Source organism: Herpailurus yagouaroundi, unplaced genomic scaffold, assembly GCF_014898765.1.
Source record: "Herpailurus yagouaroundi ecotype Mexico unplaced genomic scaffold, PumYag 393, whole genome shotgun sequence".
Lineage (NCBI taxonomy): Eukaryota > Metazoa > Chordata > Mammalia > Carnivora > Felidae > Herpailurus > Herpailurus yagouaroundi.
The window spans coordinates 107,010-240,513 of record NW_024412610.1 but is presented as its reverse complement, the minus strand read 5'-3'; the positions used below and the strand labels follow the sequence as shown (position 1 = coordinate 240,513).

The 133,504-nt window shown below is 51.6% G+C and overlaps 12 protein-coding genes across 24 annotated transcripts in view; 6 read left to right on the top strand and 6 right to left on the bottom strand.

The window, feature by feature from the left end:
• Positions 1-30: 30 nt before the first annotated feature.
• On the bottom strand, positions 31-12,100 carry SLC44A4 (solute carrier family 44 member 4). The gene is made up of 21 exons (XM_040463377.1): positions 12,003-12,100; positions 10,026-10,074; positions 9,395-9,468; positions 9,199-9,277; positions 8,299-8,398; positions 8,093-8,218; positions 7,874-7,934; positions 6,534-6,621; positions 6,370-6,453; positions 5,884-6,119; positions 5,678-5,777; positions 4,939-5,031; positions 4,569-4,671; positions 2,344-2,597; positions 2,163-2,257; positions 1,976-2,079; positions 1,791-1,864; positions 1,499-1,569; positions 1,297-1,391; positions 1,138-1,222; positions 31-278 (listed from the first exon to the last, which is right to left on the bottom strand). Exons 1-21 carry the CDS (start codon positions 12,034-12,036, stop codon positions 157-159), a joined length of 2,127 nt encoding a protein of 708 aa, XP_040319311.1. The 5' UTR covers positions 12,037-12,100; the 3' UTR covers positions 31-156.
• A 394-nt stretch (positions 12,101-12,494) lies between these two features.
• EHMT2 (euchromatic histone lysine methyltransferase 2) lies at positions 12,495-25,864 on the bottom strand. 7 transcript variants are annotated; one of them, XM_040463370.1, is made up of 28 exons: positions 25,796-25,864; positions 25,083-25,149; positions 24,766-24,984; positions 24,415-24,668; positions 23,493-23,577; positions 23,357-23,397; positions 23,083-23,238; positions 20,857-20,994; positions 20,626-20,740; positions 20,354-20,455; positions 19,981-20,129; positions 19,735-19,878; positions 19,420-19,655; positions 19,158-19,340; positions 18,958-19,040; positions 18,524-18,630; positions 18,300-18,422; positions 18,113-18,214; positions 17,242-17,346; positions 16,972-17,126; positions 16,721-16,888; positions 16,132-16,276; positions 15,707-15,784; positions 15,339-15,454; positions 15,154-15,240; positions 13,660-13,738; positions 13,343-13,518; positions 12,495-12,998 (listed from the first exon to the last, which is right to left on the bottom strand). In XM_040463370.1, the coding sequence occupies exons 1-28, from the start codon at positions 25,835-25,837 to the stop codon at positions 12,818-12,820; spliced, it is 3,636 nt and encodes a 1,211-aa protein (XP_040319304.1). In that variant the 5' UTR covers positions 25,838-25,864; the 3' UTR covers positions 12,495-12,817. The 7 variants fall into 7 exon arrangements, 6 of the variants coding, with proteins under 6 accessions (XP_040319304.1, XP_040319306.1, XP_040319301.1 ...); XM_040463372.1 differs by lacking the exon at positions 20,354-20,455; XM_040463367.1 differs by lacking the exon at positions 25,796-25,864 and having other exon boundaries at positions 25,083-25,377.
• A 1,876-nt stretch (positions 25,865-27,740) lies between these two features.
• On the bottom strand, positions 27,741-30,198 carry ZBTB12 (zinc finger and BTB domain containing 12). The gene is made up of 2 exons (XM_040463378.1): positions 29,981-30,198; positions 27,741-29,463 (listed from the first exon to the last, which is right to left on the bottom strand). The coding sequence occupies exon 2, from the start codon at positions 29,441-29,443 to the stop codon at positions 28,064-28,066; it is 1,380 nt and encodes a 459-aa protein (XP_040319312.1). The 5' UTR covers positions 29,444-29,463; positions 29,981-30,198; the 3' UTR covers positions 27,741-28,063.
• Positions 30,199-30,231: 33 nt separating this feature from the next.
• C2 (complement C2) lies at positions 30,232-73,691 on the top strand. Of its 2 annotated transcripts, none has more exons than XM_040463375.1 (18): positions 30,232-30,706; positions 62,340-62,546; positions 63,158-63,343; positions 65,070-65,243; positions 65,330-65,428; positions 65,625-65,758; positions 66,854-66,992; positions 67,600-67,740; positions 68,397-68,486; positions 71,320-71,460; positions 71,586-71,680; positions 71,777-71,888; positions 72,006-72,171; positions 72,281-72,357; positions 72,499-72,590; positions 72,795-72,921; positions 73,082-73,131; positions 73,285-73,691. In XM_040463375.1, the coding sequence occupies exons 1-18, from the start codon at positions 30,301-30,303 to the stop codon at positions 73,459-73,461; spliced, it is 2,613 nt and encodes an 870-aa protein (XP_040319309.1). In that variant the 5' UTR covers positions 30,232-30,300; the 3' UTR covers positions 73,462-73,691. The 2 variants fall into 2 exon arrangements, with proteins under 2 accessions (XP_040319309.1, XP_040319308.1); XM_040463374.1 differs by lacking the exon at positions 30,232-30,706 and adding an exon at positions 62,046-62,207.
• Positions 73,692-74,055: 364 nt separating this feature from the next.
• On the top strand, positions 74,056-80,437 carry CFB (complement factor B). Its single transcript, XM_040463376.1, has 18 exons — positions 74,056-74,251; positions 74,362-74,595; positions 75,001-75,186; positions 75,332-75,505; positions 75,749-75,850; positions 75,951-76,087; positions 76,386-76,524; positions 76,851-76,982; positions 77,533-77,634; positions 77,723-77,860; positions 78,337-78,434; positions 78,559-78,676; positions 78,920-79,073; positions 79,179-79,255; positions 79,453-79,565; positions 79,668-79,800; positions 79,881-79,930; positions 80,228-80,437. The coding sequence occupies exons 1-18, from the start codon at positions 74,188-74,190 to the stop codon at positions 80,381-80,383; spliced, it is 2,307 nt and encodes a 768-aa protein (XP_040319310.1). The 5' UTR covers positions 74,056-74,187; the 3' UTR covers positions 80,384-80,437.
• A 2-nt stretch (positions 80,438-80,439) lies between these two features.
• NELFE (negative elongation factor complex member E) lies at positions 80,440-86,450 on the bottom strand. The gene is made up of 11 exons (XM_040463384.1): positions 86,301-86,450; positions 85,777-85,859; positions 84,302-84,371; positions 84,053-84,198; positions 83,489-83,563; positions 83,329-83,366; positions 82,804-83,141; positions 82,540-82,684; positions 82,331-82,385; positions 81,983-82,085; positions 80,440-80,751 (listed from the first exon to the last, which is right to left on the bottom strand). Exons 2-11 carry the CDS (start codon positions 85,849-85,851, stop codon positions 80,654-80,656), a joined length of 1,143 nt encoding a protein of 380 aa, XP_040319318.1. The 5' UTR covers positions 85,852-85,859; positions 86,301-86,450; the 3' UTR covers positions 80,440-80,653.
• Positions 86,451-86,533: 83 nt separating this feature from the next.
• On the top strand, positions 86,534-97,837 carry SKIC2 (SKI2 subunit of superkiller complex). Its single transcript, XM_040463373.1, is given in 29 exon segments — positions 86,534-86,621; positions 86,701-86,804; positions 87,419-87,528; positions 87,624-87,741; positions 87,829-87,943; positions 88,061-88,135; positions 88,419-88,472; positions 88,572-88,633; positions 88,635-88,763; positions 88,942-89,070; positions 89,295-89,440; positions 90,019-90,165; positions 90,297-90,381; positions 90,571-90,677; positions 91,241-91,387; positions 91,465-91,561; positions 91,745-91,957; positions 92,040-92,150; positions 93,899-94,129; positions 94,843-94,980; positions 95,147-95,284; positions 95,429-95,533; positions 95,877-96,024; positions 96,120-96,246; positions 96,397-96,607; positions 96,763-96,873; positions 96,948-97,166; positions 97,359-97,499; positions 97,588-97,837. Coding segments are annotated over 29 exon segments (3,741 nt in total). The 5' UTR covers positions 86,534-86,599; the 3' UTR covers positions 97,789-97,837.
• A 49-nt stretch (positions 97,838-97,886) lies between these two features.
• Positions 97,887-100,211, bottom strand: DXO (decapping exoribonuclease). Of its 3 annotated transcripts, none has more exons than XM_040463383.1 (7): positions 99,959-100,211; positions 99,371-99,739; positions 98,965-99,200; positions 98,657-98,876; positions 98,403-98,538; positions 98,167-98,261; positions 97,887-98,084 (listed from the first exon to the last, which is right to left on the bottom strand). In XM_040463383.1, exons 2-7 carry the CDS (start codon positions 99,724-99,726, stop codon positions 97,949-97,951), a joined length of 1,179 nt encoding a protein of 392 aa, XP_040319317.1. In that variant the 5' UTR covers positions 99,727-99,739; positions 99,959-100,211; the 3' UTR covers positions 97,887-97,948. The 3 variants fall into 3 exon arrangements, with proteins under 3 accessions (XP_040319317.1, XP_040319315.1, XP_040319316.1); XM_040463381.1 differs by having other exon boundaries at positions 99,888-100,210; XM_040463382.1 differs by having other exon boundaries at positions 99,987-100,210.
• Positions 100,212-100,250: 39 nt separating this feature from the next.
• WHR1 (winged helix repair factor 1) lies at positions 100,251-106,262 on the top strand. 2 transcript variants are annotated; one of them, XM_040463386.1, is made up of 7 exons: positions 100,251-100,498; positions 100,630-100,766; positions 103,937-104,032; positions 104,378-104,517; positions 105,331-105,428; positions 105,536-105,683; positions 105,829-106,262. In XM_040463386.1, exons 1-7 carry the CDS (start codon positions 100,399-100,401, stop codon positions 105,872-105,874), a joined length of 765 nt encoding a protein of 254 aa, XP_040319320.1. In that variant the 5' UTR covers positions 100,251-100,398; the 3' UTR covers positions 105,875-106,262. The 2 variants fall into 2 exon arrangements, with proteins under 2 accessions (XP_040319320.1, XP_040319319.1); XM_040463385.1 differs by lacking the exon at positions 103,937-104,032 and having other exon boundaries at positions 100,283-100,498.
• A 565-nt stretch (positions 106,263-106,827) lies between these two features.
• Positions 106,828-121,767, top strand: LOC121022332 (complement C4-A-like). 2 transcript variants are annotated; one of them, XM_040463364.1, is made up of 41 exons: positions 106,828-106,963; positions 107,103-107,301; positions 107,785-107,986; positions 108,192-108,262; positions 108,343-108,431; positions 108,643-108,725; positions 108,890-108,986; positions 109,147-109,252; positions 109,353-109,485; positions 109,956-110,071; positions 110,177-110,353; positions 110,506-110,688; positions 110,822-111,007; positions 111,123-111,281; positions 111,558-111,684; positions 111,862-111,936; positions 112,215-112,412; positions 112,504-112,615; positions 112,707-112,777; positions 113,053-113,197; positions 113,313-113,517; positions 113,765-113,816; positions 113,933-114,022; positions 114,159-114,368; positions 114,548-114,623; positions 114,786-114,942; positions 115,044-115,160; positions 115,267-115,438; positions 115,637-115,869; positions 115,943-116,110; positions 116,482-116,541; positions 117,538-117,631; positions 117,711-117,897; positions 118,020-118,110; positions 118,247-118,321; positions 120,190-120,292; positions 120,453-120,542; positions 120,626-120,724; positions 120,825-120,908; positions 121,190-121,322; positions 121,486-121,767. In XM_040463364.1, exons 1-41 carry the CDS (start codon positions 106,899-106,901, stop codon positions 121,625-121,627), a joined length of 5,232 nt encoding a protein of 1,743 aa, XP_040319298.1. In that variant the 5' UTR covers positions 106,828-106,898; the 3' UTR covers positions 121,628-121,767. The 2 variants fall into 2 exon arrangements, with proteins under 2 accessions (XP_040319298.1, XP_040319299.1); XM_040463365.1 differs by lacking the exon at positions 120,626-120,724.
• A 2,564-nt stretch (positions 121,768-124,331) lies between these two features.
• CYP21A2 (cytochrome P450 family 21 subfamily A member 2) lies at positions 124,332-127,705 on the top strand. Of its 2 annotated transcripts, none has more exons than XM_040463362.1 (10): positions 124,332-124,839; positions 124,924-125,013; positions 125,117-125,271; positions 125,361-125,456; positions 125,570-125,671; positions 125,770-125,856; positions 126,019-126,219; positions 126,435-126,613; positions 126,691-126,794; positions 126,885-127,705. In XM_040463362.1, exons 1-10 carry the CDS (start codon positions 124,641-124,643, stop codon positions 127,148-127,150), a joined length of 1,479 nt encoding a protein of 492 aa, XP_040319296.1. In that variant the 5' UTR covers positions 124,332-124,640; the 3' UTR covers positions 127,151-127,705. The 2 variants fall into 2 exon arrangements, with proteins under 2 accessions (XP_040319296.1, XP_040319297.1); XM_040463363.1 differs by having other exon boundaries at positions 124,724-124,839; positions 125,094-125,271.
• Positions 127,180-133,504, bottom strand: part of TNXB (tenascin XB) — a 35,924-nt gene continuing 29,599 nt past the window's right edge. The window contains 14 exon segments of the mRNA XM_040463361.1: positions 127,180-127,473; positions 127,847-128,010; positions 128,090-128,251; positions 128,343-128,439; positions 128,540-128,691; positions 128,788-128,920; positions 129,053-129,183; positions 129,281-129,424; positions 129,528-129,647; positions 129,788-129,931; positions 130,050-130,172; positions 130,460-130,795; positions 131,095-131,418; positions 132,218-132,505. Coding sequence (XP_040319295.1) covers positions 127,369-127,473; positions 127,847-128,010; positions 128,090-128,251; positions 128,343-128,439; positions 128,540-128,691; positions 128,788-128,920; positions 129,053-129,183; positions 129,281-129,424; positions 129,528-129,647; positions 129,788-129,931; positions 130,050-130,172; positions 130,460-130,795; positions 131,095-131,418; positions 132,218-132,505 — 2,423 coding nt within the window. The 3' untranslated portion in view covers positions 127,180-127,368.

Below are 133,504 nucleotides of genomic sequence, written 5' to 3'. Positions count from 1 at the left end.
AATGTCATGGAGGGAATGAAAGTCTCAGACTTTTTGAGAAAACAAAATATCAACCTTTAATAAATTTTTTTAAACTACAAAATCGAGAGCTGGAAGGAGGGGTGAGGCTGGGAGGCTGTACAGGAGGGGTGCAGCCCTGAATCAGGGCCGCATCTTTCATTTCTTCCTCTTCTTGTCCCCCGGGAGCACTTCGTTCTTCTTGCCTAGAATCTTCAGAAGGGCTGTGGGCATGTAGTACGGCCTGTCCAGGGAGCCGTCGTTCCTCTCCAGGTCTTCCACTGAGCCACAACACAGACCGTTAGAGCGGACCCTCGGGGGCCACCCCACTCCCCCGGGAAAATCAGGGAAGACGAGACAAGCTGCCTGGTTTTAGGCTGCAACGCCACGGGCTGTTCTTTTAGGGTCAGGTTTTGTAACCTACTGGGTAGGTTATATAATTTGTTTCTCATCGGTAAAGTGTGATCAATAATATTTCATAGCGTGGTAACGCTAACAACAACAACAAAATGCATGTCAATCGCGAATTGCAGATTGGAGTAGGTACTAAATCTTGAATGTAGAGTTGACCCTTGAGCGACACATGGGCTAAGGGGCGCTGACCTCAGTGCAGTCAACCATCCACCTATGACTTTTGATTCCCCAAATTTAATAGCCTACTGTTGATCCAAAGTTGGACTGATAATATAAACAGACAAGACATATGTTGTATGTTATATATACTGTATATTGTATTCTTGCAATAAAATAACCTAGGGAAAAAATGTTAAAATCCTAAGAAAGAGAAAATACATTTACAGTATTGTACGGTATTTATCAAAAAGAATCCACACTTAAGTTGATCTGTGGAGTCCAAACCTGTGTTGCTCAATGGTCAACTGTATGTAGGAGGGTAAGAAAATCCCCACTCACTACAGCCATCTGCTGGGAAGTCTTTTGTGACTAACTTCTAGTTAGGGAAGGGTACCAGAGTCCTCTCCCTTGAAATGTTCTTTCTTGGGGGACCCTGCCAATTAGCAAACTAGCAAAGTTGTTGTTAACTAGCAAAATTGCTGTTTCTAAAAGCACCAGGTCTCCAAAAAACCCTAAACAATCTGGCACCTTGAAATTTGGGGGAACTGGTAGAGGGTGTCTACTTACAGAAACAGAGAAAGAGTGTGTCCACACACATGCCAAAAACACTGAAGAAGCCGTTGGCGATGATGTAGGCTCCCAGGATGGAGACCTGGAAGATACAGGACGTGTTAGACTTCTTTGGGGGGTTGCTGGACTGCAAGGCAGAGCCAGGGAATCACTCACCATGATGGGCAGCCAGTAATAGTTGAGGGAGGGGCTCTCAAAATTTGTGCCCAGCCCCTGGATGCGACCGGTGAAAAAAAAGAAGGACAGGACCCCTGTGGGAGAGGTCTGGAGGTCAGTGTCATCCCTCCTCTGAGGTCACCTGTTTGGCTGCCCTGTGTCCCTGCCCTTTGTGCCTGTAACTCCCAGCCCTGGCTCTTACCAACACCTCCAACCACCAGCAGCTTCCCAAAGAACAGCAGCAAGTCTGTAACTTTGTCCAGAACGACCACCCTGTATGGGAAGTTGGGGTGGGTCGGGCATGAGGGGACTGGCAGAGCTAGAAACAGGAGTGGCTATATAAGTTGCTGTGTCAGATGTAAAACGAAAATTGGTCACATTTGAAGATGGATGGAGGCAGCAGAACATTAAACCAAGCTCGAGGCCCTCTGAGCACAGCATGCCCAGGAACCCGGCCTTGGGTGGGAGATCATGGGGGTGGGGGACAGCCTGACCTGACAATGTTCCGCATGAGCAGCATGAAGGCATTTTTGGCTGAGACACAGAAATTCTTCCCGTAGATGGCAATCTGAGTGAGGTCAAAAGATCAGAGTTACCTGTGCACAGCTTACCTGGGCCAGGGCAGGGGCCTGGGCCAAGGGACCCCACAGCAAGGGGCTGCTTGTGTAGGAGGGCTTACCATGATGTAGGCATTGCGGTTTAGGAACTTGATAAACTTCTCCAGGCACCAGAGGCAGCACTTAAAGCAGCACATGATGCAGCGGGCCACAGGGTTCTGGGCTCCTGGGAGTAAAGGGGCAGGGGGGGACGACTTATGTTTGGTCACTGGCCCCTGACAGCCGCTCCCCAAGGGGCTAGCTGCTCACCTCTCAGTTTGTTGTCAATGTACTCCAAAACGACCCGGGCTATCTGCACAAGGGTCAGGATGAGGGCTCCAAAGGCTAGCGACCCTGTGTGATATCTGCAGAGGGGTTAGGTAGTCAGAGGCAGCTCCAGGACCCCTGGACTCCCATGCTCACAATTCCCAGCTCCCTGCCCCAGGCTTACCGGAGTGTGCGGATGAAGGCAGAGATCAGGGGGAAGGTGGGGATGTCCCGACGCTTGTCCAAGGCCCAGTAGAAGGAGGCAAAGGCCCCAGCCAGGACACACTGGCCCAGGGCCAGTACCCAGTTGAGGGTCCAGAATAGCCCAAGGACCCCATAGATTTGCAAGTTGAAGAGAGAACGCTGGACCAGACCCGTGGATGAGTAGCTCTGGAAGATGCACATCAGTCCTGGGCATGAGGAGTTCACGGGTTGGGCCTGGGGGTGACAGAGTAGGGTTATTCCCAGCCAACTCCTGCCACTCCCAGAGTAGCAGCCTCCCTGAATTGGGGAAGCCATTTCCTTCCAGAAGATTCTTCTCCAGGTTCAAGTTGGGTTCAGATTGCCTATCATGTGAGAGTAATTAGTTGTCCCTCAGTCTCCATATGGACACAAGAGCATCCAGGCCTCGTGGGCTGAGCCTTAATGGCGTGAAGGCAGTGTGACCAGCACCTTGGCACCCAATCAGCAATCCCCTCTAAAATAACCTCTGCAACTTCCACTGAAATGCTTTCTAGCAAAAATGAACAGACTGGGTATTAGCTGGTATTAAGGAATCATTGTTAACCTTGTTGGGTGTGATAATGGTATAGTCGTTATGCTTTTTAAAAATCCTTATCTGTTGCGGCACCTGGTGGGCTCAGTCAGTAGAGCATGTGACTTTTGATCTTAGGGTCAAGCCTCACATTGGGGGATAGAGATTACTTAAAAAAAAAAAAAAAAACAAGAAAACCCCGGGGTGCCTGGGTGGCTCAGTCCGTTGAGCGTCCAACTTCTGCTCAGGTCATGATCTTGCGGTCCGTGAGTTCAAGCAGCGCATCAGGCTCTGTGCTGACAGCTCGGAGCCTGGAGCCTGCTTCAAATTCTGTGTCTCCCTCTCCCTCTCTGCCCCTCCCCCACTCATGCTCTGTCTGTCTCTCTCTCTGTGTCAAAAATAAAAACATTAAAAAAAAAAAAAGTCCTTATCTGTGGAGATCCATCCTGATGTGTCTACAAGTGAATTGGCGCTCATGTCCAGAATTTGCCTTTAAAAACTCCAGAAAAAAAGAATTGCAGAGGTGGGGAGGAATGGATGAAACAGGACAGTGGGAAGTTGAGGGTTTGTGTGTGTTTGAAAATTTCCATAATAAAAAGTAAGAAACTGAAATTTAGAAACCACCCTGTCCAGCAAATGTGACAAAAATCTTGATAATTGCTGAAATTGCTCAGCGTGTGTTTGAAATTTTATAAGAAAATAAACTACTTTGCCCTTCGTGTGGCTTTGTGTCAGTCTCTGCTGCTAGATCCTGAGCAAGTTGAAAGCGAGAACCAGGTCATTTGCAGCTTTGCATACCTAGTGCCTGGCACATGGTGGGTCCTCCCTAATGTAAACCAGCCTCCCTCCCCTTTTATAGAGTGAGCTGATGCCTGCGCGTCCCAGCTCAGATGAGGTGGCCACATGAAAGCTCTGAGGACAGCACATTGCGGGCAGTTCAGTGCCACTTTCTGAGAGCCTGCAGGGAGTGTGGGGAAGGCCGAGTCCCACCCGCCTCTTGCCTAGGGTGCCGCCATGTTCCCAGGGAGAAAGACTTCAAACCACTAAGCAAAACTGGAGGACCTTGGGTGGCTCTGTCGGTTAAGTGTCACACTCTTGATCTCAGGGTCATGAGTTCAAGTGTTGCACTGGGCCCCGTGCTGGGCTTGAACCCTATCTAAAACAAAAACTAAACAAAACGCATCTACAACTGTCAGCTCTTATCAGGTGCCAGACGTTGTTCAAAGCACTTTATGTGCCCAATGTTGTTTAATCTTCTCAGCTCCCCTGAGGACAGATATTAGGATTATCTCCATTTTACAGATGAATGGACTGAGACTGGAGACTGAGTAGCTAATGTCCTCCTGGCAGAGGCAAGTCCAGGGGAGGAGTGGGAAGTGCTGGTAGCCAGCTTTCCCAGGGCCAGTATGCCTTCTCTTCCAGCCTCAGTTTCCTTCTCTGAATAAGGAGGTAGCTCGGCAGGAGGAGTACTGGATCTGGAGTCCAGTGCTGGCTCCCTTTCTGGCTCTGCTGGGGGCCTGTTGTGTGTCCTTGAGTGAACTCCTTTTTCTCTCTGGTCCTCAGTCTCTGCTGCACAATGAGCGATTTGGTGCAGTTGGCCCCTAAGGTCACTTCACCCCCATGGATACCTCCATGTCCACCCTAAGTCCCCTCACCATGGGGTTGCATGATGTATTCATTTGCACTTTCTCGCATCTGGGCAAGCTGGCGTTGGGTGCCCAGAGGACATATTGGGGTTGCCCCGATGTGGCCAGGTACCCAGAGGGGAGTCAAGGAAAGCATAGTCACATGGCGGTCTCTACAGGTCTCCTCCTCAGAGACCCATTCCCAGGTACTTGTGCAGGTCGTTCACTGCACAAAGGATTGGAATTCAGCCTGGGCTCACTCCTTCAACTCGGTCCAGGGGCAGGCCTGTGTCTGCCCAGGGGAAGGGGCACCTTCTTCCAATTGCACTAAGGCATTTTATAGGTGAGTATTGCCCCTCCCCTCCCCCCAGGAGGACCTGGCCATGTGAACAAAGGATACAGGGCGGTCATGGCCCAGTAGACAATGCAGATGAGCAGGAGGACAAAGGTGACCAGCGGGTAGAACATGGTAGACATCATGTGCCCCACAGCCCTGTAGGAAGGTAAGAATAGTCTACCAGCATGGCCCCGGTCTCCAGCCCCCACCCAGCTTCTCATGGGGCTGACCCTGGCAAGGTCCCCACCTCTGTCCTTGCCAGGGTCTGCTCTGTCCCCCCAGGCTGGGCACATAGGAGGTGCTCATTGAACAAACTGAATTGAATAAATCAGGCGCTAGGGACCCTTGGAGGAAATTAGAATCACAGAGAAGCCATCTGGGCAGCTTCTGGGAGAGTAAGGGAACAGGGTCCTCAAAGTATGGTCTCTTGATGGTCCTAGTTGGGAAAAAGCTGCTACTTCTCCTCCGTGTGTCTGGGCTCCTGCTGTAACGCCCATCAACCACAACCACCACCACCGCAGCTAACACTCACTCCTCCTAATGGAGGGTCTGCTTCACGTTCTGGGAACCTGACAAGACACTAACTCAATCCTCATGATAACCCTACAAAGTAAGAACTATTATTACCCCCATTTTATAGATGGGCAAACCGAGTCTCAGAAAAACGGAGTCAAACGGCAGTGTTAACCACTGCATAATTCTGCCCTTCCCCTCCAGGGCTCCCTGCCACCTTCCCAGCATTGCCGTTCCATGCCTGCACCCCCCGTCCTCTACCCCATCTCCCTCCCAGACAGGCCCTGACTTGCTGGCCTCCTTCAGGAGGGCGATGGCGATGCGAATTCGCTGCCGCAGGAAGATGAGCATTAGCAGCAGGATGCCTTCAAGCACAGCCAGCACGATCACTGAGGGCGGAGAGGGAGCAGAGGGGCCTCCGTCAGGCCCAGGGCTCAGCATGGCCCGGGGCAGCCCTCAGGTGGCTGGAAGTCCAGGGGTGGGCAGGGCACTCACAGGCCACCAGCCAGGTCTCCTGGACATTGCGGTAGGCGCTGAGGTTGGTGGTGATGCCCTGCTGAGTGATGGAGGCGCCCTTGTCCCGCAGCACTCGGTACTCCATCCAGCAGTGGTAGATGCCATATGCCAGCACGCCCAGCACCCCGAGGATCAGCACCAGCACCAGGGGCCCGGCCACCAGGCGCAGAAGCAGGATAAACAGCAGGCTCAGGACCAGAGCCACACCTAGGGCACTGGAGGCAGGGTGAGGTAGTTGAGGGTCAGACCTCAAATCTTCTCCCCTTCAGAGGCCCCCAAATGCCTCACATGCCCAATGTCCCCAGAGGTTAGTCCCCCTATCTCTTATAAATCTTGGTGGGTTTGGGGACAGAGGCCCTGGCTCCTTCGCCCCTGTCCAAAGTTTCTGTGTCAGACATTAGGGTGGGGGACAGAGGATCGGGGAGGGCAGAAGGGAAGGAGTGAGCAGCGGAATCGGTGACTCACACAAGAATCCAATACCAGGATTGGGCAAAATCTTCAAAGATCTTAACACTGATGTCACGGGCATTGAGGCTGTCAAGAAGACCACTGTTGGGGAGAGACAGAGTCAGAGGGGTTGTGTGCGGGAAGGGTGCAGAACAGAGATGTGGGGGCAGGAGGATGCCCACCTGATTCCCTGGGAGATGGAGGTGTTAATGGAAATCCCTGGGAGTTCAGGTGGAGTACTGTTCAACAGTGGAAGGCAACGCCCCAGAGCTGGAGGGAGAGAGCCAGGACTCCTGGGTGGGAGGGCCCAGAGCTTTGCCTTTGAAAGCCTCTGGCCTCCACCCAGCCCCCTAGTGGGCTTAGGGAAGGGAGGAGAGGTGGGCTTTGCTGCTCCCCACTCTCACCCTCCCTCCAGCTGCTCTTGACTCCCCAGCCAAAAGAGAGCTCATGCCCCGGGGAGGGGGGGCCCAGTCCAGGCTTCCTTCTCTGTCTCTGAATACCCCCTTCCCCCACCTCCTTGCCGCTGCTGGGTTCAGACCCTAATTTCCTCTGGCCTAACTCTTACACTCCACCCCAACCTTGCCACCCTTCCACCCACCCTCTACGCGGGTGCTAGGGAGACCATGCCTCATCATTACAGGGCTCTAGGTCATTCTGCTGCTCAGACACTTCTAGGAGCTCTGCCCAGGAGTGCCCATGCTCCCTGGCCAGGCTTCAAGGCCCCTGCCGGCTGAGCTCATCCCAGTTTCCCCTCACTTCTGTGCTTCTGCTCTCCCTGCTCCTCTCTCTGGATGTTCTCCCTCCAGAGATCCCATCCATCTCACCTCTTCCAGGAAACCTTCTCACCCCTTCCCCATCTCCTGATGCCTGTATCATGTGCCTACAGAGGCGTGTATCTCCATCCTCACAAGGACTTTGCCCGGCAGGCTGGCTGTGACATTTACATTCTTAAGATGAGGAAACAAAGCTCAGAGAGGATACGTAATTGGCCCAAGACCATACAGCTGGAAAGTGCTGGAATCCAGATCTGATTTGGAGCATTCATTTGAGATACTTTTTATAGCATCTATATTGAGAATCGGATATCTTTTCTCATGCTATAATTAAAGTTTTTTCTCTTAAAAAATAACATGTACTATTGGAAAAAAGAACATATAGGAAGAATGAAAAAGTTGACTGTGATCCCACCACCCGGCCACGTTTGCTTGTACGTTCGAATGGACATCCGGTCTATTTCTGATTCTCGGGCAGTGTCTTTGTGAACACCTCTGATCTCTGTACCTAAAACGTAGCTCAAGCCGGGAGCAGTTTCATCTGCCCTGTGTCTATCTGGGTGCCTGGTGCACAACAGACACAGGGTCTGTCTGTAGGGTCCTGCTGCACAGGAAGATCAAGACCTGGTGCCGATTCCAATTCTGTCACGTAAGCTGTATGACTTGGCTCTCTCTGGGTCTGCCCTCCTCACCTGAGCAATAAAATCATAGGACTAGAGGATGCCTGAGGAAGGAGCACAGCTTCTCACCTGGAGCGGAAGGGAGGAGGAAACTGGGGCAGAGCTCTTGTTGCAGGCTTTGGATCACTGGCTGGGGGTGGGGGGAGGACATACAGACACACACAGAGCAGCATGAAGGAGTGAGCTTCCTCATCACCACCACCACCGTAATCACCTACCCAACTCCTCCTCACCCCCACCCATGTGCTCCCCCTTGACCACAGCAATGACATTGGAGGCAGCTCTCACCATGTCCCAGGGCACCCCTGGCAGACAAAAGTTCCTGTTTGCAGTGTAGAAGACCTCCCCAACCTTCTGTGAGAACTGGTTTACTTCCACGGTCCATGCGACCTCTGGGCAGGAGGACACGCACACCTGGGGGCAGAGAGCATGCTGAGGGGCTGGTACCCAGACCCTGGGGGAGATCTGGGCAGAGGCAGGTCCCAGGCTCTGACCTGGGGTGTGGGACACTGCAGGCCGTTCTCAGCCACCGTGATGATGTTGGTGGCCAGGACGCAGCTGAAGATGTTGAAGTAGAGAAGATACGGTTTATCTCTGCAGGAAGGAAGGAAGTGTGGGCATCAGGGCCTGGTCAGGTGTGCGGAGAGGGGAGGACTGCCAGGACTCTGTCTCAAGAGTACAGTGGGCCCGGCCGGGGGGGGTGGGGGTGGGGCGGGTCCATACCATGAGACACACCACGGAGCTCCTGCCCTTAGGAAGCTCAGGCTAGGGAGATACAGGGGCCACCCAGAAGATTTCCCAGAGTTAATTGAACATCGAAATTGCTAACAAATGATTAAGAGGTTTATGACCTTGAGCAAGTCATTTAACTGCCCACTGCCTCAATTCCATCAGGTGTAAGATAATAGTACCTACTTCATAGGGATTAAATGAGTTTGTGTGTGCAAAGTACGCTGCCTGGAACATAGCACACACTGTAACTGCTAAGGGTTTATTATTTACTGAAAGTTTCCTGCATGAGGAACTGATGGCATCGCTTGGGGGATCACCCTTGTGTTTCAGATGAGGAAATCAAAGCTCAGAGAAGTTGAGTAACTTGCCCAAGGCCATACAACCAGAACTTATTAGCCTGGTTGGGGATTCAAATACCAAACTCTGAACTTGAAAATCCATGCTCTTAACCATGACTCCGCCTCCTACTTTGGGGGCCGGAAATCAGAAGCCAGGTGCCCAGGATTGGAGGCTGCTCAACATGGCCTAGTGTGGTGAGATTCAGGAAGGGTGGTGGGGGGTGGGCAGCAGAGGAAGGCTCTGGAGCTTGAGTGTTGGGGTTCTCTGCCCACCACCCACCTCACCTCCTCCTGTGTGTCCCCTTTTCCTTCCTTCATACTCACTTGTTGGCCCCCACCCCGCAGTAGGCCCCAGTAGAGTTCCTGGGGTAGAGGACCTGCCGGGGGTCTCCGTACACCCAAGCTGGAAGCAGATGCAGAGATGAATCACTGGAGGGAGGGACTTTCGGGGGCGGGGAGGAGCCATGCGGATGGGTCCCTCCCCAGCCATGGCCCCAGCACAGCGCAGCTGGAAACTCACCCACGATCCCCACCACGATGTAACCCAGAATGAAGAGAAGGAAGAGGATACAGCAGACGATATCTGTACAGCTCCTGGGAGAGAAGTGGGGGAAGTTTTTGGAGAGGGGATGTGGGGAGTATGGTCTGGAGGAGTCATGGGCTGGAGAGTGGGGGGATGTTGGAGGGTGGGTACTTTTTATTTCTTTAAGAAAACCTCTCACAAGGCACCAGGAAATAAATAAGAAGCACTTGTTTCCATTTGTCGGGGCAGGGGCCACAAAAGAACAAAATACCATTTTTCTCGGTGAGTAAACTTTCTTCTGAAGTATGACACAGAAAAGTACACAACTTGTAAGTGCTCAGCTGGATGAATTTTCCCAAAAAGCAAAGGCCTGTGTAGCCAGCTCCCAGGTCAAGAAACCAGGTGAAGACTATCACTAGCACCCCAGAAGCCCCCGTGTGCCCCCTCCAGACACAAGAATCCCCCCAAGGGCCCCATTCTCTTGGGGCAGGAGTTTTATTTCCTTCTTTCTTTCTTCTTCTTCTTTTTTTTTTTTTTTTAAGCTTTTTACCCATTTTTCCAGCAAAAAAAAAGCAAACCCAACCTCCCCCCCCTCCCCCCACCAGTTGGGGCAGTGCCCAGAACTCACCTGTTCTTGATGGGACCTCGAAAGGAGGGGTCATACTTGGCTGGTTTCCCTGAGGGGCACAGGGAGGAGTGCAGAGTGAGACCCTGAGTGAATGTCTCTTCCCATCTCCTGTCCCTCCCACATCCTCCCTTACAGCATTATCCTACCCTGGCCCAGGATCCTTCCTGGGCCTCAGGAGTTTGCGGGGAGACGGACAGGGGCAGGGCTGACTGGAGAGGAAACTGGAGAGCAGGAGAGGTAGGATCAAGGCCTGGTCAGCAGCCTGACTGCTTACCATGAACTCTACCAAGGTGGCCTTGGAGGGAGGGGAAAAAGGGGCCTTAACAGGTTCTTTCCAGCTCATACCTCAAGGCTGGCAGCCAGGGAAATAGCCTTTGCTTTCTGTCCCCATCCTGGCCCTTTTCTCTTGTGTCTCCCTATGGCTGGAATGTGGGACTCTGAGTTAAGCCATCTCAGTGGCTCTCACGCCCCAATCCTTATCCCTTTGCCCTCCTTGTACCCAGTCCAGGGTGGGCACAGGTCTAGAGCACCTCAGGGAAGTCACAGCCCCTCCCCACAGCTGCCCCAGGCCCTACCTCCACCCTCTGGCCCAAGGCCATAGGGAAAGAAACTGGAGCCAAAGGCATTAACTCCTGCAGGGCCGGGGCATGGACGGCCCCTGTAAACCCTGATCCCAAGGAACCCCAGGCTCCTGCCAGTCTCTGGACGAGCGGTCAGGGTGACACCTGAGCCTGGCAGTTGAGATTGTGGCCGTTTGAGATTGTGGCCATGTCCTGTTCCTGGTCCTCCCTGAGTACACACAGGGAGGAGCTGGGGCCAGGCAGCTTAGGGTCCTGTGTGGGCACAGAGGAGGGAAGGGTTGGGCAAGAGTGTGGGAAGGGGTGGGATCTGTTTTCCCCAGGTGCTCTGGACTCTGTCCCTCCATGGCTCTCGGATATGAGATCAATGATTGACCCAAAGCTGCTCCAGGAAGTTGACTGGGGAGTCCTTACTGCTCCTTCCCCTAGCGTGCTCAGGAGGTCAAGCTATGCCTCTGGGAGGCCCCTCCCTTAGGGTTCCCTCCCCTCCAGACCAGGAGCTCAGACCCCCAAACCCCAAGGGACCCCTGCAGGCAGGCTCCGAGCCCTTACTGCTCACAGGGGTCCCAGAGGCTGTGTCCCACTTTCCTCTCAGACTGCCCCTCACCCCTAATCTTAGGGGTCTCTGGGACAGGCTCCTAGCCCCTGTTCCTCATGGAGATTCTGCAGATAGGCTCTCTACTTCCTCTCCCCTTGGACCCTACCGTTCTCAGGAACCTCTCAACCCCCCTGCCTGGATCTCTCATGGTACCCTGAGAAGGCTCCCCCTCCTAACAGAGACCTCAGGGGCAGGCCGCGGCCCCTTCTCCGCAGAGGTCCACAGCCCTAACTCTTCATAGGGACCCCCAAACACACCCCAGTCCTGCTGTCACTGCTCACAGAGACCCTGGCAGGCAGACCTCTAGCACCTTTTCCCCTCAGAGACCCCAGAGTCCAGGCTGGAACTCCTCCTCCTCCTCACAGGGACCCCATTCCTCCCGATGGCCAGACCCCGGCCTCACCACAAGCTCTGCAGCACATAGACCCTCCCAGTCCCTGAGCCCCATCCTTCTGCTCAGGCCCCTGACCCTGCCTCCTTCCCTTCAGGCTTTGCTTCCCAGGGCCCTGCCCTGTGGGACCCAGATGCCACATCTAACTTCTCATGGTGAACCCAGCTTCACTCCCCAAAGTCTCCTCAGCAAAGGCCCCCGGCCCCTAAACCCAATCCTCTTCGCAGGACTCTGGTTCTGCTTCCTCCCATCAGCTCTTTTCTGGGCCCTCCCTTCAGGGACCCAGAACTCCACTCAGCTCCTCTCCTTGGGGCCAGCCCCAGCCATCATTCCCCTAGAGCAGGCCCATGCTGGCCTCCCCTCCCTCTGAGGGTCCCGGGCCTCTACCCTAGCCTTGCCCTCAGACTCACCATAAGCCTCATCCCCGTCCTGTTTTCCCCCCATGGCTCAGTCTCCAGAGTGATTGGAGCCAGGGAGACCTAGCCGCTCACCTGCCGCCCGCCCCGCCCTCCCACACGTCACAGCCCCACCCCCGCCTGTGGTCCTGACACATTCTAGTTCCTCCTTCCAACTCCGTGCCTGGGCAGTGCCCTGCTGGAGGGCTGGAAGGCCAAGCCTGCGACAGGGGCTCGGGGCTGCCTGCCGCGGGCTCCACGGACCATGGCTTGAAGGAGCTGGCACGCTTTAAGAAAAAGCTTCATGTTTTTGCAAATTATTTCGTGGTACACTCACACCCATGACTGGACTCTGTCCACAGTGGTCTCTCACAAGCCTCCCCTCCCCTTGGGTGGCTGTCCACACCAGTCCATCCTGCTCAGTCCCTTGGGCCCACATTCCCTCTGGCTATGTGTGCTTCCTCCCTGACCAACACCCTCTGGCCCCTCAAACAATCACCAAGACAGTTTATTACCAAACCCAGTATTTATTGAGAACAAAGGAAACCAGCTGGCATAGAGGCCCAATTTCAATTCATCAAACTTCAGCTGAGGATGGGGAACAGGGAGCGGCCAGCCCTGAAGTCACCCTCCCAGGGAAGAACCAGCTCTGGGAGAGAGGGGCTGTCAGACCTCCAGGGCCCGGCTGGGGGTCTCTGGCCGAGGAATGTGTGAAGGGGTAAGGGACAGAAGAAGGCAGCACCCCCAGGTGTGGGCTGTGAGCAGCAAGTGGCAGAGGGGGCTGCTGAGCTGGTGGCCATCCAGGGGTGGGGGACGTGTGTGGTCCACGTTCAGGGATTGACTGGGGGCAGGGAGCCGAGCTCAGGCAACAGCTCGGGGTGGGGGTCCAGGCGGGCCAGGCGGCTCTGTTCCAGGGCAATGGCCTCGGCTGAGTGCTTGCACTTCTCAGAGCCACACTGACAGGTGAAGTATTTGCTTTTGATGTCCCAGAAGCGGTCACCATAGTCAAACCTGTCAGAGGAGCAGAAGGAGGCTATGGGATCCAAAGCCAGCTGCCCAGGCCTACCCCAAAGCACCCACCCCCATCTTCTCTGGACGGACTCCAAGCCCTTTGCTGTTTCACGGACCTGCAGCACTGGCACTGCCTGTGACTCATTAGACATGCAGAAGAATCTTGGGCCCCATCCCAAATCTACTGAATCAGAATCTGGGAGGCTCAGGACTCCATCTACACGGACATCAGAGAGGCTCTGCTCTGCTCCATGCCTGGAAACCAGGCACTCTCCAGTCTTCAGCTTCTGGTCCTAAGCTTACCGCATCTCCCACACCCCTGGCACACACCAGAGACACCTCACCCCAGCTCCTCCCCAGTCCGGATGTCTCGGGAACTGAAGAAGGCAATGCGTGGAAACCGGAGGTCCTGGTGCAGCATGAAGACACGGACGGGGATGATGTTGGGGTCACACAGGTGGTTGATGAAGCGGCTGATGTTGCCATAGTAACGGGCATCAATGCAGTACACCTCTCCGTCCTGAGGGGAAGGTGTCACTCTTCACATCTACTACTACCCCGCTTGCCTGGCCAACTTCCCCACCCATGGACCATCCAGTCCCTCCTCCCCAGCTTTCCATCAGCTGGCTGGGAGCAAGGTACAGAGGGGTCTCCTGCTTACCTTGTTGTCTAGGTCGAAGAGATAAGAATCATCCTCTCTTACATCAGCCTCAGCATCGGAGATCAGCTCCCCAACGTACCTGTTGGGCAGGAAGTGGTGGTTCTGAAGGTGAACAGGGGTTATCGGGAGCTCGCTCCAGGCCCTGTCTCTCCTCAGAACCCCATGGAACCCTCTTTCACAATTTGTCAGCTGCCCCGTCTGTCTATGAATCCCACAGACCTAGATGGCTGAGGTAGGCAGCCAAGGCAGAGTGGACATGGAGGACAGCAGACATCTTGGGAGTGGGGGAGGAGGTGGGTGGCTCCCCTCTGGAATGAGAATGAAAAGGAGGAACAGAGAACACAACAGAGGGAACACCACTGGGCATACTCTTGCCAGCTGGGGTCTCCACCGGACAGCTGGAACAATGGGCAGGACCAGCAAATGTGGGGGAAGTTGGGGCCGGTGGGCTGGGGACGAGCTGGAGATGCAGTGGTGGGGAAGGTAAAGGGAAGGGCCTGAGCTGCACCAGAGGAAGAATCAGCGAGTAGGGAGACACCAAGCCCCTGTGGTTACAGGGATCAGTATCTATAGGCAGGTGGTTTGGGCGGGGAAATCCACGCAGGTTTAGTCACTAGGAGGTTTCTGGACTAGGAATCACACAGCAGGTGGTGGTAGGGATGCCAGGCAGTAGGACAGGAGAGGTTGGGGCTGCAGGAAGGGACAGAGCCACAGGGGCTGTGAGGAACTCTAGGAAGGAGCTGGACACAAGGACACCCACATTTAGAAAGTGGAGGAAGAGAAGTTGGTGAAAAGGGAGGATGGATGGGTCAGAGGTAGGACAGCGTCATGGGAGCCACAGCAAGGGAGAGTAGCAGACGCTGGGAGAAGGAGGATCAAGATACGGGGTGACGGGCGGGTTGTCGAGAGGTGGTATCAGCAGAAGGGCAAGGGCAAAGGCAGATTCCGGCAGGGATGAGCAGTGAGTGGATGGTGGGGAAACTGAGGCTCAGGAGGAAGGGGCCATTTGAACAAAGTTGAGAGATGACCCAATAAGGAGAAAATGGATGGTCCTGTAAAGAGGCAAGTGGGGCCAAAGGAGGCCTAGATTAAGTCTGCAGGCCATGGAGTAGGAGCCAGGGGGCAGGAGGGTTACAGATGCTGCGAAAAGAAAGAATTGCTGGAGAGAAGTGAGGCCCTGGTGACTTGGACAGAAAGGTAACTTTATCACCTCCATTTTGCAGATGAGCAAAGTGAGGCTCCAGGAGGTTAAGAACTTGGCCCAGGATACCCAGTGACAGAGGCTCAATCCATGTCTGTCTGTCTCCCAGCTTGGAAAGGCAGGGGAGGGAAGATGTGGTAGTGGTGACAGAAGGTTCTGAGGTCTGAGCAGGCTGGGAGCAGGTACAATCTGGCCAGGGACGGGCAGTGGGAAGGGGTGGGACCCATCAGGGAGGAAAGCAGATGGAGGCTTGGGAGTCAGCTACGGCTGTGCACCCTTCCACCCCTACTCACTCGCAGATGAAGGTTCCCTGGGGGATGGTCTGCAGGGCTCGGACCCCCCAGCCCATCTTGGCTGTTCGGTAGAGCTGCAGTCGCACTCTGGGGGCAGGAAAGGGGGTGACATTAGGTGGAGGAACCCAGAAACCCCCACCGGAGGGGACATGGGGGTGAGGGTGGGCTGCAGAGGTGGGCCTCACTTGATACCACTCTGCACCACCCGGTTCTTGCAGTTTCTCCAGCAGGAACACGCCTGGTTACACTCGAAAATCAGTGGGGGCTCGATCTTGTTAAATTCCTGGAGCAGCCGTCCATCCTGGGGTCGAAGGAGGGAAGGACAAGTGGTTTCTGTGTGGCGCCCACCTCGGCTGCTAAGGACCCCCAGGACTCCACAGAAAAACCCACCATGGATCCCAATGCCACAAACAGGGAGAACGGGCTAAGGGAGGCCACATGCTGGGTGCAGAGAACAGGAACCACGCCACCATGCCCTTGATTTGCATGTAGTTGGGTACAGGCTCACCTCTATCCTGGCACGCCCCTGGAAGCCCAGGGTGAGGGCACATACCTTGTCATACCAGCAGCGAATGCTGAGCTGGCCACATAGGCAGTTGGAACTGGAACAGTCGTCCACACACGTGCAGTGCTGGGGCAGGAGGCAGGGGATCAGCTCGGCCCTCAGAAGTGGCCTTGTCCCCTCAGCAACCGGCGCTCTCTGCCCCCCAGCTGCTGTCCTTTCTCTGAGGTGGTTATATTAGTATGGCGGGTGGTGATGCTCCCGGGGCGAGGGACAATCAAGGTATTGCTGATTGGGGTGTCCCCAGGGCTACCAGGAGCCCATATGATACCTTCACGTGTCCCAGAAAAAGGACCCCTTTCCCAGATGCATGCAAGCCCACGCCAGAGGTCCCTTTCAGCCCCACTCCACTGGCCAGGTGCCTTGTCGGCCCACAGCCTGTGTGTCCCTCCAGGACGTCCCGGGCCCCCGCTCACTTGCAGGTGGGTGATGTTGCGGTCGATGTTCATGGTGGACGTCTCACAGTTCTCTGAGATGTACTTGTAATCCTCCGGGCAGGGCTCCCCGTCCACGCCGTTGACGCAGGGAATAGGCACATTCTCATAGCCCCGAGCCACATCCCTGATGGAAGGGAGATGGGGCTGGGGGTGCTACAGGATGGGGTCAGGGGGTCCGCTAGGTACAAGGAGAGGCCTAGGAGGTTCCTGGGGCTGTGGGAGGGAAGGGCATGATTCTGGGGGTTCATTGGGGCATGGGAGGTAAGGTCGTCAAATAAACTGCAGGACACCCAATGAAAATTGGATTTTGGATAAGTAAGACGTAATTTTTTACTATGGATACATTCCAAATACTGTGTATGACGCTCTTAACGCTAAAAAAGTACATGCTGCTCGACTGAAATTCCAATTTAACTCTATTTCTGTTTACTGTATCTGGTATCCTAGCTGGGGGTTGGTTCTGGTGATTCAGTGGAGCCTGGGGAGGGTCTGAGGGATGTTCTGGAGGTTCAGCAGGGCTGGGGGAGAAGGCAGAAGGCTGTCCTGGGTGCGGAGGGCCCGGGCTCACCGGCAGATGATCTTCTCAGTGCGGATGGCCCGATTCCCCACTCCAAGACGAAGCTTGCGGTTGAGCTGCAGCGCAAACCACACGTCGGAGCGCTCAGGAGTCAGGTCCCATGCTGTGTCCCCCTCCTTGTTCCGCAGCTCAGGGTTCGCCCCGCGTGACAGGAACAGCCTGGGAGGGGACAGGAAGCCTGTGGGGTCTGGGGCTGCGTGAAGGCGCTGGGGCGTCAGGGCGTGGGGTGGGCTGGGGCTCACAGCACACAGTCGTGGTAGCTCTCCCGCGCTGCGATGTGCAGGGGTGTGTCACCGTGGTAGTTGACAGCGTGGAGGTCACAGCGTGCATTGAGGAGGACCTCAGCGATGGCAGCACTGCCAGTGAAGGAGGCCCAGTGCAGGCAGATGTTTTCCTCCTGTGGACGTGGGAGGGTAAGGGTGGGTCCAAGCAGTGAGCCCTTGAACCCAGCCTCGTCCTTGCTCAGGGGGCCAGGACAGTCCCCACCTCCACTACCCCCAACCAACTCTCACGTTGTCTGTGAGGGTGACATCGGCGCCCCGTGTCAGCAGCATGCGGATCACCTCAATGTGCTTGTGCTCTGCAGCCCAGATAATGGGCGTCCATCCCCCACTGTCCTGTGGGTGGGGAGAGAGGGAGGAGGGTGAGGGGTCCCCCTTCCCCTGCCCTGGGCGCGCCCAGCAGCTGGCCCTGCTTCCCAAAGGAGCATGTGGTCAAGAGCACAGGCTCTGGGGCTAGACTCTGAGTGTGAGTCTCAGCTCCATCACTCACATGCTTTGAGACTCCAGGTAAGTCTCTGGGGTCTCAGGTTCCCGATCTGTAAAATGGGACTAATAGTGTCTATTGCTCAGAGTTGTGGAATAATTTTTCTCATTCTAAAAGACACATACTTTCTAGGTCTTTCCACTCAAAAGTCCTAGAACACAGTGGCCCAACAGCAATAACTGCTGCTAAGGACACAGACTGCAGTCTCTAAAAAAATCTCTTTGTACTAAAAGATGCACTTAAAAGCGGTTGGGTCCTAACAAAAACCACAGAAGCCTAGTTCAAGGGGCTCCTCCTGGACAAAGAATGGAACAATTCAAAGATCAATAGGCTAAAACACACCCAACATATGACAAAGTGAGAGGTGATAAAGAGTATCATCGCACACTTCCAGAGATTAAGGCAGCAACTCATTATTCTGAAAACTGACAGAAAAAGCAAAAAGGAGAAAGGTAAAGAAAAAAACACAAATGAGGAGGGAGAAAAGAGGGACACGCTAGAGCAAGGCAAGATCACGGAAAGGGTTGGAGGTCAGCTGAGGTCGAAAGGGGGCCCAAAGCCCGAAGCTGAGCCAAGGACCCAGACGAAGTGGGCTGGGCAGGCAGCCAGGCCGCTGACCTGGGCGTTGACGTCCACCTGTCCTGTGCTGAGCAGCAGGCTGACCATCTCCAAGTTCCCAATTTTGGCTGCATGGTGGAGGCAGGTGGAGCCATCCTCCTCCTGAGGAAGACGTGGGCAGATGAGTCCCCCGCTGGCACCTCAAACCCATCTCAAACCTAGGCCCCGGCTGGCCCGGTCACCACACCTTGCTGTAGACACAGCCGCCACGCTGCACCATGTAGCGTGCTACCTCCAGGTGGTTGTTCACCACAGCCTCCATTAGCGGGGTGCGCTGCTGCTTGTCCACTGCATTGATGTTGGCTCCTGCCTGCAAGGAAGGGGCATGGGGGCTGGCACCTCAGAAGGGCTGGGGAAAGGAGGGCGTCTGGGGGCCTGGTCAATGAGGCAGAGGGCTGGGCCCATGCTGACCTGCAGCAGCACGTGGCAGATCTCCACAGAGCCCTTCTGGGCGGCCGCGTGCAGGGGCGTGCGCTTGCTCTGCTGATCGCTCTGGAAGTTGGGGTCCAGGTTGTCCACTGTGGGGAGAGCCCGCCACACCGGAAGAGGGAGGGACAAGTGGTGAGCGAGCTAGGGGGCAGGTGGGACCTCCTCCAGGAAGGCTTCTTAGGGCCCTAACCCATGTCAGGGGCCCCTCCTGAGCAATGCCATTAACTCCTCTGGACATCCACTGGGAAGGCACAACTGATGGGTTAGCTGTGTGTCTGTCTCCCCTACCACACTAAGTATTTCAGGGCAAGGACAATGGCCTCCGTTGCTGCGCTCCTGGCCCTGAGCCCAGGGTCTGGTGCCTAACCAGTGTTCACTCAAGGTCTGCAGAACAAACGAGAACGTGGATTACTCACACAGCATCAGGATCACCTTCTGCAGCTCTCCTTGCTTCACCGACAGGTACAACTGCCGGGGGTGGAAGCGGAGTTTCTTCCTCCTGTCATGGCGAGGGAGAGGTGTAGGCTCCTCAGAAGGAGCATCAACCTCAAAACCTGCAGATCCACCTTTCAGCCCCAGCCCTGGCCGCCCAGCCCGAGAGCAACCCCTCATTCACCTCTCCGATTCCTGGATGACCAGGGCCTTCTCCAGGGCCTCTCGGCCTGGCCCAGGTGGCAGCCCCACGGCTGAGAGGCAGCCCCCATTGGGAAGAGTCAGGGAGGGCCCTGAGCTGTCGATGGTGTCAGCCAGAGGGTCACAGGGTGGCCGCCGGGGCTCCCCATGCCCTCGCATCCGGGCACTGTGGGAGAAGGTGCTGATGTCTACAAGCAACGGGGCCAGGGCAGGGAACAGACAGTCGGGAAGGGGGAGGCCAGTACCTGGGCTGGGAAGTGTCTGCTCTCCCGGGGGCATCCTGAGCCAGGGGTGGGGGGGCAGGGGCTGCGGTGCCAGCTGGTGGGGTCACCCCATCCCCCCGGGGGATGGTCACCTCCTGGGCCTCAGATGCATCCTCCCCACAGTGAGGACAGAAGACCATGCCGTTCAGCTGGGACACACAGGCCTTGTGGAAGCGGTGGGCCACACGGAAGTCGGGGTGGCACTCCAGGAAGGTGCCCTGGGAAAGGATGTGGTCAGGATCTAGAAGACCCCTCCCCTGTGGGGCACGCTGCCTGTCTGCCCCACCGGTCACTCACCGCCGTACAGAAGTAGCCACAGCCTGGGCAGCAGTGGTGTTTGACCATGCGGGCACGGTGGGTCTCACAGAGCACCATTAGTGCCACGCGGCTTGACGGCCTCATGGTCTCCCGCTTGAGGATTGCGGCATTGCAGCCTGACAGCTGTGGCAGCGTGAACGGGTAGGAAGAGGGTGAGGCTAGGGCCCGGGGCTGGATCCCCCCCCCGACCCACCGGCACCTCTCTTCCCAGCTCACAGGGCCCACCTCTCCATCCACACTCTCTGTGGCCATGCACTTGTGCCCAGCTCTCTCGCTGATGCGGTCAATCTTGGGGGCCTCCATGCGGCAGCTGCAGAGGGGCAGCTCCTCAAACCCCCGCTCTGTCTCCAGTGAAGACGTGTCATTGGATACCCCTTGGACGGAGGGAAAAGGGAGCTGAGGGAGGCCATACCCATCACCCACAGGGACCACTGGTAGGGCCTCGCACCCCCGCCCTGCCTTTCCCTCCAAGCTCTAGAACTCCCAAAGCCTGGCCATGGACAGACACCTCAGCTCCGGAGGGGTCCCCCTCCTCCCCGTTCCCTCCAGCCCAGAGGGTGCCCCCTAGTGGCTCGCCATCCCAGCAATTGGCAATTACCAGCGTGGTTGGGGGAGAGGGTCCCCTCGCTGGGCAGCTCCAGGGACCCCAGAGGGACCTCCATGTACTCACTGGGGCCTGAGGAGCCCACACCATTCACTCCTGACACAGAGACAGAGAGAGTGAGAGTGCGAGCTCACAGGTGCCTGGACGCGTGGGTACATGCGGGTGTACGTGCATGAGCACATGCATGAGCGTGTGTTCGTGCACGCTCTCTGGGGGCTGGCAGGGGGGCTGGAGGAGGGGACCCAAGAGCAGAGGAGCCTCCTCACCTCGTGGCTCCTTGGCCCGTGGAGGTTCACGCTTCCGCCGTTTGCGGGATGGCTTCACCCATGGGCTGTCCTTCCGCCACTTCTTCTTGGCTTTGCGCCGGCCACTGGAACCACTCTGGGATGGAGGAAGAATTAGAGAGCCTAGCCCCCAGCCCACTACCCCTGCTCTGGGGACTCAGACCTCCAGCCCCTCAGCCCCCACTTCTCAGGATGCCAGTCTCCAGCTCTTACCCTGTCAGACTGATTGCCAGACTCCTCATCTTCCTCTTCTTCTTCCTCTTCTTCTTCTTCCTCCTCTTCCTCTTCTTCCTCCTCCTCCTCTTCCTCCTCTTCCTCACTTAGTTGTTCAGCCAGAGCTTCAACCTCAGACTGGGAGAGAAGCAAGGCAGGGCTGGGGAAACAGCAACCCTCAGTCCACAGCCCTCTCTTGGGAAACAAGCAGGGCAGGACACATCCAACCCCCAAGACTCAATGAAGCAGGATAAATAAAGAACTATTACTACTGGGGTGCCCGGGTGGGTCAGTCAGTTAAGCGTCCAACTTTGGCTTAGGTCGTGATCTCACAGTTCTTGAGTTTGAGCCCTGCGTCGGGCCCTGTGCTGACGGTTCAGAGCCTGGAGCCTGCTTCGGATTCTGTGTCTCCCTCTCTCTCTGCCCCTCCCCGGCTCGTACTCTGTCTCTCTCTCAAAAATAAACATTAAAAAAAAATTTTTTTTTAAAGATTTTAAAAAAATCTTTAAATCTATTACTACTGTCCCAGGATGGCTCCCTGGAGGAGGTGAACGGACAGGAGAGGAAACAAAGGGTGTGGGATGTTAGCTGTGAAAAGGAAGGCACCTCACTCACAATGATGAGTGTGAATCTTGATGACATATTAAGCAAAAAAAAAAAAAAAAAAAGTTCCAGAAAACAAGCACAAGTTTTATGCTTTTTATGAAGTTCATATGTAGATAGGACTACCAGTGGTTGCTAAAAATACCAGATGAAAAGCTAGTGAAGAACTTTGTAATAAGGAGAAGGTTGACGTCACAGAAATCTACTATCAATCTTAAATACCACTAACAAAAAGACAAGACGTCCCATGCCCGCTTATGCGATGCAAGAGGAAGCATGCATGCCAGCTATCAAATCTTCTCACCATTAAAAACAAAAACAAAAAAACACCCAAAGCTGATTATGCTTCTAGATCTAGTTTATAAAAACTATTGAGGGGGCACCTGAATGACTTAGTCGGTTAAGCATCCTACTTTGTCTCAAGATCTCACAGTTCGTGAGTTCAAGCCCTGCATTGGGCTATCTGCTGTCAGTGCAGAGCCTGCTCTGGAACCTCTGTCTCCCTCTCTCTAAAATAAATAAACATTAAAAAAAAAGAAAAAAGGACATGTCAGTCGCCACCCAGTCAACTAATTTTAAACGTGAGAAATTCTGTAGGACAATCACCCTGGCTTCTTCAACAAATAAATGGCAAAAAAAAAAAACCCTTCTTTTTCAAAGACAGGTAAACCTACCTTTAAATCAAGAGAGGCCTAAGGCAAATGTCAATCAAACCAATGTATGGAGCTCATTTGAATCTGGACAAACAAAAACCCACCTATGAAACAACTGAGAACACATGAACACTCATAGCAAGGTGATGGCTACATTTCTAGGTTGTGAAAACAGTTAAGCAGTGATATTAAAAAACAGGAAGAGGGCGCCTGGGTGGCTCAGTCAGTTAAGTATCTGACTTCAGCTCAGGCCAGGGTCTTGCAGTTCATGAGTTTGAGCTCTGCGACGGGCTCTGTGCTGACAGCTCAAAGCCTGGACCCTGCTTCTCTCTCTGCCCCTTCCCGGCTCACACTCTGTTTCTTTCTCTCTCTCAAAAATAAATAAAAACACTAAAAAATAAAAATAAAAAACAGGAAGAAGCCTGATGTTTAGAGATACATACGAAGACATTTCCAGATAAAACGACGTGATGGCTACTTTAAAGCAGTCAGGGAGGTGGGTGTGCTGGGGGAGGAAGAGAGGAGTCAAGAGTGGCTGTGTACTGAAAATTGCTGGAGCCAGGTGAGGCTTCATGAGGGCTCACCCTTTGCTCTTTTGTATGTTATTTGAAGTTTTCCGTGAAAAAATGTTAAAAAAAAAAAAAAAAGCACAACAGGTAAGACAGCATTATACTGCACAGGCAAACTTGTAGGAGATAAAACCAAACCAAGAGCAAAAGAATAAACGAGCAAGCAAACAACAAAATGGAATGCTAAACCCCAAGTCCAGGATGGTGGTTGCCACCATGGAGAGGAGCAAGGGGAGGGACTGGGGTGGAGCATGCACTGGAAGTTACGGGCCGTATGGGGCCCTGAATTAGGGGGTGTTCACAAGGTAAAAAGGAAAGAGACAAGGCAGGGAATGAAAGACTGGCGATTGAGCCTTGAACAAGGTACGTGCTGACAGGGAGGTAGGCTAGCTCCTTCTCACCTTGCTGTCAGAGTCCACACGCTCATCCACAGAGTAGGAGTCGTAGTAGAGGCTGAAGTCGTCCCCCACCACTGTCTCCCACTCCTCTAGGGACCCTGGGTCCCCTTTCTCCATGGTCACTTCTCCTGAACCCCGGGCAGAACCCAACTCCTCCGACTAGGAAAAGATCAGAAAAATGGAAGCTGCTGGTACTTCCCCCCCAGCCCATTTCCCTTGAGGGCAGGATGAGGCCCCCTAGGTGGAGAGGCCTTGTTTTCTGCCTCTCCAGGCTCACCAGGCCACCACTGGAGTTCAGCTTCCTCCTTTTGGCCACATCTAGAAGGAGAGAGAGAAAGGAGTAAGGCCTGTCCTTAACCCTCAGGACCCTGAGGTCTCATCCAGCAGCAGGCTGGGTGGGAGGTGGGACTGACCTGAGGTCATCTTCCCCAAGGAGTGCACGTCATCACTCATGCGGAAATGCTGCACTTCAGGGGGCCGCTTCTCAGGGACTGGGGGCTGGGGGCCGAGAGGGAGCACACTTAGGGTCGGGAGTATCTCTGGTTGGGCCCGGGGGCCTGGATTAGCCTGCAGCCCTGGGTGAGGTGGAGGGTAGGTGAGCCACACCCTCAAAAATGCCATTTGAAGCTCCAGTGAACCAGAATGTGGCAATCACAAGAAGTGCTATATCCCCAGAAGTAGTATGTTAAGCACATCCCACACCTAACACTTATCTCTTCAAGATCGCAGAAGCAGGCCCTTTTTTACCCATTTTACAGATGAGAAAACAAAGGTTCATGCTTTGCCCAAAGCTACCTAAACCATACCCAAAACAAAATCATACCAAGAGCCCTAAAAATATTGTCATAAAGCTTCTGAAATTCTGGGGCTTTGGTCCTTTCCCTCACCTCCTACCCCTTAGGGATTCATAGTAAAACCCTTAGAACCTTTAAAAAAGGGAGCAGGGACAGTGTCAAAGGGAGGAAAAAGTTCCCTTGGGGCTTGCTTTGAGGTAGAAAGAAAGAGTGGTCTGAAGTTTCTTTAGTCATTATCATAAGAATGATTATAAAAGTAGCTACACAATTAACTCTCTAACCTTTGTCTTATCTACTTCCCTCTCCCCAAGAATGTAAACTCCAGGAAGACAGAAATTTGTCTGTTTGTTCAGATTAACCCCCAGCCCAGAATTTGACACACTGTAGCCCCTAGGTAAATTTGTGAAACTGGGAATAGATTAGAAAAGGTCTGAATAAAGTGTAAAAAAAAAAAAAAAAAAAAAGTGTAAAGAAAGTCCACAAGGGGTTTACTGTGGATTACTCCTGTCTCCCCACTCCAACCCTCTCCCTCAATCCTCACCTGCCCATTTCCTGGTTTGGACATAGTTTTTCTGGCTCGGTGGACCTTGGGCTGCCCCTCTGGGCTGGGTGTGGCCGGAGGGGGTTCAGGCCCTGCTGCTGCTGCCCCCTGGGCGCCCGGCATACTCAGCAGCCTCATAGCTAAACTCTGGACCGATGGGGGTGATTTTCCAGCCCCTGTCATTGACATCTTGGCCCGGCTGGGACAGGCACCCCCCTTGCTGGGGGAAGAGGGGAATGACTTTGTGGCATGGCCTGGAAAACAGACAGGCAAGCAAAGGCAAGATAAGAGGAAAAGTAGTCAGAGGATACCCCACTTCACCCCCCACCCCAAGACTCCCCAGCCTCTCACCCAGCAGGATGCGGCCCCCATGGAGGTCCCCATCTCCCTCGAGATTCTCAGGTTCATCCCCAATGAGTGGTGTGGCTCCTACAGGGGTGTCAGCCCCCTCATCACCCACGGTGACCGTGACAGAGGCTGGGGATGAGGGACCAGCAGGCTCCAGGGAGTCGGGACTGGCCTTGGGTAGGGTCTCCTCACTACGAGGGGTGTCCCCCAAAGAGCCATGAACTGTAAGGGAAAAGAAAAAGTTTGGGGCTAAGCTCTCAGGGAATCCTGTGTTGGGGGAGGTGAAGGTCCAACTGGGCCCGTTTTTCTGCTGTACTCACCTCTTTCAGTGGCTCCTCTAGGCTCCTTCTCCAGCACCAGCGCCCCCATCTCAGCAGGGGCCTCCCCCTGGCAGGGGACACAAGGTAGAGGAGGGCTAGTCAGCCCTGTAGGAAGTTGGGGAGCCCAGGACGCCTGGGCTCTGGGAAGAGAGAGTAGGCTCCGGGGCCTACCTCTTCCTCTATGGGGCCCCCCCCTTCCGCGGCCTCGGCTGCCCGGGGGGGCCGCACGACCCCTCCCCCGGGCCCGCATCAACCCCCTCCCTCTCGGTAGACCCCGCATCTCTGGGGCCGAGAAGAGAGGAGGGGGAGGGGGCGGGGCCTCCGCGCCCCGGCCCCGCCCCCTCCTCCCGGCTGCACGCGCCGCTCCCCCTTTGTCCCCCAGGCCGCGGGGACCCCGGGCACCAACCCCTCCAGCGCCCGCTGCCCCCCAGCCCGGTGGACGGCCCCTCGTGCCCCTCGCGCGTGCTCCTGGGGCCCCGGCGCCCGCCGCCCACTCGGGGGCAGCCGGCGGCTGCACGCGCGCCTCCGTGCCCACTCCCCCCACCTCCCACCCCCTAGTCCCCTCATCCGCCCCCGGTGCTGGCCCTCCGGATTGCTGTAGGTCCCGTCCGGGCCCCCCGGCCCCGTTGCACCCCCGGAGCATTGCACGGGCGCGCGCTTCCCCCGGGCGCGCGCGCGGGCATGCACCCGCCTCTCCCCCTCCCCTTCCGCACCTCGGCGGCCGCCGCCGCTGCAGCTCCCGCCGCCGCCGCCATCGCCGCTTGCGCGGGGGGCTGAGCCGGCGCGCGGCCGCCCCGGGTCACGTGGGCGGGGGAGGGAGGACTAGGAGGAGCCTTAAAGGAGCCACTACGCGCCTTCTGGCCATTTTCCCCCGAGAGCAGCCTCGGAAATGGCAGTGGCTGTCCTAAGCTGGGACTGCAGGGGAGAATTCCTGCCATTCCTGGTGTCAGCTCAGCGGGGAGCCGAAGGTGAGGCACGCCTGGGTCCAGGTGTGGCTTCTCCATCCCCCGCCTGGTTTTAGGTAACGAAAGGAATGTCTGACCCTCCCAGCTTTCGGCTGCGGCTGTCTTTCCAATCTGGTCCGCGAATGCTTCTCCCGCCTCTGGGTGCTTTCTAGTTTGTGGGTCACCAGATAGAAGGGTCGGGCTCAGTTTTGGCCTTGCTTCCCTAACGAGCAAGGAGGGGGCAGTGGGGACGCGCGGACACCTTTACTTTCAACTGCTTCATGTCTCCTGGAGCAGCGTCCACTTTTGAAAACCTGGGGCTAAACGTCTGTTCTGTTTATGCCATACATGTTACTCCACCATGTGCACTAGCGATCTGGGTAAGACCCTAGAGGCCCGAGAGTCATTACTGCCTGGTGATACTACTGAGTAACTTTTTTCTTTTTTTGCCAAACACCTTGTATACATAGGCACTGCGTGGGTCACAGCCCAACTAACAGTATGAATGATGTTACACCAATATATAACCTTGGTAGCATTATTTAGGGTACCATCCCTTTACGTATTACATTCTGGTCAAAGTCTGGAAAAAAAACCTGTGTGATTTCACACGCAGTATTTGATAGAAGCAGGTGGTTGGGGTATTGGGCACCTGAGGCCAATTCAAGGCCTTCTGGGAACTGTAGTTCTCTTTGCTTAAGAACTATTCCAGAGCTTTGTGGGAATTGTAGTCTTCCCCATACCCTACTCTGAACTGTTTTTTGTTTTGTTTGTTTTATTTAGCTTTCCCGAGGACATGAACCCTTCCTCAGATCATAAATGCCCAAACATTGGCTCCTGCTTAAAGTTTCGGTGGACACAATGATCACACATATAGCTCTTCCATAGTGCAGATACGAAACTCTTCCAATAGAGGGGGAGATGGTGTGTTATCACCACTGCTAATTATGAAACATAAGTGGGAGCTATCTGCCAGGTGCTGAGGTTGTAGAATTTGGAGGGTCCCCAGCCAGAGAAGCCCACTTGCACAATCCCCTTCTCTTCTCGTCTCCTTCACGCATGAGGCCTACGGGAGTTGTGCGGAGTGTAGAGCAAATGGCATCAGAGAGAAGCTGTCTAGGGTGGGATAGTCATACACATGCAGTTGCCAGACAGAGTATAAAGAAAAAAATAAAGTGGTTTTTTTTTATTATTTTTTATTTTGTGGAAAACAAAAGCAGAAAAACTAAAACCCCAAACTCCAGAAAAAATCCTAAAAAATACGTTTTGTTTTCTTAAAAAATACTGTATAAGTCTCTACTCCTCTCCCTCCCTCCCCAAACAGACCTCCACGTATCCTTTCATCTAAGTGCCCTACCCCCCACCCCCACCACTGTTCATCCTTCTTGCTATTGTCCCCCACTTCATATCTACCCAGGACCCTTATCCCCATGTTCTCTTACCTGGCACCTGACATGGTTCTCCCTAGTTTTGGTGAGTCTTTACCCATAATCCCATTCCCCCAGCATGCAAGAACTGTCTCCCTACTTCCTTTTCTGGAATTCAATAATCCTTTCCCCCTACCACTCCCTCTCCCAAGGATCTATTCTATGCAGGAGCACATAAACTGCCTCCTGCCAAATTCCCTCCCAATTCCCACCCCCCCACCCCCCATCTCAAGATATATCAGAACCTCTCCCTGGGCAGCCTTAACCAGGAATAAAGCATTTTTGTCTTTTTTTTTTTTTTTCCTCATTCCATAAGACCCTTTCCCTCCCTCCACATATCCATGCACGTCTAAGAGAAGAAAATCTTTCTCTGGGAGCCCATATTCTCTTGGTCTTCTCAAAGAACCCTCTCCCTCTCCATTCTTTTTTTTCTGAAAAGGCAGGGGTTCTCTCTCCAAGAAATCTTCAGCCCCTCCCTCAGGATATATCCGCTCAGGTTCCCCACGTACCTGCCTGTTCCCGACCCTCCCACCCCCCTACCTATTCTCCTGGGCCAGGGAGCTCCCTTCAGCCCAGGGACCCCCGCCTCCTGGCCCCCGAGCCTGCCCCACTAGCGGATGAGGACGTTGATCTCTGCCACACTGGCCTCCAACACGTTCTCTGCCGTTGTCTTGCCATGCTGCTCCTTGAGGTGCCGCCTAATGGCAGGCTTGTGAGCGAAGCGCACGTCGCAGTAGGAGCAGCGATAGGGCCTCGCTCCAGAGTGTAGGTTGAGGTGGTCGTGCAGCGTGGACTTCTGTGTGAAGCACTTGCCGCAGATGCCACACGAGTGCGACTTGACGCCGCGGTGCACGTTCATGTGGCGGTTGAGGTTGCTGCTGTGGTTGAACTGCTTGCCGCAGCGTGGGCACATGAAGATGAAGTGCTGCGCCCGCATGTGGAAGACCAGCTTCTCCACGCCCTGGAACACTTCCGGGCACTTGGTGCACTTGATGTTCTTTAGGGGGTTTCCACTGGAAAAGCCCCCGGGCAGGGGTCCCCGGCTGCTCCCTGCCCCCAGGCTGCCCCCCGCCCCCCGGGCAGCCATGGCCACCGCTGCTGCCTCCACCAGGCCCGAGGTGGCCCCCACGCTGGCTCTGCCTCCAGGGATCAACAGCAAACCCTCCCCTTCTGCGTCCTCGGACAGGCTATAGCAGGCTTTCACTACACCCTGTGGTGGGGCCACAGTGCTGGGGGGCACGCTGCTCTGGGCCAGCTCCCCAAGGTGGCTGCCCACCGAGCCTCCGATGCTCAGGCCTCCTCCCAAACCTCCGGGAGGTTTGAGCCGGTGTGCCACCTCCAGGGCCGACTCCACTTTGACGATGCAGATGTCAGACACGTCCTCGTCCTCGTCCTCATCTTCTTCCTCGGCCTTCAGCTCCAGATCCTCATCCAGAGGGAACTCCAGTTTCACAGGCCGTAGGAGTGGAGGGGGCAAAGGGGGTGGGGGTGGGGGCTTGGGGGCTGGCTTTGGGGTCCTAGCAGGAGGGAGCAGGGATTTGGTGGCACTGACACTGCTCACAAGGCTGGCATCGCTGACCCCATCCTCTTTGAGGCCTATTTTGGGCTCAATGAACTGGCTGAGGGCGTTCCTGCATTTCTCCACCACGTGCTCCATCTGCAGGTAAGAGGCAGCCGTCAGGTAGTTGACGATGTCCCTGACGGCGAATTCCAGAGCGCCCGTGTAGCAGGACAGGAGCAGGTCGGCCACGATGCGTGCACTGTGCATCAGTGAGACCTGCAGCTCAGAACTGGGGTTCAGTAGGAACTGGTCCCGCAGGAAAGGCGAGCAGGCGGCCAGGATGACCTTGTGGCCACGAAACTTGAGGCTGTCGGCCACAATTGTCACGTCGCAAAACCGCTCCTCTGCGCGGAGCTGGTTCATGTTCCGCAGGGTAGCGGCCTCGTGGCCCGGCAGCTGGAAGCGCAGGACTTCCACCCCAGAGGCCATTGTGGCGGGGGTGGGCAACCCTGGTTGGGAAGGAAACCGGTCAGAGACAAAGGTCTCTGGTTCGCCTAAGCCAAGGCTCCAGGCCCCTCGCTCCCATTCTTGCCCAGCATCCCAGCTTCAGATCTCCCAGTCTTCAGGCCCCTTCCTCAGTTTCCCCAGTCCCTGGGGAAGCGCTCTCCCTCCGAGAGAACGGAGGCGTGGTTCCCGGGGGCGGGGCAGCGGCGTCCACACCCCCCCCCCCCCCACGCCGGACCGCCCGCGAGGATGGGGAGAGCCCGCGCGCCCAAGGGTAAGGCTGGAGAAACCTGGAGCAGAGGCCTGGGGCTCTGGGCTCCGGGGTGGCCCAGGCTGCAGCCTTTTCTCACCCCGCCCCCTTTCCCCGCTGCTTCATTCCTCCGCCCCCCCTTTGCACGTTTGCACGCGCCTTTCACGTCCTCCCCCCGCCGCCTGCACGCTTCGTGCACGCCCCCCCCCACGTTCAGAGCTCCGTGGCACGCCCCCCCAAGCCCCACGACCCTGAGTGCACGCGCCTCTCACCTGGCCCGGTTCCGCGCGCTGTTTTTTCCCCCCCTATCTCCCCCACCCCCCCAGGGTCGGCAGCGCCCCCAAACACGGGCAGAGCCTGGGCAGCGCGCAGGCGCGGGGGTGCACGAGGCGCGCGCGCGGGGCCAGCTCCGCGTGGGCGTAAGGAGGGAGGGGCGGGGGCGGCTCGTGCAGTGTGTTCCAGGCCCCGCGCGCCTCGGCGTCGGCGAGAACTCGGGGAGGAGGAAGAGGGGAGGGAATTAAAGGAGCAGGATTCGCCCCTTCCAGACCCCCCTTTCTTCACCAGCCTCCCCCCCACGCGGTTAAAGGGCCGGATGGCCTGGCCTCCCCTTTGGCCGGTATTATTTGTCCGCCAGAGCGGAAATACGTTCCACACCCCCCTTTCTCGCTCCCCCTCCTCTGTGCCTCCGGGCCCCGCGGCACGTCTGCGCGTGCGTGCCAAGAGCCGCGCGGAGGCCCGCTTGCTCGGGCCCGCCCCCCGTTCCCGGCTGCCTGGGGCGCCGTCCGCTCTGCGCCCCGTAGAGCGCGCCCCCGCCCGCGCTCCCCGCCAGCCCAGCTCCAGCAGACAGTGCTGCCACCTGCTCCCTGTGGTAGCGCCGCTCTGGCCCAGCAGTGCCGAGCAGGACAGGGTTGCAACCGCAGCCCTTCCCGGGAACCCAGACCGCGCCGCAGCTATCGGAGCTGTTGGTCGCTGTTGCCCACGCGTGCATCCTCTGTTTGGTGTGTTCATAGTTTCTCCAGCCACACTTCAAGACTTTTTCAACTCTTCTGAAGTTAGTGACCACTCTAGCCCTCCTGGTCCAAAAGATTATTTAACTTCCTACTGAAACAATGCAGTGTTCTCAACTTTCCTTCGTCTCACAGTCGTGTAACATCACACCCACCCTACCTTCCCCTCCATTCTCAGAATTGATCCCACTTCTTGCCAAGGCAAACGTCCTCCACTTTTATGTATTGTCGATGACCTCGCCCATTTCACCCCTACTGTGTAATTAGCTCAAGTATTAATTTTTCTAATTATGCGATTATTTATGTCAGTGTGATTTTACCGTCTTTAATCTTTCCAACTGCAGCCGTCCTTCCAATCCCTTCCCTGCTCCTCCAAGGGACTGGCAAGGTTAGAGCTCCACCGCCTTAAACAAAACCTCCCATCAACTCTGCACCTCTCTCTTCTCTTTCTGTGTCACTCGCAAACTAACCTGCAGTCTCCACAGATTTACCAACAGCATTTATTAGCACCTCAAGGACTGCCCCCCTTTCTTGCACACTCACTTCCCTACCCGTTGAAGTCCAGGTGAAAAAGCCTCTGCTTCCCACTGATTGGATTGGTTTATCACATACTCCAGGAGACTAGAGCATTTTTCTTAGCATCAATTCTGATGAAACTGCCTGTTATATAATGGGTTCGACCTCTGGCTTCCTTCATAGATCGTAAACTTCTTGATTGCAGGAATTATGTCATGGGTTATATTTTGCAAATAAAAGGTATGCAATAAATGCCTGACTGCTGAAGTCATTCCTCTTCAGTTCAGCCAGCATCCACCCATAAAAAGTTTGTTCCTGACTTAAACTGAATTCCTGAACTCAGAGGGACACCCTTGAGTGGGAGAGTGGGGGCGGTGTTTAGGTGGTGCTTGACTCTGCCTTTCCGTTTTAAATTCTCTGCCTTTTATGCCTGCACTCAGTTCTCTTTATTCTAAAATGCCCTGTTTGTAGAACTCTCCTTTGTAGTCAGGCCATATGAATCTGAGAAAGAACTTTGGCTTTTGTGTCAGACACACCTAGGCTCAAAGCTATATTCCACTCCTTTTTTTTTTTTTTTTTTAAGTTTATTTATTGAGAGAGAGAGAGAGAGAGGGAGGGAGGGAGAATCCCAAGCAGGCTCCACGCTGTCAGTGCAGAGCCTGATGCAGGGCTCAATCCCATGACCCTGGGATCATGACCTGAGCTAAGATCAAGAGTCACATGCTCAACCAACTGAGCCATTCAGGCGCCCCGAGGTATGTGTATTTTTTGTGTACATCTGGGGAAAGTGGTCTAGGACTAGCTAGCTCATGGCTTACAGCACCATTCTTGGTTACTGATGGAGGCAAACAGTGGTCTAGATAATCCCAAACAGGAAGAGTTACACATTTCTCTGAGACATTCCAAGTAGCTTTGGCAGTGGATGTACTTTTGCATTCTGCGTAGCCTAGACTGGAAAAATTTATATTCCTTGAGCTACCAGTAGGAAAGGAGGAGGGAAGTTAGTCTGGACTTTTAATCCATAGGCTTGTACAACTTTTCCTGTATAACAATAAAACCTCCAACTTCTTTTTCTTTCTTTGACCCACACTCAGCTCTTGCCCTCGCTGTAGGAACCCTGAGTCCTGCTCGGCTGCTACCTACCTCTCCTGTTGTCTGAGCTACTTCCAGGCCTGTGGTACCTGCCTCAGGCCTGCCGGTGTCCATGCAAATGACCCAATCCATACCCCAATTAAAAAACAAAAATGGTCCAGTGTATTTTATGTTTTCTTAGAATTACTTGCATGGTTCAGAATTCAAAAAGTGTATTTATTGAACAAGAAAGGGAATCAATACGAAATGGGGATTCCTTGCTTGATTATCAAGATAATACATTTGATATTCCTTTGGGAGAGCATTTTTACCTTGGTGGGGAATAAGGGCTCAGAGCACATGATCAAAAATCTTTCTATCACCTTGGGAATTTTGGCCAGCGAAACGGTTCAAGTAATAGCTCAACAAAAAGTAGAAACCCACCTTGACGAGATTAGAGGACCAGACATTTGGCTGCAACAGATTCCTACCGAAGTCCCAGGAACAAAATGGGATTGGTATTCTGGACTGTTTTTCTGGATTCCTTAAGGAATTCGATCAATACCCTGGGCATTAACCCAAGCGGGATTATCTATCTTGGCTATCCTTTTAATGATTTATCTACTCATAAATGTGGCATGAGATGCTGCTCAAGGCAGCAAAAGCAGAAACTAATTAATGGTTGTCCAAAGCTTTGAAGTGAGGCCAGGCACCAGAGTACTTACAGTTAGGAGCAAAACACTTTCTTTTTTTTATTAAATTTTTAAATGTTTATTTATTTTTGAGAGACAGAGAGAGACAGCGTGAGCAGGGGAGGGGCAGAGAGAGAGGAAGACACAATCTGAAGCAGGTTCTAGGCTGTGAGCTGTCAGCACAGAGCCTGATGCGGGGCTCAAAATCACGGATCTCGAGATCATGACCTGAGCCGAAGTCGGATGCTTAACCAACTAAGCCATTCAGATGCCCCAGGAGCAAAACACTTTCATTCCCTATGATCCTGACCTCCACCCCTCCTCAGCAGGAAGTAGCTAGAGCAGTCATTGTCCCTATCCCTCAAAGCTCCCTCAATTTAGACATAGCTGCCTCTGACCAGTCACGGAGCTCTTGGTTACTATTAAAGAAACCTGTAAACTTGCCTTAGGAAGTAACATCATGTTGCCTCCTGAGAAGTCTGTGGGGTGCTGTTCTGCCTGAGATGTCAAACATAACGTGCCACGTGTACAAGAAAAGAAATAATAACAGTTTGCAGCTTAGGAATAGTCATGGGATGTACAACTTCTGCCTTTGTACTCTAGAGATGATATCACTGAGCACAATCTGCTGAGAAGGTCTTGCAGTTCCAGGCCCCTAAAGAGGAACAGCCAAGCCCCTGCAGCAGAGCGACCACCTCACTGCACTCACACCAAAACCTGACAAGGAGATGCCGAGAGGGAGAAGATGGTCAAGAAAGGAAATATTACAGTCGATCAATTGGCATGATCCAAGACCCTAAGACCCTTACCCTGAACTTTTACCCTTTAAGAACCCCTACTTGTAAGCCAACGGGGAATTTAGGACGTTAAGCACTAGCTCCCCATTCTCCTGGGTGGCACCACACCAATAAATAGCCGATTTTTCTTCCTTCCAAAAACAAAGCCAAAAACCAAACCAAACCAACCCAAGCCAACCCCCCCAACAAAACAACCAACCAACTAAACAAATAAAACACCCCAAAGACCACAAATTCAAAAAGTGTAAAAGGGTACAGACTGCCCCACTCCCCACGAGGCCTCTGGGCATCTTGAGCATCTCCCCCTTTCTGTTACGTCCCCTCCTTCCCTTTCTCACATGCAGCACTCAGCTGCTCTGACTTTAGCGGCACCCTTCAGTTAGGTTCTGGGGGGGGGGGATGCTTTATGTACCTGGAAGATTCCCTTCCCCCACCACGATGCCCTTCCTACCTGCCCACTCTCCTGAGTCCCCTACCCCTCTCCTGATCAATCCCCTTCTCTCAGCAGTCTGGAGTGCTCTCCTTCACACCCCAAACATCCCTTTCTTCATTCATCCTTATTCCCCTTTCCTTAATGTCAGAGCCTGTTGAAAGCCCTCCCTTCCCTCCTATATCCCACTCTTAATCTTGCCTTCTGTTTCTTGCCCTCCTGGGCTTTATACTTGCCCCTTTACTTTAAACCCAGACAAATCTTTGCTGTCTTAAGAGAAAAAAATCTTTCTTCAGCTTGATCCCTCTCAGGCTGCCACCACACTCCACCCTCCCCTTCCCAGCGCAGCCAGCATTGTGATTGTTTACTCTCCTTGACTCGCTTCATGCTCATTCTCTCTCCTAAGAACCTGTATTGTGAAGACATTATACACATTGAAGAGCGTATAAAATGAGCACATATAAAGACAAATGAAACAAAATATTTGGGTATCTGACCGTAGCTTAAGAAATAAATTCCCAGGGGGCACCTGGGTGGGTCAGTTGGTTAAGCGTTTGACTCCTGATTTTGGCTCAGGTCATGATCTCCAGGTTCATGGGTTCCAGCCTGGAGTCTGGCTCTGCGCTGGTGAGGCAGAGCCTGCTTGGGATTCTCTCTCTCTCTCTCTCTCTCTCTCTCTCTCTCTGTCTCTTTCTCTCCCCCCCTTCCCTGCTCTTGTTCTTTCTCTCTCAAAACAAACAAACAAACAAACAAACAGAAAGAAATTCCCAGGACCTTAGATGTCTCTTGGGTTCCACACTGACTGCATCCCTCTCCCTTCCTGCAGGGTGACCACTACTCTGAATTTCTCAAATATATATCCATTTCTTGTCTTGAAATTTCCTTTGTGCACGTTGTAGGTGTTCCTAAATAGCATGCTGTTTAGCTTTGTGTGTTAGATCTTCACATAGATGGAATCGTAGTTTATGTGTTTTTTAACTCGTTCTGACTTTGTTGAGTTGTAATCTTCTTTCTTTTTTTTTATTAAAAAAAATTTTTTTTTCAACGTTTTTATTTATTTTTGGGACAGAGAGAGACAGAGCATGAACAGGGGAGGGGCAGAGAGAGAGGGAGACACAGAATCGGAAACAGACTCCAGGCTCCGAGCCATCAGCCCAGAGCCTGACGCAGGGCTCGAACTCACGGACCGCAAGATCGTGACCTGGCTGAAGTCGGACGCTTAACCGACTGCGCCACCCAGGCGCCCTGAGTTGTAATCTTCTTTCTATTGGGTGCTTACACCTAGTTAATCCTTTGTCCTGTTGATGAGCATTTGTGTTATTTAAATTGGTGGTTATTACTACAATGCTGCTGTGAGCCCTCTTTTATTTAGTCTTTTCTGGGTATGACATGTAAGCTTCTCCAGGGCAGCAGGCTTCAAACTAGGAACGTGTATCCCTGTACTGCAAGAGGACTGTCCAGGGGGTAGGTGGACCTGGATAGATGTAAGGGAACCCTTCTCAGATCAGACTCTCCCAAAAGGGATAGGGGTGCTGATGGACCTGAAGAGGCCCCTGTGAAGGAGAAACACGTGTCCCCATCCCCTTGCCCAACTCTCCCTTACCACAGAAACTAGGCCCCAGGGGGAATCAGGAGGGTGAAAACACCAGGGCACCAAAAGGGACAATTCCAAAATCTATGTTGGTTCTGAGAAAGTGAGTGACCTAGTGACATCATTCTACAAGTCAGCTACTTTCTCTGTATTTCAACAAAGTTACGTTATTATTTTATCCTTTTTATTATTGAGGTGAAATCTACATAACATACAATTAACCATTTTGAGGTGAAAAATTCAGTGGCATTTAGTACATTCACAGTGTTGTGCAACCCCAACTTCTATCCACGTTTGTCTCATTCCAAAACATTTTTATCACCCCAAAAGAAACCTTGTACCCATTAAACAGCTGCTTCCCTCCTTCCTCCAGCTTCCAGAAACCACCAATATGTGTTCTGTTTCTGTGGAATGATCTATTCTGGATATTTTGTATAAGTGGAATCCTACAGTATGTGGCCCTATGTCTGGCTTCTCTCACATGCATAATACCTTTTTTTTTTTTTTTTTGGTATAATTTGGTTTTTTAAAAGTTTATTTATTTATTTTGAGAGAGAGAGAGAGAGAGAGCGCGCGCGCATGTGAGCTGGGAATGGGAAGAGAGAAAGTGAGAGAGAAAATCCCAAGGAGATTCCACACTGTCAGTGCAGAGCCTGATGTGGGGCTTGAACTCATGAGCCATGAGATCATGACCTGAGCTAAAATCAAGAGTCAGACGCTTAACCAACTGAGGCACCCAGGCGCCCCTGGCATAATGCCTTTTGAGTTCATCCATGTTGTAGCATGTATCAGTACTTCATTCCTTTTTTTTTTTTATGTTTATTTATTTTTGAGACAAAGAGAGACACAGCATGAGCAGGGGAGGGGCAGAGAGAGAGGGAGACACAGAACCAGAAGCAGGCTTCAGGCTCCGAGCTGTCAGCACAGAGCCCGATGCGGGGCTTGAACTCACAAACTGTGAGATCATGACCTGAGCTGAAGTTGGACGCTTAACCAACTGAGCCACTCAGGCGCCCCAGTACTTCATTCCTTTTTACGGCTGACTGATACTCCAGTATATGTATAGACCACAATTTGTTCATTCCTCTGTTGATGGACGTTTGGGCTGTTTCCACCTTTTGGTGATCGTGGATAGTGCCATTGTGCACATGTATTTGTTGAGTGCCTGTTTTTAATTTTTTGGGGTATGTACCTAGGAGTTGAATTTCTGGGTAATATGGTAATTCTATGTATAGCTTTTGAGGAACCATCAACCAGTTTTCCACAGCTGTTGAATCATTTTATATTCCCACCAGCACATTGTATGACGGTTCCATTCTCTCCACATCCTAGGTGTCACTTCCTAGTGGGTGAAGTGGTATCTCATTGTGGTTTTGATTTGCATTTCCCTAATGACTAACGATATTGAGTATCTTTTCATGTGGTTGTTGGTGCCACTTGTATATCTTCTCTGGGAAATATCTGTTCAAGTCCTTTTACCATTTTCAAATTGAGTTGTTTGCCTTTTTGTTGTGGAGTTGTAAGGGTTCTTTATATATTCTGCATACTAGATCCTTACAGGATATATGATTTACAAATATTTTCTCCCATTCTGTAGGTTGTCTTTTTTACTTTCTTGATAAAATGTCTTCAGATTGGGGCACCTGGCTGGCTCATTCGGTAGAGTGTGCGACTCTTCAGGCTGTATGTTGGGTGTAGAGCTTACTAAAAAAAAAGCCTTTAGATGCACACATATGTATATTTTTTTAACGTTTATTTATTTTTGAGACAGAGAGAGACAGAGCATGAACAGGGGAGGGGCAGAGAGAGGGAGACACAGAATCTGAAACAGGCTGCAGGTTCTGAGCGGTCAGCACAGAGCCCAATGCGGGGCTCGAACTCACGGACGGTGAGATCATGACCTGAGCCGAAGTTGGACGCTTAACCGACCAAGCCACCCAGGCGCCCTGAAGATGCACACATATTTTTAATTTGGATGAAGCCCAATTTATCTGTTTTTTCTTTTGTTGCTTGTGCTTCTGGTGTCCATATCTAAGAAACCATCACGAAGGGGCACCTGGCTGGCTCAGTTGGAAGAGCGTGCCACTCTTTTTTTAATTTATTTTTGAGAGGGAGAGAGACACGTGAACGGGGGAAGGGCAGAGGGAGAGGAGGACACAGAATCCAAAGCAGGCTCCAGTCTCTGAGCTATCAGTATAGAGCCTGATGCTGGGCTCAAACTCACAAACCACGAGATCATGACCTGAGTCGAAGTCAAATGCTTAACCAACTGAGCCACCCAGGTGCCCCAGGAGCAGGCCACTCTTGATCTCAGGGTTGTGAGTTTGAGGCCCACATTGGGTATAGAGACTGATGAGGGAAACAAAGACAAGAGAAATATAAGATAAATTAAATCTCCTTACAGTGTAGCCCACTGATAGACACCTGGAACACGCAGAGTGTAACCTTGCTCAAGGAGCTCATGGCTGCCTTACTTCCTTGATGTTTTTGTTTCATTAAACACTAAAAGTAACCTTATCTTCACAGTAGCTAGCCCCTTAAGGTCCTGAAAGCCTTTCTTTCAAATTCCTTAGAGACTTACTCTATCCGTCACCCCCACTAACTGAAAAGTGTATGTCAGTCACTCCTCACAACTCCAGTGCAACTCTTTCTATCCCTGGGTCCTGTCCTCGTGCTTTAATAAAATCATCTTTTTGCACCAAAGACGTCTCAAGAATTCTTTCTTGGCCGTTTGCTCAAGAACCCCATCAGAGATTACTAAAAAAAATAGATAAACTTAAAAAAAATCACCAAATCAAAGGTCATGAAAATTTAGGTTTTCTTCTATCAGTTTTACGGCTTAAGCTTTTATATATTTATGTTGTTGATCCACTTTGAATTAATTTTTGTATCCAATGTGAGGTAGGGGTTTAACTTCATTCTTTTGCATGGGAATATCCAGTTTTTCCAGCACCATTTGTTGAAGAGACCAGCTGATTTTTTATTATAAGTCACCATGTTTTGGTACATAACTTCGTGTGATTTCAAAGAACTTCAAAGAAATTAGTGAGATTGCTATGACAAAACTCTTTCCATTTCCATCTGCATATGAAATAAAATGTTCAGTTCTCACGTCTACAAAAATTATTAAACTAGGAATATAATTCATGCTGAATCCTGCCTAATTCTAGCAAATAAGTAATGTTGACCCATAAATACATGAATTAATTAAAAAGAAGGTGCCCCAACCATCTTAGACTTTCACTTCTTTTTAAAAAATACTACATATTATTAACTTATTTTTTTAACATTTATGTATGTACGTATGTGAGCTCTACACCCAACATGGGGCTTAAACTCAACACACTGAGATCCAGAGTTGCACACTGTACTGATTGAGCCAGCCAGGCACTCCTAGGATTGCACTTTTTTTTTTTTTAATTACACAAATTGTTTTAATGTTTATTTATTTATTTTGAGGGGGAGGGGAAAGGCAGAGGGAGACAGATAGAGAGAATCCCAAGCAGCTCTGAGCTATCAGTGCAGGGTCCCATGTGGGGCTCCATCCCATGAATTGTGAGATTTTGACTTGAGCCAACTCAAGAGTTGGATGCTCAACCCACTGAGCCACCTAGACACCCCTAGAATTGGACTTAAAAAAAAATTTTTTTTTTAATCTTTATTTATTTTTGAGAGTGAGACAGAGCATGAGCAGGGGAGGAGCAGAAAGAGAGGCAGACACAGAATCTGAAGTAGGCTTCAGGCCCCAAGCTGTCACACACAGCCCGATGCGGGCTCGAACTCACGAACCGTGAGATCATGACCTGAGCCGAAGTCGGACACTCAACTGACTGAGCCACCCAGGCGCCCCTAGAATTGTACTTCTAATCTAATATCATTTTATTTTATTTTTTAAAAATATTTATTGTTGAGAGTGAGAGAAACAGAGCATGAGCAGGGGAGGGGCACAGAGAGAGGGAGACACAGAATCCAAAGCAGGCTCCAGGCTCCAGGCTCCGATCTGCCAGCGGAGAGTCCAATGCGGGGCTCAAACTCATAAACTGTGAGATCATGACCTCAGCTGAAGTCCAATGCTTAACCGACTGAGCCACCCAGGTACCCCTATTTTTTATGCTTAATTTGTATATATTCATGTTGTTTTGACAAATTAATTATTAATGATAATCATAATAATTACTTAATCCAGAAGAAAAAGTTAAAAATTTAGAGCTGTAAGGCCACAAGAAATTTTAAAAATTCAATTAAAAAAATATTTATGTATTTATTTTGAGTAAATAAAATAGGTGCCAGGCAGGCACCCCTAAAAATTCAGTTTTAATCTACATACATATTTTTGTTGCAGAGTATGGAATACTTTCAGGCATAAGGTACATTTTTTAAGCTAATGTTTTGAGGGGCACGTGGATGACTTAGTTAAGTGTCTGACTCTTCATTTAGGCTCAGGTCATGATCCCAGGGTTGTGAGATTGAGCCTGGTGTCAGGGTCCACGCTGAGCATGGATTCTGCTTAAGATTCTCTCTCTCTCTAAAATTAAAAAAATTAAGACAGAGGCTTCTATCTTATTTATATTAAACAAAGATAATGTTTTGATAGGTTGAAATAGAAACGTGAATTCAGAAGCAATGGAACAATGTGAAACTTCTGACTGTTAAATAAGAGAGTGGTCATGTGCTTTTTTTTCTCCTTTTTAAAATATTTATTTTTGAGAAAGAAAGAGCGAGTGGGGGAGGGGTAGAGAGAATGGGGAACAGAGGATCTGAAGCAGGCTCTGTGCTGACAGCAGAGAGTCCAATGATGGGCTCAAACTCAAGAATTGTGAGATCATGACCTGAGCTGAAGTCTGATGCTTAACCCACTGAGCCACCCAGGTGCCCCAATAACATTTTTTTAAAAGGTCAATGTTCACAACACACTGGACATTGCACCTTTTTGCAACTATTTAAACATTTGAGGAAAATTTTAGATAATAGCATAAAAATGTGCAAGGGGTCATGCATAGTTTGCAAACTTTTTTAAACACAAGCAAAAAAGTTTGAAGATGAAGTGTTTCTCACACTCACAATTCACTGTGCACATGAATCATCTGGAGATTGTTCAAATGCAGATTCTGAGTCAGTAGGTCTAGATGGCACCTGAGATTCTGCATTTCTACAAGCTTCTGGTGATGCCAATGTTGCCGGTGGATCACACTTTGAGTAGCAAGAATCAGTACACAGTAGGCCCCCACTTAGCCATGGGGAGACACATTCCAAGACCTTCAGTGGGTGCCTGACACTGTGAAGGTACTGAACCCCACACATACTATTGTGTTTTTTTTTTCATTCTTTTTTTAAAGTTTATTTATTTATTTAGAGACGGAGAGAAAGAGAGAGAGAGTGGCAGAGAGAGAGGGAGAGAATCCCAAGCAGGCTCCACACTGTCAGTGCTAAATCTGATGTGGGGCTCGAACTTACAAACCGTGAAATCATGACCTGGGCCGAAATCAAGAGCTATATGCTTAACTGACTGAGCCACCCAGCCGCCCCTTGTTTTTTGTTTTTTTAAGTTTTGTTTTGTTTTGTTTTGTTTTGTTTTGGAGAGAAACAGAGACAGCAAAAGTGGGGGAGGGGCAGAGAGAGAGGGAGAGAGAGAATCCCAAACAGCCTCTGTGCTGCCAGCACAGAGCCCATGTGGGGCTTGAACTCACGAAACCGTGAGATCATGACCTGAGCCAAAACCAAGAGTCGCTTAACTGACTGAGCCACCCACACGCCCCATACTATTGTTTTCAATACTTACGTACCTACGATAAAGTTGAATTTATAAATTAGGTACAGGAAGAGATGAAAAAGAATAACCAAATAAAACACAAAAATTATAACAATATACTGTAATAAAAGTTGTATGAATGTGATCTCTCCCAAAATGTCTTATTGTATTGTACTCAAACTCTTCTTTATTATTATTTTTAATGTTTATTTATTCTTGAGAGAGAGAGAGCACGCGCGCGCGTGAGCCAGTGGGGGAGGGACAGAGAGAGAGAGAGGGAGACACAGAATCCGAAGCAGGCTCCAGGCTCTGAGCTGTCAGCACAGAGCCTGACGCAAGGCTTGAACCCATGAGCTGTGAGAACATGACCCAAGCCAAAGTCGGACACTCAACTGACTGAGCCACCCGTATTCAAACTCTTCTTATGGTGATGTGAGATGATAAATTGCCTGTGATGAGATAAAGGGAGGTGAATGACAGGCATTAGGTCCTGTTGATCTATCAGAAGGAGGATCATCTGGTTTCAGACGGAGGTTGACTGTGGGTGAGTGCAGCTGCAGTAAGGGGGGTACTGCTATGCATCTACAAGGGATGGGCTCTTCACATATTCAACCCCCCTGCCTGATGCTGAATAGGTTCTGAAGCAATTGTACCAATTTACACTCCCAAACAGCACTGGCACTGCTGCTGCTTGTGAAAAGGTCACTAAAGGCTTCCTGATTTTCAGTGCTCCCCTCACTTAAGCCTTCTGCAGCCAGTGGCACATTTGACCATGCTTGTTTGATACATTGCCTTCCTTCGGTTTCTGACACCTCTTTCTTTGGGTTCCCTTCCTTCTACAACCTCAGCCTCCTCTGCAACCCCTCGCTCTTCTTCCTTTGTCCATCTTTTTACTATTGGGGTCCTTGGCCTTTATCTTGTTCTCCCTGGGTGATACCTTGTGCTTTTAAGAGGTTGGTTACCACCTTGATGACTCTGTGATGGTTAGTTGTCTGCGTCAACTTGGGTGGGCCACAGTATCCAATTGTTTAGTCAAACACTAATCTGGATATTTCTGTGAAGATATTTTGTAAATATGATTAACATCTACACTCAGTTGACTCTGAGTAAAGGAGATTATCCTTGATAACGTGGGTGGACGTCAACTAATCAGTTGAAGGCCTTAGGAGCAAAAAAACCAAGGTTTCCCAGAGAAGGAATTCTGCTTCGAGACTATAACATAAAAATCCTGCTTCAGTTTCCAGCCTGCCAGCCTGGTCTACAAATTCCAACTCAAGACCACAACATCAATTCTTCCCTGAGTTTCCAGCCTGCTGGCCTGCCTTATGGATTTTGGACTTAGCAGTCCCCATAATTGCATGAACCATTTCCTTAAAATAAGTCTCTATGTATTTACGTTTCTGCTGCTCTGGAGAACCTGGACTGATACAGATTCTCATGTTTCTGTCTCCCACCAGACCTGCCTCCTGTTTCCAGTCTAGAACATCTGTTTCCTCCTGAGTGTTATAAAGGTACTTAAAGCACGGTGTGTCCTGGATAGAATCTGTTCTCTTTCTCCCCAAACCCATTTCTTCTCCTATAGGTGTCACCATCCATCTTATCAGCCAAGCTAAAACCTGGGATTCAATATGGACTTCTCTTTGCACTTTATCCCTCATATATAGTTAGCCACCAAATCCTTTCCCCATCCATTTAATAAGTATATAAGTTTCTACAATGTCCCAATGGTGAGCTAGTGCTGGTGGTTCAAAGGAGAGTAAGACACATTTGCTGAAACCCTTGTTAATGGGAATATAAAATGGGACAGCCACTATGAAAACGGTACGGTGTTTCCTCAAAAAAATTAAAAATAGAATTACTGGGGCACCTGGGTGGCTCAATTGATTAAGTGGCTGACTCTTGAATTTCAGCTCAGGTCATGATCACGCAGTTTGTGAGTTTGAACCCTGCAATGGGCTCTGCACTTACAGTGGCAGAGCCTGCTTGGGATTCTCTCTCCTCTTTCTTTACCCCTCCCTTGCTCTCTCTCTCTCTCTCTCTCTCTCTCTCTCAAAAATAAAATAAAAATAAAAATAAAATTACCATATGATTCAGAAACTCCACTTCTGGGTATACAGCCAAAAGAATTGAAAGCAGAGAGATAGTAGTACATCCATATTCACAGCAACATTACTCACAGTAGCTAAAAACAACCCAAATGCCCATCACCAGATGACTGGATAAGCAAAATGTGGGTACACATACAATAGACTATTAGTCTTAAAAAAGATGGAAATTCTGACACAGGCTACAACATGGATGAACTTAAAGACCCTGTGCTAAGGGAAATTAGCCAGACGCAGAAGGACAAATACTGTATGATTCCATTTATATGAGATACTTGGAGCAGTAAAAATTATAGAGAGAAAAAGCAGGGTACCAGGGGGATACCAGATACCAGGGCTGGGGTGGGGGCGGGGAACAAGGAGTTAGTGTTTAATGGGTATAGAGTTTCAGTTTTACAAGATGAAATGAATTATGGAGATGGATGGTGGTGATGATGCATGACATTATAAATGTATTTAATGCCACTGAATTGTACACTTGAAAATGGTTAAGATGGTAAATGTTACGTGTATTTTACTGCTTAAAAAAACTTCTAAAGAAATGAGAAATAAATTGATTTAGTAGTGAATAATCATTTTAATACAGAAAATTGTCCTGTCAAATAATAATTCTTGAAAAAGAAACCTATCTCTTTAGTAGCTAAAAACCTGTATCTGTTTATTGGACACATTTTGCTTCTCTTGTTGGTTTCCCAGGAAGCTAAAGCCTCTCTAATATTTCACTGCCCTTTAAATTGAATAATAAAATGTTAATTTGTAAAAAACCAAAAAGACATTTCCTACCCTCAAAAAGACTACGGTTAAGTCAGAGTATGCTGGGGTAAGTGCAGAGATGCAGGCAGCTGGGTGTCCACGGAGCTCAGCGGAGAGTGCAGAGGGGCCTCCGGGGTCTTTTCCTCACTTGTCCTGGCTCTCCTTCCCCACTTCTCTGCTTCTGTTTAGGCCCTTGTCTCTTGCAAGGATTATAAATGTCTCCTAACTGGCCTTCCAATTCACCATCTATACTGTTTCCAGAATAATATTTTTGAAATGCAGATGAAATCCTATCACTTCCTTTATCTAAAATGCCATAGAACTAATTGCCTTACAGGGTACCAACCTGGCTCCTGCATAGGGCATGCTTTCCTCCACGGTCTCATCCTACTGTGGCCTCCCCTTCCCTCTCTCACCCTAAAACTTCCTAAACGTCCTGCAGTTCCCTAACTGTACTCTGGGGTTCCAGACTCCAACCGGTTACTCACGCAGATCGCTTTGCCTGGACTGCCCTCTCTCTTCCTTGTTGGGTAGTTGAATATATTCATCTTTAAAAAAAATTTTTTTTTAATTTTTTTTCAGCGTTTTTATTTATTTTTGGGACAGAGAGAGACAGAGCATGAACGGGGGAGGGGCAGAGAGAGAGGGAGGCACAGAATCGGAAACAGGCTCCAGGCTCTGAGCCATCAGCCCAGAGCCTGACGCGGGGCTCGAACTCACGGACCGTGAGATCGTGACCTGGCTGAAGTCGGACGCTTAACCGACTGTGCCACCCAGGCGCCCCTAAAATTTTTTTTTTTAATATTTATTTATTTTTGAGAGACAGAGCACAAGTGGGGGAGGGACAGAGAGAGAAGGAGACACAGAATCCGAAGCAGGCTCCAGGCTCTGTGCTGTCAGCACAGAGCCCAACACGAGGCTCGAACCCACAAACTGTGAGATCATGACCTGAGCCAAAGTTGGACGCTCAGCTGACTGAGCCATCCAGGCCCCCCTGAATATATTCATCTTTTAAAGCTTATCTCCAGTTTCTCTAAGAAACTTTTCTGAACCTCTGAGAGATCTGATACCTTCCTCTTTGCCTGTCTGTGAACTTCAGATGCACTCTTATCTCAGCTTGTATCAGTCAGAATGGCTAAATAATGCTGCAGTAACAAAGACCACCACAATCTCAGTAGCTTAACACAACAGTTTTGTTACTCATTCATGTTACCTTTTGGGCCAGTGGGGTGGGGTTAGGGGGCCTCTGATCACTGTAATCACTTGGGGATCCAGGCTAAAGAAGGCTCCACCCAAAGAAGGTGCTTCAGTATCTCCGGTTGCATTGGCAATTAGCACTCCTGTCTGGAAAGAACAACACACAAGGCTTATGCTCACATTTCACTGGGGAGAGCAAGCTATTTGGCTATGCTTAACTTCAAGAGTGCTGAGAAATTCAATCCTACCATGTGCCTGGAAGAAGGCAGAAAATAGGAAAATTGGTGAACAGCCTTAATGACTACCACAGCTTGGTGCAGTGCTTACCTGCTTCCTTCTCTCCTACTGGACACTGGGGATCTCAAGCGTATCACAGGGTCCCTGCCCTTGACCAGTTGGTGTTCCAGTAATGGGGAGAGACCAGTAAACCAATGGATTGTAATTCTCTGTGTTAATGTTACAGTCCAGGTTTGACCTGGTGTGTTGGTTGAGGACAGCCAGTGAAAGGAGAGCAATGGATTATGGGAGAGGTGAACGGGGAAAGGGACAATTTTTGTGACCCTGAAAGCAGAGGCTGAGATGTAGGTGTAGGCAGTTAATTTAGGTGATTCCAGAAAGCAGAAGCGAGGCAGTGTGATATCAGGAAGAAGGAAAAGCCAATTTAGGGGATAATAGCGAAGTTACTGTTGTGTGAGATGGAAATTTGATTCCACTGGAACTTTCTGAAGAGAGAAACAGAATGTCTCTGGAAATTGCCCACTGGAAGGACAGGAGACAGGAGCATTTAGCCACCAGTTCCATTCTCTGATTGATTGCAGGTTGGCTCTGGGGCATTACTTTCCCTGCCTTTCCCATTTGTGCTTGCCCACTGGGCACTGAGGCCCTGGAAAGGGCCCAGGTTGGGATGATTTAGCACAAGGTGAGTCTGAGCTCCAAAGATCTGTCCACATCAGCCATAGCTGAAATCAGAGAGGGGCAGAGAAGATACAGGACCCAGGAAGTGGCTGCTACCCAGGAAGTGGCCTAATGTTTATTGAATTAGTGCTTCCTGTCAGTTGCTATGCTAGGTGCTAATTTATGTAACTTACCCTCATTTAATACAGCAACCTTATGAGGTAGGTTTTGTGGTAATGTATAGAAAGATGGTAGCATGTCATCTGAGCAAGTATAATAGGTGCTCTGACAGGGTGGCTCTACCTTCATTTGGTCATTTCAAAAAGGTCTATCTCAGAAATGGGATTTTAAAAATGCAGATATGACTGGGCTCCAAAGAACTGACTCATGCTAATAACACTCATGAAAGACTAATGTATGAATGGCTCATTTATTAATTTCAGTGGTAGGTGTAACTTGCAAGATGATTCAATACGTTCCCTGAGCTTTATTATTTATTTATTTTTGATATTTTTGACAGTGCTTATTGTGGCAGGGTCTTTGTATCTTATCTAGTCTTTTTATTTGTTTGATCTGAGTGGTCAAAGGGGGTTAAATTTTTTTATATTTTAACTTTGTATTATGGAAACTTTCAAACATACACAAAAGCAGGTAGAATAACCTGCAGATAACTCAGCTTTAATCATTTTTGACAGTTTTCCAGCCTTGCTTCATCTGGCCTTCCCCTTCCACTGGAGGATTTTAAAGCAAATGCCAGACTTCATATCAGTTCATCTGTATATACCACTGTTTGTATACTTAACATCAAAAGAATTTTAAGACAACATCACCCCAATGATCATACCTAACAAAATGAACCATAATCCATAATAACATCTGCTATGGCCTCTCTATGTTCAAATTTTCCTGAGTCTCAGAAATGTCCTTTTACAGTTGATTTGTTAGAATCAGGATCTAAGCAAGGGGCACACATTGCATTTGGGTGATATGACCCTTAATTCTTTCAGTCTGTAACAGTCCTCTTCCATCTTTTCATGACAGTTATTTGTAAAGAATCCAGATCCTTTGTTCTGTTATTCCATATACTCTAAAATGTGGAATAAAATTCTAATTCAGAGAACAATTAAACATTTTATAAAAAATGTTCAAAAGAGGCATTTCATTTGGGAGAGGCCGAAAAGTAGAAAGGAATGTTTTAAGGGAACTAAAAGACTTGAGCTTTTACATAAAAAATTTATAATGAAATTATGTTTTAAAATTAAATTTTGGGGAGAGGGTGGGAAATGGCTGGAAAGGGCATAAGAGAAACTTGTGGGGTGGGAAATGTTCCATATCTTTTTTTCCTTAATATTTATTTATTTTTGAGAGAGAGTGAGAGAGAGCACAAGCAGGAGAGGGGCAGAGAATCCAAAGTTGGGCTCTGTGCTGACAGCAGCGAGCCTGATGGGGGCTCAAATTCAGGAACTGCGAGATCGTGACCTGAGCCAAAGTTGGACACTCAACTGACTGAGCCACTCAGGTGCCTGAGTTCCATATCTTGATATGAGTTGTGGTTACTCGAGTGACAATCCGTGTAAAAAGTCAATTAAGTTGTACACATAAGACTGTGCACTTTATGTGTGTTATATCTCAATAAAGAAAAGATAATGCAAGTAGTGTGTCAAAGGTGAAGAGTCACATGTTATTAAAAATAGATTTGATCATTTCATGTAGGTTTTCCAATTTGCTAACATGGTTGCTCACAGTACTTACTTACAATCCTTTTTATTTCTGTAGAATCAGGAATAACGTCCCCAATTTCATTTATGATTCTAGTAATTTTTGTCTTCCCTTTTTTTCTTAGTCTGGCTAGCTAAAGGCTGTCAATTTTGTTGATCTTTTCAAAAGAACAACTTTTGGTTTCATCGATTTTCTCTATTGTTTTTCTAGTTTCTATTTTATTTATCTCTGCTCTGATCTTTATTACTTCCTTCCTTCTGCTAGCTTTGGGTTTAGTTTGTCCTTTTTCTAGTTCCTTTAGCTGTAAATGCAGGTTGTTGATTTGAGAACTTGTTTTTTAAATGTAAGTGTTTATACATTTCCCTCTTACCACTGCTTTTGCTGCATCCCATAAGTTTTGGTATGTTGTGTCTTCATTTTCATCCATCTTTAAGTATTTTCTAATTTCCCTTGTGATTTCTTCTTTGATCCATTGGTTGTTTAAAAGTGTGTTGTTCAGTTTCCACAAAGTTATGAGTTTTCCAGTTTTACTTTTGTTGTTGGTTGCTAACTTCATCCTATTGTGACTGGAGAAGATACTGTGTGTGGTATCTACCTTTGGAATCTATTGAGATATAATTTATGGCCTAACACATGGTGTATCCTGGAAAATGTCCCATGTGCACTGGAGAAGGGTGTGTGTGCTGTTGCTGTTGGGTAGTGTTCTGTACATCGTGTCTGTTAGATCTAGTTGGCTTGTTGTGTTGTTTAAGTCCTTTATGTTCTCACTTACTTTTTGTCTGGTTGTTCTGTTTATTATTAAGAATTGGTTGTTGACATCTCCTGCTGTGACTGTAGACCTGCCTTTCTCCCTTCAATTTTGACCCTTTTTGCTTCATATATTTTGTTGGTCTGTAATTAGGTGTGTAAATGTTCTGATTGTTATATGTCCTTGCTGTATCGAACCTTGTATTTATGTGTAATGTCCTTCTTTGTCTCTTGTAAACTTTTTAAATTTATCTTTTGATTTTTAAAACAGTCTTAAAGTTTTTTTAATGTTTGTTTATTTATTTATTTATTTATTTTTGAGAGCGAGCACAAGCAGGGGAGGAGCAGAGAGGGGGGAGACAGAGAATCCAAAGCAGGCTCCATGCTGTCAGTGCAAAGCCTGACATGGGGCTTAAACCCACGAACTGTGAGATCATGACTTGAGCTGAAGTTGGACCCTCAACTTACTGAGCCACCAAGGCGGCCAAACATTTTTTTAAGGTTTACTTACTTATTTTGAGAGAGAGAGCAAGTGGGGGAGGGTCAGAGAGAGAGGGAGAGAGAGAGAATCCCAAGCAGACTGCAACTGTCAGCTCAGAGCCCGATGTGGGGCTTGATGTGGGGCTTGAACTCACAAACCACTGTGAGGTCATGACCTGAGCCGAAATCAAGGGTCAGACGCTTAACCAGTTGAGCCACCCAGGTGCCCCTGTATGTTTTTAAATCCGGTCTGCCAGTCTCTGTATTTTGATTGGTGAGTTTAATCCATTTACATTTAAAGTAATTACTGATAAGGAGGGACTTCTGTCATTTTGCTATTTTTCTTTTTTTTTTTTAAGTTTTTTAAAAAAGTTTATTTCTTTATTTTGAGAGAGAGAGCACAAGCAGGGAGGGGAAGAGAGCGAGGGAGAGAGAATCCCAAGCAGGCTCCACACTGTCAACATGGATCTGGATGTGGTGCTTGAACTCACGAACCATGAGATCATGACCTCAGCCGAAACCGAGAATTGACCTCTTCACTCACTGACCCACCCAGGTATCCCTTGCTTTTTCTTATCTGTATGCCTTATAACTTTATTTGTCCTTCATTTCTTGCATTACTGTCTTCTTTTGTGTTTAGTTGATGTTTTCATAGTGAAACATTTTAAATTACTTTATTTCCTCTTATGTATATTTTAGAGTTATTTTCTTTGTGGTTACCATGGGATTACTTAAAAAAATTTTTTTTTGATTTACTTATTTTTGAGAGACAGAGCACAAGTGGGGAGGGGCTGAGAGAGAATGAGACACAGAATCTGAAGCAGGCTCCAGGCTCCGAGCTGTCAGCACAGAGCCTGACGCAGGGCTCAAACTCATAAACCACAAGATCATAAACTGAGCTGAAGTTGGATGCCCAACTGACTGAGCCTCCCAGGCACCCCAGCATGGGGATACTTTTAATACCCTAAAGTTATAACACTAATTTGAATTTATACCAGCTTAATTTCAATAACATACAGACTGCTCCCTTATGACTCTGTTCCAACTCCTTTTGGTTGGTGATGTCAAAATACTATATGGATGTATTTATTACCACTGAACTGTAACTTAAAGATGATTAAGATGGTAAATTTTGTTATGTACATTTTACCACAGTAAAAATTTTTAAAAATAGATATTGCTAATTTTTTAAAAAGTGGGATAATTGGAGGCATCACAATCCCAGACTTCAAGCTATACTACAAAGCTGTAATCATCCAGACAGTATGGTACTGGCACAAGAACAGACACTCAGATCACTGTAACAGAATAGAGAATCCAGAAATGGACCTACAAACGTATGGCCAACTCATCTTTGACAAAGCAGGAAAGAACATCCAATGGAATAAAGACAGTCTCTTCAGCAAGTGGTGCTGGGAAAACTGGACAGCGATATGCAGAAGAATGAACCTGGACCACTTTCTTACACCATACACAAAAATAAACTCAAAAAGGATGAAAAACCTCAATGTAAGACAGGAAGCCATCAAAATCCTTGAGGAGAAAGCAGGCAAAAACCTCTTTGATCTTGCCTACAGCAACTTGTTACTCAACACATCTCCGGAGGCAAGGGAAACAAAAGCAAAAATGAACTTCTGGGACCCCATCAAAATAAATATTCATCAAAATATTCATATTTCATCAAAATAAATATTCATCAAAATAAAAAGCTTCTGCACAGCAAAGGAAACAATCAGCAAAACTAAAAGACAGCCGACAGAATGGGAGAAGATATTTGCAAATGACATATCAGATAAAGGGTTAGTATCCAAAATCGATAAAGAACTTATCAAACTCAACACCCAAAAAACAAATAATCCAGTGAAGAAATGGGCGAAAGACATGAATAGACACTTCTCCAAGGAAGACATCCAGATGGCCAACCGACACATGAAAACATGCTCAACATCACTCATCATCAGGGAAATACAAATCAAAACCACAATGAGATACCACCTGACACCTGTCAGAATGGCTAACATTAACAACTCAAGCAACAACAGATGTTGGCGAGGATGCGGAGAAAGAGGATATCTTTTGCATTGTTGGTGACAATGCAAGCTGTTGCATCCACTCTGGAAAACAGTATGGAGGTTCCTCAAAAAAACTAAAAACAGAACTACCCTACGACCCAGCAATTGCACTACTAGGCATTTATCCACAGGATACAGTTGTGCTGTTTTGAAGGGACACATGCACCCCCATGTTTATAGCAGCACTATCAACAATAGCCAAAGTATGGAAAGAGCCCACATGTCCATCAATGGATGAATGGATAAAGAAGATGTGGTATATACATACAATGGAGTATTACTCGGCAATCAAAAAGAATGAAATCTTGCCATTTGCAACTACACGGGTGGAACTGGAGGGTATTATGCGAAGTGAAATTAGTCAGTCAGAGAAAGACAAAAATCATATAACTTCACTCATATGAGGACTTTAAGACACAGAAAAGATGAACATAAGGGAAGGGAAACAAAAATAATATAAAAACAGGGAGGGGGACAAAACAGAAGAGACTCATAAATATGGAGAAGAAACTGAGGGTTGCTGGAGGGGTTGTGGGATGGGTGATGGGCTAAATAGGTAAGGGGCATTAAGGAATCTACTCCTGAAATCATTGTTTCACTATATGCTAACTAATTCACTATATGCTAACTAACTGATGTAAATTTAAAAATAAATAAATAAAAAGTGGGATAATTGTATTATTGTTGCATTCTCAAAAAAAGGAGTACTTATCTTGTAGAGATTCATACCTATGTATAGTAACAGGTGAAATGTAATATAATGTCTTGGGTTTGTTTAAAAGTAATCCCAGAAGGAGTGGGTGGGTCTACAGATTGTCCATATATTGCTGATTGTTGAAGCTGGGTGATAGGTACATGGAGGTTCATCATATTACTCTCTTTTCTTTTTCTTTCTCTTTTATTTTGTAAAACTTCAGTCTGCAGAGAGGGTGCATAAGGGTCTCCTGTTAGTAATACAGCAAGGTGGCTCTTTTGGTGTATTGGAACATTTAGGTAGATATTCAAATCACTTTTTCCTGTAAAATGACTTTTTTTTTTTTTAATATACTGGGAACAAGACTGAGGATGCAAAGAGGTGCTGAGACTCCCCAGAGACCCTCTTCAAGAATCTTCCTGCCTGGTTCCAGAACTTTCTTCCATGGCTCCCTATGTTTCCCTTCTTCTGTTTGAATATGTACCACATGTACCCAATAAAAAGTGCAAAGAGAAATGAAGGGGATTCCCTGATGAGTAAATCTCTCTCCTTGCCCCACACCCTATTTTCCAGCCCCCAGTTCTCCCCAAAGACAAATCTTCCATCCAGTTTTTTGTGTACCTTTCCAGAGAAATTGTATACATGTAAGGAGCATATGTTGGAAAGAGAATAGGACTGGGAGGAGGTTCTGCTGAGGTATAATCTTGAGGCTGGGGTGTAACCATGAGCCTTGATGTTACTCATGGAGCTCGTTGTTTCATTAGACCCCCTTGTGTCCTTTCTCTGGGGAGGCTGAGGTGAGCACACAAAGAGCTAAAAGGCATACGCCCTGTGTGGGCCCTATAAGAATCTGTAGGACTGAGAGAGCTTCCTGAAGGATGAAGGATTGGAGGAGAAGAGAGAAGGTGTCCCAGGAGATGGGATAGAAAGAGGCAAGCGTTCAGGAGATAGAGGACTTGGGGAGGTACAGTGCGAGGGGGTGGGTGGGGCACGGCCCTGGAGGGGGATTGAGGAATCTCAGAAGAGCCACTTCAGAGAAAGTATTAGGAAGAGGCGCTGAAGCATTGGCTATGAGTGTGGACTCAGGAGCCATGCTGCCTGGGTTTGAACCCTGGCTCTGCCACTTAGCACCTGTGTGAATCTGGGGCCAGTCATTTAACCATTTCTGTGCCTCAGCTTCCTCATCTGTAAAGTGGAGATGACAACAGAATCTGGGTCATAGGCTTTTTTGTGAGGGTTTAGTGAGCTTCTACATATAACGGGTTTAGAATAGTGTCTGGCATATAATGGGTCCTGTTAATATGAAGTCTTCTCCAGAAGCAGCCCCCAAAACAAGGATTCAAGGGCAAGTAGTGCATTTGAGAGGTGGTGCCAGGAAACATGGGTAGGGGAGTGGGGCAATGGGATAGGGAAGGAAAGGAGTCAATAAAAGACAAGCAAATTTACCATTGCAGATGAGTGGAGATTAGCCCCACTGAGGAACCCTGGAGTTGTGTAGAACAGCATAATTGTCCCATGGGGGCAGCGAGCCAGCTAGGATATTTATATGCCCATTTCTTGTACTCACAGGTTGAGGGTGGCTTTCAGGGGGCCTTAGTTCTCTGGCATTCCCAGCTTTCTATACACAGGTGAAGCAGGACACCAGAGAAACCTTCAGGCAAAGAGCTGCTATTGGAAGTCATTGTCCCTCCCCAATGGTGGGGCCCAAAGGATGTGAGTGAGGTAAGGACAGATCCCCTACAAATATAAAGAGGCATGTTGAGTAATATTGACTCCACAGCTAAAATCACCTGGTAGCTATGAATCAGGCCAAATCAGCCTAGTTTCCAAAACTAGGGGGTGATCTGGAAATGAGAATTGGCACTACAGTCACCATGGAAGGTTGAGGGTGGCAGATCCTAAGATGTCAGTTAGATCCATGTTTAAGTGCCCAGACTGGACAAGGAATAGACTGTGGCCAAGAGAAGACACAACAGGGGCCCTGCCTGGTTTGCCAGCCTGTTTACTCTTTATAGGAAATTTTCAAGGAGCTGAGCTCTCCATGGGAGTAGTAAGGCATCTTGAAAGGACATCACATCATCATTTCTTATTTATTTATTTATTTATTTATTTATTTATTTATTTATTTAGAGCATGCATGTGTGGGTGAGGGGGGAGAGAGAGAGAGAGAGGGAGAGAGGGAGAGATTGAATCTTAAGCAGACTCTGCGCTCAGGGCAGAGCCCACCTGGGGGCTTGATGTCACAACCTGAGACTAAATCAAAAGTCTGACACTTAATTGACTGAGCCATCCAGGTGCCCCTGTCATTTCTTTTTATTTAACCTGTGATAGGAGATAAGTCACAGAGAATGGTGTGTTGCTTCCTCCCTTTAGAATTGGTTCCCTGGAAGTAAGTATTAGAAGCCTTGAATTGATGAGAAGAAATTTGGACAAGAGGGAAGACGCTGGCAGAAGTGGAGGGGCTGTCATCTTAAGCATTAGTTACCTCCTTCCTTCTATCTGGGGTGAAAACAAGTGCATTTGCCAGGCTTTTTAATGATGCAAAAAATAGATTAGCCAGGATCACCTTCACCAAATGGGGATCTACTGAAAATCTACTTGGGAGTCTAAAGAAGGGAATAAAGAAGGGAATAAAGAGCCTCTCAGGTAATGGTCCTCCCACACTAGACTGGGCCTCATGGAGAACTGGAACAGGGACCCAACTCCAGTGACCCACTTTTTTGTTCGCCTTGATTTGCCACTAGGCTATGTGGTGTTTCCACGAACAGTTTCCCATCATAGTTGACCTCCTCTGTTTTGCATGTTGTTGTCTCCTGAAATCCATTCTCTTCCAATATAGTAGTAGAGTTCAACTGTGCACATGGTAAGCAAACTAGAGGCCACATTTCCCAGCCTGTCATATAACCAAGTTTTTGCCCACAGAATATAAGTGGAAGAGTTGGGTGAATTTCCATGACCTTACTTGTCCTCTATTTTTTTCTTTTTTTTTTTTAGGAGTATTTTTTTACTTTATTTATTTATTTGGAGAGAGAGAGAGTTCAAATGGGGGAGGGACAGAGAGACAGATGGAGAGAGAGAGAGAATCCCAAACAGACTCCTCACTGTCAGCATGGAGTCCAATGTGGGGCTCGAACTCTCGAACCACGAGATAATGACCTGAGCCAAAGTCGGACGCTTAACTGACTGAGCCACCTCGGTGTCCCCCCCGCCCCCCATTTTTTATTTCATTCCACTTACTTGGGACTGGAAGACTTTGACCATGCAGACAAGGACAATTCTCAATGGTATGGCAGAGCTACCCGATGGAAGGAGCCTGAGATCCTGAGTGATACTGATGAGCAACAGTGCCCTGCCAGCCAAGGCCACCCTTGCCATATCAGCCCTGTCTGCTTACACTGAGGCTCTTATTTGGGAGAGATGTAAACTTCTACCTTATTTAAATCACTGCATTTTGGGCTGTCTTTATGTACAGCAGTTTAGATTAGACCTTGATAAGCACATGTCTGTGGGTGGTGCCTTTGGCTCTCACATTGATTTCTGGCTAAGTGTATTAGTTAGAAACATGTTTGGCTGCTAAAACAAAGGCTAGAACAACAGTGGCTTACATGGGCTGAGCATAAGTGATCCAGGGGAGTCATGGTAGGCCTGCAAGATTGGGGAGCAGAACTTCTTTAATTCTGTTTCTTTCTCATCATCAACATGTGACTTCCATCTTGTGGTCTAAGGTGGCTGTTTTGGCTTCTACCCATCTGTCTGCATTCCAGCCAGGAGGAAGGGGAGAAGAAAAAATGGAGGAGCACATCCTGTAAAAAAAAAAAAAAGTTTATTTATTTTTGACAGAAAGACCAAGGAGGGGGGAAGTGCAGAGAGAGAGGGCGACAGAGGATCCAAAGCCAGCTTTGTGCTGACAGCAGAGAGCCTGATGTGGGGCTCAAACTCACAAACCATGAGATCATGACCCGAACTGAAGTTGGATGCTCAACTGACTGAGCCATCCAGTGTGCCCACACACCCCTTTCTTTAAGAGCATACTCCAGGGGTCCAGTGGAAAACTTGCAAGTTTTAATACTTAAGGAAGAAGGGATAATGGGTTCTGACACACTGCTAAGTTTATTTAACTTAACAAATGCTGAGAAAAAGTCACAAAAGAAAGACACCCTATTACTTAAAGGCAGCTATTACATATGAGCTGGGTGGATGTGTTAGTCTGCTTGGGTTCCATAACAAAATGCTCTAGACTGAGTGGCTTAAACAGAAATATATTTTCTCACAGTTCTGGAGACTGGAAGCCTGAGACCAGGGTGTCAGCATAGTTGGTTTCTGGCGAGGACTCTCTTCCTGGCTTACAGACAGTCATCTTCATGTGGCCTTTCTTCTGTGACACATGGGGATGGGAAGGAAGTGTCTAAGATAGAGAGAGAGAGAGAGGGAGAGAGAGAGAGAAGGAGGGGGAGGAGGAAGAGGGAAAGAGTGAGGGAGGGAGAGAGAGGGAGAGAGAGAAAGAGCACTCTGGTGTCTCTTCTTATAAAGACACTTGTCCCAGGGCACCTGGGTGGCTCAGTCGGTTAAGTGTCTGACTTCAGCTAAGGTCATGATCTCGTGGTTTGTGAGTTTGAGCCTCACATCGGGCTCTGTGCTGACAGCTTGGAGCCTGGAGCCTGCTTTGGATTCTGCGTTTCCCTCTGTCTTTGCCCTGCTCGTGCTCTGTCTCCCTCTCTCTCAAAAAATGAATAAACATGGCACAAAAACAGACACATAGACCGATGGAATAGAATAGAAACCCCAGAACTAGACCCACAAACGTATGGCCAACTCATCTTTGACAAAGCAGGAAAGAACATCCAATGGAAAAAAGACAGTCTCTTTAACAAATGGTGCTGGGAGAACTGGACAGCAACATGCAGAAGGTTGAAACTAGACCACTTTCTCACACCATTCACAAAAATAAACTCAAAATGGATCAAGGACCTGAATGTGAGACAGGAAACCATCAAAACCTTAGAGGAGAAAGCAGGAAAAGACCTGTCAGACCTCAGCCGTAGCAATCTCTTACTCGACACATCCCCAAAGGCAAGGGAATTAAAAGCAAAAGTGAATTACTGGGACCTTATGAAGATAAAAAGCTTCTGCACAGCAAAGGAAACAACCAACAAAACTAAAAGGCAACCAACGGAATGGGAAAAGATATTTGCAAATGACATATCGGACAAAGGGCTAGTATCCAAAATCTATAAAGAGCTCACCAAACTCCACACCCGAAAAGCAAATAACCCAGTGAAGAAATGGGCAGAAAACATGAATAGACACTTCTCTAAAGAAGACATCCGGATGGCCAACAGGCACATGAAAAGATGTTCAGCGTCGCTCCTTATCAGGGAAATACAAATGAAAACCACACTCAGGTATCACCTCACGCCAGTCAGAGTGGCCAAAATGAACAAATCAGGAGACTATAGATGCTGGAGAGGATGTGGAGAAACGGGAACCCTCTTGCACTGTTGGTGGGAATGCAAATTGGTGCAGCCGCTCTGGAAAGCAGTGTGGAGGTTCCTCAGAAAATTAAAAATAGACCTACCCTATGACCCAGCAATAGCACTGCTAGGAATTTATCCAAGGGACACAGGAGTACTGATGCATAGGGGCACTTGTACCCCAATGTTCATAGCAGCACTCTCAACAATAGCCAAATTATGGAAAGAGCCTAAATGTCCATCAACTGATGAATGGATAAAGAAATTGTGGTTTATATACACTATGGAATACTACGTGGCAATGAGAAAAAATGAAATATGGCCTTTTGTAGCAACGTGGATGGAACTGGAGAGTGTGATGCTAAGTGAAATAAGCCATACAGAGAAAGACAGATACCATATGGTTTCACTCTTATGTGGATCCTGAGAAACTTAACAGGAACCCATGGGGGAGGGGAAGGAAAAAAAAAAAAAAGAGGTTAGAGTGGGAGAGAGCCAAAGCATAAGAGACTGTTGAGAACTGAGAGCAAACTGAGGGTTGATGGGGGGTGGGAGGGAGGAGAGGGTGGGTGATGGGTATTGAGGAGGGCACCTTTTGGGATGAGCACTGGGTGTTGTATGGAAACCAATTTGACAATAAATTTCATATATAAATAAAAAAAAGAATAAACATTTAAAAAATTTTAAATAAAGACACTTATCCTATTGGATCAATGCTCCATATGGTCTTATAACCTTAATTCTCTTTATAGACCCTATCATCTTTAAATATAGTCATATTGGGGCTAGGGCTTCAGGATATGAATTTTGGGTGACGTGATTCAGTTCATAGCAGTGGCCTAAGGAAGGTACCCCAAATTCAGGGACTAAGTATTCAGTCAAGGTGAGGGTTCATTATGTTCTGATAACTAACAGCTCCCAAATTTCACTTGCCATAGTGGTTTGCAAAATGTGGCCATAAATCTCTCCTATTCTAGTGTGTATGCCTCTTTGCAATATGACTTTGCTATTCTTCTCATCAAGAGGTAAAGTTTCCCCCACCCTTACTAGCCCTGTGATTTGCTGTCACCAGTTGAACATGGTGGAAGTGACGTTGTGTGACTTCTGAAGATAGGCCTCAAGAGACTGTACAGCTTTTGCTTTGGATCTCTTGGAATACTTTCCTGAGACTGCTTATGCTCCGCAAGGCTAAGGATGAAAGACCATGGGAGAGAGAGAACTCTGGGTGTCCGACTGTTCTTGCTGAACTCAGCCGTCACTGCATGATGTGAGTCCAGGCAAGAGCAGCAGCAGAATCACCGGGCCAACCCACAGAATCATGAGAAAGAAGAAATCATGTTTTTAAGTGCCTAAACTTTGGGTGATATCTGTTTTTTCCAACAGCAGTGGTAATGTAATAGATTAAAACAAAGATTTGTTTTTTGCTCATATTATGTACATATCCTATGAGGGTCAGCAGAGGAGTGCTTTTGGTGTCAACTCAGGAACGTGAGCTGGTGGAGCAGCCACCATCTCGAATGTTGCCATACAGGGGGAAAAGAGCACAGTGAGGACTGCACTGGCTCATAAAGCTACCATCTAGAAATGATACATGTCACTTACATTCATATTTCATTGGCCAATGCAAGTGGATAGGGAATTTCAATCCTGCTATGTGACTGAAGGGAGACAAAGCCAGAATCTTTGTGAACATCTCCCTTAAGAGAGTTTATTTCTCTGTTAACAATATGAGTAGTAGGGCAGGGCTGGTATGACATCAACACAGCGTCAGGGACCCAGGCTCCTCTGTCTGCTTGCTCTGCCAGCCTCTGGATGTTGTGCTTGAATCACCATCAGATAGATATTTTATTTTATTTTTGTTTTATTTTAAAGTTCATTTATTTATTTTGAGAGTGGGGGAGGGGATCCCAAGCAGGCTTTGCGTTGTCAGCACAGAGACTGACGCGGGGCTCAATCCCATGAACTACAGGATGATGACTTGAGCCGAGATCAAGAGTCAGGCACTCAACAGACTGAACCACCCAGCGCTCCTACCATCAGGTGTATATTTTAGCCTACGGAAAGGGGAGGATACTCCCCTTTTATTTTAGGGGCATAACTTGGAAGTTACATGTATCAGTTCTGCTCAATTCCTATTGGCCAGAACCAGGTCACCAGTTACCTAGCTGCCGGGGTAGCTGGGAAATGTAGTCTTTGGCTAAGTGACTATGTGTCCTGCTAAACATCTTACTGTAGAAGGAGGGAAAGAGATACTGGGTGCCAGGGAAGCACCAGCAGCTGTGCCACAGCAGCAGCTTTGGGACCCCCAACACCGAGGGTATCATGGTCTTCCTGCATTCAGTCAGTTTTGTCCAAGTGTGAGCCCTATTTTGCATATGTATTTAGAAGAAGTTATTTGTGTGTATGTATATATATATGGATATATATATAATTTTAAATTCTAGTTAACATACAGTGTAATAATGATTTCAGGAAATAGAATAAATAAAATTTAGTGATTCGTCACTCGCATGTAACACCCAGTACTCATCCCAACAAGTGTCCTTCCTTAATGCCCATTACCCTATTAGCCCATCCACCCACCCAACACCCCTCCAGCAACCCTCAGTTTGTCCTCTGTGAGAGTCTCTTATGGTTTGCCTCCCTCTCTGTTTTTATATTATATTTGCTTCCTTTCCCCTATGTTCGTCTGTTTTGTTTCTTAAATTCCACATATGAGTGAAATCATATAGTATTTGTCTTTCTCTGACTGACTTATTTCACTTTGCATAATACCCTCCAGTTCCATCCACATAGTTGCAGATGGCAAGATTTTATTCTTTTTGATTGCCAAGTAATACTCCATTGTGTATATATACACGCCACACCACATCTTCTTTATCCATTCGTCCATTGATGGACATTTGGGCTCTTTCCATACTTTGGCTATTGTCGATAGCACTGCTATAGACATTGGGGGTGCATGTGCCCCTTCGAATCAGCATTTTTTGATCCTTTCGGTAAATATTTAATAGAGCAATTGCTGGGTTATAGGGTAGTTCTATTTTTATTTAAGAAGTTATTTGTAAATCAAAAGAATTTTCACAAACTTAAATGATTACTTCAGAGATGTTTCACATCTATCTGTTTATTTATTTATTTTAAGAGAGAGTGAGCATGTGGTTGCATACGTGTGAGTGAGGGAGGGGCGCCCCCCCCCCCAGAGAAAGAGAGAGAATACCAAACAGGCTTCATGCTCAGTGCAGAGCCCTACTTGGGCTTGATCCCATGACTCAGATCATGACCTGAGCTGAAATCAAGAGTCAGACACTCAACAACTGAGCCACTCAGGTGCTCCATTTCATCCTAATTTTTTTATTTAAAATTTTTACTTATTTATTTATTATTATTATTATTTTAATGTTTATTTTTTGAGAGAGAGAGAGCCCATGTGAATGAGTAGGGGAGGGGCAGAGAGAGAGGGAGAGAGAGGATTTGAAGCAGTCTCTGTGTTAACAGCAGAGAGCCCAATACAGGGCTTGAACTCATGAACTGTGAGATCATGACCTGAGCCGAAGTCAGACGCTTAACCAACTGAGCCACGCAGGCGCCCCCATCTTTATTTTTAATTGATCTTATTTATTCATATCCCACATTGTTTGACAAAGTATTAAAGAGACTTCTGTGGATAGGGGGGGTAACATGTTAGCTTAGAGTTTCTTTCATTCCGGCATTTCATACAACTACAGGGTGTAATTTAAAGACATATCCAAAATCCCCAAATACTTTTGTTCCTTTGGGTAACCAATCCCAGACTTAATTTATTTTATGAGTGGGAATTTTTTTCTACTGGATTTCCCGTAGAAGTGTTTTACACATCTTGCAGTCTCCAAAACTAAGCATTGATTTCATTTTTACCTCCACATTTCACTCTAGAGGTTGCAAGGAAGAACAAGATTGTGATTCTTCCAATTTATCAAGACTGTCTGAGAAAATTAGCCTCCATTCCTTGGAGATTTATGTTCAAGAACACAGTGCTGTCCCAGGCTCTCAGGAAATAAAGTCCACTTGGACACCCAAGAGAACACTGAAACTTTACTTAAATAAACAATTTTGCAATATCTTGGATGGTTTGTGGGTTTGCGTGCTTGAGACGACGCATGCAAGAGCATGTGTGTGTGTGTGTGTGTGTGTATGTGTGTGTGTGTGAGGGGTGTGCAGGCTGAGAGCGGTAGGAAAAGCTTATAGTGCAGAACAACTGACTAGGATATGTGGGGATTAGGGAGATGGGCAAGGGCTTCACCCTCTCAGCTCAGTCTCCAATCCCTGATTTTTTTCCATGCTAAGAGCACATCCCCCTTGCCACTCCCTAGTTGTCCCTCTCTGGCAGCAAATAAAGCAGCTGCTGAGCCAGCTCTGGGTTTCGGGAAGTCAGATGACCTTTTCCCTCTGCGGGCTCTCTGCCTCTCTCTGCCTCAAGGTGGACACCATGGACCCACTGATGGCTTTCCTTTGCCTGTTGTCCCTGTACCCAGGTAGGAGCAGGGGAGGGGAATGCTGGGGTCCCTGTGCTGCCCAGGTTGAGTTCCCACTTGTAAATGGACAATCTCTCTTGCTTTCCTTTTCTCATCTTTTCTCCATTTCTGTGTTGTGTCCCACACTCACAGGCTTGGCTGCAGCCACCCCCTCTTGCCCTCAGAACGTGAATATCTCTGGTGGCACTTTCACCCTCAGCCATGGCTGGGCCCCTGGGAGTGTCCTCACCTACTCCTGTCCCGTGGGCCGCTACCCAGTCCCAGCATCGCGGCTGTGCAAGAGCAACGGACGGTGGCAGACCCTGAGATCCACCCAGCTGACAAAGGCGGTCTGCAAACGTGAGGCTCTCTGTGGTCCTTGCTTAGGGTGCCCACCAGTGGCTTCTCCAGATCTTCCATTTAGGAGTTGCTCAGGGTGGGGCTTACCCTGACTAGGTGATGTGCAGGGATGGCCGAGATGCTTTTCCATGGGGCTTTTCAGCATAGTGGGAAAATGCCCATTGTCCATAGCAAGGCGTTAGAGGAAGACTTTGATGGAGATTGTGGGGTACTAAAGCCGGATTTTTTTAAACACTTTGGATGATTTTTTTTTTTTAATATTTAACAATTGACTGCATAGTCCCAATCATTCAGAATATGTGCCGGAGTCCCTTGTCGTGCCAGGTGTTATGCCTTTGGTTGTCCACTTGTGGGACATCTGAGGACCTCAGGGGAGAGGCTGGGGTGACCATGCCCTCAGAGGGCTGAGAGAAGTGGTTATTTATCAATCTATTAGGTTGAACTGTGTGAAATTGCCAAAATTCAACCAATTGCCACAAGCAGCGATTTCACATACAACAACCCAATATTTTGACAACCAGTTGGCTATTCCCATGCACCCAAAATGAGCATCCCTCAGCCCAGGTGTTATCCATCCATGCCTATATTCTCATTCCCTTCTCTCCCTCCAGCTGTTCGCTGTCCAGGTCCTGTTTCCTTTGAGAATGGCATGTTCACCCCACGGCTCGGGTCTTACCCTGTGGGTGGCAACCTGAGCTTCGAGTGTGAGGACGGCTTCACACTGCGGGGCTCGCCTGTGCGCCAGTGTCGCCCCAATGGCATGTGGGATGGGGAGACAGCTGTGTGTGACAATGGTGGTGAGTGCCCTGACTGATGGCTGTATGGCGGCTGGGGTCTCCTGGGAAACTTGGAGTAAGATGTGTGCCCGGGGGGCCTCTGTGGGGACAGGGGCCTCGTGTTTCCGATGCCAAAATAATATTTCCTGAATTTTGGTAAATTGAGGTCTACAGGTCACACATCACCAGCCTGCAGGGAGCCTGGCTGAGGCAGGTGGTGCTAAGCCTCGGATCCAACATGAAGGCTTCACACACTCTGTCCAGCTTTTCCAAATACCTCAAAGCAAGACTAGTGCTGTGCTTAGTGCCTGCCCCTGCTGCCAGTTTGGGCCCAAGCCTGGCTCTGACTTGGGCAGCCTTTGGCCATGTTATTTAACCTCTCAGTGCCCCAATTTTCACATCTAAAATGGAGATAGTAAGAGTGGCCACCAGATGAGGTTGCCATGTGGATTAAGTGAGTTGATGTTAGTAAGTGTCTAGAAGAGTCCCTGGGGTCTGGTAAGTGACACATATACTTTTGTCATGGTTATTACTGGCCCTGTCAATGGTGGGGAGGCTCTGCTTGATAGAAGTGGGGCTCCCAGGAGTCTCTGGAGCCACATTGCCTGTGGGTTTTGGGAGCTTCCTGGGTGATAGTTCTGAGCACATAATACAGAAGACACGGAGTCCACGAGATGGTAGGACCATACCGTGACCCAGTGGGCCAGCCATTGGCTCTCTACTTATATTCATGACTCTGCCAAATAGCCATTGATTCAAACATAAATAGAATCGATTTGAAAATTGAGGTGCAATCTACCTAAAGTGTACAAATCTTAAGTATTCAGCTCTGTGAGCTTTTGCACATGTACCCACCAGTATAATCACCATTCAAGGTAGAGAACACGTCCGGCAAAATAGGAGGCTCCTCCTGTCCACTGCTGACAGCAGGGTCACCACTCTGACTTCTGTCCCCATAGTTTATTTTAGTTCATTCTTACATTTCATACAAGTGGAATCATATAGAATATGTTCTTTTGGCATCTGGCTTCCTTTACTCAACATTCTGCCCGTGAGATTTATCCGTTTGTTATTTTTTATTGCTGTGTAGTTTCCTTATACAAATAGATTATAATTTACGCATTCTCTTGTTGATGGGCATTGGGGTTCTTTCCAGTTTGGGGCTATTATAAATAAAGCTCTATGAGCGTCCTTATACATAACTGCTGGTGCACATATGAACTTTCTTCTCTTGAGCATGTTGTCTAAGAGTGGAATTGTCCACTCGCAGATTGGCATTTGTTTAGTTTTAGTAGAGGCTCCAGCAATGTATCTGAGTGCTGGTTGCCTGACATCCTCTCTGACACTTGGAATTATCTAAGTTTTAGCCATCTTGGTGGGTGTGTAGTGATGCCTCACTGTGGTTTATGAAGTGCAAATAGTATCTGTGGTGGTGTAGGGCTTGTCAGCTAGCATCTTCCCTGGGGCTCTGGGACGGATGCAGGCTGAGTCCCTGGGTTGGGACTGGGATGCTTTAGCTGGCATCTGAGGCCACTGAGTTCTAAACATTTTGCCCTATTAAGATTTTCCACACATACCCTTGGGAAGCACAGTTGTGGTGTCTCCCAAGGAGGAGGCCAAATGACCCACAGAGCCTCCACAGGTCTGGAGAGGAGGAAGAGCCCCGAGGGAGAAAGTGGGTGAGCGGGGCCAAAAGGCTGAGGAGGGGTGCCCCTGCTCACTGCCATCTTCCTTTGTTCACTCACAGCTGGCTACTGCCCCAACCCGGGCATCTCGGTGGGCGCTGTGCGGACAGGGTCTCGTTTCGGCCTTGGAGACAAAGTCACCTACCGCTGCTCCTCAAATCTGGTGCTGACCGGGTCTACGGAGCGGGAGTGCCAGAGTAATGGGGTCTGGAGTGGGACGGAACCCATATGCCGCCGTGAGTAGCCAGCTGCCCTGACCCTCCAGAGATTCCCTGGGCATCCTACCCCTGACTCTGAGTGACCTCAGTGGCTCTTCCCACAGAGCCCTACTCTTATGACTTTCCTGAGGATGTGGCCCCTGCCCTGGGTGCCTCCTTGTCCCACCTACTTGGAGCCACCAATCCCACCCAGAAGAGAAAAAGTGAGTGTTTGGGGTGGGGACAGTAGGGTGCTGGGCCTGGGATTGGAGGAGCAGTCTTCCCAGAAGATGCTCAGAGCTTCCAGAAAGCTCAGTGGCGGCTGAACTGACTGGAGGGGAGGCAGGGAGGCCCTATCCCTTAGCAAGAGGGCTGGTGGGAGGTGACGATGTGAATCAACCCCTTCCATGTTTCTCACAGAAAGCGTGGGCCGTAAAATCCAAATCCAGCGCTCTGGTCACCTGAACCTCTACCTGCTCCTGGATGCCTCTCAGAGTGTGGCCGAAGATGACTTTCACATCTTCAAGGAGAGCGCCAGTCTCATGGTGGACAGGGTCAGGAAATCGGAGTCTGTTTACAGAGGAGGCCTTCCTATGCCCACTGTCTCTCTCTGGTTCCTTCCCTTCCTCAGAGTCCCACTTACAGCCCACTTCCTCCAAAAAGCCCTCCTAGAGTATGGGGTGGATTCAATTTATAGGATCGCACAAACACTCCTGGGATACTTACTATGTGTCAGGCACTGTGCTGGGTGCTGGGTGCTGGGGGACATCAAAGATGAACAAGGCTGAGGTCCTACTTCCCAGGAACCCATCATCTAGAATGGTGGTCTCCACAGAAGGGTATACAAAATAATCCAGTGCGGTATGGTAGACAAGTACTGGTATCCTTGTTGAATAATTTCAATTTAAATTAAACTGATAACTTAATACTTAAGATTTTCCTTTAAAAATTCCAAATTTTTAAATATTTAAAATGTGTATAATATATTTGAATGGCATGCTTTATAAATATGAGTCACTTTTTATAAATATATATACCTATATTTGGATATGTGCTCAAAATGTTTTTAATGATGAGATGCATGAACAGGAGAGTTTGGAAGCCACTTAGTATAGATTCTTTGCCAGCACTTTGCCTGGTAACTTTTCACAATAGTTTATGTAGATATATGTTTTCCTTCCCACCTACAGTAAACAAGGCAGTTTACCTACAGTAAACAAGGCAGTTTTTATGCTCCTTAGAGTCTCTTAAGATCTGTAGTATCTCACTAAGCTGTGGGGCAGCAAAATCTGCCAGTTAGAGAAGTGCCTCAGATTCATGTGGACAGGTGCAAATTCGACCTCCACTTTGCACCAGTGGTGTGATCTGGGGCAAGGCAATAAGCTTCAATGTCCTCATCTGTAAAATAGGGCCTTCTCACCCCCTCCCAGAATTGATGTAAGGATGCATGAGGAGTGAGTGAGCCTATCAAAGACAGTAGATGGTCCACAAATGTCAGTTTCCTGGCTCCCTGCAATCAGCAGTCTCTTAGTAAGTGACTACTTGTGGCCTTTGCCTCTGTCAGCCTTGGTCCAGGCTCTCTGCCTCCTCTGGAACCTTGGCTTGCTCTCTAACCCTCTCTTCTTTGGCCTCTCACTTGCCCTTCACAGATTTTCAGCTTTGAGATCAATGTGAGTGTCGCCATAATCACCTTTGCATCAAAGCCCAAAATCATCATGTCTGTTCTGCACGACAACTCGAGGGATGCGACTGAAGTGATCAACAGTCTGGACAATGTCAACTATAAAGGTACAGGTGTCATCAAATGAAGGCGATGAGGCAGGGGGGAGGATAAGCTGTCTGCGCCTGCAAAGAGATTCGGGACAAATTAGAGAGCGAGGCCTTTTGGTGACATTCAAGTCTCAGGGCTCTGGGGCTCAGGTTCCTCAGGTGGGGATAGCTTCCAAGTCAGGTTCGTGGTGGCTGACTCCCAGCTCCCACCAGCTCATGGCTTACTCTAATGTGCTAAATGTCCAAATCCTTCACACAGGTCTTTGGCTCCTTCCTCATGCCAGAACTACATGGGCTGGCTTTCTTGGCTCACCCGTGGAGTCTCCCCCATGTCATTATGAAACTACCCGGGTGGTAGAGACCAGATGGCTACAACCACCCAGGTTCCTTGGAAACTCCATCTTTGAATCTTGAGAGTATAGAGTGGCCACTGGGTTATGCAGTCTATCTAAGGGAAAAGGTTTTTAATGTTTGAATAGGCAATGATGCCAAACCTTTGGCTAGCTAAGGTCCGAGTTTATCAAGCCAGTTGATAAATGCATTTCCAATGGTTGGGAGAAGAGAGTGATTCCCTTCTCCCAGGTGGGAAGTGTTTAAGACAGTCCTTCCTCTTCACATAATCCAGACCATGAAAATGGAACTGGGACAAACACCTATGCAGCTTTAGATAGTGTCCATATCATGATGAATAACCAGATGCAACGCCTTGGAATGAGCACGGCGGCCTGGCAGGAAATCCGACATGCCATCATCCTCCTGACAGATGGTGAGTATGGTCATCTCTGCGAGTGAGTCTGGCACAGTGGAAGGAGCACCGATGTAGTGTCAGGACACCTGCATTCTGGCTCTCCCTCTGCCACTTTGGGACTAAGTTTCTTGTTTGTGTAGTAGAAATAGTGTTGATGGTGACAATGGAATGACAATGATGATGATGATAGTCATAGCTGCCCTCCTTCCCTTACACAATGTTTATGGACAGCAATTGAAGTACTTTGTGTAAAAGTGCTTTGTGATTACAAATATCAATTATTGTTACTACCTGGGAGGTTGCCTTGAGTCAGCTGGTGGGGGAGGGGGTTGGCTTTGGGGCAGGAATGTCAAGGCGCACAGATAGGACAGACTGTGTAGTGGCTCTGGGCTATGCCATTTATCTCTTGATCATGTCCATAGAACTTGGTTTTCTTGCCTGTATAATTAGGATACCTACACTACCTGAGGTTTCAGGAGAATCAAATGAGATACAGTTTATGAAGCTCCTGGCCCAGTGCCTGGAATGTAGAGAATTTCAGTAAATAACATATCTTGAAACACACGCGGGAAGTGGTAAAGGTTGAGATTCCCAGGCTGAATGCCCACTCCTCCGAGACTATGGGGAGTCCGGACATACACTCCAGATGGACAATTCTTTTCCCTCCGTTCTAGGAAAGTCTAACATGGGTGGCTCCCCCAAGCTGGCTGTTGACAATATCAAAGAGATCTTGAACATCAACCAGCAGAGGAACGACTACCTGGGTGAGCCTCTACCCCGCCCCTAGCTGTGCTGCCCCTGCAGGGGCACAAGTTGGGCAGCCAGCAGTCTGGTCCACACCTTGGCTTTGTTTCCAGTGAGACCCCAGGCTGTGTCGTTCTGTGTGAAGGCAGCTTAGAGTCATACCGAACAATCTGGAGTCAAATGGCCCCGAAGTTTTAGCCTTTGAGCCTTGGTTTCATCTTGGGTTGGCCGTGGCTGTGGGCAGTTTCTGCATTTGCAGAAACTAGAGGGGGAGGGTGCTAGGACCTACCTAGCACCTACCTCAGAGGCAAATAGGGGCGAATGCTCAGCTCTTACCTAGTACAGGGGAACAGTGTATGTGAGTGGCCACTGCCACCATTGTGGCCATGAACCTCTCCAGAGAGGAAAAAGGCCTGGATTCCTTGTAGGGACTGTCCCTGGCATTTCCTCTTTCAGGGGTACAGATAACTAATGCTTTGGCAGTTGTAGGTTTGAAAGGAATAATTCCTCAGGTTCAGACTAAACACAAATTGCACTGATATTTGACCAGAAAAGAATTTCAGACAGAAGTGCTCTGGATAAGTGAGGATTATCTTTTGAGCCTCCAAGTTTCACTTTCCCCTTGGGTCCTCTCTTTCTTGTTCATGCCACCAACCCTACCTGCCCAGTAGGGGCAAGCGGATTCCTTTTTAAAACTCTAGCTTCGGGAAGGCAAAGCCCAAACTCTCCTCCCAAACTCCTTAGCGTCACTGGGCTAGAGCTAAATGCTCAAAACACCTTATTGAAAAGAAGCAGGAATTGAAGGGACGTAGTCACAGAAAACACATGGACATAATTGTCCAACCCTCACAGTGACCACTTCTGGCCTGCCTGAGGATAGATTGCTTCCTGAGAAAAGCCTTATCCCCCAGTCTATCTGAGCATCTCACTCTTTGCATGCCATCCAGGATCCTCTGGGAGTCAAAAATGGCCAAAAGGGGTGCAAAGTGTCGTAGACTCTGGGTCTAAAGTTCTCTCTTGTCTAGCAAAAGAATGGGACACAGGATTGAAAGTGAGAGATGGCTAATGTCCGGGAAAAGACCAGAGCCCTGAATAAGGTCCTTGCCCCATTTTTATTAGGATCAGAAGGCTTACAAACATGGCAATGGATGTGCACAAAGAGACAATGAATCTGTGAACATTAACTTGTGGACGTGAGGGAAAGGGGGTCTTGAGGATATTAGTGGTTGGGGGTTTGGGTTAATACAAAACAAAATCCGGGTGCCAGACAGTCGGGAGGAGGGTTGTTTACAGCCGATGTGAGGCAGCACCTCTGTTTATCTTAGCTAGCCTAGGGAATGAGACAGGTAGGGCAAATAACCTCAGGGTTGACAAGGAACCTTTTCTTTTGTTAGCCATCTCTGCTCTGGGCTCCTTTGCCTGCAGTGCAGCGGTCCATAGTCCAATTCACCAGTTTACCTAACCCAGCCCTATCCTTCTGTGAAAGCAGCTTTCTGCTATAGTACTAAATTTGGGGTGCTTTCACCCTGAATATCTAATCTTGTTCATTTCGTATTCCTATGTATTGGGCACCTTTGTGCCGTTTCTATTTCAGGCCTTTGCCTCTATTTTGGGGGCTCTGCACCCCTATTTTGTGGTACCTTTGCACCACCCTATTTCTGGCACCTTTGCACCTCCTTATTATCAGGGTGCCTTTGCACCCCCCTATTCTTGGGGTGTCAATCTGGTTTACCCAAACTCGGGTGTGAGCACTTTGAATTTGTATTTCTTTATGCCTTGTCAACCCATTGGTGTAAGCCCAGGGGATTCCTAAGCTTATGGCCCACAGCAAAGCATGGGGGAAGACTGGAGTCTGTGGGCCACCACCCCAAGGCAGCTCTGACTGGCACCCATGCTGGCTGGGAGGGAGGGCACAGATGATTGTGTGGGTCCAAATTCTCCAGTGGGAAGAGATGGCTCCAGGCCCCTCTCTCAGAGCCTACACTTTACAGAGGAACCAGATCTGAAGTTTTGCCTCCATGAATGCTCATGAACTCCTTATTCAGTCATATAAATGTGCTTACTGAAAGTCTCTCCTGGACACCATTCTAAGGATGCAGCTGTGAACAAAACAGACAAAAATATCTTGCTGGGGTTGTCATCCTGGAGGGGCCATGTATTAGTCTTCTAGGCCCGCTGCAACCACAAGCTTGCGTGGCTTAAAATAACAGAAACTTATTCTCTCACATTCAGAAGCCTAGAAGTCCAAAATCAAGGTTATCAGAAGGGCCCTGCTCCCTTTGGAGGCTTTAGGCAAAGACTCTATTTCCAAATAAGGTCACATTGACAGGTACTAGGGGTTAGGACTTTAATATATCTCTTTGAAGGACACAATTCTACCCACTGTAGGTATTAAACAAGACAAATAAGGAAACTATATGGCATGGTAGATAGTGACACATGTCAAGGTATAAAATGGAGCAGAGAGGGAATGGAATTGTCTGAGGCATTGCAGTTTTAGACAAGGATCCCAGGGAAGGCCTTGCTGAGATGGTGACATTTGAGTCAAGACTTGAAAAGGTAAGAAAGTGAGCCATGGGGACAGCCTGAGAAGGAGTGAACCAGGCAGATGCATAGCTTATACAAAAGGCCTGGGGTGGGAGTGTGCTTGCAAATTTGTGGAACTTTGAGGAGGCTCTATGGAAGGGAGTGAAGGGTGAGGAGTGGTAGGAAGTGAGTTCAGATAGGTAGTAGGGGGTGAGGGTCCAGCTCATTTAGGGCTTTGTAGGACCAGTAAATTCCAAATGATAGTTTCCTGTCTCACAGGGTAGCCCTTCAGCCACTAGATTCTGGTGATTTCCTTCTTCTCATCAGACATCTATGCCATTGGGGTGGGCAAGCTGGATGTGGACTGGAAAGAGCTGAATGAACTGGGGTCCAAGAAGGATGGTGAGCGCCATGCCTTCATTCTACAGGACACAAATGCTCTGTACCAGGTCTTTGAGCACATGCTGGGTGAGTGCGCTTTGCCCTCTTCAGAGTGGGGTGGGTGGTGAGGAGCCAGCAAGAGCTCCAGGTGGGGAACGTGCTCACAGTGCCCCTCACATACCTCTTTCCCCCTTTGCTCCCAATACCCACAGATGTCTCCAAGCTCACAGACACCATCTGTGGGGTGGGGAACATGTCAGCCAATGCCTCTGCCCAGGAGAGGACACCCTGGCATGTCACTATTAAGGTACCAGGAAGGAGGGATGGGGCTTGGATCCCAGAGGTGGAAGAAGCCATGGGCCAGAGACATAGCAGTTCCTGAAGATCACCTGTTTCCCTGCAGCCTAAGAGCCAGGAGACCTGCCGGGGGGCCCTCATCTCAGACCAATGGGTCCTGACAGCTGCTCACTGCTTCCTCCATGCTGAGAACAGCTCTCTGTGGAGGGTCAATGTGGGTAAGGCAAGGCCCACACCAGGTTCCTGAGCCCATGGCCAGGGCTGTCACCCTTTGTTCCTAGTCCCTGACCCCTTCAGGGGCCCTGGGCCAGCCTAATCTGCCATATTATTCACAGGGGATCCTAACTCCCAGTGGGGCAAAGAGTTCAGTATTGAGAAGGCCGTGATCTCCTCGGGGTTTGATGTCTTTGCCAAAAAGAATCAGGGAATCTTGGAGTTCTATGGTGATGACATTGCCCTGTTGAAGCTGGCCCAGAAAGTGAAGATGTCCACCCATGCCAGGTGCTGGAGTCTGGGATGAGAGGGCATCCTCTGGGGGAGAGTGCTCTGGGGAGTCTCAGAGGAGGGGACATAGAGAATGCGCCTGTGTGACCCTTGTCCTTCTCCCCAGGCCCATTTGCCTTCCCTGCACAGTGGAGGCAAATCTGGCTCTGCGGAGACCTCCAGGCAGCACCTGCCGAGACCATGGTGAGTGCTGGGGCTTAGGGTGCATGAGGAGCTAGGACCAGGGCTTAGGAGTGATGACATGGGCTGTGCAACAGCCCCCAATCTGGAGCCTGGATGCTGGGTAAAGGGATCAGCACCACACCCCTTTCTCCCTGACCACAGAAAGTGAACTTCTGAACAAACTGAGTGTTCCTGCTCATTTTGTGGCCTTGAATGGGAGCAAACTGAACATTAACCTCAAGACGGGGACAGAGGTGAGGATCTCAAGTCTGGGATGCTGCGGGGGAATGGGACTCCTCTGTGGCAGCTCCTCAAAAGTCTCTCTTTGTCCCTTCCTCCTCCAGCTCTGGCCGCTTTCTCCATCTGACCCTGTGTTACCCCTCCTCCAGGCCTAGTTGAACTTCTCGGTGTCCCCTGGGACTGCTCATTCTCTCCGCTCTGTTCCACCCCTGCCACAGTGGACAAGCTGCATCCAGGTCGTCTCCCAAGACAGAACCACGTTCCCTGAATTGACGGATGTCAGAGAAGTGGTGACAGACCAGTTCCTATGCAGTGGAACCGAGAATGATGACAATCCCTGCAGGGGTGAGCCCCTCCCACCCCCACCCACGAGCCTGGATTCCTGAGGGAAAGTCCACCAATGTCCCTGTGACCAGCATGCATGCCAGGGCACTGGTGCACTGCCCTGATAACAAGGGAGCAGGGTGAGTCAGGATGACAGTTTCTTGCCCCTCCTTTCTGACAGGAGAATCTGGGGGAGCAGTTTTCCTTGAGCGGAGATACAGATTTTTTCAGGTGAGGAGAGAAGGGGGAAGGAAGCTCATGGGACTCGGGCTACAGAATCTTGACCTTGAAGGAGGCTGAGGGAGGCCTTTGGATGAGCCAGGGAGGTTGAAGCTTGGAGCTGGGGCTGTGACAGCCTCCCACCCCATTCTCTCCTTCTTCCAGGTGGGCCTGGTGAGTTGGGGTCTCTACAACCCCTGTGGCAACAGCAATAAAAACTCCCGCCAAAAGGCCCCCAGGGGCAAGATCCCACCACCACGAGATTTTCACATCAATCTCTTTCGCCTACAGCCCTGGCTGAGGCAGCACCTGGAGGGTATCTTGAACTTTTTGCCCCTCTAATTGTGGTTACTGACTCCTCTGTTGTCTTGCCAGCATCTGTCAGTCTCCCACTCTTGAACTTCTATCAGACCCCATGACCTATCTATGCTCCCAGTTCTAGGACTCCGTGCAGCACATCCAAGCTGCGGAAACCCCAGGGCCCCACCCTCTGCTGTGCTTGGCTCACTCTCCTTTCATTTTCATGTGGAATTTCCCAGTTTTGAAATTAATAAAAATTGATGATTTCCTCATCTGTCTGTGTCTCTGCCTGGGGGCTGGCCAGGGGGCAGAGGATTCCAGAATGATTCCAGGAACAACAGGGAGACAGGTCAGAGACCCTGCTGGACAAATAGTGGGTGGACTCTGCTCCATAACAGAGTCAACAGGGAGTGAGCCAGCCTTATTTCTGGTCCCTAAGGGGGTGGTCTGGGATTACTGGGGAGGAACTGGAGCTGAGAGGTGGTATTGAAAGGGTAGGGCTTATGCAGTTCCTATTTCCTTGACTGGCACCTCGGTGGGGGCCCTCCCACCTGGACATTCCGGAAAGTGATGTGGGTAGGTGGGGTTAGCCACAGGTGCCAGAACACAGATTGCATAAAAGGCTGGAGGTTGTGGGGGGCAGGGGAAGGGTGTGCGACCAGGCCCAGGTCTGAAGTTTGTTTGGACATCAAGCCAGCAGACAGGCAGCACAAGCCGGGATAGACCATCTTGTCCCCATACCTGGTTTCTCTCCTGCCTTCCATCGCTATGGGGAGCAGTCTCAGCCCCCAACTCTGCCTGGTATTCTTGGTGCTGGGCCTCTTGTCTGGAGGTAAGAGAGAGGGTCACCACTCCCCCACCCCACCCCCCCCCCACTTCCTGCTGCCCCCAGTATTCCTCCTTGGCCTTGGGAGGCTGGGCTTCATCAGCCTTTTTCTTTAGGTGGGAGCATACCACCATTGACTGTGGTTGGGCCCCAAGGCTCCTGCTCTCTGGAAGGAGTAGAGATCAAAGGTGGCTCCTTCAGGCTTCTCAAGGAGGGCCAGGCACTGGAGTATGTGTGTCCCTCTGGCTTCTACCCATACCCTGTGCAGATTCGTACCTGCAGATCCACAGGGTCCTGGAGCACCCTGCGGACCCAAGACCAAAAGATTGTCAAGACGGCAGAATGCAGAGGTTGGAGGGCAGTGAGGGTGGGTACGGGTCAATGGAGGGGTGGAACAGGTGGTGGCCAGGGGCCAGACTAGCATACTATTAGAGTTGCATTGAGGCCAGGCAGGTTAGCAGGGGGAGCTGAGCAAACACAGGAGCTGTCTAGGGCTGAAGGAGGGAGAGAGGGAGGAGGAAGGGAGTGAATCTTCACTGAGCATCTACCCTGTGTCAGGCAACCCTGGCAGTAAAAAGAACACTCAGAAATTGGAAGCGAGGAGAAGCAGGAGTCATCATAGGTTGAGCATTGATGCTGTCTGTGGGACCAAGAAGGCACTGTTTCTCTGTGACAGGGTCTCTGAGACCAGGAGGGAAACTCTCAAGTGAAGCCCTTCCTTCTCAGTAACTTCTACTTGTCTCCCTCCCCCAAAGCAATTCGCTGCCCAAGACCACAGGGATTTGAGAATGGGGAATACTGGCCCCGGACCCCCTACTACAATTTGAGCGATGAGATCTCTTTCCGCTGCTATGATGGCTACACTCTCCGGGGCTCTGCCAATCGCACCTGCCAAGCAACTGGTCGCTGGGATGGACAAACAGCCATCTGCGATGATGGAGGTGAGAAGCGTCCCCTCCCCTGGTGATGGTGTCTTCTCCCTGACCATGTTCCAGCCTGAGGAACCAGCACCACAACTCTTGTGCTCTACCGTGCCATCTGGGCCTCAGGATTTGGCCCTTACCTCCATGTTTCATGCTTCTGCAGCGGGGTACTGCCCTAACCCAGGCATCCCCCTTGGCACAAGGAAGGTGGGCAACCACTATCGCCTTGAAGACAGAGTCACCTACTACTGCAACCGGGGTCTCACCCTTCGTGGATCCCAGCAGCGAACATGCCAGGAAGGTGGCTCTTGGAGTGGAACAGAACCTTCCTGCCAAGGTGACTCTTGACCCATGCCCAGGGGTCAAATCCTGCTCTTTTATCTTCATATCCCTACACCAGTTCCCCCTAATGCAACCCAACTCCTTCCTCACTTCTAAACCTGCCTGTAGAACTTCCTCCACTACTGAGCCCTTCCCATCCTGGAAACCCACCATCCCACCTCACTGGCCACTGTGTCTCTGACCCTCACACCCTTGCCAACACCCCCAGACATTTTACCTGATTTCTGACCTCTCCCAGACTCCTTTATGTATGACATCCCCGAAGAGGTAGCCGAAGCCTTCCTGTCTTCCCTGACGGAGACCATTGAAGGAGTAGATGCTGAGGATGGGCATAGCCCAGGTTTGGAGGCAGAGAGGGGAGGGAGGCAGGAAATTGGGGGAGGATGAAGGGCCAGGAGAACCATGCATGCTGGAGCCTGAATTTCTCTGGTGGCACCCAGGGGAACAACAGAAGAGGAAGATTATCCTGGACCCCTCGGGCTCCATGAACATCTATCTGGTGTTGGATGCATCAGACAGCATTGGGATTGGCAACTTCACAAGGGCCAAGAACTGTCTCAAAGACTTCATTGAGAAGGTGGGCCCCCTTCCCCCCTGAATGTGAACTCACTGCCCAGCCAGGACTAGTTCCCTGATGTTTCCAGACCCTCTGAGACACAAGGTCCCAGAAAACCTCTGGTCCTATTCTGTCCTCCTTCCCTTCCTTTTACTGGAAGCAGTTTCTTGACCTTTAACCCAATCATCCATCAGCCTCAGGGTGATCAGTCAGCCCTTGAGTCTCTGACTGTAACTTTCCCTGTCCCAGAAAAGCTGCTGACCTCTCCCAACCATAGTATTCTTTCAATGCCATGACCCGTTGCTCCCCTAACCCACAGGTGGCAAGTTATGGGGTGAAGCCAAAATATGGTCTAGTGACCTATGCTACAGTCCCCCAAATTTTGATCAGAGTGTCCGATGAAAACAGCAGCGATGCAGACTGGGTTACAAGGGCAATCGACAATATCAACTATGAAGGTCAGAGGTTAGGGAAGGGACTGGTGGGGAGTTCACTTTGGGGTCAGAGAAGTCAAAAGGTTCAGGGTTGTTGTGAGGAGGAGGTAGTGAGACCAAGTGGGAAGGCAGGGTGGACCACTTTGCAGTCTATGGTTGGACAGCAGGCTCATTGAGGAATATGGATTACTGGGAACTTGGGGGCTGAGAAGGTCACTTTGTGGTCAAAGGGAAGTCAGTGGGGTGACAACTCAAAAAACTGAAAAATGTGGTATCTCAGTTGTGATAGGCCTTGAATGTTCATAGATGACTTGGAAGACCAGGCAAGGTGAGATCTTCCTTTTTCACAGATCACAAGTTGAAGGCAGGCACTAACACCAAGAAGGCCCTCCAGGCAATTTACAACATGATGAGCTGGCCAGGGAACCAACCCCCTGAAGGCTGGAACCGCACCCGCCACGTCATCATTCTCATGACTGATGGTCAGAAGGGACCTTTTCCTGCCCCAGGCTTCCCACCCTTTCATACCAGTGTATGGCTGTTTGGTCCACATGTAACACTAGACTCATGGTTGGGGCTCTGAGCAGCACTGAGGGCCCCAACCATGTTGATCTTTCCTGTGACCCTTTACAAGGAGACACCCTTCTTAAGTCTCTCTGTCACTTCCATCCCCTTAACCTGCTTACCCAGGGGTACCTGGGTGGTGTGGTTGGTTGGGCTGAATTCGGCTCAGGTCATGATCCTGCAGTTCGTGAGTTGGAGCCCGGTTGTCAGGCTTGGTGCTGATATCTCAGAGCCTATAGCCTGCTTCAGATTCTGTGTCTCCCTCTCTCTGCCCCTCCCCCACTCTCTCTCAAAAATGAATAAACATTAAAAAATTTTTTAAATTAAAAAGCTGAAATTTTACCTTCAGCCATTAAAAACAAAAAAACAACCTGCTTACCCAGCCATGTGTCACTACTAGCCAATTTATCTTCCTTGACCCTCTTCTTTACTTGCCTCTCACCTTCACGGTCCCTGTCTCTTCTGCAGGCTTGCACAACATGGGTGGGGACCCAGTCTCTGTCATTCATGAGATCCGGAGCTTGCTGGACATTGGGAGGGATCGCAAAAACCTAAGGGAGGATTATCTGGGTGAGTTTTTGGCCTTGGACCCAGCACCTTGCTTTCTCAGCTCCTGCCCCCAGGGCTTGGACACTCACCCTCCCTCTTTCTCCCTCAGATGTCTATGTGTTTGGGGTTGGGCCTCTGGTGAACCAAGAGAACATCAATGCTTTGGCTTCCAAGAAGGATAAAGAACAACATGTGTTCAAAGTCAAGGACATGGAAGACCTGGAAAACGTTTTCAAACAAATGCTTGGTAGGAAGATACCAGGAGGGTATAAAGAGGTCAGGAAGTCCCCCAGGTATCCCAAATCACTCATACTTCCTCTCCTCCTGAAGCCTTGGCAGTCTGGGATGGCTTTCTCATTGCTCCTTCTCTACCTCAGTCACACTCTGGTCTCCTGGCACTATCCACTTCCTGATCTTAGAATCACCGAGTTCTGAACAACATTGGAGATCTTGTCAAGTCTCTCATTTCACAGATGTGCAAAGTGAGGCCAAGAGCAGCCCAGGCACAGCAAGCAAGCAAGCGTTGGGCCTGAAAACAGCCAGGTCTCCCAACTCTTAGTTCCAACTTTTTTTCACTATACTGCCACAGTTCCTTGCCCCCAACGTAAGAAAACAAATGCCCCTTTCTTTTCCTTATGGGCTTCTGCTCCTCATAGCTGTGTAGGCGGGCCTCCCCGAAAGGCCGAGCATCCCAGGTTTCAGCACATTCTCCTTTCTTGTTAGATGAAACCCGGACTCTGGGACTCTGTGGAATGGTTTGGGAGCACAAGAAAGGTAGTGATTACCACAAGCAACCGTGGCAGGCCAAGATCTCAGTCACTGTAAGCACAGCTTCCTGGTGGTGGGGACCTGTGGGAGGTGAGGTCAGGTGGAATGGGGGTAGGGGAAGGGCAAAATGTGGTGTTTGTGGAAGTTAAGCTTTCCCCCCTGCCATTCTGTTCCCAGCGCCCTTTGAAAGGACATGAGACCTGTATGGGGGCCGTGGTGTCTGAGTACTACGTGCTGACAGCAGCACACTGTTTCACGGTGGATGATCGGAATCATTCAATCAAGGTCAGCGTGGGTAAGGATGCAGTGAATCAATCCTGAGCTTCAGCTGTGCTCCCTGGGCAACACCTTCTACTTCCTCAGGAGCCCACCCTTCCAACCCCCCCCTCCCCTGGTCCTCAAAGCAGCCCCCTCCCTTGCACACTGGGCTGCTTGGGGGCAGGGCAGAAGACTTGGGAGTTAGGAAGAATGTGGAGCCAGAAGCAGGAGGCTGCCCAGAGAAGTAGGATGTCCTGACATACCCACTCTCCTACCTTAGGAGGGATGAAGCAGGACTTGGAAATAGATAAAGTCCTATTTCACCCTAACTACGACATCAATGGGAAAAAAGCAGAAGGCATTCCTGAATTTTATGACTACGATGTGGCCCTTATCAGACTCAAGGAGAAGCTCAAGTATGGCCAGACTCTCAGGTGAGCCCTCTGAACCCCTGAGGAGAAAAGTCTGGGCAAATTGGGGCTACAGGCCTGGGGCAGGTCAAGTCTGCTGTCCCTGAGTTTCCCCATCTCCCTTAACAGGCCTATTTGTCTCCCCTGCACCCAGGGAACAAATCAAGCTTTGAGGCTTCCACTGTCAACCACCTGCCAGCAACAGAGTAAGACATTCAGGGAAAGTAGCACAAGGGAATGATGCCAAAAGACAAGTGGGGGCATGACAGGGTGCTGCAGGAGCCAGCCTGGTCTCCAGCCCACAGAAAAGGGTTGAAGGACATTTGCTGAGTGACAAAGGCAATAGAGAGATGGTGGGGGGCAGAGAGAGTGCTAAAATGACCCCTACTGTCCATTTGTCCAGTGGAAGAGCTGCTCCCTGCAAAGGATGTCAAAGCTCTGTTTGTGTCAGAGTTGTCCAAAGATAGGAAGAAGTCGATGATTCGGAAGGAGGTCTACATCAAGAACGGGGAAAAGGTGAGGAATATGGGATCCTAAGCAGGTCCTCTAGGCCCCAATTCTTCCTAAGCATGCTGTTTATCACCCCTTTCTCCTCCGTGCTTTATACCTCACCTACAGAAATCCAGCTGTGAGAGAGATGCTCAATATGCCCCAGGCTATGACAAAGTCAAGGACATCTCTAAAGTGGTCACCCCCAGGTTCCTTTGCACTGGAGGGGTGGATCCCTATACTGACCCCAACACTTGCAAAGGTAAGAGAAGGCTCTTTGGTTGTGCTACATGTTCCTAAAGCCCAAGAATCGTTTTCCCTACAGCCTCTCCTCTCCTGTAGGTGATTCTGGTGGTCCCCTGATTATTCATAAGAGGAGTCGCTTCATTCAAGTGAGTTTCCCCTCTCCTGTCTGTGGGGAGATGCCAAGTGGTCAGCATGGGCCCTAAAGCAGGAGAGTTCAACGCATGTGGCTGGAAAGGGAAGGACAGAGCCTGCCTCCTTACATCTACTTCTTGAAATGGCCGGGTTGGGGCAATGTCTGGCCTGTGTGCTAGAGAGCAGGACTGAGCTGGGTCCCCAGTCTAATTCTTCTAGGTCAACTCAGATGCACTTGGGAGTAGTTGAGCTTCCTGGGATTAGGAAGGAATTCTACCAGATGATTGGTGGCATCCCCTTGCCCTCTCCAGGTTGGTGTGATCAGCTGGGGTGTAGTGGATGTCTGCAAAGACCAGAGGCGGTGGCGGCAGGTACCTGCTCATGCCCGAGACTTTCACATCAACCTCTTCCAAGTGCTGCCCTGGCTCAGGGAGAAACTCAAAGAAGAGGATTTGGATTTTCTATAAGGGATTTCCTGCTGGAAAGGGGGATGAGATCAAATTAAAACAGCTGCGACAATACCTGTGTTCAAGATCCTTTTGGGGTAAGGGGGAGGGGAACGTGCACTGGCCATGTGTTACAACTGAGATAAAATCTAACAGCCGTTTTTAAAGGCTCAACCCCAATCCCAAGTGCTGAAAAACCAGAGGCTGAGGGAGATGTGTGAGCTTCCACCTCAGTGTTTTACTGAGACCAGTGTTGGCGCAGATGAGGCACACGGAATCCAGCTCCATTCCCTAGAAGCCATCCACAAGGTTCTCCTTGTAGACATCATCACTGTAGACAATCTGGGTCCTCTTGTCCCGGTGGCAACCCTTAGGGCTGTTCTGGACAGCTAGGGAGGGAGGAAAGGATTGGTTAAGGTCTGAAGCATTGCATCTGAGCACTGGTGAGGCCAGAGGCTCAGAGTCTGACCAGCTCACTCCTTGCCCTTGGCCCTTGGCAGCCCAATTTCAATGCTGCCCTCTGGTGGCCAGGCTGGCCTGTCCCCTCTGGCTCCCTTAGGCCAACCCATCCCCATGGCAAGGAGCACATGCTGTTATTGTGGCACGTGCAGATACTCCAAGGAATGTTTTGTTCTTAGAACAGCTCCCAAAGGTAATCGTTGTGATAACTGAATGATGTTAACCCACTACATCAAAATATTAAAAATTAGAAGATCTCTGTAGCCCTTTGTTGACATGTTAGTCATTTCTTGTTCCTTCTTTTAGTTTGGAGGGTCACTCTTGCTCTGAACGCCCCTTTCTGCCTAACTCCTTTGCCAGGAAAGCCAACAGGTATAGTGGGCTATTCACACTAAGAAATGCTACTAGCCTCAATAGGGGAGCTCATTCTGGGTGTGGCTTTGGCCTAAAACATTCTTCGAGCCTCAGGTTGTTCCTTCCCCTTTTTTTCCTCCCTACATCGACATGTCCCTCTTGCATCTCATCTCGGAGGATTCTATCCCTGCCATTCTGGGACTACAGTCACTCACCCCACACCAGCTTCCATTCTCTTGGATCTTTGTACCTTGACACTTCTATCACTACCCAGGTTCCATAGTTTGTGTTCTTTGGTTTTAATGGCCTCTGATGCTGCTCCCTGAATATCCCCCAGGCCCAGGCCTGTGTAATTTTTTTCTTCAAATTCAATCTTCCCTGAGATTACTACCATTTCGCAGCCACTCTGTGATACAGAGGACTGTGATCCATGTTTTCAGTCCTCACTTCACACACAAGTTCCAGATCTCTAATTTCAAATGCTTATTTTATAAAGCCAACTATACTCCATCTCAAAATAAACACGGTCATGTTCACTAACCTCACTCACTAACCTCACTCACTTCCACTTTCTTCCCTGTTCCAGTTATTACTGCTTCGGGAGTTGTTCTCAATCCTTCTCTCTCCTTCACACTAAGAAATCTTCCTCCATCTCTAACTGACAGAGAGTCTGACAATTCTCATTCCCATGGCCTCCACACAGATCCAGACATCTATCAACTCTAGGGAATCCTGGGACATGCAGGGGAGCAAAGAGAGGAGGCGAGCTGTGGGAAACAGGATGAAAGAGGAAGAATCCATTCTTACCAAGGGAGCCCCAGACAGACTTGCCAGTGGCAGCGTCCAGCATGGGCTGTTTGCGGGCAATGCTGACTTTGAGCTGTACGGACTCCACCTGGGTCCCATTGAGCTGGGGAAGAAGAGGGGTGGAGGTAAAGGATGGGGGGGGGGGGACATTACAGACAAAGAAAAGGAGAATTTTCAAGAGTTGCCATCCTAGGAACAGACTAAGGATCTAAGAATACATTTCTTGTGTGGATAGAAAAAGACTTCCTCTATCAAGAGGAAATGATTTCCTCCTGGCTCCCAGTGTTTTAAAGAGAAAACATGAGGATGGCAGTAGGGATGGGAAGAATAGGTCTGGGAAGTCCCAACCTCAGCAACGGCCTGATCTGCTGATTCCATCTTTTCATAGGTGACGAAGGCACAGCTAGGATGAGAGAAAACAGGATCAGTAGAGGGCCTAAGGGCTCTTGTGGACCCAACCAAACCCAGTGCTCATAGGCCACCGGAGATAGGCTGGTGTTCTCCCTCAAACCCAGGTCCTCCCAGGACTTATCATCTTGTCCCACTACCATCCTTACTTTCTGGGTGGGTCCATGGAGAGGTCAATGATGTTTCCAAAGGGAGAGAAGGCCCCACGGAGGAGGGTGGGTGTCATGTCCTCTCCATACACATAGAGAGTATTCCCCTTCCGAGGGGCCCTGCGTTCAGGGAACGAGTCCGACCCTGTGGGGTCAGGAGTCACAGTCACAACGTGCAACCCATCTCAGGCTCCACTTTAAGAGGCCACTTTAGTGGGACCTGCCTAAATCCTTTCACTTTTCCTACCAGCCCAGATCACTCACTGCGGAAAGGGCCCTCTCGTTCTCGATCACGGTCCCTGTCCCGATCGCGGTCCCTGTCCCGATCGCGGTCCCGTTCCCGATCTCGGTCTCGATCCCGTTCCCGATCTCGGTCTCTGTCTCGGTCTCGATCCCGTTCCCGATCTCGGTCTCTGTCTCGGTTCCGCTCACGACTATGGTCCCGGCTGCGGCTTCGGGGAGGGGAGGCTGAGGAGCGGGCACCACCACGTTCTTCATAGCCCCAGTCAAAGCTTCGAGGAGGACCGTCACCAGCCCCTGGGCCCTCTGCCTCTTCCCCATCTGGCCCTAGTTCCCGAAGCCGATCACTGGAAGACACAAAACTGGGGAGAGGCAGACAGTGAGGATCAAAGGGGCCCTTTACTTCATCTTCCCAGACCCTGTGGAGACTCAACACTCCCTCTGCAGCCCCAGCTCCTTCCACTCCAGCCCTAAACCTCCCAAGGATCCAGGCAATTGACCTCCCCTACTCCCCCAATTGGGACTCAGTCCTCTCTCTAGCTCTCTAACCTCTCATACAGAGATTTCCTCTGGGGCCGTCTGGATGACTGCAAAAGAAACCAAGGACAGTTAAGATGAGTCCTAGTTGATGGCATGTGACCCCAAATATGTGGGTCTCTCATTTTCCTCATTCCCCAACCTCTCAGGGACAGAGAGTTGAGAACCATACCTCCTGCAGATCGTCGTCAGCAGATATGCTTCTCTGGAACGGCTGGAAAGTGGGGACTGGCCCCTTCTCAGGGTCCTGGGAAGGTCGTAGAGGTCTACTTCAATGTGAGAGCAGAAGGCTGCCTAACCATGGGACAGAAGGGATTCCTCTTCCCTCACCCTCTTCTTGGCTTTCCTCTGGCCTTTTATCCTCCCTTTTAATTCCTTTGCGCATTTATTATTTGATTATGTGGTGTTTTTCATAAGCGACCTAATATATACATAGAGTATTTAGCTTATCTGTACATTTCTTGGACCTGCTGACATCTTCAACCTGTTCAACTTCTCAGAACAACAAGACCCAGGAGCTCGAATATGTGCCACAGAATGTATGAGATACGGAATTTGGAAGTCAGTCAGTGTCTTCACATTTTACAGATAAGAAACCTGAAACTCGGACTGGTACGACAATTTTCCCAGAACTGAATAGGCATTACTTTCCCCCTAAATGTTACCTCCACTCCAACTTGGAAGGACGCCCTCTGAAGTCAAGGGTCCCCTGAACAATCCTTCTGCTTGTGCTCACCTTTAACTTCCCCTCTAGGGTTCGAGAACGTTTGAAGCCCGAGTTCTTGGTCTCGGCCTTGATGGCACTGATGGCTCCTGACTTCACCAGCTGCTTTGCCTGCTCTGTTGCCGTGGCTGTGTCCACCACAGGCTGCTCTGACAGTGCTGGAGTGGTGAGGGAAGGAGGCATTATTTTGGCTACGCTCTGAGAGAGGTCAGCGCCATGTTGCCCATTTCCAGTCTATCCCCAGTTCCCCCCGTCACTCACAGCGTTTCACACCGCCTTGGCTGGCTGTGCTGCTACTACTTTGCTTCTTCAGAGCCAACAATGCCTTTTTCTGGGAATAAGAGCAAGAAGAGAGGGGTTGGTGAGGGCCAGTCCCTGGCTAGGTCCTCTCCCAAGGTCCCTGGACACTTCACTCCAGGGGACGCCTTTCTCAGAAAACAATGCAAATGGTGTCCCTGGAGTGGTGCACTGAGGCAGCCCTACCACTCACACATGATTCACTGGATCATCTACAATACCAGCGATACGTAATCTAGCCAAACCATTGTATTCAGAGGCTTTCCCAAGCCTCAGTTTTTGAAGTGGAAGAAAAGGAATTTGACCATGGACCAGAACCCTAAGATATGAGCTATAAGTAAGCATAAGCCTACATGCCTTTCTCAGGGGGCTTCATCCATTCATTCCCTGCATATTTAACAAGGACACGCCATTACTTTGTAACAGGGGTATGCAAGAGTATGAGACATTGTTCCTCCCCTTAAGAAGTTTACAGTCTGAGAAATAAGACCATTAGACACAATTATCAAGAGCGATTGTAAGAGGCGCAAATTGCTTGTAGCTGAGAGCAAATAAGATTATCTGATGCCAAATGACTATTAAACTGGACCCTGGGTAGAAACTATGCAAAACAGATTGAAAGAAAAGGGCATTTTAGACAAAGAACACAGACTGGAAAAGATGTGGAAATAAGAAGGCTTTGGGAATGTATGTTTTGGGACTAGTGAATAGTTCTACCTGACTAGAAAGAGATGCCAAGGTAAGGCTGTATTGTATAGACAATGGGAAACCACTGACAGGTTTTGAGAAAAAGAGAGACAGAGTTTTTTTGATTTCAGTGGTTCATTTTAATAAGAGTGAAGGAAGTCTGTCCAAAAACATACTGAGCAGCTTCTTGAGAAACCATTACAACAGACTACGTGAGCGTCAGCAAAAACCTGATCTACGGAATACGCGGGAAAAAATAAACAAAAGACATTACTTCAGAGTAAGAATCAAGAAGACTTGGCAAACGTTTGGCCATGCAAATAGTGGAGATGTCAGAGAGGAGATTTTGATTCCAAACACATGGGAAAACTGAATATAGTCAGTCCTATATGGAAGATCAAGAAAAGGAACTAAGAATAGATAGAAAGATGATAGCTAGCTGCAACACTGGGAATCTGCAGGCTGTCAGCAAGAGCTCGGATAGAATTGAAAAAACAAACCTGGAGATTACCACCCCTGTGGTGGTACTAAAAGCCATGGAAAAGTTAGACAACTCGATGGCAGAATACACAGAAAAGAGAGAAGGCATACATCAAGACTTGGGAAGAGCCCCCTTGTGAGGCTTCGCGGAGAGGAGGTATGTCTCCAGGTATGAGCTGGAAGAACCCCCCCATCCCTCACACTCACCCCAGGTGTTCTCAAGAGTGTAGAGTCTGTGAAAGGTTGGGCCACGCCCCCACACACTCCCTCACCTTTTTCTTGAGTTTGTTGAATTTCTTCTGCAGAGCCTCCTCCTCCTCGCTCAGTCCGGGGGGTATCACCAACATGGTGGCTCCTGGTTCAGGGGCAGGGCCCAAGACATCTTTCTCCACTGTCACCGCCCAGGGTTCACACGCCGTCCACACTGCACCCAACCACACCCTTCCAGGCCTACCTACTCCTGTCTTTTGCCTCTCCCTACCCCTTGCTTAAACCAGGCTGCCATCCAAGCCCCCGCTCGTCGGATTCAACCAGCATTCCCTCTTCTCTCCAGGAATCACGGCCACCAGCGCCTTGAGGGACCAAGTGGCCCGGGAAGGGAGAAGCACCCCTTCCGTCGCCAAGACGATGGCATCAGACACCCCCTACCCCCGCTGGGGTTAGTATGGCAACCGCGGGTTCCAAACGGTACAGGAGGCAGTGGAACCCCCGCAGCGCTCTCAGAGCAACGAAAAGGGGAAGAAGAGAGAAGGAGCTCGTTAAAAAGGGACGAAGGGTGAGAAGGAGAACACCTTACCTGAGGGGGCGGTAACCGGGGTCCCACGGTCTCGGGCGGCGCCCGCGCGGGCAACGGAGAGCTGGCTCAGAGCGATGACGTCGCGAGGGGTGGAGAACGCGGTAACCAAGACGGCTCAAGGCTACACACTTCCGCCCGGCACTTCCCCGGCTCAGGTCAGCCTCTCGGTAGCGCTCATCCCCACCCCGGCGGGGGTGTGTGACGGAAGTCGCCTCCACTTCCGCCCGCTTTGGGGCGGGGCTTACCCCTAGGATTCTCGTTGCACTTCCGGTCTGCCCTGCAGCTGCTTGGGCTCCAAGATGATGGAGACGGAGCGACTTGGTGAGGGGGAGGGGGTGGAAAGAACAAGTGTTAAGGGGGGATGGCCCTTGACCTTTGACCTCTGACCTTCCCTCTGTAGTGCTGCCTCCTCCAGATCCCTTGGATCTGCCCCTTCGGCCTGTGGAGCTGGGATGCACAGGGCACTGGGAGCTGCTGAATGTGCCGGGGGCTCCAGAGAGCACAGTGAGTGACTTTTGACCCTAACCTTTGACCCACTTTGAGCTTAAAACCTCCTCTACCATCCTTACTGTTGGACCCTAGCATAACCTCATTCTCCTGTCTCTGGATTCCTGTCATCTGGGCCTGCCTTGTGCTGGACAGACCCCAGCCCAGTGGATTGTGCTTCTAAATGTGTTTTTTCTTTTTGGAGTCACCTGTCTCCAAGCACCAGGGCACTTTGTTGGTGGCTAGGCTTTGAAGCCCTGACTCTCATCCTTAGTCCTGGGCCCCCTTTTCCTAAAACTAGTGGTTCTCAAATTTAAGTGTACATCATAATTAGTGGGGATGGGGGATTTTTAAAAATACAAATTCTTAAGCGCAGCCCCAGAGATTGTGGAATGATTGTATTTCATGTTGTATCGTACTGTTTTAGTAACCACTGCTCCAGGTAAATCAGTAGCAGGTAGTTTGCCCGGTAAAGCAAGATAATCTTTGGAAAACATTGCTTCAGCTTGACAGTCCTAGTCGGTCTAGAATGTCTACCATTTCTGGTTTCAACACAAATCACATCACTATCTTTTTTGTCTATGTCTTCTGTTCTCTCCTTACCTAATGCCTTTCGTCTTGTCCTTTACCAGCTTCCCCACGGCCTCCCTCCCTGTGCCCCCGATCTGCAGCAGGAAACAGAGCAGTTGTTTTTATCATCTCCAGCCTGGTTGCCTCTGCATGGTGTGGAGCACTCAGCCCGGTGAGGGGTCTGGAGGGGCCTGGACTAGGGAGATAGGCCCCTGAAGGAAACTGGGAGAGGAGAGAGAGAAGACCTGAAAAGTGTTTTCATTGCAGAAAATGGCAGAGGAAGATGGATCCCTGGTCCCTCCTGGCCACACTGGGGGCCCCTGTCCCCTCAGACCTTCAGGCCCAAAGACACCCAACCACAGGCCAGATACTGGGCTACAAAGAGGTAAGAGGTCAGGGGCCGTAAGAAGCAGAGTTGGGAAAGGGTCCGAGGCAAGCTCAGCCTCACTGGGGCTGTGGTCTCTTGCCTCAGGTCCTGCTGGAGAATACAAACCTATCGGCCACCACCTCCTTGTCTCTTCGCCGGCCCCCAGGGCCCGTCTCCCAGTCCCTGTGGGGGAATCCAACACAATACCCTTTCTGGCCAGGTGACTTGTGGAAAATGGGATGGTAGGAGAGGGTGCCCTCAGTCTCCAGGAAAGGGTTCCCCACCCATCTCGTATCACCCCACCCCATGAATCCCTGTTTGTCTACCCTCTCCCCAGGTGGAATGGATGAGCCTACCATAACAGATCTGAGCACTCGGGAGGAGGCTGAGGAAGAGATAGACTTTGAGAAAGGTGAGGCGGTGCCAGGATGGACCCTTGGGAGTAGGGCTGTGAGTCAGCCCTGAGGAAGAGGGGCCCAAGCCTATCAGTGGGCCACTGTTAGTCCTCTGAGCCTTTGAGAAAATTAGGGAAAGGCACCCTTGTCATAACAGTCTTTACTGTCATCTGTTGGAAAGATGGCAAAGAACCCCATTTTCAATGTCTCTGCTGTGAATGGCATCCTGTAGCATTAGGTATCGGATGACTTCTATGACTCTGTGCACTAATGCTGATTCTCTTTGTCCTTGTTTTTCAGATCTTCTTACTGTCCCACCTGGCTTCAAGAAAGGTGTGGACTTTGCACCGAAGGGTGAGTTTTAGTTTTGAGGTGGAGTGTAGGAGGGGTGGCCTTCTCCAGTGGAACAGAGATGGACATGACCAGGTTTCACTTTTTGCCTTTGCTCCTCAGATCACCCGGCTCCAGCTCCCGGCTTGCTCAGCCTCAGCCGTTTGCTGGAACCTCTGGATTTGGGGGGGGGGCGATGAGGATGAGAGTGAGACAGTGGGCCAGCCAGGAATTCCCAGAGGAGACACTGTTTCAGCACCCCCCTGCAGTGCTTCCCTGGCCCGAGCAAGCAGCTTGGAGGACCTAGTGTTGAAGGTTGGTGGTTTTGGGCACTTGAGGCAGGAAAGAAGAGGCCTTACTGGGGGGCTGGGGGTGGGGGTGGGGCGGCTGGCTTGGTTGGGTCTAAGAGGAAAACCGGAGCATCTTTGGGGAGGAGTGGTAACAGAGAGCTCTCTGACTGTATCTTTATCACCTCTACCCCTGGCTTTTCCAGGAAGCATCCACAGCTGAATCCCCCCCAGAGCCCCCCAAACCCCTGCCTCAGGAGCAGTGGGCTATTCCCGTGGATGTCACCTCCCCTGTTGGTGATTTCTACCGCCTCATTCCCCAGCCTGCTTTCCAGGTAGTGTGGCCCAGTCCTCACATGCTCCCCTACCTCCTCCCCGCTGCTCCCTTCATCTCCTCTCCCCACAGAGGCCAGATGCCTTCTAGCTTAGTCTTGGGCCTCACTCCCAGCCTTGCTTCACTCTGGCATGCCAGAGCCACCTTGCATGCCCCTAGAACTGGAGGCAGGAGGGCCCCTTTCCTTTTTCCGGCCTGGCCCCCATCTATTTCTCTCTCCCACAGTGGGCATTTGAGCCGGATGTGTTTCAGAAACAGGCCATCTTGCACTTGGAGCGGCATGACTCTGTCTTTGTAGCAGCTCACACATCTGCGGGGAAGACGGTTGTGGCTGAATATGCCATTGCCCTTGCCCAGAAACACATGACACGGTATAGGTCCCCTCCCCAGCCTCTTCCTTCACCAGCTGGCCCTGTGTTCTCCTGCACCCTTTCTAAGTGTCGTCTCTTCCCCACCGCTACCTCATCCTTCAGATGGGAGGTTTGGGGAAAGACTGAGATAGGGCCAGGAGTGGAGTGGGAAGGTGTGGCGGGGAGAGCAGTTAGAAGACCTGCGTGGGGTGCCTGGATAGCTCAGTTGGGTAAGCATCCAACTTGGGCTCAGGTCATGATCTCATGGTTCGTGGGTTTGAGCCCCACATCGGGCTGACAGTGCAGAGCCTGTTTGGGATTCTCTGTCTCTCTCTCTCTGTCCCTCCCCTGTTCGCACTCTGTCTCTCTCAAAGATAAATAAATAAATGTTTAAAATAAAAAAAAAAAAAAAAAAAAAAAAAAAGGAGACCTGGGTCAGCTTAGGAAGAGTTTTTGTGGGGTCGTGTCATGAAGGAGAATGTGAGGCCAGTTCAGAGGGGGAAGGGAGGCACCTGGGTTCTGGCATGCTTCTGTGGGGGCTTGGGGTGGAAGGGCACTGCTGACCAGGAGGTGGTGCTGACTTCATGCCCTCTTCCCAGCACCATCTACACTTCGCCCATCAAGGCCCTGAGCAACCAGAAGTTCCGAGACTTTCGAAACACTTTCGGAGATGTGGGGCTGCTCACTGGGGACGTACAGCTGCACCCGGAGGCCTCCTGCCTCATTATGACGACAGAGATCCTTCGGTGAGAGATAGGCACTTAACACGGGTGGATTTTTGGTCAGGAAGGTTAGGCTGCTCTGGACAGCACGTTGACTGAGAACAGGGTGGAGACAGGAGTCACTGGGGAATCAGCCTTTGGCCTCTTCTCCCCAGCTCCATGCTGTACAGCGGTTCAGATGTCATCCGGGACCTAGAGTGGGTCATCTTTGATGAGGTTCACTACATCAACGATGCTGAGGTAAGAGGCCTGGGGGCCCCACACCCCAGTAGTCCTCTCCTGTGGGTCTAGATCGCACATCCTGGTGCACACACCTTTGTGGACCTTAACTGCCTTCTTTGCCCTCAAATGTAACCCTGGGCGCTTCCCCAGGGGCAGAAGGGCAGTCCCCTCTGAGCTGACAGTGACCGGTCTTCTCTCTCTGCCCAGCGTGGGGTTGTGTGGGAGGAAGTGCTTATCATGCTCCCTGACCATGTCTCCATCATCCTTCTGAGTGCTACCGTCCCCAATGCCCTTGAGTTCGCTGACTGGATCGGGTGAGATGCGTGCCCTGGGATGCTTGGATGAAGGGGGCTGCAGCATTCCTTGGTTAGGGGTGGGGGTGAAGACTGCCACAGCAAGGAGAGTGTCTTGGGGGTGGAGAGGAGGGAGGGTTGGGGCTGGGGCACGTGTCTGACTCAGGCGACTTCAGGACCCCACTTGGACCCAGATCATTTTGTGTCTTGGGAGATGGGATGATGGGGCCACCTTCCAGTCTGGCTCTCAGAAAAAACTGGGTGAAGCTTGGGGTGCCTGGGTGGTTCAGTCGGTTAAGCGTCTGACTTTGGCTCAGGTCATAATCTCATGGTTTGTGGATTGATCCCCATGTCAGGCTCTGTGCTGACAGAGCCTGGAGCCTGCTTCAGATTCTGTGTCTCCCTCTGTCTCTGGCCCTCCCTTGCTCATGCTCTGTCTCACTCTCTCTTTCAAAAATAAACAAACATTAAAAAAAAAACTAAAAAAAAAAAAAAGACTGGGTGAAGCTGGAGGGGGAAGGTGGTGGGGATGTGGGTTACTTCTCGCACTCTTGCCACTGACCTGCTCATTTCTACCCATTCAGGCGACTGAAACGGCGCCAGATCTATGTGATCAGCACTGTTGCCCGTCCCGTACCCCTGGAGCATTATCTCTTCACGGGGAACAGCCCCAAGACCCAGGGGGAGCTCTTTCTGTTGCTGGACTCTCGAGGTGCCTTCCACACAAAGGGGTAAGCTGGTGATGGGGCAGAGTCAGGGCTGAGTCCGCCGGGTGCGACTGTGATCAGTGACCCTCCCTGTGTGCCAGGTACTATGCAGCTGTGGAGGCCAAGAAGGAGCGGATGAGCAAACATGCCCAGACCTTTGGGGCCAAACAGCCCACGCATCAGGGGGGGCCTGCACAGGTGAGAACCGGTAGGCTTTGTGCCTGCTGCCCCCTGTTTCTCCATTCTTCCCTCGTTCCCCAGAGGTTTGGACTTGAGCTTTGAGTACCATCTGACTTGATACTGCTTTACCTCCCCTCCCCTCACTTTGGCCCCGACTGGTTCAGGGACTCAACCTTTGCCGCTTTCTGCCCCCTTCCCCAGGACCGCGGTGTGTACCTATCCCTCCTGGCCTCCCTCCGCACCCGTGCGCAGCTGCCTGTGGTCGTGTTCACCTTCTCGCGGGGTCGCTGTGATGAGCAAGCCTCGGGCCTCACCTCCCTGGACCTCACCACAAGTTCAGAGAAGAGTGAAATTCACCTCTTCCTGCAGCGCTGCCTTGCTCGCCTCCGTGGCTCTGACCGCCAGCTGCCCCAGGTGTGGATGGGGGTCTTGAAGACTGATGGGGATAGGATTCTCCACCACCCTATCCCTGATCATGGACCTTGGCTCCCTGCAGGTCCTGCACATGTCTGAGCTCCTGCACCGTGGCCTGGGTGTGCACCACAGTGGCATCCTGCCCATTCTTAAGGAGATCGTGGAGATGCTTTTCAGTCGAGGCCTGGTCAAGGTACACACAGTGGTAGAAGAGGGACTCTTCAGAGCACTCGTTGCTCCCTTACGGGTTGCCCAGAGGGCGGAGGGGCAGGGCTCAGATAGGACCTTGCGGTGGTTAAGAGCTTGGGCTCTAGGTCCAGATTGCCTGGGTGTGCATTCCGGCTTCTCTACTTACTCACCGTGTGACCCCAGGCAGATTACTTAACCGTCCCGAACTTTAGCTTTGCTATCTTAAAATGGAGATGCACAGAATAGGCACAGGTGGTATTCAGAAGGGAAACCCAAAAAGTTAGCAAGCATACAAAAAGTTACTAGTCATCAGAAAAATGCAAATTAAAATAGTCACGAGAGATGACGTTATAGCTACTAGACTGGTAAAATTTAGGAAACTGGCTAAGGCCAAGTGTTGCCAAAGACATAGGAGACTAGAGGATTATGGGAACTCTTATATAGGTGTAGCCTGTCTGGAGTGCACCCTGGCATTCATGAGGCAAAAATATGTACGATGTACTCTTTGATCCTAAATTCCATGTCGGGATATATACTGCGAAGAAGTTCTCACCCTAGTCTCTGAGGGAACATGTTCTCTCTCCTTTGTTGGCTGTAATCTTGTGGTAGGGTGCTGGCGGTACCAAGGTACCCTTCACTGGGAGAGCAGGGAGGTCACTGTATGGGATGCATGCCACGGTGCTCTGCAGGAGCTGGAAACAATGGATTAGGTATAACCACAGGAATGGGGATGGGCATTGAAAACACTATGTGGAGAAATTAGCTAATTAATTAATTAATTAATTAATTATTTTTGTTTAGAGTGTAGTTGACACACAATGTTTCATTAGTTTCAGGTGTACAACATGGTAATTCATTGTCTGTTTATAAAATAAACATAAGTTTATGTTTTATGCTGTATTCACCACAGTTGTAGCTGCCGTCTGTCACCATACACCGCTACCAGGATATCATTGACTGTATTCCTTATGCTGTGCGTTTTATGCCTGTGACTTACTCATTCCTTGACTAGAAGCCTGTATCTCCCACTTTCCTTCACCCATTTTGTCCATTTCTTCTGGCAATCATCAGTTTGTTCTCTGTATTTATAGGTCTGATTCTGCTGTTTGTTTCTTTATTCATTTGTTTTGTTTTTTAGATTCCACATGAGTGAGATCATATGGTATTTGTCTTCTTCACTCTGACTTATTTCACTTAGCATACATTCTGCCCTATTTGTCTGTCCGTGTTGTCACACATGGCAAGATCTCATCCTTTTTTTATGGTTACATAATACTCTAACATACACACTGCATCTTCCTTATCCATTCATGTATTGATGAATACTTGGGTTGCTTTCATATCTTAGCTATTGTAAATAATGCTGAAATAAACATGGGGGTATGTATATCTTTTTGAATTAGGGTGTAATGGCCTTTAACACAAGTCATGAATTATATGCACCCAAAACAAGATACAATCTGGAAGAATATATTCACACAAAAAGATACTCTAAATACATTGGGATGATTGACGGTGGGGAGATGGGAATTGGATATGGGGGTTATAAGAAAAGAAGTAGGTAGCCAGATAGACAAAGTGAAAATGATAGTACTTGCTCTATAGTTTTGCTCTGAGAGTTATTAAATGAGATCCTGTGAGTTAACTGGGACCATGCCTGGTGCCTACTCAGCCTTGGCTACAGAGTAAGGTACACTTGGCCAGGGCTGGGTGTCTGTGTGTAGCCCCTTTACTGATCTTCTCCCATCCCAGGTCTTGTTTGCCACGGAGACCTTTGCCATGGGTGTTAATATGCCTGCTCGAACAGTGGTGTTTGACTCTATGCGGAAACACGATGGCTCCACCTTCCGGGATCTGCTACCTGGAGAGTATGTGCAGATGGCAGGTCGGGCAGGCCGGAGAGGCCTGGACCCCACCGGCACTGTCATCCTGCTCTGCAAGGGCCGTGTGCCTGAGATGGCAGACCTGCACCGCATGATGATGGTGAGTCAGGGCAGTATGAGGCTGAGCTGGGAGGGCCCCAGCTCTGGGGACCTGCTGGATTCTCTCTTCCAACCCTCTTCCCCTCTCTCTTCTTTCTACGGTTGATCCTTGAACAGTGTAGGGTTAGGGGGTACTGACCTCCTGCACAGTCAGATATCCACATACAACTTTTGGCTCCCGAGAAACTTTACTGCTAATAGCCTATACTGTTGGCTGGAAGCCTTACCAATAACAGACAGATGATGAACACCTATTCGTATATGTGTTATTTGCTGCATTCTTATAATAAAGCTAGCGATAAGACAACGTTGTGAAGAAAATTATAGGAGAGAGAAAATACTTAACAGAACTGGACAGTATTTATTGAAAAAAATACGCGTGTAGGTAGACCCCTATTGTTCAAGGGTCAACTGTACTTTTTTCTTTTGCCTGGGAGAAACCAAGGTCAGAGCAAGCAAATCCAAGGATTAGACTGAATCTCACCCCTTGTGGTCTTTTGTCATTGTGAAGACAGAACTAGGTAAAACCTTTGAGGGTCTATTTATTTAGTTTTGTTCCCTTATTTCGCAGAGGAGGTGAGTAAGCAGTTTGTCTAGGGTCCCATGGTCACAGCATGGGGACTAGATCTGCTACGAGCAGAGCCGATCCCCAGAGGGCTGGCTGGGGGGCAGCAGGTCCCACGCCAATCTCACTGCTTCTCTGATGTGGCTCAGGGAAAGCCATCGCAGCTGCAATCTCAGTTCCGCCTCACATACACCATGATCCTGAACCTGCTGCGGGTGGACGCCCTCAGGGTGGAAGACATGATGAAGAGGAGCTTCTCCGAGTTTCCATCCCGCAAGGACAGCAAGGTGAGGAGGTTGGGATGACCAGTATACCCGGCCGCATGTTGGGACAAGGGAAGCCAGGCTGAGAGGTGGATATCTAGAGACCACCTAGAAGGTGGGATGAAGGTGGGGAGCGTGGCATCCTGGGCCTGGAGACTCTCCTTTCATACCTTGCCACACTTCCACCCAGGCCCATGAACAGGCTCTAGCTGAACTGACCAAGAGACTAGGGACCTTAGAGGAACCTGATACAACTGGCCAACTGGTTGACCTGCCTGAGTATTACAGCTGGGGGGAGGAACTGACAGAGACCCGGAGCCTGATCCAGGTGAATGAGTGTTGTGGGAGTGATGGAGGAAGGGAGGAAGAGAATGCCACACACTGGGTGCTCCTGAACCTAGTCCCAACCTACTCTCAGTGTCCCTGTGATGCTTCCTTCATTATCCCTTTTGTGCGTGTCCCCACTCTTCAGCGACGCATCATGGAGTCTGTGAATGGGCTGAAATCTCTCTCAGCAGGAAGGGTGGTGGTTGTGAAGAATCAGGAGTATCATAACACATTGGGTGTTATCCTGCAGGTGAGGGCAATGGAAATTTAGACCCCAGAGGGAGGGAGCCACGTCTCCCATCTTCCTTACTTGGTGGGGGCAATTGTCGTCACAGCAGTGCACTCATTTGCCCCTCCTGCCCTCCTTTCTCTCCCATTGCCACCACTTCATGCCTACCTCCTTGTCCTCCCTGCCGCCACTACCCTCCTCCCTCCCACCCCTGAAGACTGTTCAGATTGACTTGGCTACCAGTCCAACCCAGAGATGGGCTCTGCAGTTGCTCTGTGGTCCCTGCCTGAGGGTGGGGACCTGGTCTCTATCTTTGATGTCCACTCCTCACATTGCCCTGGCCTGGCCTCCCCACCTACCCTAGGTCTCCTCAAATTCCACCAGCAGGGTGTTTACAACCCTGATCTTGTGTGATAAGCCTGTGTCTGAGGACCCACAGGAGAGGGCACCAGCCACCCCAGATGTGCCCTACCCAGATGACCTTGTGGGATTCAAGCTGTTCCTGCCTGAAGGTGAGCATGGGGCAGATGTCCGGGTTCCTGACAGCAGTGTAGGCAGGATGTTTGGGTCCACGGCAAGGGTTGACCCTGCTCTTCCCTTTTCACAGGGCCCTGTGACCACACAGTGGCCAAGCTCCAGCCAGGAGACATGGCTGCCATCACCACCAAGGTGCTCCGGGTGAATGGGGAGAAGATCTTGGAGGACTTCAGCAAGAGGCAGCAACCAAAATTCAAGTCAGAGATGGCTGGGGAGATCCTTTTCCTGGGGAGGGGACCGTGTAATGGAGCGTAGGGAGGGGTGGTTGGGGTGTCTCCCCAGCCAGAGAAGGCTTCTCTGGAAAGGAACACTTTGCCCTAGGTCTTAAGACCTTGCTCCTTCCTCAGGAAGGATCCTCCCATTGCGGCTGTGACCACTGCTGTCCAGGAACTGCTGCGTTTGGCTCAGGCCTACCCAGCGGGACCCCCTACCCTTGACCCTGTCAATGACCTGCAGCTCAAGGATGTGTCAGTGGTTGAGGGAGGGCTCCGGGCCCGGAAGCTGGAGGAGCTGATCGGGGGGGCTCAGTGTGTGCACAGTCCCCGTTTCTCTGCCCAGGTAGGGTCCTGCATGCCAGCTCCCAAGCTCAGAGGGGGAATTTTCCCTTCTGTTCCCCATTAGACCAGCCACCCCATCTCTGCCCTTGTCCTCAGTGCCTTCCTGCCTAGGGGCAAAGGGAAGGCTAACATGCTTCTGCTGCTGGCTTTCTGCAGTACCTGAAGCTGCAGGAGCGAATGCAGATACAGAAGGAGATGGAGCGACTACGTTTCCTGCTGTCAGATCAGTCACTGTTGCTGCTCCCAGAGTATCACCAGCGAGTAGAGGTGGGAGGGGCAGGGGTGGGGGCAGGGGGCTAGTGACAGAGAACAGGCTCCCAACACCTACCATCTTTCTTCAGGTGCTCCGAACCCTGGGTTATGTAGACGAGGCAGGCACCGTGAAGCTGGCAGGGCGGGTGGCTTGTGCCATGAGCAGTCACGAGCTGCTTCTCACTGAGCTCATGTTTGACAATGCTCTGAGTGCCCTGCGGCCAGAAGAGATTGCAGCCCTGCTCTCTGGCCTGGTCTGCCAGAGCCCTGGGGACCCTGGGGAGCAGCTCCCAAGCACCCTCAAACAGGTATGGGACACCCACCCCACTTTCTCTCCCTTGGCTGTGGCATTCCCAGTCCCCACCCCCAAGTATTCCCCAGGTGAACCCTCCAGCCCTGTTAAGTGCCTCAAAGAGCTGGAATGGCTTCTTCCTTGATCTGGGGCTCCGCACTCCTAAAGAAGGAAGGCAGGGTCTGAGCCTCTCCTTGGCCATCTGCAGGGAGTGGAACGTGTCCGGGCTGTGGCCAAGCGGATTGGCGAGGTCCAGGTGGCCTGTGGCCTGAACCAGACTGTGGAGGAATTTGTCGGGGAGCTGAATTTTGGGCTGGTAGAGGTGGTGTACGAGTGGGCCCGGGGCATGGTGAGTAACTGGGGCTTTGTGGATGGCTGGCTAGGGGAGAGGCTACCCAGGTCTAACACACTCAGTCCTCACCCTGCTTCCCCCACAGCCCTTCTCTGAGTTGGCAGGGCTGTCGGGGACTCCTGAGGGCCTGGTGGTCCGTTGCATCCAGCGCTTGGCCGAGATGTGTCGTTCGCTGAGGGGGGCGGCCCGCCTGGTAGGAGAACCTGTGCTAGGTGCCAAGATGGAGACGGCAGCTACTTTGCTGCGGAGGGACATCGTCTTTGCGGCCAGCCTATACACTCAGTGAGTGGCCTGTGTAAAAATGTAGTAATAAAATAGCAAACCACCTGTGTGTACTTCAACTGTTGGGCAGGGACAACTCGGCGCAAAAAACACAGCAGGAAGAACCACCTAGAAATAGGCTTTTATCTGTGCACATGGAAGACAGGACCAGCCCCTCTGAAGTCTCAGTTCTTGGGGGGTGATGGGAGGTCTTGTGTCACGGCTTCCACATACCACGTGGGCAGAAAGGCATAGGGTGCATCTTGATGTTTCGACACTGTGACTGGGCTGCCAGGCTCCCAGGAGAAGAGATAGACGAGCCTAGGGGGCACATGGAGTCACAAGTTGAGGACTGGAGGCAAACTTCTAGGACCCGGAGGGCAGGGACAGATGAATGCCTCACCTGGGGTCGTCCTGGACAACTGTGTTCTGGGCAAAGCTAAGGAAGGCGGCACAGAAGTTCATGCACACGGAGGGATTCCAGCCATCACGGTCATTCTGCAGAGGGCCGAGGAGGAGGCAGAACACAGGCAGTGAAGGTGAGGCCAGAGAAGGGGCAAGGTGGACTGTGACCCAGGACACTGGACCTGTGGTCTTGGTGTGGGGGTATAGGTGGGAGCTGTAACACCACTGCCTTACCCTGACATACTCGAACATCTCCATAGTAGGAAAGGTCTTGAGGGAACAGATGAAACCCTCTGGGTTACGGAAGCCAGCAACAACATTTGGGATGCCCAGAAGGAATGACTGAGCCCACCATTTCAGAAGCTTGTGTCTGTCAGGAAAGGCCAAGGGGTCAGTAGGACCCTTCCTCCACCGTCCAGCCTCTTCCCCCAAGTCCAATTTCCAGCTGTCTGTTCTAGGTTCTCACCCTGCCCACCCCCATCCTGAACCTGTAGAAGCTCCTCCATTGGCCAGGGCTGTGCATCTCTTTGGAGGTCTTGAGCTCCACATAGCAGGTGGGGGGCTGTGTGGATGGGGCCTGAGGGTCTATACAGTCTACCTCCCCTGAGAAGAGCAGAGGGTGGTTTCCCAGGCGGCTGCGTAGCACAGAGCAGAAGGCCACATTGGTGTTAACCTCCCCAGAGGGGTCCGGGGAGCTTCCAGGTTTGTCTGCACAAGGAGAAAAGCAGCAACAGGGGTGGGGGCTCTCAGTCTCTGGGGAAGGGGGAGGGGGCTACAGAGCAGGGGCAACTCTCACCTGCGCACATGTATTGCTCAAACTTGTACCCCATGTACATAAGCTCTCGGAGGAGGGGTGGCCGGGCAAGCCTCTGGGCCCGAGCTGCCGGCGTCTCTACCTCACTCAGGTACAGTGTCCCCTGGAAGCGGGAGGCCGCCAGCTGCCAGCCCTCCTGCCGCTCATACGGTGTCGTCAGCAATTTTGTCAGGTGCCCTCGCCATGTCACTATGGCCCCTGCCAGCCAGCCTGGACCCCTGAGAGGGAGGAGTTAGAAGCTGAAGGTCTGACACAAGGATTAACTCAGATGACTTCCCCAAAGAATATCCTAAATTCTTTCCAAAGACTGAACTCCAGTTTTCACTCTCCTAATTTTAGAGGGTAGGTGCAGGTCTCTAGATCTACTTGTGTGCTATGCTTTGCTCACCCCTCCAGCTGGCCTCGGTGATCCAGGAGCCAACGTAGCAGGTGATCCAGCCCCTCTCGGATCTCCTCGTCCCTGGGCTGGTATCGATCAGGGTATCCGTCTCTGAGGTCAAAGTTGGGGCCTTGACCATTGGTAGGGGGTGGGCTGTAGTAGCGCAAGGCTTGAGCATCTCCATGGTACTGGCGTTGTGCATCCAGGGAGAAGCAGCCCAGTTCGGAAGGGCGCCGGTAGAAAGGGAAGGATCCAGAGTACAGGGCGGGGTCTGTGGGCATTGAGGGTGCTGGGCCGGGGAGTTTGTTCCGAGGCTCAGCTACCTCTATGTTTTCCCCTCTTCTCTTGGTCCCTCTGCGATCCATGAGGTCCTGAGAACTGGGGGGTTGGGAAGTTACCCTTTTACAAAGGAGGCCCGGAAAAGGGGGACTCTGGTTCAGGACTAAGCTGGCCTCCGGATGGCCAGGCTCTGGTCCTGAAACAGAACCAAGGCTAGGTGCACATCCCACCTTTTCCCTTGACTTACACCCCCACCTCCAGATGCTCCAAACTCAGCTGAGGAAGGCTGCCTGGGCTTCAGATCGAGGATCTGGTTACCTCAGAGCCCGCCAACCTGGACCTCTACCTCTGTGGAGCTAAGACGTCACGGCAGGTGTGTCCAGAAGTCGGGGAGGTATGCAAGGGTGGTTTCTGCACTCCTAGACGCAATCATTCGGCGACAGGGACGGGCAGACCCCTCGGGGGCGGGCAGGGGGTGCGCTTTACCCGGGGAGGCGGACCACGACCCGGCCGCCCGCAGCCAGCCGCGCCGTCCCGGAGTGCCAGCGGAGGAAGCCAATCCGAGCAGGCGTGCGGCGGCCCTCCTCCTGGCTGGGCCGAGACGGCGAGTTGACACCTTCCTCGTCCCACGTAGTCCTTCCACCCGGCCGGCCGGTCTCCAGGGAGCCCGACGTCACTGCTCTGCGCCGGAAGACGCCGTCTTCGCGTCCTCTTCCCTCAACACCGATCTCTTCCCTGGCAACCTGAGACCCAGGGATATGAGCCGGAAGAGACATCACCTGGTCCCGGACTCCTTTGGGCTGAAGAGGCGGCGGGAACAGGGGCAGGCTGAGGCGGACCCCCTCAGGGGCGAGTCAGGTAGGCGTGGCAACCCTGTTGCCGAGGCGGAAGGGCCCCGCTGGGAGCCGCCTCGCCCGCCGGCTCGCTTGACGGGAGCGCCGCGCCCCCCGCCCCCCTTCCCGTCTCGGTGACCGGCTCTCTCCGCCTAGGGTCCGCGCGCGCGGCCGTCGCCGAGCTGGTGCAGCTGTTCCCGCGCGGCCTGTTCGAGGACGCGCTGCCGCCCATCGCGCTGAGGAGCCAGGTGTACAGCCTCGTGCCCGACCGGACGGCGGCCGACCGGCAGCTGGTGAGGGGCGTCGGAGCGACGGAAGGAAGTCGCTTCCCTGCCTGGAGCGCGCTCCCGAGGGCCCCCAACACTCAAGACACCTGGGCGGTCAGCCAGCCGCTCTGCGGGTCTGCAGGCGTCAGGTCTCTCCAGGCCGGGCACTACGGGGCCTAGGAAAATGTCACAGACCCTGTTAAAAGACCCGCCGGCAGTAGAGAGCATGCCACATCGTGGAAGTGGAAGAACTAATCTCTTGGGGAAACTGAGTCACCGGGCATAGTTGGAGCTTTACAGCGCTGGGAATGCGGGCAGACGTCAGATTGCGGCAGACCTTGTGCATCAGTGTTGTTTCTGCCTTACACCGAAGGCGAGGAGCTAGGAGAGAATGTTAACCAGCAGAAGGAACGGGTGTTGTGTGGATTGGGGAAAGTGAGATGAGGCAGGGAGATGGGCTCGGAAGACAATGCGACAGAGAACTGGTGAAGTTCTAAATTAGGGAAGTGTAGTAGGGAGGGCGAGGATGGGTGGAGGTGAGGGATGTGGACCGTGGGAAGAGGAGTCAGGGATAACTCAGGTTTTCTCGATGACAGACATGAGTGGTGAGTGAACAGAGTAGGAGGACGCTGAGTTGTTGGGGCAGATGACATGTTTGATTTTGTAGGAGTTGGAGGTGCATGGGGAACATCCAAAGGCAAGTGTGTTGGATATGAGGGACTGGAGGGAATTCTGGGCCAGTGCTGTAGAATTGAAGTCATTGAGATGTGAGCAGTGGTTCAGTCTGTGTGGATGTGGGTGAGATTGGGTAGGAAGAGTGAGTAGAGGGGTAACTTTTAACCTTTTTATAAACTTTAAAAGATAATGAAAGCTATGGCTCTTTCTGTCTAGAAAAATGCATATATGCCCCATACATACAAGGTGTATGTGCGGTTTTTGTCGGGGCAGGGGGGTTGTTTCACAGATCCTCTGGAGTCCAAGGTTAAGGACCTCAAGTGTAGAGTGAAAGGTCCAAATCTATAAAGCTGAGAGATACCCACATTTAAGGCAGTGTTTCTCAAAGTACGTCCTGAGTTTTACCTGTATCAGAATCACCTACTATAAAAAAAAAAAAAAAAAATTAACTGGGCTGCTTATTCAAAAATACAAGTTATTGGGACTCATCTAAGGCTAACCGATTAAAATCTCTTGAGGTAGGACCTGGGAACCTACATTTTTGAATTACTGTCCCATGTGATTCTTAGTGATGTAAGGGGAAAGCAGAGGAGGAGGAGTCGGTGGAAAAGGCTGAGAAGGAATTGCTAGAGGTAGGAGGAACCCCGGAATAGGCCTATTGAGAAAACAAATAGATTTTTCAAGGAGGTGGAGTAGTTGGCAGTGTTAGAACCTGTGGTTTAAGGCAATGGTTGGTAAAGAGATCAAGTAAAATAATATCCAAAGTCTGTCCATTGGATTTAGCAGGCGGAAGATTAATGGCAACCTGTCAGGAGGAAAAGAGGAAAGAAAAGGAAGATGGAGACTAGCTCCAGTTTCATGAGGAAGTGAGTTAGATGGAACCACTCCTTATAGAGTATTTGTTCTTTTTAATTTACTGATGTTAGCCTAAATTTTAAAAAAGCTTTAAAAGTTGCACAAAGGAAAATATAAACACACACACACGCTTTACAGAATGTTTATAAAGCAGATACCCATTTAACCACCACCCAGGGCAGACTACAGAATATAGTCTACATATTCTACAATATAGACTACAGCCAATATCCACATACATCACTCTCCAGTCAACGTGACTTTTGTCCCTGGGAGGTAACTGTGATCCTGACTGATGTGATAATTGTTCCTTGGATTTTCTATATACCACCTATGTGTTTACCTGTAAACAACATAGCTCAGTTTTATTCATTTTGGATCTTGATCTAAACAAAATCCTATTGTATGTATGTATTTATATCTTACTAGATGAATACTTTTGAGATTCTTCTCAGTTTCACATAGCTACAGTTAATTTCATAGATTTCTATTTTATAAATATGTCCCGTTTTTTTCTGTTCTAGGGAAAAAAAGTTTTATGTTTATAGGAATTTAATTTATGATCTGAATTTTCAGATTTATTGGTGTAAAGTTCATTTTATTGACTATTGGATGTGTAGTGATTACCCTTTTCTCATTCTTTTTATTGACTATCTGTGCTTTTTCTAGTTCCTTCCCCCATTTTCTTGATCAGTCTCACCCGTGGCTTACCAGTTTTAATAATCTTTCAATGAATTAATGTTTAGCTTTGTTGCTCTCTCATATGCATTCTATTTTATGAATGTGTCCCCTCTACTGTTGGTTTATTTTACTTTTTTCCCCCATTAGTTTCGTCATCTCCTCCTTTCTAGTATATGCTTGTCAGGTTGTAGTTTATCTTAAGTACATGCAGATGTATATAGTTTGGGCACATATTTTAGTTATTATTCAGGTTAAAATATGTTTTAACTTCTTTTGTGATTTTTTTCTTTGACCAAGAGTTAATTATAAAGGTATGTCTTAATTTGAAGCATTTTCATATTACCTCGTTGTTACTGATTTCTGACACAAATGGTATTGTGGCCAGAGAACATACACAATATGATTTCAGTCATTTGAATTTTATTGAGACTTGCCTTGTGCTATGTGGTCAGTTTTGCTAAATATTCTATGTATATTTGAAGAGAATATGTTTTCTTTAATTATCAATTTCTTAGTAACTGAAGGTAGTAATGAAAGTTATTTCTGTACTGATTATTTTGTCTGTTTATGAGTTTATGAAAGGTAGATTAATATACTTATGCGATTATGGGTTTGCTATTATCTCTTCAAATACTTTCCCTACTTTCCCACCTTCCCTCACCCCACATCTAGACTGTTAATTCCTTGAAGACAGGGCCTATGTCTTAATCACTATTTTATTTTAGTGTCTGGGATATGATTGGTCTTAGAAAATATGTATTGATTGTTTGATAGGCAACGGATGAGGAGGGTGGATGGGAAGGTGGGTAACTGACTTGAAAAGACTATTTAATAATCTACCTGATTCTCTCCCCACACTTTGTCCTTTGCTTAGAGAAAAACTCCCCAGTATTGGCAATAAAATCTCCCCACCTAAAAGTGCCCAGAGTATAGCAGAGTATCTTACCCTGATACCCTTCTTTTTACTCCTATCTCTCTGGAGACAGAAGGAGCTTCAAGAGCAGGGGGAGATCAGAATCATCCAGCTAGGCTTTGACTTGGACGCTCATGGAATTATCTTCACTGAGGACTACAGGACCAGAGTGCGTGTAACTGTTTTGTGTGTGTGTGTGTGTGTGTGTGTGTGTGTGTGTGTGTGTGTGTGTGAGAGAGAGAGAGAGAGAGAGAGAGAGAGAGAGAGAGAGAGAGATGGGTGTGGGGGGTAGGCAGGGAAATTGGAGAGTGGAAATAAAAAGAAAAAGAGACAATTCTACTCCACATCTCACAGAGAGGGCACAGGGTTCTGGTAATATGAAGGAGAGGAAAAGGAGGAAAAGTATGAGAAGTAGAAAGATGAACGAAAGAGAAAACAGGAAGAGTAACGTCCTGGAGGTGGAGGTCCGTGGCCGAGGGTGGAGCCACACCACATCTCCCATCTCTGGTTCCAGGTCCTCAAGGCCTGTGATGGCCGACCATATGCTGGGGCAGTGCAGAAGTTTCTGGCTTCAGTGCTTCCAGCCTGTGGGGATCTTAGCTTCCAGCAGGACCAAATGACACAGACCTTCGGCTTCAGGGACCCAGAGATCACGTGAGACTTGGGGCATCAACAGAATCAGGCATCTGACATTTCTCTGCCTCCCTCTGATCCCATCCTTTTCCTTCTGGTGCACCTACCAAAAAAAGGACTCTTATTTTTAGTATAATGCCCTAAATTTGTACTCCCCCAAGAGAGGAGGCCTATCCTACCTGGGGCCTTGAACTAAAATTCAGGCGATCTGGGTGGCTAATCCAATGAATTTAGAGGCCTGGCAGGCACCATAAATGCCTATTGTGGATCTTGCTGAAACTAAGAGAATGAAGAAATGGTAGGAGCTTAGATGCCCCTAAAGCTTTCACATTAAAAAACAATGACCGGGCAAGGGTGAAGTAAAAATACCATTTCAGGGGGCCTTATCTGGCTCAGGCTCCCTATTTTGCAACCCATGGTACATGTGAAAGCATTTTATAAACCTTTTAGTAAGATGGAGCCATGTTGAGGCATGTGTAGGCAGGGGCAGGAGCACAGAAGAAAGGCCCTCATTTCTCCCTGGGGGTTGGACTGAGAGTGTGTCAGGGCATGTGGTCAAGGAGGGCTTCTGCAAGGAGAAGCTGCTTTAGTGAACAAGTAATACAGAAGAAGAAAGTCGGGGGGGGGGGCAATCCAGGTAAGGGGAGTGGAGGCAAGGGCACGGGGCACTGAACGGCAGGGTGTGGGCAGAGGAGCACTCCAGAGTGGGCTTCTGTTATCTAGTCCCCTTGCAGGGTTGCCCACGTTTTTGTGGAGACTTAGTGTCCAAACATCAGTGGGCAGGGAGATGGTTTTCATAGCTGAGGCCTCCTCCTGGCTTCCCACCCTTCTTAGGCAGCTGGTGAATGCTGGAGTCCTCACTGTCCGAGATGCTGGGAGTTGGTGGCTAGCTGTGCCTGGAGCTGGGAGATTCATCAAATATTTTGTGAAAGGTATTCCATTCGCAGCTCAAGCCCTCAGTCCCTCAAGAACAGCTTTCAGTGGCTCCTCAGGGCCCAAGCCTTACTCACCTTTCCCCTCTCCTCTGCCACTTCTCCAGGGCGCCAGGCTGTCCTCGGCATGGTCCGGAAGGCCAAGTACAAAGAGCTACTCCTATCAGAGCTCTTGGGCCGGCGGGCGCCTGCAGCGGTGCGACTTGGCCTCACCTACCACGTGCATGATCTCATTGGGGCCCAGCTGGTGGACTGGTGAGTCTACCCCCAGCTTCCGGTAGATGACAGAGCAATGGCCCAAGGTCGGATTCCCTTCTGGGACCAGCCCAGACCAAGTTCTGAGTTTTCCCCAGACTGTTGGCCTGAGTATCTGGTTCCAGCCCTGTCTTTTCTTTTACAGTGTCTCCACCACTTCTGGAACTCTCCTCCGCCTGCCAGAGACGTGAGGATTCTGCTCATCATTGCATACCTCCCTGGAGTGGGATGAGAGGGATCCAGGAGTACTGTCCAGTGGTGCCTGAGACAGGGTCACCTTGGGAGCCAGGATGGGTGTTGAGTTTGCATCTGCACAAAGGGTCAGATGTGACTGCTGCTATTTACCTGGGCTCTGACCCAGTGGTGGGGTTTGGGCAATGGTTCTCTGCCCTTCTGTGGAAGTGGAGCCAGAAACCATGCCAAGGCCATGGCTGTTGCCTTTTATGCAGCAAAGTATTGCTGTTACTCTCTTGGGATAGGAAAATGGAATTTCTGGGGAGCCTGATAAGGGAGGGCAGAGTTCTCTTTTCTTACATGTTGGGTTAACACTGCAAATAAAGTACTTCTCTGCCTGTGCTATTTCTTGGATGTCTTTTGTTTAATGTGATGTATATTTGGGCGCCTTGTTTGGGGGTAGAGTTCAAGCCAAATTTGGGCCTGAGCTTTGCCTCATTGTTCAGAGAAATAAGTACATTAAGGTCGGTTCTCCCTGTAGGATGGTGAAGGTATGCCCGATCTCCTAAACCACAGAATTTCTGTTAAGGCCTACACAAAGCAAAGGCCTAGTGTCATTCAGGTTTTGTGGGGGTTGTGGTATGAGAGAAGTGTCTTGTGCCCCCTCGTGCTGAGCCACATTGGTCTCGTCTCTACCCATGCCTACTGGACCATCTCTATATATACATGTACGCAGATACATGCAGTAGGGGGGCTGCCCAGGGCTCTGGGGTGAGAGGGGTTAACAGGGAAGGACAATATGTAACTCCAAGCCAGGATTTCCTCAGATTCTCTCAGAGACCCAGGTGCCCGGGGTGTGTGCCCTACCCGCTCCAAATACTGGGCCTAGGGCCAGTTGCATTTCTTGCCTGTCACATGGTTTCCCAGCTTAGTTTGGCCAGGGGAGGAGCAAGGTCCAGAGTCAAATCTGCTCCAAGCTCTGGGCTGACTAGAAAGGAGCAGGCAGACAGACGGGTCTCATCTCTCTTGGATCTTCCAGCCATGAGGCTCCTCTGGGGGCTGATCTGGATGTCCAACTTCTTCGCCTTGTCTCTGCAGAAGCCCAGGTCCTGGAGGAAGAACACTGTAGTGCTTGAGTGGGACAGGGCTGGTGATGGGAGAGCAGGCGTGGGGGACCTAATTGTGGAGTGAGGGGTGGAGGGGCCCGAGTGTCACTGAATGCTGACCCCTTCCTGTTCTCCCTAGGTTGCTCCTGTTTTCTCCTTCTGTGGTTCACCTGGGGGTTCCTCTATCAGTGGGGCTACAGCTCCAGGATGCTCCCCGGGGACAGGTAGTGACAGGATCAGTGTTCCTGAGAAACCCATCCGGCTTGAAAGCACTCTGCTCCCCACAGGTGGACTTCACCCTCAGCTCAGAAAAAGACTTTGTGCTCCTTAGCCTCCAGGTAACTGGACTCCACTCCCTTCTACTGCTTCTTAGCACTTCCCACCCTGTCACCCTGTTCCCTTCTGTCTTCTTCTTCTTCTTTTTTTAACATTTACTTATTTATTTTTGAGAGAGAGAGAGAGAGAGAGGGAGAGAGAAGAGAGAGAGAGAGAGCGTGCGCACAAGTGGGGGAGGAGCAGAGAGAGAGAGGGAGACACAGAATCCAAAGCAGGCTCCTGGTTCTGAGCTGTAAGCACAGAGCCCGACTTGGGGCTCAAGCCCACGAACCTCAAGATCATGACCTGAGCCGAAGTCTGAGGCTTAACCCACTGAGCCACCCAGATGTCCCCGCCTCTGTCTTATAAGTGCTTTTGCCTTCTCACTAGCCTCCCTCCCCTCCTCTTCTCCCCCCATCTCCACACTGTTGCCTTTCCTGTTTCTATCTCGGACTCTGGCTTTTTCCTTCTGCTCTGTGATCTGCTCCCTCTCCTTCTCCTGACAGGTCTCCCTGAAAGATGCAGAAAGCTGTGGCCTCCACCTCCTCCTTGGTGGCCCTGAGGTCCAGCTAGTGGCCAAGTCACCGTGGCTGAAGAATTATCTGTCCAGAAATACAGACATTCAGGGTGTCAACCTGCGTTTCTCCTCTCGCCGAGGGCATCTCTTTCTGCAGACTGACCAGCCCGTTTATAACCCTGGCCAGCGGGGTGAGTCTGAGCCCTAGGGCCTCTACCTTTGTCACCCAGTCTGCTCAAGACACGTTTGACACCCTGTGAGATAGCCTGATCATGCCGCACAGGAAGGCTGCTTAGCAAATATTTGTTGTCCTTCCCCTCAATCCCTGGAAGCAATGGGGGCCGGACCCACCCTTTGCAAATGGATTCCTGCTCACCTCTTGCCTTCCTCTCCTAGTTCGGTACCGAGTCTTTGCTCTGGATCAGAACATGCGCCCATCCACTGACACTCTTACGGTTACAGTAGAGGTGAGACCCTGACCTCTGACCTTCTGTTCAGCAGGGCTGCTAATCTGACCTCCCTCTCATAACCACTTCTCCCATTGCAGAACTCTCATGGCCTCCTTGTGCGGAAGAAGGAAGTGTACACTCCCTCCTCCCTCTTCCAGGATGACTTTGTGATTCCCGATATCTCAGAGTGAGCTCCCCCAACCTGGAGATGGCCCCTCCCATTCCTATTTCCCTTGGCTGTCCCCCTCCAGTGCCCAGTCAGACCTCGAGTTCTCCCCCACATCCCCCAGTTCGGGTCCCCCCCACCCCCTGCCAGTCAGTCCTCCTCCCGGGAGCCAGGCCTCTGGCTGTCTGTGTGCCTCTTGCACAAGTGGGCTGAGCCCCTCTCCCACTTGTAGGCCAGGGACATGGAAGATCTCAGCCCGGTTCTCAGATGGCCGAGAATCTAACAGCAGCACCCAGTTTGAGGTGAAGAAGTATGGTAAGAGCTGGAGACACGAGGGACAGGCATAGAAGGATAGAAGGAGAGGTGGTGGGGGCAGGGCAGGAGCAGGGAGGTATGGGTACCACAGCCCTGAGGGGAGGGACGTCTTTGAAGGGTCCTTTCGCTAGAGTCTGACCTGCCACCCCTTCACCCCGGGTCAGTCCTTCCCAACTTTGAGGTGAAGATTGTTCCCGGAAAGCCCTACATCCTGACAACACCTGGCTTTCTTGATGAAATCCAATTAGACGTCCAGGCCAGGTAACTCTCCCATCCCCCACGTGGGGCACCCACGGCTCGCCACTCAGTATGAAGGAACTGTGAAGCCCTGCCTCCCCCTTGCCTCAGCGTGCCCCCCTCCCCACCGCGGACATTGCCCTTATTTCTTAGACCTAACTTCTTGATCTCTCTGTGGTGGCAGGTACATCTATGGGAAGCCAGTGCAAGGGGTGGCATATGTGCGCTTCGGGCTCCTGGGTGAGGATGGTGATAAGACTTTCCTTCGGGGGCTGGAGAGTCAGACCAAGGTAGGAAGGAGGGTGGGGGTGTGGGGAAGGTGAGGAGGGTGTGGGGGAGGTGAAGTGGGAGACAAATCGCACCCATACCCTGTTTTCTTCTTTGCCCCAGCTGGTAGATGGCCAGTGCCATATTTCCCTCTCAAAGGCTGAGGTTCAGGGTGCCCTTGAGAAGCTTAAGGTTAATGTTGCTGACCTCCCGGGGCTGCGCCTCTATGTTGCAGCTGCCATCATTGAGTCTCCAGGTGAGAGGTTTCCCTGATTATGATCCCAGACCCTTGCCTCTGACCTCTGAGCTGACCCTCTGTTCTCCAGCATCGACACCATCCTCTGTTCCTCTTACCCTTGTCTTATACCCGAAGCCAGGGAAGATCCAGGAGACTGTCTCTCCCCAGCTGTGTTTCTGGGTGGTTTTGGGAGAAGATGTCTTCCCCCCCCCCCCCCGCTTTTTTCACTCATCCTTCCATACTTCCTTCCTTCCCTCCCTCCCTCCCTCCCTCCCTCCCTCCCTCCTTCCAGCCAGCAGACATATAGTAACACTATCTGTGTGCTGGGTCCTGTGTTGGCTTCTGCAAACAGAGATGAATATAAGATGACCTGTGCCCTAAGGGGTTCACCGTCTGGTGGGCAGGAAACACTTGAGCTGTGTTCCCCCTTGCTCTCCTGTTTCTCTCTCCTTGGCTATGGCTTTCTGTCTTCCACCTCTGTCTTGCAGGGGGAGAGATGGAGGAAGCAGAGCTCACATCTTGGCGTTTTGTGTCATCTCCCTTCTCCTTGGATCTTAGCAAGACTAAGCGACACCTCGTGCCTGGGACCCCCTTTCTGCTGCAGGTTTCATCTGGAAGGGGAGGATGAGTCGGGGGAGGGGATGTTGCCAGGAGGGCACACGGCCTCACTGGCCACTCTCCTTTGCCTGTCCCACCCTCACTCACCTAGGCCCTGGTCCGAGACATGTCTGGCTCCCCAGCTTCTGGTGTTCCTGTCAAAGTTTCTGCCACGTTGTCTTCTGGATCTGCTTCTAGAATCCAGGACTTTGAACGAAACACAGATGGGAGCGGCCAAGTCATTATTCCCATTGCTACCTCTCCGACCATCTCAGGAGTGCAGCTCTTGGTAGGACTCCCACTCGTGAGACAGGGTAGCAGAAGGAAATAAAGGCTGGCTGGCTGGCTGGCTTTCTAAGAATCCATGTCCCAGGCTGGGGGAAGGAGCTGGGTACCGGGTCCTTGCCACTGACCCTATGCCTGCCCTGCTCTTCTTTCCAGGTGTCTGCAGGCTCCCCTCATCCAGCCATAGGCAGGTTTGCTGTGAGAGCCCCACGCTCAGGCTCCCCATTCCTGTCCATTGTGCGGCCAGATCCTCGACCGCCTCGTGTCGGGGACACTCTCAACCTGAATTTGCAAGCTGTGGGCATCAGTGGGGACAGCTTCTCTCATTACTACTACATGGTGTGCATAAGCTGGGTTGTCGAGAGGGGTGATGGTGCAGGGAGGATCTTAGGCAAGAAAGAACCCTTGGGGTTGGAGGGAATGGTTTCAGGATTGGGGATGTGCAGTGAAGAGGAAACAATTCTTGACCCAGATCCTATCCCGGGGCCGGATCGTGTCTGTGAATCGAGAGCCCAGAGGGGAACTGACCTCAGTCTCTGTGTTTGTGGACCGTCACTTGGTACCCTCCTTCTACCTTGTGGCCTTCTACTATCATGGGGGCATCCCAGTGGCCAACTCCCTTCGAGTGGACGTCCAGGCCGGGGCCTGTGAGGGCAAGGTAACTGGCATTGGGAGAGGTGGTGTGTCTGTGTGTTAGGGGGTTAAGAGAGAAAGAAGAGGGAATGAAGAAGCTCTCCCCACTCTGACTGCCCCCTACCTCCTGCCTCTGCCAGCTGGAGCTGAATGTGGACAGCAGCAAGACATATCATCCTGGGGAGCCTGTAAAGCTCCAGTTGCAAACAGATTCTCCAGCCCTGGTGGCACTGGGAGCTGTGGACATGGCTTTGTATGCTGTGGGTGGGAGGTCCCACAAACCCCTCAACATGGGCAAGGTTTGTCAAGACCCTCTGTTCTCCCCAGCCTTCCCTCCTCTCTGTGGCTCATTCTCCTGCTGTCCTGAGCCCTGAGCCCTGGTCCCAGCCCCTAGATCTCATTCAAGCTCCCCACAGACTACCCCCAGTCTTCCCTCAAGCCCAGCCCCTTGTGGTCTCTATTTCCCTACTCTCTGTATGTCCTTCACGGTTGCTCGTACCCTGCCTTCTCACCTGAAGCCGAGCGCCAATCTGGCCCCTCAACTTGTCTGCAACATCCCGGCCTTTTCTTGCCAGGTCTTCGAAGTTATGAACAGCTATGACCTTGGCTGTGGTCCTGGAGGTGGGGACAATGCCCGTCAGGTGTTTGAGGCAGCTGGTCTGGCCTTTTCTGATGGAGACGTATTGACCTCAGTCAGAAAGAGTGAGAACAGAGGAGGAAGGGGGAGTTGGGTGGTAGGGAAATCAGGAAGGAGGAGGGGTCTGAGGGTGTAAAATGGGAAGAGGATTGGCAGGATGGGCTGGGCCAGTGAAAGGGGGCAGGGAGGGGAGGTGAGAGGCCATACACCCTACTCTTGGCTGCACTTCTGCTTTCTACCAGGTATGAGCTGTCCCAAGGAGAAGAAAACCCGGAAAAAGAGAAACGTGAACTTCCAAAAGGCGATTCATGAGAAGCGTGAGTTGTGGGTGCCTATGTAGCTCTCCACTTGGGCCCAAGAGTCAGGGTGAGGGGGTTCTGCCTCTTGGCTGCTCTGCTACTGAGTGAGCCTGTATATGGTATTTGGGGCCAGAGACCTGAGTTCTGGGGTTGAATGTGGATGGAGGCCCTCTCCACTGGCCTCGTTTGAGTTCCTGATCTCTCAGGGTGAGTCCTTGTGTATCTGGAGGTCAGGGTGGGGAATGGGATGTATCTCCTTCCAGTTCCCCCACGTTTACCCTCACCTGGCCCTGCAGTGGGCGAGTATGCTTCCCAGGAAGCCAGGCGCTGCTGCCAGGATGGGCTGACACGGTTGCCCATGATACGCTCCTGTGAGCAGCGGGCGGCTCGTGTGCGGCAGCCAGGCTGCCAGGAGCCCTTCCTGTCCTGCTGCCAGTTTGCGGAGAGCCTGCGCAAGAAGTCCCAGTCCAGGAGCCAGGGGGGCCTTGCCCGAGGTGAGGCTCTGGATGGGGCTGGGGGACAGGAAGGAGCACCTGGAAGGGCAGAATGGTCCCCTCCTCATTCCCCTCCACTGTGGTTCCCTAGCCCTAGAGGCCCTGCAGGAGGAGGACCTGATCGATGAAGATGACATTGCTGTGCGTAGCTTCTTCCCAGAGAACTGGCTCTGGAGAGTGGAAACAGTGGACCGCTTCTACCAGTGAGGGGGTGCGGTGGGCCTGGCCTTATCTCTGCGCTGTGTTTGCAGCCAGCCTAGGGTGTGACAGGGCTTCTCTCCTTTCCCACCACAGATTGTCACAGGTGCTTCCTGACTCTCTGACCACATGGGAGATCCATGGTGTGAGCTTGTCTGCAAGCACAGGTGAGATTGCCCTGCCTGGACCTCAGGCCTCCTGCTTCTGTCTCCCTCCAGCCTAGGCTCCCCACTTAGCCCTTTGCTCTTAGTATAGGACTCGGGGCAGAATGCTGGAGAAGTCTGTGTTGGCATGCACTGGGGCTGGGAGGCTGGAGTGTGGCGGCAGGTGGGGGGCAGATCTGGGTCATCCCCTGCCCCTCCTGCCTGGGGCCCTGCGGCCATGGTGCCCCCTGCCTCTGGTCTCTGCCCCCTCTTCCATCCCTCCCTGCCTTGTCCTTCAGGCCTGTGTGTGGCTACACCGGCCCAGCTCCGAGTGTTCCGTGAATTCCACCTGCACCTCCGCCTGCCCCTCTCTGTCCGCCGCTTTGAGCAGCTTGAGCTGCGACCTGTCCTCTACAACTACCTGGATAAAAATCTGACCGTGAGGCCTTGCAGGAGCCTGAGCACACAGGGGAGTGGGTGGGAGCTGGGGCAGGTGAAGGGTGAGGAGCCTAACTGGGCTGAGGCTCTGGCCATCCCTGTCTTCCTGCACCCAGGTCAGCGTCCATGTGACCCCAGTGGAGGGGCTGTGCCTGGCTGGAGGGGGAGGGCTGGCCCAGAGTGTACTGGTACCTGCGAGCTCTGCTCGGCCTGTTGGCTTCTCTGTGGTGCCCATGGCAGCTGCTGCTGTGTCCCTGAAGGTGGTGGCTCGAGGGTCCTTGGAGTTCCCTGTGGGGGATGCAGTGTCTAAGGTTCTACAAATTCAGGTGAGTGGAGCACCTGAATCCAGGTCCCCAGGCTCCCAGATTTATACCCCCACACCCCTGCGCCCTCTCTGCTGGTCAGGCCAGAGACCCAACACCCAAACCCAATGCCTTGGTCTGTTTACATCTTCTACGATTCTGATTCAACTCTGTCCCTGAAGTTCAAACTCTAAGTCCTGGGGAGTATGCCCTGGGAAGGGCAGGCTGTGGTACTATGTGACCTCTCACAGCTATGTTTTCCCTGAGACAGAAGGAAGGGGCCATCCACACGGAGGAGATGGTCTATGAACTCAATCCCCTGGGTGAGCAGCTCCCTGCCTCCAGCCATTAGTGTCTTAATGGGGTTGTAGGTGGTGGGGGCGGGGTGGGGGGCGGTATGGGCAGCAAAACAGACTGCCAACTTCCCCCATCTCCACAGACCACCGAGGCCGGACCTTGGAGATTCCTGGCAACTCTGATCCCAATATCATTCCTGATGGAGATTTCAGCAGCTTTGTCAGGGTTACAGGTGGGAGCTGTCCTCCAGTCTCTTCCCGGGAGCACCCTCAGATTCATGTGAAACCCACAGACCCCTGTTTGATCCCATGATCCCAATGGGTTCCCAGACCTGCTCTCTGATCCTTAACCCTGCACCTCCCCTATAGCCTCAGATCCATTGGACACTTTGGGCTCTAAAGGGGCCTTGTCTCCAGGAGGCCTTGCCTCCCTCCTGAGAGTTCCCACCGGCTGTGGGGAACAAACCATGATCCTCTTGGCTCCAACACTGGCCGCTTCCCGCTACCTGGACAAGACAGAGCAGTGGAGCACACTGCCCCCCGAGACCAAGGACCATGCTGTGGATCTGATCCAGAAAGGTTCTGGGCACAGGGGCAAGCAGGCATGGGGCTGAGAGAGGGCAGTTAAAGGAAGAGGGGCAACCCAAGTGGCTAGAGGGGAGAAGAAGGGAGGCATCTGGTGGGAATGGGGAGTGTGGCCTCGGGCACATACAGTGGGAGAGTGAGTGTCGCCTCAGCAGCTGCCTCTCCTCTCCAAGGCTACATGCGGATCCAACAATTTCGGAAGACAGATGGCTCCTATGGGGCTTGGATACAACGGGACAGCAGCACCTGGTGAGGTTGGGAGAGTGTTTTTGGGTCTCAGAGAGGGGCTGGGGCTGGTGGGGGCAGAGCCAGGTACCCTGGGAGGGTGAATAACCAGGTGTCTGAGGGAATGGGGATGTGTCCCCTACAGGGACCAGTCACTATTCCCCACTATCCCTTCCTCCCCTCTAGGCTCACGGCTTTTGTGCTGAAGGTACTGAGTTTGGCTCAGGAGCAGGTGGGCGGCTCACCTGAAAAGCTGCAGGAGACGGCCAGGTGGCTGCTGTCCCAGCAGCAGGCTGACGGTTCATTCCAGGACCCCCACCCGGTCATACACAGGGCCATGCAGGTTCGGGGCTGGGAGTTTGGACAGAGGAGCCTAGGTGGGAGGACTCTCCTTGCCCCTCCCTGCTCCTAGTTGACATCTCCTTTTCTACCCCTTTCAACTAGGGGGGCTTGGTGGGAGATGATGAGACTGTAGCACTCACGGCCTTTGTGGTCATCGCCCTTCAGCATGGGCTGGCCGTCTTCCAGGACGACAACGCAGAGCAGCTGAAGCAGAAAGTGGTAAGAGCACCTAGGGGTCTGCCCTTTCCTGTTCCCCAGCTCTCTCCCTTTCTCTTCAGGAACCCAGGTGTCCAGCTCTGTGACCTGCCTTCCCACTTTCTCCTAGCAAACCTCCATCTCAAAAGCAAATACTTTCTTGGGAGAGAGAGCAAGCGCTGGGATCCTGGGGGCCCATGCAGCTGCCATCACTGCCTACGCCCTGACTCTCACCAAGGCTCCCGAGGACTTGCGGCGTGTTGCCCACAACAATCTCATGGCCATGGCCCAGAAGACTGGAGGTGAGTCAAGTTTTGGCAATGAGCCAGGGACCCCTGAGTGTGCCCAAAGGGAGAAATTGAATGAACACCTCAAGAGGGAATGAAAGCATAAGCAAGATAATTGGGGTAGAATCCGGAGAGCCCGACACAGAGAGCGTCACAGGGCCAGGCAACAAGGACCTGGCCCCCATTCACCTGTGGATCTCCCTTCGCTTCCAGATAATGTGTACTGGGGCTCAGTCACTGGTTCTCAGAGCAATGTCGTCCCACCCACCCTGGCTCCTCACAGCCCGGCAGACCCCCTGCCCCAGGCCCCAGCCCTGTGGATTGAAACCACAGCCTACAGCCTGCTCCACCTGCTGCTACAGGAGGGCAAGTCAGAGACGGCCGACCATGCTGCAGCCTGGCTTACTCACCAGGGCAGCTTCCAAGGGGGATTCCGCAGCACCCAGGTAGGGGCTGCCCTGGGGCTCTGGGGTAGGTGGCCCTGAGACCAAGTACCTGAGTCCTGGTTCACCTCCCCAGGACACGGTGATGGCCTTGGATGCTCTGTCTGCATACTGGATTGCTTCCCACACCATGGAAGAGAGGGGGCTCAATGTGACTCTCAGCTCCATAGGCCGCAATGGGTTCAAGTCCCATGAGCTGCAGCTGAACAACCACCAAGTTCAGGGCCTAGAGGAGGAGCTGGAGGTGAGCCACTCCCTCACCTGGCTTGCCATGACACTTGGGCCTACTGCGGCCAGGCCAGAAGCCATCCCCAGCCCACCTCCCCCCTTGTGGAATCCCCATGGCCTCTCTTGCTGATATCCTCGTGGTAAGACTTGCAGTGTGACCTGGAGAAAGTCACATAACCTCCGAGCTTCATTTTTCCCACCTCAAAATTAATAAATGCAGAGGGTACCAAACAGCATTTTTAGGAGGCTGAGGTGAGACTGTACATGAAGATGTGTGAGAGTGTGAGGTGGAAGAGAAGAGGTGGTTTTCAGGGAGGAAGTAAATTGGAGCAACGTTGTGCCCTCTTGTGCCTTTCTGACATCCTTTCCCTTTTCTGTTCCTGCAAGTTTTCCTTGGGCAGCAAGATTAACGTGAAGATAGGAGGAAACAGCAAAGGGACCTTGAAGGTGAGAGCCAGCAGCACTGGATGCCTAGGGCCCAACAGGGAGGGGCTGTGGTCTTGAGTGGGAGGCCTGAGGGCAGAGCTCATGGTTGGGGAAGGAGGGAGACACCACAGGGTTGGTGGCCCCCCTGCTCTTTCCTGGGCATTTTCCCTCACTCTGGTCTCTACCTTCTCTGGGCACCTGCTATTTCCTTTTACCCTTTAGTGCTGACGGTGCACTCACGCAGCACCTCAACCCAGGCTGCTCCCCTGAGTCACAGGCCCATGTGTCCCACAGCACCTCAGACATGGCACGTCCCAAACCCCTTCTTCCTCCTGTGCCCCTCATCTGGCTGACAGAGCCCCTTCCCCACAAGAGCCCAGCCGCCACTCTGGAAGCCATCTTAAGTGTCCTCGTCCCAGCACTTCCTTATGGTCCCAGTAATTCCTCCTCTGCTCCCCTGCCACCCTGGGCTCTTGTCACTTGTTTCCTGGACTCTGCTAAGATGATTTGGGAACTTCTCCCTACCCCCATACCTTACCCCTCTGATCCATTGTCCACACTGCCATGAGATCAACCTCCTGACAACACTAGTCAGATTAGCCCTGGAGAAAAGTCAGACTCTTCCACATACACGATCGAACCCCTGCCCACCTCCCCGGTCAGACAAAACCACTCATCTACATAGTTCTCCTCGCTTTCAGTGTCCTTACGCTGCTTTTTCCCCAAGTGACACATTCATTCTTCTCCTTCAAGCTTTGGCCAGAAGCCTTTCCTGAGCTTTCCATCCCAGCCTCCTCTGTGCACCGTGTAGAGTGCTTGCCCCTGAGTACTGGTCCCTGCTCCCCATGACCCACCAGCTAACCCAATTCCCGGGCCTCCCATGTTTATGGACTGGTCAGGAGGGGTGAGAGGGGCTGGAAGGCCTGGAATCCTTCAGCCCAGGAGATGCCCCAGCTGTGGCTCTGGAGAAAGGCCTGGGCCCCAAATGTCCTCTGTTCTCACTCCTTGTCGAGCCAGATCCTTCGTACCTACAATGTCCTGGATATGAAGAACACAACCTGTGAGGATCTTCAGATTGAAGTTACGGTCATGGGCCATGTCGAATACACAAGTGAGTGTTGGGGTTGGAGGCTGTGGGGCCCTCAGGGGGCTGGTGACAGGGGCCAAGCCACAATGCCATCCCTGTGCAGTGGAAGCAAATGAGGACTATGAGGACTATGTGTATGAGGAGCTCCCAGCTAAGGATGAGCCAGACACCGGTTCCCAGACCGTGACACCCCTGCAGCTGTTTGAGAGACGGCGGAGCCGCCGGCGGCGGGAGGCACCCAAGGTGGCTGATGAACAGGAGTCCAGAGTACAGTACACCGTGTGCATCTGGTGGGTGCTGGGGGCTGCACCCGACATGGGGGAACTGCTGGGCTGGGAGACGGAAGCAGGACCGAGGCTGGGGCTGGGCATCTGCAACCCAGTGCAAGTGGGACCTGGACATGTCTCTGCAGGCGGAAAGACAAGGTGGGGCTCTCGGGCATGGCCATTGCTGATATCACCCTGCTGAGTGGATTCAGTGCCCTGCGTGCTGACCTGGAGAAGGTGCGGTCACCTGCCCAGAGGGACCCCTTGTGCCCTCTGGAGCCCTGCTCCATCCCTGAAGCCATTCCAGCTGCTGAGCCCTGTCTTGTACAGGGCCCGGGGCCACCTCCCTGTGACCATCTCTCCTTCCCCACAGCTGACCTCCCTCTCTGACCAATACGTGAGTCATTTCGAGACTGAGGGGCCCCACGTCCTGCTGTACTTTGACTCGGTGAGCAGGGAGAGGTGACGCAGGGAATAGACCACACTAGATTTACTGAGCATGTGTTACGAAGTTTCCCAGGAGACAGCTGTATGAGCAGCCAGTGCTCTTAGAGAGAACTTGGGATGTGAGCAGGGAGACAGGACAAAAGTGTGCCAGAGCAGAGTCAGGGGCAGGCCTGGGAGTCTGCGTTGCCTGTAGGCGATGGGGCTGAGCCCCTAATGCGGCGTGGGGGCCAGTGCCAGTCAGCAGGAAAGGACTTGAGAGTCAGCTGCTCATAAAGCTGAATTGGTTCAACTTGAGGGCTGCCTTTGTTTTTTGTTGTTGACCTTCCTAGTTTTTTCTGGTTTTGTTTTTGTTTTTTAAAGTTTGTTTATTTATTTTAATTTTTTTAAACCTTTATTTATTTTTGAGAGAGAGACAGAGTGCAAGCAGGGGAGGAACAGAGAGAGAGAGAGAGAGGGAGACACAGAATCCAAAGCAGGCTCCAGGCTCCAAGCTGTCATCACAGAGCCCGATGCGGGGCTCAAACTCATGAACTGCGAGATCATGACCTGAACCAAAGTTGGATGCTTAACTGACTGAGCCACCCTGGCGCCCCTAAAGTTTATTTATTTTTGAGGGAGACAGAGAGAGAGAGGGAGAGAGAAAGAGAGAGAATGCACATGTGCACACGAGAGCCAGGGAGGGGCAGAGAGAAAGGAGAGGATCCCAAGCAGGCTCCGCACTGTCATCTCCAAGCCCTAGCGAGACCATGACCTGAGCCAAAATCAGTTAAGCAACCGACTGAGCTACCCCAGCGCCCCTGGGGTTTGTTTTTGATATTAAAATGTATTTTCTTTTATAAAGTGATACTGGTCTTGGATGAGTTTTTGTCTTTTTGTGCCATTATTTGGCTAAAACAAAGAATTATTAACCCTTTGATTGAGTGCCCTCAAGCGTTTTTTGAACATCAACTGTAATCTCTTGGAGAAAATGTGAAAAAGCTGTGTCAATACTGTAACACCATTAGCCAGGTGTGTGTGGGTCAGGGAAGACAGACCTTGTTAGCCTGGGAAGCCAGGCAGAGGAGTTTGGTTGAACACCATCGAAGATGAGGAGCCAGGAAGATTTCTAGGCAAGGAGTTGACCTAGGCAGCCCAGCGCAAGAGGGAAAGGGGCAGGGTAGGGGCTGCACTGGACCAGTGTGTGCGTGAGGAGAGCAGTCTGGGTCTAAGCTGTGAGCTGCAGCGTCATGGAGCATGGGAGAGTGACAGCAGCTGCCGTTAGGGTGACAGATAAAGGAGGGCCCAGTTGCATCGGTGAGGAAGCAAGGCTGTCAGGAGGGTGGGTAGGCTTCGGGGGCAGGCAGAGTGAATTTGAAGAACTTATAGGTCCCACAAAAATCCTAATGCAAGAATGAGGCTGAATGTTTAGTGTGGGAATCATCAGCCCGGAAGGGTTTGGTGAAAGCCAGGGAGTGGCTGAGACCTCCTCAGGGAAGTGCAGGGGACAGGGGGAGCCAGGGCCAGGGAATGCGCCTCTGGGAAGGAAGAAGGGGGATGGTCAGGAATGGCGAGGTCAGAACCAGGGATGACCTTAAAAACCTTAAAAACTAACCTTAAGCTTGGAGAGTTTCGTGCAGAATATGTCCATTATGTGGGACTCTGCCAAGGGGCCAGGGGCACTGGAGACTGGAATGAGGTCACTGTTTGGCAGTGAGGTCAGCAGAGACCTTGGGGAGCAGTTCTTAGAGTTCTGGCAGCCGGAAGGTAATAGAATATGATGGACACTGGAGATAAGACCAACGAGTACCAGAGACAGGTCAAGGATATGCAGCACAGTGGCCTTCAGGGTCCAGGGTGTGCGCCCCTGACCGCTCCTCCCCGCTGTGCCAGGTCCCCACCTCCCGGGAGTGCGTGGGCTTTGGAGCTGTGCAGGAGGTGGCCGTGGGGCTAGTACAGCCGGCCAGTGCAACCCTGTATGATTACTACAACCCCGGTGAGGACTTGGGAGACACTTGGGAGGTTTGCAGTAGGTGTCCCCATATGGGACATTGGGACCTGGGGCAATGCAGGGTGGCAGGGGTGTCCTGTGGCTCCTTGGGACTGGGGAGGCAGTGAGGGGGACCTACATTCTAACTGCCCTCTCTCTTCTCCAGAGCACAAATGTTCTATCTTCTATGGGGCACCCACTAAGAGCAAACTCTTGTCCACATTGTGCTCTGCTGACGTCTGCCAGTGTGCTGAGGGTGAGAGCCAGGGCCTGGGGCAGGGGGTGGGAAGACAGCGAGGCTGGGGCCTACACTGTCTCATCTGGGCCCCCTGACACCAGGGAAGTGTCCTCGACAGCGTCGTGCCCTGGAGCGGGGCCTGCAGGAAGAGGCCGGGTACAGAATGAAGTTTGCCTGCTACTACCCCCGAGTGCAGTACGGTCAGTCTTCCCTCGCACCCAAGGCCTCTCTGCCTGGGCCTGCTCCTCTCGGCCTCAGGTGGGACAAACCTGTGCTCCTGTCTCTTGAACTCCCTTGTAGGCTTCCAGGTTAAGGTCCTCCGAGAAGATGGCAGAGCTGCCTTTCGCCTCTTCGAGACCAGAATCAGCCAAGTCCTGCACTTCAGTATGAAGGGAATAGTTGGGCGGGTGGGGCTGGGGGGATCTAGGGAGCTGAGGTCAGGGTTTGCGGCCTGGCTGCTTGGAATAGCTCAAGTTCAGAGTCTGAGCTCAAAGCCCCTCAGCATCTTAGAAGCTCTGGGCTTGTCCATAAATAGGAAAGCAGTTGTATCTCCCCATTAGGCACAGTGAGGGCAAAATGAACGGGTCCGTGCATAGCCCCTGGTCCCTGCTTGTCCTGTACCTTCTCTTCTCCTCTGACAAGCCTCATGCACATTATCCTCTCAGCCAAGGACACCAAGGCCACTGCTGGTCAGACCCGAAACTTCCTGGTTCGAGCCTCCTGCCGCCTTCGCTTGGAACCTGGGAAAGAATATTTGATCCTGGGTCTGGACGGGGCTACCTATGACCTCAAGGGAGAGTGAGTTCTCCGGGCTCCTCTGTCTCTTGCTCTCCTCACACCTCATGAGGGAACAGATCCCCAGCACCCAGACCCTGCCCCCACAGAAGCCAGGCGCTTCATGCTCTCCTCTCCCACCAGCTTATCCTCCCCACCCCTGCTGACCGTCCCTTTGCCCCTACAGCCCCCAGTACCTGCTGGACTCGAATAGCTGGGTTGAGGAGATGCCCTCTGAACGCCTGTGCCGGAGCACCCGCCATCGGGAAGCCTGCGCCCAGCTCAATGACTTCCTTGAGGTGTATGGCTCTCAGGGGTGCCAGGTGTAAGGGCTGCCCTCCCATCTCCCCCAGGAGGAGCCCGAGCCAGGGAAAGGTGATGCCTGGATTGTTGCTGTGCCCGGACCCCTGGACGTGGTCCCTGGGAAGGACCAGGGACTCAATAAAGGTCTTTGGCGGCAAAGTGTCAATGTGTGTCTCCAGGACTGACTGCAGTGCCCCCCTCCAGGGGGGCCCAGGCCAGGATTTGCATGGTCTTAGGCTGTCAGAGCCTGGATGACCCTTGGGGTATCCAGCTCTCCCTGAACACTCCCAGATGACACCCTGCGAGCTCAATCCATCATAGGACCACCCCGAGTAGACTTGTGACCCATCAGCCTGCACAGGATCCAGCACCACACCGAGGCCTCTCTTCTGCTGTGCCTGTGGGGCGCTCCACTGTCCCGCTGTAGCCAGTCACTGTGGCCTCACGCAGGGCTTGTGCTCAGCTTAACACCTCAGCTCTTCTGCCTTATGAATGGCTGTCTGGCCACATGTTTCCCGCTCTGCCCTTGTGCAGTTGGGAGTTCTGGGGTTTCCCGCTTTTGGCTGACATCTGGTCTCTTGAAAGCCTGTTGATGTTTGGTCTTGTTACCAGTGGCATTAGGTAACTTTCCCAGTGTTATGCATGTCAGTACACTAAGGAGACTGCTCTTTTACTGGATGAACCCTTCTCACCTGCCTGCCTAGCTGCCCCCTGTGTGGGGGCACCCCTTGGGTCTTCAGGGCCGACCTAGAAATCCTTCTAGAGAAATCTGCCGAGATCAGTTTTGATGGAAGCTGAGTCTGTTCAGCAGCCTGCCATTCAATCGTCCAACAGCAATTTGTGGGCCTCTCACTCCCTGCCACACCTTCCTTGTGCCAGGTCCCCATCCCCTGTGAAGTGTGTGATGCCCGGGAGCTGAATGGTCCCAAGTGGCACACAGTTGGGGCATCTGACCCGATCTGGGAGAAGTGAAGAGGGACAGGCTTCCCGGAGGAAGTGACATGTAAGTTGGGTTCCGAAGGCTGAGGAGTCAGGCAAAGAGACTGGGGGTGCACGAGGGGCATTTGAGGCAGACGGAAGAGAATATAAAAGGCCCAGAGGCCAGGGGCAGGACTGGGCACAACTGGGGGCACTGCATGTAATCCGTTATGTCTGAAGCTTGGATTTGGAGGTGGGGCTGGTGGAGGGATGGGGCTGGCAACAATGCCATTGGTAACAAGATCAAGCATCAACAGGCTTTCAAGATACCAGATCTCAAGTCAGTTTGTGAAGGTTTGTTCACAGTCATGCCAGCTTTCCAGGTCACTGTTCTTTTGAATGGAGTCCCCTCCTATTCCATGCAACTTTGAGACGTTCTGGCCTTCTTTGGGATTTCAGAGGCTTCCTAGGGCTCTTGTCTCCATGGCCCTGTAGCTGCCCATCAGATCTCTCTTCCCAAACTAGTCAGCATGGGTGGGATAAACCTACTTATGAGAGCCAGGGATTCAGCTGCAGTTGTGGCAAAATGCAGCCTGGGTCCAGGAGGTCGACTAGGAGGAAGGGAGCAGCTATTACTGCCTGCCCAACCCTAGGAATCCCACCCCTGCCTTCTGCCTCCCGGTCCTGGGCATGGGTCCAGGCTGAGCCTGAGCCTCTTCCACCAGGACTTCCTGCAGTTACCTCTTTAAGCTGGCGGGTGGCACAGCCAGTGTCTCTACTCAGGGTCTCCAGCCACATAGCCTGTGCTCTGAGTAAAGCTCGAGGGGAGAAGGTCTAATGAGTCCTGGGTGCTGGGATCAGTTTACAGAGCCAGGGATGGGGAGTTGGGGGATGGTCTGGGCCTTAGGTCACCTCCCCCCCCCCCCCCAGGCAGCCCTGACGTCTCGGCACTGTCACCCCTTCGATATGCTCTCTCCCCCAAGCCCCTCCTTTGAGCCCCTCAACTGCCTCCTCACTCAAAGAAGGTGTTCCTGATTGCTCTGCCAGGTCCCCACCCCCTATGGTAACAGCTTCCAGGAGAGGGCTGGACCCATGATCCCAGCTGTGGCTATCTGGTTCCTTCCTGGGGACTTTGGCATCTATGGGGGGCACGTTCAGTCATACCAGGAACCCTCCCTCGCCCTGGGGCTGGACCTATAACCTGTGGCCTCTGACCCTGAAGGCAGCCCCATTCTGCCTGTACCTGGGGTCACACACAGCTGGACCACAGAGAGAGACCAGAGGGTGGGCGGCAGACAAGGAGGAGGGAGGAGCGACAAGGGAGGAGCTGGCCCCTCTCTTCAGCTTTTCCTTCCCCTGTCCCTGTCCTTCCAAGGCCAGTGAGGTCCCCTCTCCTGCTCTTCATTCAGTTCTCTGAGATACCACTGTGTTTGGAGAATAATTCTTATTTTTGGCTCAAGCCAGCTCTAGTTGGTCTCTTTTCCTTGCGACCAAAGAGTATATCAAGTACATAGCAAGAGCTCCAAATTGGGGGACCACATAATTCTTCATCTTCTTCAACTTTTGAGGCTGAAATACGGCACAGTGAATAATTACACTGGGACGACCCAGGCAAAGCAGGCCGCGTGGCCACCCCATCTGTAAGTTAAAAACACGCAAACCACTTTCAACTCATTTTGTTCCTCAGGCGATCCTGGACAGCATATAGGTAGGATCGGCCATTGTCTCCCCGAGACAAAGTCCGTGGCAGTAACGTGGTCCAGGGTGGGGTGGTGGTGGGCTCGGGCCAGACGAGAGGGCTCAGGCCAGAGAGTGACTACGTGTTTCTGCCTGGTTGACCTGCAGCCAGAAAACTGATTCCAGCTGTGGGAGAAAAGGTCAGGGTTGCATTTCCCTTCCTTTCTTCCCATCCTTGATGGATGAGAAGCTTGCTCTTTAAAATGTGGACTCTCCAAGGCCAGGTCGACTGGTGTCTTGCCAAGACTGTGTGGGTGGGACAGTGGGCAGGGACCCGAGGGAAGGAGACCAAGGAGGCCCCAGAAGAGCCCGAGCAGCGAGGTGGATGAAGGGCCTCAAAAGCTATAAGTGGCCGCGCCAGGGCCTGTGCCTGTGTCTCTGGCCATGCTACTCCTTGGGCTGCTGCTGCTGACCGCGCTGGCCGGCGCCCGCCTGCTGTGGAACAAGTGGAAGTACAGAAGCCTCCACCTCCCACCTCTTGCCCCCGGCTTCCTACACCTGCTGCAGCCCAACCTTCCCATCTATCTGCTTGGTCTGACTCAGAAACTGGGCCCTGTCTATAGGCTCCGCCTCGGGCTGCAAGGTGAGTCTGCTTCCTCCCTGGCCCCACCACGGTGGGGAGGTAGGGGCCTCTCCCTGCTGACATCTTGCTTTGGCTGTCCCCCAGATGTGGTGGTGCTGAACTCTAAGAGGACCATTGAGGAGGCCATGATCAGGAGATGGGTGGACTTTGCTGGCAGACCCCAGATGCCCTCCTGTAAGCATCGGGGCATTTCTTGAGGGAAGTACCAGTCTGGGGGAGGCAGGAAAGGTCAGGTCTGTGGCTTCCTTGGTCAGTTCGACCCCTCCCCTACTCGCAGATAAGCTGGTATCTCAGCCCTACCAGGACCTCTCACTAGGGGACTATTCCCTGCTCTGGAAGGCTCACAAGAAACTCACCCGCTCGGCCCTGCTGCTGGGCATCCGCAACTCCATGGAGCCACTGGTGGAGCAGCTGACCCAGGAGTTCTGTGAGGTGAGTCTGGACTCCCACAGGCACCCCGGGTCAGCTTCGCTTCTCCCTGGAGTTCCGTGGCCCGTTTAGTTCCCGCTCCTTCTCCACAGCGCATGAGAGCCCAGGCCGGCACCCCTGTGGCCATCCAGAAGGAGTTCTCTTTCCTCACCTGCAGTGTCATCTGTTGCCTCACCTTTGGAGACAAGGTACAGGCTCTCTTGCTCTCACCTATGTGCCTGGGCCCTTCCTTAGCCCCTCCCTGGTCCTCTCTGGTCCTGAACTGAAAGGATTGCCCCCGCCCCCCCTTTTTTTTTGGCAGGAGGACACCTTAGTACATGCCTTTCATGACTGTGTCCAAGATTTGATGAAAAGCTGGGAGCACTGGTCCATCCAAGTTTTGGACATAGTTCCCTTTCTCAGGGTGAGGAGGTGGAGCCCAGACTCCCTGGGTCCTGGGAGGAAGGGCTGGGAGAGCAGGCTTCCTTGCCAGCAGCTCCACTCTCTTGCTCCCTGCCCCAGTTCTTCCCCAACCCAGGCCTCCGGAGGCTGAAGCAGGCCTTGGAGAACAGAGACCGCATTGTAGAGAAGCAGCTGAAGCAGCACAAGGTGGGAACGCTGTGTGGACCCGGCTGCCCCCTAGCCCGCAGCCAGGGATACCACTGCCCCAGAGCGAGGCGTCCCACCAGTCCTGGACCCGTTGCCCCCCTGAGACTCCTCTCCCCAAGCCAGGCACTCAGGCTGGTTTGCCTCCCCCCCCCCCCCCCACAGGATAGCATGGTGGCAGGCCAGTGGAGGGACATGACCGACTACATGCTCCAAGGGATGGGGAAGCCAAGAGCGGAAAAGGGCCATGGACGGCTCCTTGAAGGACACGTGCATATGTCTGTGGTGGACCTTTTCATTGGTGGCACTGAGACCACAGCGACCACCCTCTCCTGGGCTGTGGCGTTCTTGCTTCACCACCCTGAGGTGCACCCTGGGGGCAGCCTGGCCGGGGCCACAGGAACTCAGCCCCCGGGGCACCCACGCAGACTCTGTTCACCCAGGGGGCGGTTTCTCCTAGCTGGCAGGAAGGTTCCGCTGGGTTGCTTCAGGGAGCGGCCGGAGCCTGGGAGGCCGGGCGGCTGTGGGTCAGCGAGCACAAGGTTCTGGCCCCAGACACCAGGCTTGCTCCCGTTTCCCAGATTCAGCAGCGACTGCAGGAGGAGCTGGACTGTGAACTGGGCCCTGGGGCTTCAGGCTCCCGAGTCCCGCTCAAAGACCCTTCACGGCTGCCCTTGCTCACCGCCACCATCGCTGAAGTGCTGCGCCTGCGGCCTGTTGTGCCCCTGGCCCTGCCTCACCGCACCACGCGGCATAGCAGGTGACTTCCGAGAGCTGAGGATGCATGGGATGGAAAGGGGGAATCGTGGCGGGTCTCTAACTTCACCCTCTCGTCAGCATCTTAGGCTACGACATCCCCGAGGGCACGGTTGTCATCCCCAACCTGCAAGGCGCCCACTTGGACGACACAGTCTGGGAGCAGCCACATGAGTTCCGTCCGGGTGTGTGGCGGGGAGGTCGCCCGTGGCGTGGGGGTGGCAGAGGCTAGTCCCGGCGGCTACTGAACCCTGGGTCTGTCCTTCTGCCCACAGATCGTTTCCTGGTCCCAGGCGCCAGCCCGAGAGTGCTGGCCTTTGGCTGCGGAGCGCGAGTGTGCCTGGGTGAGCCGCTGGCACGCCTTGAGCTCTTTGTGGTGCTGGCGCGGCTGCTCCACGCCTTCACGCTGCTGCCCCCCACGGGCCCGCTGCCCTCTCTGCGACCCAGGTCCCACTGTGGCATCAACCTCACAATGCAGCCTTTCCAGGTGCGGCTGCAGCCCCGGGGAGCAGTGGCCCCGGGACCGAGCCAGCACCAGTGACAGGGCAGGATGCACGCCGGACACATGCCTCAGTTTCTCCTTTTATTACTCCCGTACAAACCCCTTCCCTCCCCCCCTGTAAACATGGTGCTGTGAGATCGCTGACGGAGAAGGCTCCCTCCGGTGGCTGGAGAGTGAAGGTGGCCCCTGGCTCTTCTCTCAGCGCGACCCCTCAGTGCTCGGCAGTCATACTGGGGCGCCGGAGAGGTGAGCAGTGGTCAGCCTTCCCGGGCCGCTGGGGGCCGGTAGCTTCTTGGTCTCAGCTTCATTTCCGTGAAGGGTACAGAGAACTCGAAGCCTTTCCAGTAGTACCAGCTCACCCCCTGGGCGAGGAGTTGTTGAGACGGAGTCAAAGGCAGACATCCCATTGGCTGCCACCACCCCCTTCGCCACCCCCCCCCCCCCCCCCCGCCCCTCCGGGGAGATGGTTCCCAGAAGTCAATCGCCCTTCCTCTCCCCCACCCGCTTCAATGATCCTCAACCGCAAAGACTGAGGCTTAATCTGGGCTGGCCCTTCACACCCAATAAAGCGTGCCTATTTCCCCCTTCAGATAACTTGGTGAGATTGGCATCATTCTTCCATTTCACAGATGAGGGCCCTGAGGCGCCAAGCGGCTCGGTAACTTGTCCTGCCACACCCCAGCAGGTTGGGCCCCAACCCACTCCCCGCTCTGGGCTGCCTCCCAGGCCCCTCACCTGGTGGTCCACTGTGCTCCCATAGAGCCCGTTGAGGTTGGCATAGTGGCAGTTCCTGTACCACCAGGCGCCGCGGTATGAGACGGCGCAGGAGATGAGCAAGTTGTTGGGGTCTCGATCACGGGCAGAAAAGACACTGCCGCTGTGGTAGCTCATGGAGTCCCCTGCACAGGTGTAGAAGGAGCCGTGAGGGCCTCCCCTCCCCCTGCCCCACCTTCCGCGGCCCCCAGGCCCACCCCTCACCTGCTGTGCCATGGTAGCCCTCCAGATGGAGGCGGTAGTACTCGGGAGCAGAGTCTACTCGGAAAGAGTCGTACTGCGCAAACACGGCCTCGTCCCCAGCCCGCAGGTCCACGCGCATGGAGTAGTCGCCGGCTTTTGTCAAGCTGTGCAGGGCCTCGTTGCCTGGGGGTAAGGGAGAGTGCTCTCATCAGGGTTCTGGTGCCCACAGGGCCTCCACCCCTTCCCCGGTCCCCAATCCCTGTGAGGCACTGACCCAGCCAGAACTCCCCAGAGATGTTCCCAAAGCCATGGGCATAGTCCTCCCAGTCCCTCCAGAAGTCAGTCTGTCCGTCCATGCGGCGCTGGAACACCTGGGAAGCAGGGAAGCAGGTGGAGGCACCGTCAGCCTACGGCTCCTGACTCAGCAGCCCCCGCCCCGTGCAGAGCTTCGGGGGCCCGTCTGCCACCCACCAGCCAGCCGCCCCCGTCGGTCTCCATGTCACAAAACACATTCAGGGGCCGCTCGCGGTTGCCATTGAGGAAGATGGTGGTGGCCCTTGAGGTGCTGGCTCCGTTCTGCATCTCTTCCCCACAGTCCCGAGGGAAGGGAATCCGGAGTCCACCTGAGAAGAGGAGAATGAGGGGCCGAGTCCTCTTCCCAAACCCTAGACCCCTGCTGCCTGCTCAGCCCCTGACCTTAGGTCCCAGTGCCCAAATACCGGTGGTGAAGGAGGTGGACACAGGCGGTGTGAGGCTCTCGCCCCACATAGCTCGGAGCCACACGCTGTACGGGGTGGAGGGAAAGAGGCCCAGGAGCTGGTGAGAGGTGACCCCTCCTGGGAGCAGGATCTCCTGTGGGACACACAGGGAGCAGGTCAGGGGAGAGGGAGGTGGAGCCCCACTGGGAGAAGCAGAGGAGGGGGCAGTACCTCCTGGAGGGGGGCCCGGGAGGGGAGTCGGCCAGTGAGGGAGGGGTGGGGGCACCTGGGTCTGTCCACCAGGGGTGTTGAAACTGAGCAGGTAGCTAGTCGGCGGGACTTGGGGCTCAGTCCAAGTGAGCAGGGCCGTGCGGGGGGTCACTTCCTTGGCCTCCAAGTCTTGGGGGGCCTCCAACCCTGGGAGGGGAAGGTGGGAACAGAAGATGGAGACGAGGCCCATCCTAGCTCCCCTGGACCTTCCCTCCCCCTGTCACGCACACCTCACAGGCCGTACCTGTGGTGAAGGTGATGCTGGCCGGGGAGGTGAAGTTGGGGCCCCGAAGACCCCGTACCGTCGCCGTGTAGTTGGTGTGGAGCACAAGGCCACCCAGAGGGTAGTCCACAGCACTGCCAGGGGTTGAGCCCTGCAGTGGGGGGGCTGGGAGTGGGGGTGAGCATCAGCATCTGTCCCCTTCGTGCCCTGCCAGAGCCCCTCTCCCCACCCTCAGCGAGTCTTCTCCAGAGGCCTCAGCCTCGCTCACCCCCTGGGGCTGTGACACGGACGTCATATGTGTCCACAGGGGTCTGGGGGGGCTGCCAGTGCAGCAGAGCGGATCCCTCCGTCAAGTTCAGCGCACGAAGCTGGGTGGGGCCGTCAGGAACTGGGAGAAGGGAGGGGGCTCAGAGCTGTCCCCTGCTCCTCTCCCCACCCCTCACCTTCCCAAGCCCTGCTGGCCTCACCCCCTTTTCCCTCCCCCTTCATTCTCCCCCTACCTCCCGCCCGGGTCTCAGTCCATTCTACCTGTGGTGAGGAAGCCTGTGAGTGGCTCGCTCTCCTCAAAGCCACGGACGGAGACCACCGTCACCTCGTAGTGAGAGCCTGGGATCAGCCCCTTGAGTTTCTGGGTCCGGGCTCGGCCATCCACCTGCACGCTCTGTGGCTCCCCTGCAAACATGTCGGGCTTGGGAGTTTGCCCAGGGAATCAAGGAAGGGCTGCAGGGTTGTTAGAGTGCAGGGAGCAGGAGAATTGAGGGCAGGTGAGGACATGGCAAAAGGGTGTCACCTCCGTCTGCCAGCTGGTAGGAAACTTTGAAACTGTCCACTCTGGATGGCGGAGGCGTCCAGCTGACCAGGGCCGAGGTTTCCCTGATTTCGCTGAATTGAAGGTCACGGGGGCTTTCCAGAACTGAGGGGGGTGGGTGCCAAGGAGTGGCAGTGAGGGCACGGGGCAGGGGGCCTCTGGCCCGAGGATCCGCACCCCTTCTTCCAAGGCCCCAGTGGCTCCAGACTTGCTCACCACCACCCCTTTCCTCTAGATCTAGAAGAGGAAGTCTCTGTAGATTCCTCCAAGCCTTCCACCACTCACTGACCTTCCCTCTGGCTGAGGCACTAGGTCCCACCCTACAAAGTACAAAGACCCCCCACCCCACACTTTGGGGCAGCACGCGAACGTGCCCAATGTGGGGGCCTTACCTGGGCTAAGGGTGCGGGCCGTGCCCTGGATGCTGTCGGCCTTGTGGGGCCCACGCAGCCCATACAACGTAAGGGTGTATAGGGTCCCTGGACGCAGGTCCCGTAGCACCGCTGAGCGCCGTGTCCCTGGTACCATCAGCTCCCTCTGCAGCAGGGGACGCAGGTGGGGCTCCAGAGTGCTTGGTGATGGGACCCCAAAGCGGAGCAGGAAGGAGTCAAAGGCCCCAGATGGGGCCTCCCAGTTGAGCCGCAGCGAACTGGTGGTCACATCAGTCACCGACAGCTGGGACAGGCGGGGCCCTGGCTCCCCTGGGGTCTGACCGGCAGGAGCAGGCCCTGCACAGAGTGGGTGGGAGACAGAAGCACACCACCTCTGTGGCCTGGGGCAGTCTCTTCTACCACCCCACCACGGCCTCCCATTTCCCATCTGCGAAATGGAGCTAATGTGGGGCTGGCACTGACAGGTGGGAGCCACAGTGAGCACGCGTGTGTAGAGCCAAGGACTGCTAGTGCACGCCTTCCTCCCTCTATAGTACCCTGCTTATGTGTCACCACCTCTGGGCACCCCCTTTAGCCCTTTCAGTCCCAGACTAGAGGTGGGGAGGCCTAGATACAGGGCCCTCAACCGGCAGTACCTGTGGTGCCCTCAGCTGAGATGGGCCCCAGGCGCTTCCCTTCATGGAGGCCATAGAGGAAGAACCTGTAGGAGGTGCTGGGCTCCAGGCCCGACACTAGGACCTTGTTCTGGTTGCCATCCACGAGCAAGGCCTGAGGCTGCCCATCCGTGTCCTGATACTGGACCACGAAGGAGTCAAAGGGGCCCTGAGCCACACTCCACGAGAGGTGCAGGGAGTCTGGGGTTATGTCGCTCACTGCCAGTGTCCTTAGCTGGGGCCCTTCAGGGTGCTCGGGGGCCTCTGTGGCTGGGCGCCAGGGGGCTGGCGTGTCCTCTTCTGGGGCTGTGTGGAAGAAGCCCAGGGGAGACGCTGAGCAGGGGTGACTGAGGCTCTTCTGGCATCTTCCTTCTCTTGACTCTGTCATTTCCCTGCCACCCCTGGGCCTCTCTGAGTCAGCACTGTGGTCCCATTATCCTCTGTTGGCTCCCTTTCTGTGTCTGAATCAGGGGCTTGCTTCCCCTTTTCTACCTGTGTGTCTTCTTACGCCTCAAGATGTCTGCACAGCCTGCTCCCTCCCCACCCTCCCTGGGTGCCTAGGCTGATGGTCTGCGGTGGGAATGGCTGCTCACTCCCCGAGCTCAGGGCACGTGGTCCTCCTGAGAAAAGCTGAGGAAGGAGCTGGCTGGTGAGCCAGAAAGGCAAATCATGCCCACCATGTTGGGCCCAAGTGCCCCGTCCCGCTGACCTGAGCTGGGTGTTAGTAACTCCCGAGGAGGAGCCTGCTCCATCATGGCAGCCACTTCTACGGGTTGCTATGCCCCTTGCCTACTTTCTGTTCCAGTTATTTTCCATTTGACAAAAAGTGCTCCTGACTCACCCACAGGAGGGGTCTGCCCCTATCTGGCAAGGCCACCCTGCGGGGAGGAAAGAGCTGCCTCAATAGAGTGATGGGGCACAGCTGGCGGCGCTGAGCAGGGTGGGGGCCGGGACGCTGGGGACCGCTGCCAGGGCCTTTCCTCACGCCTGCCCTGGTTCCAGCTTTTGATGGGCTCCTTGGTTACCATCAGAGCTGGCCCCACTGCATTTCCGTTCCTCCAGAGCCCTCGGCAGGCCTCCTTACGTCCCAGGTCCTCCTGCTCACCTGTCACTCCCAGGACGGAGATGGGGCCCAGGCGCTGTCCTCCGTGGATCCCATAGAGCAGAAACTTGTATTTCCTGCCAGGCTCCAGGCCCTCTATGGTGACTTCCCGCTGGTCTTCGGCCACAGGCACTGCCTGGGGCTGCCCAGCTGTGTCCCTGTACTGGACCACAAAGGAATCAAAGAGGCCCTGGGCCACTGTCCATGAGAGGCGCAGGGAGTCTGGGGTCTCATCTGTCACTGTCAGCTCCCCCAGGCGGGGCGGGCGCTGCTGCTCCTTCTGCAGGGGAGCTGTGGAGAGTGGGAGGAGAAACTCTTGGTCAAGAGCTGCCTTTACCCCAGCCCTGGCAACTTCGGGGAGGCATGAGGGTCTAGGAAAGGGTCCCTGCAGTGTGGCTGCAGTCTGCCCAAAGGAAGGAGAGCGAGCAGCTTGATCTCTCCTCTGGAGGCCACTGAACAAACTCCTTCCTGCTCCCACTCCCTCCTCGGCGTGATCAGGGTGCTGTAAATGCATAAAAGATCACCTTGTGAGGTAGGGTGCCTTGGGGTGTAGAGAAGGGCCTCAGTTTCCCCCTGGCTCCTAACCCCTTCAGCAGGGATGTGGCTGGAGCTGAAAAAGGCTCCCAGAGGGTATCTGGGTTGTCAGGGAGACACCCCTAAATACTAAGGGCTGGGCTGGGCTGGGCAGCCAGCACTTGGCCAGGACATCCCCCTCTCTTGCAAGCAGCCTGGGCCGTCCTTCTACCCACTTCCCCAGCCCTGCACTAACACCACTGGACCAGGGCAGCCGGGTGGGGCAACACTGGGAGAACAAAGGGCAGAGCAGAACACAGAAGAGACCTGCCCAGTGGGGATGGGTATTGGATGACGGGGTCAGAAGAGAAGACTGTAGTCACTCCCCATAGTGAGGGTTTGGGGAAGAGAATTATGCAGTCTGATTGTCCCAGGCCCCAAGTGACCATGTGCCCCATCCCTGTCTGGCCAGAGTGACTCATGGTCCTGGGAGTGGAGTAAGGGTCAGTGACCCACCTCCACCCTTCCTCAGGGGGCTGAGTAATGGGCACAATGACAGCAGATTTTTTCCATAGTCTTTTTGCAGCCAAATCCTTCCATATTTTCCACTTCTTGCCTCCGTTGGGACACAGGGAGGAGGATGTGATCATTTATTAAGTGCCAATAGGTATTATTATTCATAAGTATTATGCAGGTGCAGAAACTCAGGTTCAAGGGAAAGAAGTGGCTTGCCAATGGCCACAAAACTGGCAGTTGGAATTTGAACACAGGTCTGCT

Excerpts from the sequence above, each read along its gene's own strand:
- C2 (XM_040463375.1), top strand. The coding sequence starts at position 30,301 with ATGGCCTGGCCTCCCCTTTGGCCGGTATTATTTGTCCGCCAGAGCGGA. Across the intron at positions 30,707-62,339 it reads ACGCGTGCATCCTCTGTTTG|GCTTGGCTGCAGCCACCCCC; the intron begins GTGTGTTCATAG and ends CCACACTCACAG. Across the intron at positions 66,993-67,599 it reads GGACAATGTCAACTATAAAG|ACCATGAAAATGGAACTGGG; the intron begins GTACAGGTGTCA and ends CACATAATCCAG.
- LOC121022332 (XM_040463364.1), top strand. The coding sequence starts at position 106,899 with ATGAGGCTCCTCTGGGGGCTGATCTGGATGTCCAACTTCTTCGCCTTG. Across the intron at positions 112,616-112,706 it reads ACAGTGGACCGCTTCTACCA|ATTGTCACAGGTGCTTCCTG; the intron begins GTGAGGGGGTGC and ends TTCCCACCACAG. Across the intron at positions 113,817-113,932 it reads CTATGAACTCAATCCCCTGG|ACCACCGAGGCCGGACCTTG; the intron begins GTGAGCAGCTCC and ends CCATCTCCACAG.
- ZBTB12 (XM_040463378.1), bottom strand. The coding sequence starts at position 29,443 with ATGGCCTCTGGGGTGGAAGTCCTGCGCTTCCAGCTGCCGGGCCACGAG.
- NELFE (XM_040463384.1), bottom strand. The coding sequence starts at position 85,851 with ATGTTGGTGATACCCCCCGGACTGAGCGAGGAGGAGGAGGCTCTGCAG. Across the intron at positions 84,199-84,301 it reads CCAAGGCGGTGTGAAACGCT|CACTGTCAGAGCAGCCTGTG; the intron begins GTGAGTGACGGG and ends TCACCACTCCAG. Across the intron at positions 82,086-82,330 it reads CAGATCAGGCCGTTGCTGAG|CTCAATGGGACCCAGGTGGA; the intron begins GTTGGGACTTCC and ends CTTCTTCCCCAG.
- SLC44A4 (XM_040463377.1), bottom strand. The coding sequence starts at position 12,036 with ATGGGGGGAAAACAGGACGGGGATGAGGCTTATG. Across the intron at positions 1,865-1,975 it reads ACCGCAATGCCTACATCATG|ATTGCCATCTACGGGAAGAA; the intron begins GTAAGCCCTCCT and ends GACCTCACTCAG. Across the intron at positions 1,392-1,498 it reads GCTGGTGGTTGGAGGTGTTG|GGGTCCTGTCCTTCTTTTTT; the intron begins GTAAGAGCCAGG and ends CCTCTCCCACAG.
- CFB (XM_040463376.1), top strand. The coding sequence starts at position 74,188 with ATGGGGAGCAGTCTCAGCCCCCAACTCTGCCTGGTATTCTTGGTGCTG. Across the intron at positions 79,566-79,667 it reads ACATCAAGAACGGGGAAAAG|AAATCCAGCTGTGAGAGAGA; the intron begins GTGAGGAATATG and ends CCTCACCTACAG. Across the intron at positions 79,801-79,880 it reads TGACCCCAACACTTGCAAAG|GTGATTCTGGTGGTCCCCTG; the intron begins GTAAGAGAAGGC and ends CCTCTCCTGTAG.
- EHMT2 (XM_040463367.1), bottom strand. The coding sequence starts at position 25,362 with ATGCGGGGTCTACCGAGAGGGAGGGGGTTGATGCGGGCCCGGGGGAGG. Across the intron at positions 24,669-24,765 it reads TGGGGGCCGCATCCTGCTGG|GCCATGCCACAAAGTCATTC; the intron begins GTGAGAGGCTGG and ends TCTGTTTTCCAG. Across the intron at positions 15,241-15,338 it reads GTGGTGCAGAGTGGTATCAA|AGTGCGACTGCAGCTCTACC; the intron begins GTGAGGCCCACC and ends TCCTGCCCCCAG.
- CYP21A2 (XM_040463362.1), top strand. The coding sequence starts at position 124,641 with ATGCTACTCCTTGGGCTGCTGCTGCTGACCGCGCTGGCCGGCGCCCGC. Across the intron at positions 125,014-125,116 it reads CAGACCCCAGATGCCCTCCT|ATAAGCTGGTATCTCAGCCC; the intron begins GTAAGCATCGGG and ends CCCTACTCGCAG. Across the intron at positions 125,672-125,769 it reads ACATAGTTCCCTTTCTCAGG|TTCTTCCCCAACCCAGGCCT; the intron begins GTGAGGAGGTGG and ends TCCCTGCCCCAG.
- WHR1 (XM_040463386.1), top strand. The coding sequence starts at position 100,399 with ATGAGCCGGAAGAGACATCACCTGGTCCCGGACTCCTTTGGGCTGAAG. Across the intron at positions 100,767-103,936 it reads CGGCGGCCGACCGGCAGCTG|AAGGAGCTTCAAGAGCAGGG; the intron begins GTGAGGGGCGTC and ends CTCTGGAGACAG. Across the intron at positions 104,518-105,330 it reads TTCAGGGACCCAGAGATCAC|GCAGCTGGTGAATGCTGGAG; the intron begins GTGAGACTTGGG and ends CACCCTTCTTAG.
- DXO (XM_040463383.1), bottom strand. The coding sequence starts at position 99,726 with ATGGATCGCAGAGGGACCAAGAGAAGAGGGGAAAACATAGAGGTAGCT. Across the intron at positions 98,539-98,656 it reads CAATGGAGGAGCTTCTACAG|ACACAAGCTTCTGAAATGGT; the intron begins GTTCAGGATGGG and ends CTTTCCTGACAG. Across the intron at positions 98,262-98,402 it reads AGATGTTCGAGTATGTCAGG|AATGACCGTGATGGCTGGAA; the intron begins GTAAGGCAGTGG and ends GGCCCTCTGCAG.